Source organism: Glycine soja, chromosome 4 (assembly GCF_004193775.1).
Source record: "Glycine soja cultivar W05 chromosome 4, ASM419377v2, whole genome shotgun sequence".
Lineage (NCBI taxonomy): Eukaryota > Viridiplantae > Streptophyta > Magnoliopsida > Fabales > Fabaceae > Glycine > Glycine soja.
Genome location: NC_041005.1, coordinates 25,378,122 through 25,522,300, shown reverse-complemented (window position 1 = coordinate 25,522,300; position 144,179 = coordinate 25,378,122). Strand labels below are relative to the sequence as shown.

At 34.6% G+C, this 144,179-nt stretch overlaps 6 protein-coding genes, 1 long non-coding RNA gene and 1 pseudogene across 10 annotated transcripts; 5 read left to right on the top strand and 3 right to left on the bottom strand.

Moving 5' to 3' along the window:
* Nucleotides 1–3,745: 3,745 nt before the first annotated feature.
* Nucleotides 3,746–31,805, bottom strand: LOC114409547 (signal peptidase complex subunit 3B-like). Of its 2 annotated transcripts, XM_028373038.1 has the most exons (8): nucleotides 31,734–31,805; nucleotides 31,427–31,547; nucleotides 30,458–30,518; nucleotides 30,283–30,339; nucleotides 29,459–29,506; nucleotides 28,898–28,960; nucleotides 28,428–28,481; nucleotides 3,746–3,978 (listed from the first exon to the last, which is right to left on the bottom strand). In XM_028373038.1, exons 2-8 carry the CDS (start codon nucleotides 31,447–31,449, stop codon nucleotides 3,907–3,909), a joined length of 378 nt encoding a protein of 125 aa, XP_028228839.1. In that variant the 5' UTR covers nucleotides 31,450–31,547; nucleotides 31,734–31,805; the 3' UTR covers nucleotides 3,746–3,906. The 2 variants fall into 2 exon arrangements, with proteins under 2 accessions (XP_028228839.1, XP_028228841.1); XM_028373040.1 differs by lacking the exon at nucleotides 28,428–28,481.
* Nucleotides 31,806–32,285: 480 nt separating this feature from the next.
* Nucleotides 32,286–33,345, bottom strand: LOC114409548. Of its 2 annotated transcripts, none has more exons than XR_003666113.1 (3): nucleotides 32,795–33,345; nucleotides 32,501–32,667; nucleotides 32,286–32,406 (listed from the first exon to the last, which is right to left on the bottom strand). It is a non-coding gene; the product is annotated as an uncharacterized LOC114409548 (long non-coding RNA). The 2 variants fall into 2 exon arrangements; XR_003666112.1 differs by having other exon boundaries at nucleotides 32,501–32,677; nucleotides 32,795–33,342.
* A 21,349-nt stretch (nucleotides 33,346–54,694) lies between these two features.
* On the top strand, nucleotides 54,695–78,366 carry LOC114410696 (annotated as a pseudogene).
* Nucleotides 78,367–83,508: 5,142 nt separating this feature from the next.
* On the top strand, nucleotides 83,509–84,111 carry LOC114410695. Its single transcript, XM_028374643.1, has one exon. The coding sequence runs from the start codon at nucleotides 83,509–83,511 to the stop codon at nucleotides 84,109–84,111; it is 603 nt and encodes a 200-aa protein (XP_028230444.1).
* Nucleotides 84,112–84,467: 356 nt separating this feature from the next.
* Nucleotides 84,468–84,854, top strand: LOC114410694. Its single transcript, XM_028374642.1, has one exon. The coding sequence runs from the start codon at nucleotides 84,468–84,470 to the stop codon at nucleotides 84,852–84,854; it is 387 nt and encodes a 128-aa protein (XP_028230443.1).
* Nucleotides 84,855–89,163: 4,309 nt separating this feature from the next.
* LOC114409546 (probable acyl-activating enzyme 17, peroxisomal) lies at nucleotides 89,164–100,611 on the top strand. Of its 2 annotated transcripts, XM_028373036.1 has the most exons (14): nucleotides 89,164–89,512; nucleotides 89,733–89,862; nucleotides 90,256–90,524; nucleotides 91,947–92,151; nucleotides 96,287–96,327; nucleotides 96,431–96,556; nucleotides 96,766–96,839; nucleotides 97,008–97,228; nucleotides 98,082–98,176; nucleotides 98,291–98,507; nucleotides 98,837–98,962; nucleotides 99,042–99,140; nucleotides 99,778–99,990; nucleotides 100,296–100,611. In XM_028373036.1, exons 1-14 carry the CDS (start codon nucleotides 89,205–89,207, stop codon nucleotides 100,404–100,406), a joined length of 2,235 nt encoding a protein of 744 aa, XP_028228837.1. In that variant the 5' UTR covers nucleotides 89,164–89,204; the 3' UTR covers nucleotides 100,407–100,611. The 2 variants fall into 2 exon arrangements, with proteins under 2 accessions (XP_028228837.1, XP_028228838.1); XM_028373037.1 differs by lacking the exons at nucleotides 89,164–89,512; nucleotides 89,733–89,862 and adding an exon at nucleotides 89,886–90,032.
* A 4,365-nt stretch (nucleotides 100,612–104,976) lies between these two features.
* Nucleotides 104,977–108,051, bottom strand: LOC114408150 (tetraspanin-11-like). Its single transcript, XM_028371249.1, has 2 exons — nucleotides 107,341–108,051; nucleotides 104,977–105,436 (listed from the first exon to the last, which is right to left on the bottom strand). Exons 1-2 carry the CDS (start codon nucleotides 107,827–107,829, stop codon nucleotides 105,095–105,097), a joined length of 831 nt encoding a protein of 276 aa, XP_028227050.1. The 5' UTR covers nucleotides 107,830–108,051; the 3' UTR covers nucleotides 104,977–105,094.
* A 12,409-nt stretch (nucleotides 108,052–120,460) lies between these two features.
* Nucleotides 120,461–120,946, top strand: LOC114410693 (uncharacterized mitochondrial protein AtMg00810-like). Its single transcript, XM_028374640.1, has one exon. The coding sequence runs from the start codon at nucleotides 120,461–120,463 to the stop codon at nucleotides 120,944–120,946; it is 486 nt and encodes a 161-aa protein (XP_028230441.1).
* The last annotated feature ends 23,233 nt before the right edge of the window (nucleotides 120,947–144,179 follow it).

Genomic DNA, 144,179 nt, shown 5'->3' with positions numbered 1-144,179 from the left:
TTCTCTTCATCTTTCTAAAAGTTTTTGTTCAATACTTTCTCTTTCAAGAAAAGTTCATTGACCAAAAACTTGTGCTATTCTTTTTCTTCATTCACTTCTCCCTCTTGCCAAAAGAATCGAAGGACTAACCACCTGAGTTCTTTTGTGTCTCCCTTCTCCCTCTTCCAAGAGAATTCAAAGGACTAATCACCTGAGAATTCTTTTGATTCTTCCCTTCCCCTTAAACAAAAGATTTCAAAGGACTAACTGCCTGAGATATATTTTGTTTCCCCTTACAAAGATTCAAAGGACTAACCGCTTGAGAATTCTTTGTCCTAACACGTTGGAGGGTACATCCTTTGTGGCACAAGTAGAGGGTACATCTACTTGGGTTGTTATACTGAGAACAAGAGAGGGTACATCTCTTGTGGATTAGTTCAAGTGGAGGGTACATCCACTTGGTTGTTCAAAGAGAACAAGGGAGGGTACATCCCTTGTGGATCTTTTGCTTGTAAAGGATTTTATAAGGTTGAAAGAAATCTCAAGAACTGTTGGTTGCTTGGGGACTGAATGTAGGCACGGATTGTGGTCGAACCAGTATAAATTTTGTGTTTGTCTTCTTCTTCCCTACACTCTTTAATTTCCACTGTGTACTTTTAATTGCTGCTTTTACTTTTGGTTAAGTTATTGTTTCTGTTCTTTACTTTCTTAACTTAGTAGTAAAAACCTAGTTGAATCTAGTAACATTAAGAAGGATAAATTTTTTAATTAGTCAAGACACATTAATAATTAATGCAACCCCCACTTCTTAATTATTCCGAGGCCACTTGATCCAACATGTTATGCATACAAGAGGAATTTATCAACAACTTCAAGCAGACTTGGTGGAGCATATTTGGAAACGTTACAATCACAATAATAATGAAATTTTATTTTTCTTTGGCATTAATGTTTTTCAAAAAAAAATTATTATCTAGTTTATGTATTTTTAATTTGTTTAATATTTAGTTATAAATAAAAATTAAATTTATGCTAATTTTCCTATTTCTTAATATTTATAAATTTTTTTCTTCCATGTTTCATTAAAATTAATAACTTAATTAATTGTACTTAATTTAATAAATAATTTAATAAAATATTTAAAAGTGGGGTCCATGTGGGACCTACAAAAAATTGTTTAGGATCCCAAAATGAGATCCATTACTAAAGAAAAAAAATGGGAGAGATCTTCAATCCTACATGCAACTGTGGGGTTCACCAAAAAGTGATCTAAGATTCCAATTTGGGATTTACCACTAAAGTTGTTCTAAGGGGTCATTTTACAATTTAGTTAAATCTTTTTTTTTTCTTTTTTAGTTATTCAATTTAGGGTGGTTTCTTTCCCTAATTTCCATACCTGTGCTACAACAAGTGGGTTATGTAGACTGCAAAATCAAATTACCAGGAAAGAGTAAAATCCATCCTTTTTTTCCATGTTAATAGGTTGAAGAAAGGAATTCTACAACGTATCAGCCACAACCATGACATAGATTTCAATTTCATAGTGTGATTTCACACGCACTCTCTCAACATCTCTTTTGAGTCTCTTGACTCTTTGCAAGTCTTCTGCTAAATCCGTTCACACTTGATTGAGTCTACGCCACTTTCACTCTTTAGTTCTTTCACTCAATTCTCAAAATCAGAACCCTAGTTTCATCTCTGTCATGATGCTAATTCACGGAGGTAAATCTTGAAATCTCACATTTATTTATGGGTTATTTATGAAAATTGCCAAAATTGGCTTCTCTTATTTCGTCTCCTTTTTTAATTTTTCAACTTATGGTTGTCTTTTCCCCCTAATTTCATTTTCCCCCTAATTTATTTATGGTTTTCTTTTTTGCTGCTAACCGTAGTAAGTTCCATTTTGTTCACACATTCATTTTCTTTTTGTGCGTTTGTCATGTACAAAATTGAAAATAACAACTTAACAATATATTTCATTCAGGTCTCCTCCACCAACGACTAATTTTTGATTTTTTTACCCAACTAATCCTTTTAATATTTTTATCTGCCTAACTTTCCCTCCCCCCAAATTATTTACATAACTATCCCCTTTATTATTCACAGTGTGAATTTGGGTTTCCCAGTCCCAAATTCACACCTTGTTTTTTTTATTATTATTACTTTACATACTTCGGTTTAGAATTTGAGACCCCAAAACCCAAATTCTAAATGATTTTTTTTTGTTATGATTATTTTATTTTGTAAATTTTTAATTAGTAATATATTTAATTATTATAATTTTTAATATATAATGCAACTAATTGTAAGAATGATTATTCATGGGGTGAGTTTTACATTTTTTTAAATAATTATGATGTTTTATGGTTCCAAAAATAATTAAGTTTGATAGTTTTCATGTAAATGAATCTAATGGTAAGCATTTCACATCTTAACTCGATTTAAAAAGGCTTGAAAAAGGTGTCTAAAAATGCAAAAAAAATCATTTTTTGCACTTGAATAATTTCCTAATGGTATTTTTTTGAATATTTTTTCTTATGAATGAGGTTATTTGATACGAATAATGCATTGTTTTGATACAATCATTCACTCCCACTATTTTCATGTTGATGAATTCAACGGTACCAATTTTATTGTTCTATAATAAAAAGAAGATTACACATGAAATTTAAAAAACAAACATAATCAGGACCATACAAAACAAACATAAACAAGAAAACTATTGCTCGAACATATGTTGGAGCATTATTTATCACACTTGATGACATGTTGCATGCATGAAATACATATTTATTAGCATGAGGTCAATTCTCCTTCAGAAACACCTATCCAACATATTAACAACACATGAGCATACAACGTAAATTTATGAATACCAAATTTATTGATAACCTAAAATGCAAAAATATTACCTTGACAACATTATAAAATAAATAAAAAGAATATGTAAATATTAGAAGAACACCACAAAAATTTCTATAAACACATTTATGATTTTTTTCATGTTTTTTAAAAATCATCAACTTAAAAAAAATTAAAAAAAAAACTACTTAGACATGGAATTTGACATTTTAGACCCGAAATCCTTGCAGTAGGTCCCTTATTGAAGATTGGTTTATTTCCTAGTTACTGCTAAAAGCTCAAGCCAATCAGAGATAGTCACTAGTTAAATGACCAAAATGCCTCTCCACAAAAAATTCATGGTTGATGATTAAAGCTGCTATGTAAAAGGAATCCAATGACCACAAATCATTGCATTGATCGATGACAAGTAAGATGTGAAGCTTCAGGCAATGTTTTGTCAAATTCACACTGCCCAAAGTTGTTTCATAACCGACTGGTCTATACTACTGTTGTTCAACTATATCTATTAAATTTGCTGCGTGGAGGTTGAAAATAATGACAGGAATCCAGTGACCACGAGTTATTGCATTGACCGATGACAAGCATGATGTGAACCTTCGGGCAGTGTTGTGTCTATTTCACATTGTCCAAAGTTGTTTCATAATTTGTTGGTCTATACTACTATTATTAAACTATACTTATCAAAGTTGTTGTGTGGAGGTTGAAAATAATGGTAGGAATCCAATGACTAATGCGTAAAATATGTTAGGCTCACATGAGAGCAAGTGTACCCTATGCAATAGTAACTGTGACCTCAAAAGTCCAGATATCAAATGTGACACCCTCTACCCAACACACACACACACACACACACACACACACACACATAAAATATAAAAATACCGATAAACAAATTCACGTGGATAAAAGGTTCACATTCACTTCACTATTACCAAATAAAACTTATAAAAATGCATATTTGGCTCGAAGTAAGGCCGTCAAATTTTACAAAAATGTTGTGTTAAATGAGTGAAGTAAAATAAAATAACATCATGCTATTAAAATAAAAAATCACCCCCAATGTCACATCCTATCAGAGCATTGTGTCCCAGCGTCCTCTAGCATGAGATTCTTTAATGTCATCCACTTAGTCAACTGCTCCCACAAATACAAAGTTCGAGATCATCACAAGATCCAAACACAAATAGCACATAGGGAGTGAGTTATCACATTTATAAAAAAATACAAATAAACAAAGACATAATCCAAATAAATTATAGAAGTATTTATAACATAGCTCAACTTAATACAACTCACGTCATTTTATCACTTTATCATTTAAAATTCATTTTTCAATCACAAATCACATTACACATGAATCAAACACTTGGGTCAAGACGTAATAACATTCATCAATTTCATAATAAACAATTAGTAGATGCATGCTACCTTTATCTTGAAATGCAGTAAATGCAGGCTTTGTATGCAACAATGCAATGCAATGGAAAATTGTATAATGTTCATGACATTCTTTCCTATTTTTGTGATTTTGGTTTTGATTTGATTTTTTTCCTTTTTTGTGGAAAACACAGATTGACTGTCTCTTTTTGAAAGATGTGATAACTCATGCAACCTCATCCTATCTTTTGTAAATCTCTTCGGGAACTCCCTCAGAGTGTACGTTCTGTTTGATTTGACAATTTTGGAGTGGCAGTAATGGAGCCGTTTGACATTTAATCAATCAATCGAAATATGGATCCTAGGGGTTTCCCCTTTTTCTTTTAAAAAACTTCGATTATTCTGCAGAGCAAGAGAAATATAAGGCTTTAGGACCAATCGCATGCACCATTGAAGGATGAAAATGGATTGTTACACTTTGGTATATGACCAAGTGAAACTTTCTTGATTTATTAAGATTATAGAGTGATGCCAAGGGTCTGTTGATCCTGCTGAAACTTGATGACACGTGTTGATCTCGAGGCAAAGGCCACCATTGGATCCAAATGAATCCTAAGGAGTTTTTCCTGAGCGACTAACATCACGTGTACCCTACTATCACGATTGGCTTCGGGCATTTTCCGTGAGCTCCTGGCTGAATGAGTTTTCTCCTCAAATGTGCAAGCACGAAACTTTGAGGATTCTCTTATATATATATATATATATATATTCACAAGCGTGTGTGGGTTCCATCTTAGAATCCAAACTTAAAAGCAAAATTAGTCATTCCTTGATCCACATAGGCTTTATTGGGCTTGTAACGTGGTCAGGGGTAAGAGTGCTATGAAAGATAGGATTAGAGAGGCTCAAAGAGTGCTTAAGGGTTACGTTGAGTAAGAACCTCAAGAGCATTGCTTGTACCTTTTGGGCTGGGCTTTACTCCTTTTGTCTCATACATTAATCTTTCATTGCACTTTTGTGCCTTTCTTGTAGAATTTGGAGATCTTCCGTCTCTCTTTTTTTCCTTTTTTTTTCTCGCCTTTGGCGGATTTTATTTTATTTTCTTTTCATTGTTGCCCAACTTCATGCTTGTGTTGTTTACATTGCTCTTCCCACTGGTTAGCGGTGGTTCCTACTCAGGGTTTCTATTTTGCTTTTGCTTTTTTTGTTGTTGTTGTTTTTAGAAAACAAATATGCTTTGGCTCAAGGGGTAGCAAGGGATAAATTAGTGTTTGGGATGTTGAAACATGGCCATGTGTCATTTCAAATCTTGACTTAGATCCTTTTGTAGTTTGGATTTTGGGACAAAACCTTAATAACACGCCCCTGATTATTCTTTTTTATTTTATTTTATATTAACCCTAATTTTTGCTTAGGTCACCCTTTCAGGTTTTCAACCTACCGGTTGAGAAATTTTGATTTGCCCTTAGGTTCACTTGAGGCTTATGCATGGTGTCTCTCATTGCCCCAATGTAGGGCTTTGTCTTTTGTCATGACCTTGTAGCAAGGAAAAAAATGAAAGAAGCTGTGCAGATTCTCGAAAATGAATTTTCAAGGACAAGAAATATTTGAAGGGTTTTCAATTGATAGATTAAGTTAAATGACTCCTATTCTTGATAACTCACTTTTCTCTCAAAAAGAAAAACTTTCAGGAATGATAAAACGAGGTCACATGAATGTTTGTACTTTTTATTTGAAACACAGTCAATGAAACATTTTTTTAACTTTTTACTTTACTCATCATTTACGACACCCTCACCAAACGAGCAGTATCTGATTGAACAGACTTGGAGATCAACTCAAGAGCGTAGGTCACCCGAGCAAACAAACCAACGGCTTACACTCACATTCTAGTGGAAGTTAAATAAGCAAAGATTGTAATTGTGAGAGAATGAGAGACATCAAATTTATCCATATTATTAGCATTGTGACTGTTGTTTATAGTAATGGAATAAACTTGAAAATCCTAATGAATCATTAGAGACATCTAACAACAACCTTCAAATTGCCCTATGCATAGTGTCGCTTGCCAATGTCAAAATTCACAAGCGATTCTCCTCCTCAAATTTTAGTCAGCCCGCATCAATTAGACTTTGTACCTTATGTTTCAGGGTCCTACAATGCTCAATGGAATGCTCTGGAAGTCCTCCATGATAAGCACATGTTGCATTCGAGTTGTATCCTCGGAAAAATGGAGGTTGAGGAATCTTTGCTAGTGTTATGACTGCCATTGCATTATCGAGTAGATAGGGGAGTAAGTTAGCATATGACACCGGAATTGGGGTGAATTCTACAGGCTTCTTTTCTGGAAAATTCCTTCCTTGGTTGGTGTTAAAGGTGGTGTTTGGTATCGGTTGTGCGATAGGCGGGATTTGTGGCTGATTTAGGGGTGGTCTTTGTGGATGATTGGGTGTTCTTGGCTGATAGGGTGGTGATAATGAGAAGGGTCGATATTTGCTGAGTAATGACATTGTTGAGCTGGTGGGAAATTTGGCCATGTAGGAACGATAGTCACAACATGGGTTCCTCCCTCCTTCTCATTCTTTCCATTTGCCCCAAGCTTCCCATTCATCAAAGCAGGATAATCAAATTTGCCTCTTTTTAGACCCACTTCGATCCTTTTGCTGACGAGAACTAAATCGGCAAAGCTTGAAGGCGTGTAACCCACCATCTTTTCATAGTAGAACAATGGTAATGTGTCTACTATCATTGTTATCATCTCCTTCTCTGTCATTAGGGGCGCTACTTGAGCTGCCAGATGTGGCGTCCCCAAAATAATGACTGGTCTAATAGTAATGATTTAAATAAAAAAAACCATGGTAAATTTTTTTTTCTTCCTTTTTCTTTTTCATTTCTTTCTCTTTTCACAATAATTAAGTTCAGAAGGAAAATCATCACTATAGAGTCCTGAACTCTATTCGAAGTCATTTCTTTCTGATCACTCATAACCTCTAAATATTTTGCTTTTTCAAAAGGAAAGGTATGCCAGCCATTACTTTAGGTCGTCACGTGAAAATAATAAAATAAAATACGGTCGATAAACTCTTTTGCAAATAAAGTTTGCTAATGCTTTCTTTTCAGATAACAAGATTAAACATAAATACATTCATCATTTAAAGTTGTCCAAAAGATGGGAGTTTTACAAAATACATAGTGTCATCCAGAGCAAAGGTGTCCACTGTAGTGGCTTCAGCCACATGTGTACAATCATCAAATTCCTATACAATAGGTCTACCCGTACAAAAACAAAAGAGTAAACCTAACAGTCAGTCCTAGATACACCCACCCTCAAAAAGTATATAAAACTAGTCCATAGAACTGTCTACTATGATGAAGAGCCTCCACTGATCGCCATCTCTCCAGGGCCACTATCCTCTGTAGAGTCTGCCTCGGATGCCGACATGACGTCCTCGGGAGAATCCACCTCAGGGAGTGGGTCCTCATCACCCTCTAGAAAGTCAAGAGCATCCACAGCAGGCTCAGGAGGTAGCTCCTCGAGATCCTCCTCAGGGTCTTCCTCGGATGACGTTACCTCAATCACTTGGACTGGCTCCACTAGACGGTATGGTGTAGGCGTGGGTAGTATCCACTCCACAGTACGCTGAAGCGTGCGCGCGGGTTCATCTGGATGCACCAATGAAGTAGCCGTAAATCGAATCGTGCCCCGAAATCGGCACCTCGTGTTGCCTTCGAGGGTCTCCCAAGCTCCCTCTAGGCACTCCATCTCCACTAGATCATGGATTAGCTGCGCCTCCATCACGATCTACAAGAAAGAAAAGAAAAGGGTAGACTCTTTCATGAAAATCTAACTACGCCACAACACAATGCGTCTCATAACCACTACATGCAAGTAAAAGGGGTATCTTTAGGCTTTTCATCTCTGGTAATCGATTACACAGCCTTGGTAATCGATTACCAGAGGCCAAACTCGAATTACACAGCCTGAGGACATGAAACCTGCAAAAATGCACTGTGTAATCGATTACACATAACTGGTAATCGATTACCGGTGGCATGTTCCTCTGTGTAATCGATTACACAGCCTGGTAATCGATTACCAGAGGCCTCCAAAACATGCTGCCTTCATTTCTAAGCCTGGTAATTGATTACCCACCCTTGGTAATCAATTACCAGAAGCCCTCCTAGCTTCCTGACCTCGTTTTCAAGCCTGGTAATCGATTACACTCCCTTGGTAATCGATTACCAGAGACCATCTTAGTCTCCTGTCTTCATTTTTAAGCCTTGTAATCGATTACCCACCCTTGGTAATCGATTACCAGAGGCCATATCCCATATATCAATCAAAGTTCACAGCTGGCCAGCCACCACACAAGCCTCCTTGCTTTGTGGTCTTTGTTCCTTTTATCTGTTGACTGCCAGGAGCTCGCCTGCTTAGGTACATCACAGGTTCTCACTGACTGACTATGCCCGGGTTGGGTCAGGATTGGTCAAGCTTGGTTTTGGGCAATAGCACCCCACCTGACGTCCCTAAGGTCTCCTGACCCCCGCGACATATCTCCAGGTACCACTCTGTGGTCAACGAATAAAAGCAGGAAGTTTCACCCTTCTACACTTCCTCATTTCAAGCTTGTAGGATTATGGGGTATCCATCACATGTGGTACTAGGTGGCGGTCGGGCGATGGTGCAAAACAATTTCTCCACATCCACAAATCACGTAGAAACCCACCATCCCCTGTTGCCCACCTCCAACTGAGCTCATGTACTCCCACGTAGCCCTTATCTTCGTTCCTCTCAACGCCGAGTCCCCATCAATCCTACCAAGCTTCCACAACATCCAAGTAATTCAACATCCAATCATCATGGACTAACAAAATCAAGCAAAACAGGGCAAAGGCAGAAAACTCTGCCCAAAACACAACTCAAAATCACAGCTTTTCACATACAAATACCCCAACAACATTTCCTTCGTTCCAATTCGTTAACCGTTGGATCGACTCGAAAATTTTACTGGAAGTCTCTAGTACATAAGTCTACATTTTGACCGTTGGGATCTGCTAGCAAATGCCCAGAACCCCATATGTACTACCCTTTTCACAACCAGCCACACACATGCATTTTTTTCTGCACTTATACAAAATTCTGCTGCACATTTCAACAGCAAAATTCTGCATAAAGTGCAGATTTCGAAAACCACTCTTTCCCTCATCCAATTTTGCCCAAATTGAATCCTACAAGTCCCAAATCATGTACCAATCATATCTAAACCAAGGACAAGCTTCAGACCAAAGCAACTCAAAATCTAGGTATCTAAAACCCCTCTATTTAGTGGATTTTCAAGGTTTGAGAAGTGAAAATGAGAATAGAGTAAATTTGGAGCAAACTCTCACCTCACACAAGTCTATAACATCAATATAAACTTGCTCAAACTGGTTTTGCACCTAAAATTCCACCGAATCAAAATTTGACTCCTCAACACCCAATCTTACCCTAGAAATGGCTCTTGCCTTCACTTTGGTCATTTGTTTTTCTCTCTTGCACAGCCCAAGCTTTCTCATAAGTCCTAAATGACAATTCAAACTAGGATTAACTCACTTTAACCTCCATTTACAACTGAATCCAGATTTGGCCTTCCAACTCTCAAAACCTCACTCTTTTTCCACTCATAACACCATATTCTCACTTTCTAACCCTAGGTTAACTCTACCCTTCATCTCTAACAGTTTTCCATAAGCAATTTCAGCACATAAACATCACAATCATCATCATAAAAACCCTAAAACTGAATGGGTAAGCTTAACTCATCCAAACATGGCAAGTTCAACATGCTTTCAACAAATTTCTTCACAAATAACTATCATGAAGCAGAAACCTAGCAAAACTACCCATCATATCTCCCAAAACCCAATACCCACGAAAATCAAGTGAGAAAGAAGTCTACCCAAACCTGAAATTTCGAAGTCCCACATGTAGAGATGCGCTTCACGACTCCGAAAATGCCTTCCTTTCGCGATTTGGAGCAGAAATGGCTACCAAAGGTTGGAGCTTCAATGGTGGAAGAAGAAGAAGAGAATGGCAACGTTAGAGAGAGAGGAAAGAGCTTTCTGAAATTTTGGGGCTGAGTGAGGAGAGAGAGAGAGTGTTGCTTTTTGGTTTAAAAGGCTTTTCTCTTTTCTATTATTTTATTTTAAGCTATGCCACATGTCTCCATTTAAGTGGAGCAAAAGGCCCACTTTTCTCTTGATGTGACTCATACTCAGTCACAAAAAGGGAAAAATCTGACCTTTGCAACGCTAAAATCCTGCCTCGGTTTGCATGCCATTTCTCTGGTTTCAGTTCCTCGCGTTTCTCTGCACCCGTCGGGGCCAGTTTTCGAAAGTAGGCAATATATATATCAAAACGCTCAGAATAAAACCCCGAGCGTGGTTCGGAGGTTGATTTTTTTAAATTTTAAGTTACACGCAAAACGATTTTTAGACTAATTAATTGAGAATTAACCTATAACCTTCCAGTTATGGATTTCTCTTCCTTAATCAGCCTAACCCACGTATCTTGCCCCCATTATTCCTACTTCTACCAGGAACATATATGCATATACACTGAATAATACTTATATATATATAATCATACAAAATGCACCGTTTACAAAAATTCTGGGTAGAAATTTCCAAGATGTCACACCAGATCCCTCCACCTTTGGGCGTACTCTTTGAAAGATTCATGCTTTTTTTACACATGTTCTGTAGCTGCATTCTATTTGGAGCCATATCAAAATTATACTAATACTGCCTAATGAAAGCAACCATTAGGTCCTTCCAAGAATGGACTCGGGAAGGTTCCAAATTAGTATACCAGGTGACGGCTATCCCAATAAGACTTTCCTGGAAGAAATGCATCAACAATTTTTCATTTTTCGAGTATGTCCCCATTTTCTTGCTATACATTTTCAGGTGATTCTTGGGGCAAGTAGTCCCCTTGTACTTATCGAAGTCCGAAACCTTGAACTTCGGAGGAACGACCACGTCGGGTACTAGGCACAACTCTTCCATGTCAGCAAAGGCATAATCTCCACCTCCTTCAATGGCCCTTAGCCTTTCCTCTATATGATCCAATTTCTCCCTGTCCACCATAGCAGGAGGGAGTCTTCCCATCGTAAAATGCAAGGGTTGTGGTTGTGGGTGATATTGAGGCCCCCCCAAAGTGTTAGGCAGGGATACACCACCAACTGCTTGCCCCTTAGTGGCATATCCGAGGCAAGGCTCGAAGTCAGCTAGATTGTGGTGGGGTACTTCATGTGTCTCCCCTATGGGTTGAGAGACATGTACATGATCAGCTTGGGGTTGTTGGCTCTCAACAGGTATTGGTGCGGAATTGTCAACATTCTCATCGGGAGCATGTGCAACATTGGGTGGTGTGTAGTTAGGAGGCAAACCATATGGCAGGAAGGCATGCTTGTTCTAAACTTGCATAAATTGGGGGCCGCCCATACTCCCCAAATCTTTGCCTCCCTGACCTACCATATCCGAGGTTTGATGATTTATTTGGTTGAGGCCAGATGTGGGAGTCGGGTCCACCTCAGCAACGATGCTGGTAGCGGCAACTGCAATCGTATTGACCTCCATTATCTTCGTCATGCTCATCATGTCCTCCATCATTGTGGCCATTTTCTCTTTCATGGCATCCATGTCGGCCTTCATCCGCTCTTGCACCTCCTCTATTTCACCCATTACTCTAGCTCTAGCACATGTTCGGTAAGGGCACCATAAAACACATTCTTTCCTTTTGATAACAATGATTATAGTTCTGATTTCAAGGAAAGAATGCAATGAGGAATGCAACCAATGAAAAACATGGACGTATGTGAATGATGCATTGTTGAAGTATTGCAAATTTTACACAGGACTTAGGGTTGAATCAATTTAGATATTCATTAAAACAACATGGTCCATCACATCTTGTCAAAGTGAAATTGGAAATAAAACATGGACGTTAGTAGTCCTTATTTTTCTATAAATTATTTAGCTCAATCATGTGTTGGTAGTAGACAAAAAGGCAATGTAACCCGATCCATCTTCTGCCCCAACTTTTGCAAGCTGGTTACTTCCATACTTGACCTTGACTTGATGAACTTTTCCTTAAAAAACCATGTGTTTGGTTCAAACCCCATAATCAAAGGAAAAGAAATTTTGACTGACAATACTTCAACAACCTATCATAGAGATGAATGACTAGGGCATACTTATGATATGCATGGCAAATGTAATTATGAGATTGAGATGCCCGAAGAACCATCATTTTCCTAGTTAACCATGCATTAGGTACCACGTTCACATGATTTTCATTTTTTTTAAGAGAAATGAGTGTATGATCCTAACATGGTTGGTTCATAACCATCATCATGGTACCCAACACACATGTAACTAAGAATGTGGTGTAAACTTCCATTCTTCATTGTGACTTTCTTTTTGTTCTCTTTTTTTGTTTTCATTTTTTATCCATTTTTTTTGTTTTGCAGAGGAAAATGCGAGGATCATGCATTAGTGAACATGACATGTGTACAATGGAAATGGAATATATGCAGTTGGCAGAACAAAAACATGCTAAATGAAAAGGGTATGATAATGCAGTGATTTATGCAAATGCAATGCACGAATATGATAAAGGATGAATGCAAAAATGATATGTCCATTATGATGCCATGAAGAGATGCATGATGCAATCAAGGAACATGCCAGAGTGAGTTTGCTATGTGCCCCTAATTCAGGAATCTAATGGAAAGGATCCAAAAGTCCCCTTCTAGTGACAACTCCAAAAGGTGGTTTCAAGTAACTTTACTGGCTTCTAGAGATATCATCCTCTTAGGTAATACATTGTGGCGATAGGGACTATCAGCGACAATGCATCGCTAAAAGAGGAAAACTCTAGATGAGGCTTCACTATCATCAAGCGAGTCGGAGACTCAGCATGACCACAGATCGACCTCCACTCCTTATGGCTCACATAGACCCGGGTATAGGGCCTAATATCTCAATGTGTGTGCGAGGTGTAGGTGCCATGTGTGTGTATAAAAAATATTTCTAACTGAATGTAATCGATAGACAAAAACACACCAAACACAAACACAATAACACAACAAAGGTTATATACAAATATGGACAACATAAATGATAAAAGGGGAAAGGGAAAATAAATGAAGAAGAAGTCATAATAAAACATTGCACACTAACTGAATGGCCTAACTCTCTAACGGTCCCCAGTAGAGTCGCCAACTGTCGCAACCTACCCTTCGGCAGGGGTGTGAAAAGGCCAAAAATAGATAGGCCGAAGCGTTTGTCTCCAAGGGAGAAAACGAGCGGAGTCGCCACCAATGTTTATTCGAGGAAAACGTTAGAAAAACCAAAAAGACGAAGGTTTGTGGATTTTGAAAATAAGGGTTCGGGAGTTGTTTACGCATAGGGAAGGTACTAGCACCCCATGCGTTCGTCACAAGGGATGACAACCTTTAATCAAGTGTGTAAAAATGTGATTTCAAAATTATGTAGTTTCCTTTTTTATATTTTTTATGTGTTTTCCCTTTTTTATATTTTTTATGTCTTTTCCCTTTTTATATTTTTTTATTTTTTGGGGTCGACAAGGTTGTTGCCCTTGCTCCTACGTATCCTCAGGTGCGATGAGGAATTTAGACCTACATAGTTCTTTAAGTCTGAAAGTTTGTGTGCTACATTGATTTTTATGTTTTTTGAAGGATTGATTTTAATTGTGAATAAAATTCGTTTAAGGCGTTGGACCTTGAAACGATGTTTTAAACTTTGAAAAGTGGGGAGAGTCGTTAAGGCATTGGACCTTGAAATGATCTTTTGAGTTTTGACAAGAGGAGAGAATCATTAAGGCACTAGACCTTGAAATGATCTCTTGGTTTTTTTTTCTTTGATGAAATAAGTTGGTTTTATTTTGATTTTGCTTATTAACCTTCAATCCTTTTTTAAAGATAACTTGCGGTACTAACGATCAGTTAAAACTTACTTTACACAAAACAATAAAGAGGACCCCTAAGGGTCCATGAATCATGTTCAAATCCTTAAGACAAGCACTAATCGGATGAAGAACGAACAACGAATGAAGAACGAACGAAGAACGACCGAAGAACGATGTAGAAATTGATTGCAGTCGCGATTCGACGACAATTTAGCTTCTTTTTCTCTTTTTTCTTCTTCATTTCTCTTCTTTTTCTCAATGCTGGACTTTTGGACCTATGGACCTCTCTCTCAGCCCCTCTTCACGCATATTTATAGAAAAACAAGCCACTTGGGATCATGATAGTTGGCCCGACGAGCTGTTTACTTCATTCTGAAACAACCTTGCTCGCGCAGGCGAGTTGAGCTCACCTAGGGGAGTTGGTTACTTCACCATGAAGTTATCTTGGTGGTCCAGGCGAGCCAGAGGTCTGAAAAGGCCTTAAAATGACCCTTTTGCCCTTCTCTTTGGGTATTTTCGTGTTCTTTTACGAAGCATCGAAAAACCTTTCGTATTGCGCGGCAACTGGTGTTAAGAAACTCAATTCGGCTAACAAGGATGAAAATTTTAGCATATGACAGTCCCCAGACGAAATTAGGGTATGACAAACCTATTAGTTGATTTGACTCAAATCTTGCATGTTAATTAGTCGTTAACATGTTCATGCAGAATTCTTAGAGAGTCTTTGATTGTGAACCTTTTCTGGAACTTTTAGGTTTCCTTATGATTGTGTCTATTGTGAATTTGAGTTTTGGTGATTGAATTGCTGGTTGAAATTTTGATCCTAAGTGAATATTGAACTCTTAAAACTATGGTAAACAAGCCTAGTGAGTTCAACATACATAGGAAGGTTGAAAGTAAGCCTAAGCCAATCAATATACCATGCTTAACAAATTCGAAGTTTGAAATCACTGGTGCTGACAGCTTGAACATACAAACTTGTATAAATTACTGGGAATTGGTCACTGTGAATTTTGAGCTGAAAGTTTTAGTGAATTTTCTAGACATCTCGAGAAAAATTATAAAAGTGAAAGGGAAGTCTGCTTGTTGTTTTGGCTCAAAATTTGTATTTATAATTGGTGCCTATTTTATACCAATCTTAGTTCTGAAATTTCAATTGAAAAGTAGTGTGAAAACAAGTGCCAAAACTAGAGGTTTCTTGAGTCTTTTTATTTTCTTATTTTTTTACTCTACTCTAGAGCCATTCTGGTTTCTCTTTGAGTTCTAGCTTGCTATTATGTGCTTTTCATTACTTTAATTGTTGAATAATCCTTGAAAATTTGTCTTGTTAAAAATCTATTGGTTTAGCTTTCATTTTATTTTTTGGTCTTTGGTTATTGCTTGTCTGTTTGTTTTCTTGTTTGTGAGTTGCCATATATGAAATTGGAAAAGAGGATTGGTGACATCCCTAGAAGAATTTGAGTCAAGAAGCAAGGGACCAACCACCTTAAGAGCTATTGGACTAAGAAGCACTCCAAATTGAGTGAAACACCAAAGAGAGAACAACCACCAAAATTGAGGACTGTTTTTGTAACTTTATAATTGGAAATTTACTTACCTTCATTGCTTTCAAATTTTGTAACAAAAAGGCCTTTCATTGGAAGTGTGTTGGGAGCCTCCAATAGGTTACCAAAATTTCATTTGCGTGTAATAATTTTAGGCAATTTTCCCTTAGGATAGTGAGTGATTTGTTGGAAACCTTAAATGTTGTTATCCAAACACTCTTAGGATCCGCCTAGCTTATATTTCTTGCACTTTAATTTCTTGCTTACTTTCTGATGAGAATCCTAAAATTGCCCAAATACAGGGACCTATGACCAGGAGTAGGACCAAACAATCAGTGGATATCATCCATCAAATGGTAGCAGGCATACTTAACAAGGCCTAAGTGGAGAAGGATGAAGGCCCAAAGACAGAGGCACTACTAAGAACATTAATTGTTGCTGAAGGCCCAGACTAATTTAAAGGCTCATGCTAAATATGTTTTTTGCTTTTATATTTCTAGTTTTTTTCGTAGTCATTTTGGCCCAAACTGATTTGGAGGTCCATGTTTATTTTTATTTTTTTGTTCAGATACACTATATGTATTGATTTTGTTTTCAATAGAATCACTTTTGGCATTTGATAAAATTTTGTGAGAACTTCTCTCTCGATTCCTCGCTGAACCAATCTCGAACTTATCAAGGTAATCCTTGTGGCGTCTACCCTGACTTATCTTCCCTCTTTGGATGTGGCGTTATCCAAAACTCTGCAACCTACATCAAGAGATCCACTCCTAGTAAGGATCACATCATTTGGTATCAGAGCTTCGGCTCTTGTTACAGGTTCTATCCTATCCAATTCTTTTTCTTTGTAATTTGTCTCAGGTTCGTGTTTTGTTCTATTATTTTCATTTTTTGTTCACGTGTCTGTTAGCGTTCTTGTTGCATTCTTGTTTGCGTTCTTGTTTGTGTTCTTGTTTTCATTATTGTTCTTATTTCTTTCAGATTCTGTGTCAAAAATTCTATTTGAATTCTGTTTCAAATTCTGTCTGGGGACAATTTGGCTTATTGGAAGAATTTAGGGGTTTAGGGTTTAGTAGGCTCTTGAATCTATTTGCCTATTGAACGAATTGCCTGATTTCCTATTGAATTTGGACTAGTGGGATTGATTGATTGAAGAACAGTCTATTATCCTAGACGAATTTTGAAAAATAAAGCATTATATAAAAAAAGAAAAAAAAGTTGCAGAAAGTATAAAAAAAGTGGGTGCTTGATCTTTGAATGCAAATTTGAGGCAGTTAGAGGATTTCTTTTTGGAAAAAAGATCATGGATCGAGTTCCTTGTCCATGGATTCTCCTCTAAATTCTGAGCTTTTTGACATATAGTAGGCCTCAAACGGACAACTGTAGCAAAATTTATGACCATGTGAAGTTTACAGGTCATTTGTGGTATTTCTGTTTTTCGTCTTCTCTGTAATTGAGTATTTTTGTTGACTCTTTGTTTCTTCTATCTGTTATTGAGTATGTTAGTTTGTTATTGAGTCTGTTAGTTTGTTATTCAATCTGTTAGTTTGTTATCCAATCTACTATTCCATAATTAAGTTGTCTTTCCTGTTCTATTACCTTTGTGCGTCCAATTTGATTCATCCAAAAACATAAGAGGGAGTGAGTGGTAAAAGGCAAGAGTGAAAAAAATAACATCACACAAAAGCCTATATTGAGAGCATCAAACATGAGCGAACTACCATCAAAGAGAGAAACACGTGAGTTGAGTGTGGTGAGGTCCTATAACCTATGTTTAAATAATTGCATAACTTTTTGTTCCTTAATTATGGCAGGAGCTGCTGACGGTGGTGGTGAATATCATCAACTAGACGGATCTCAACACTTGTTACTGGACGTAATGACTATAAAAATGCAACGTTTGTTGAACTGTAACAATGAAGAGCTCTATGGACGAATAGAAGGACTAGAGCACCAAATGAATCAGAATGCTGGGAGACCTTATAGTGGGAACAAAAGGGGCAATGATGGGTCGAGGAAAAACAGAATGGAGGGGCAGAACAAAATTGAGGGAATAAAACTCAATGTACCTCTTTTAAAAGGCAAGAGTGACCTAGACGCCTACCTTGACTGGGAGATGAAGATTGAGCATGTATTCTCCTGCAATGATTATACTAAAGCATAGAAGGTGAAGTTAGCATCAGCTGAATTCTCAGACTATGCCCTTGTTTGGTGGAATAAAAATCAAAGAGAGATGCTGAGAGAGGAAGGGTAGGAGATAGATACATGGGTTGAGATGAGAAGGGTTATGCGAAAGAGGTATGTTCCAACTAGCTACAGCAGAACCATGTGACAAAAACTCCAGAGGCTATCCCAGGGAAGTCTGATTGTGGAGGAGTACTACAAAGAGATGGAGATGGCACTAGTGAGGGCAAACATTGAAGAGGAAACTGAGGACACAATGGCTTGTTTTCTGAGTGGCCTAAATCTTGACATTAGAGATGTTGTTGAGTTGTAGGAGTACGTGGAATTGGATGACTTGCTGCATAAGGCAGTTCGGGTTGAGCAGCAGCTGAAGAGGAGAAGTGCAGCAAGAAGGAACTCACCCAACACTTTCAACCAGAATTGGACCAACAGATCCAAGAAGGAGGGAGGCAACTCGTCCAGTTTGTCAACACAATCTCCATATGGAAAGTCAGTAGTGTCCAGTACTGGAACTAAGCATAATTTTGCCTCATCATCCAACACTGGTACCAGAAACATAAAATGCTTGAAATGCTTAGGTAGAGGACATATTGTTTCTAAGTGTCCAACCAGGAGGACCATGATCATGAAGGCAGATGGAGAAATCACCAGTGAATCTGAAATCAGTGAAGAAGAAGAAGTGAAAGAAGAGCTTATGGAGGAAGCTATGCAGGGTGATATGCTAATGGCGAGAAGGCTCTTAGGAAGTCAGATGCAGCCACTGGACGACACCCAAAGAGAAAATATTTTCTACACCAGATGTACAATTAATGGTAAGCTTTGCTCTTTAATTGTTGATGGAGGAAGTTGTACCAATGTTGCAAGTTCCAGGTTAGTGTCTAAACTAAATTTGGATACTAAGCCCCATCCTAGGCCATATAGACTTCAGTGGCTTAGTGAAGATGAAGAGGTAAAAGTGACTCAGCAGGTTGAGGTGTGTCTCACCATTGGAAGATACAATGATAGGATGTTGTGTGATGTGGTTCCAATGGAGGTGACTCATATATTGTTAGGAAGACCATGACAGTATGACACCAAAGCAGTGCATGATGGCTTCACCAACAAGATTTCTTTCCAGCACCATGACCAGAAAATTATTCTTAAACCTCTATCCCCTAGAGAAGTGTGTGATGACAAAATCAGAATGAGATATAAAATAGAACAAGAGAAATAAAAGAGTGAAACACCAAAGAGAAATAGGAAAAAGAAGAATGATACACGTGAGGGAAAAAGTGATACACATGAGGGAAAAAGTGATACACATGAGAGAAAATTTAATTGTTTAACAAAGGTGAGTGAAGTGAGGAAAGTGTTACCTGCTCGTGAGCCACTCCATCTACTGTACCGTAAAGACAATAAAGTTTATGCTGATAATTCTAACGAGTTAATTATTTCTACTTCTCCTAGTGTTGAACTCTTATTGTAGGAATTTAAAGATGTCTTTTCCAAGGATATTCCTCATGGACTACCACCTTGAAGAGGCATAGAACATCAAATTGACCGTCTTCCAGGAGCTTCATTGCCTAACAGGCCAGCTTACAAAAGCAATCCCCAAGAGACTGATGTTGCTGATTTATTTTTCAAGGAAATGGCGCATCTCCATGGACTACCAAGAAGCATCGTTTCAAACTAAGACACCAAGTTCCTTAGTCACTTTTGGAGAACACTATGGGGTAGGGTTGGATTAAAGCTTCTCTTTTCCACCACATGTCATCCTCAAATCGATGGCCAAACTAAGGATGCACAGGCTAAAGTTGAGTGTGTGAAAAGATTGCATGAGCAAGTGAAGGCTCAAATTGCGAAGAAGAATGAAAGCTATGCCAAGTAAGCCAACAAGAACAAGAAGGAAGTGGTTCTTGAACTAGGTGATTGGGTTTGGCTACACATAAGGAAGGAGAGGTTCCCTAAACAAAGGAAGTCCAAACTTCAACCTAGAGGAGATAGACCTTTCCAAGTACTAGAGAGGATAAATGACAATGGTTACAAGATCGATATTCCAGGAGTATGGAGTAAGTTCTTCATTTAATGTTGCTGACTTGACTCCCTTTGTGGTAGGTGATGATTCTAAAGATTTGAGGGCAAATGCTCTCCACGAAGGAGGGAATGATGAGAATCCTAAAACTACCCAAATACGGGGACCTATGACCAGGAGTAGGACCAAACAGTCAGTGGATACCCTCCAACAAATGGTAGCAAACATACTTAACAAGGCCCAATTGAAGAAGGATGAAGGCTCAGAGGTAGAGACATTACTAAGAACATTAATTGTTGCTGAAGGCCCAGACTAATTTGAAGGTCCATGCCAAGTATGTTCTTTTTTTATATTTCTATTTTTTTCGTTGTCATTTTGGCCCAAACTGATTTGAAGGTCCATGCTTATTTCTATTTTTTTGTTCAGATACACTATATGTATTGATTTTATTTTCAATAGAAAGACTTTTGGCATTTTGTGAATATTTTGTAAGAGCTTCTCTCTAGGTTCCTTGTTGAACCAGTCTTAGACTTATCAAGGTAATCCTTGTGGCGTTTACCCTGACTTATCTCCCCTTTTTGGAAGTGGCGTCATCCTAAACTTTGTAACCTATATCAAGCTATCCGTTCCTAGTAAGGATCACATCATTTTCATAACTTATTTTCTTTACTAGTCACACCTAGTTTATCTTGTTATTGCATAATACTTTCTTCTTACTTATCACGCTTATCTTGAGTTCTTTTGGAACCCTAACTTTTACCTTTTGCAAACCCCCAAAAAGAAAGAACCACAACTTAGGAACCAACACATGAGTCATCATTCATCTAGTGTTAATGGGGAGGGTACTATTCATAAGGACCCTCTATCTAGAATATTAGATGAGTTGAGTTCCCTTAAGTTATGGAAAGAAAAACTAGAAAGAAAAGAAAAAGGAAAAGAGAGGGTATAAATAAGTCAAGATGAGAAGGAACAAATAAGGGAAGAAGAAAGAAGGAAAATACTAATAGAGTTAAGAAAAGAAAAACATGCCTCCTATAGTAGTCATGACTCTTGCAAGAGCCTAAGTGAAGAACTTAGTGACTATTATAGAGGAAGGCATAGGTCACATCCTAGACCTCACTCCCATAGTAGAGAAAAGGAAAGAAAGCCTCAAGAGGCTAACATTAACCTCCCATACTTACATGGGAAGGACAATGTAAAGGCTTATTTAGATTGGGAAATGAAGGTTGAGCAACTCTTTACTTGCCCTCATACAAGTGGGAAAAGGAAGGTTCCTTTGACTACCCTTAGCTTCCAAGGGTATGCCCTCTATCGGTGGACTTCCCTTGTTAGGGAAAGAAGGATTCATGGGGATCCTCCAGTAGAGTATTGAAATGACTTGAAAAGTGTCCTTAGGAATAGGCACATCCCCTTCTACTATGAAAGAGAGCTTATGGACAAGCTCTAAAGACTTAGACAAGGGAGTATGAGTGTTGAAGAGTATAGGCAACAAATGGAACTACTTCTTTTGAGACATCCCCTTCTACTATGAAAGGGAGCTTATGGACAAGCTCCAAAGGCTTAGACAAGGGAGTATGAGTGTTGAAGAGTATAGGCAACAAATGGAACTACTTCTTTTGAGAGCTGGGCTTAGGGGGGAGGCAAGAACAAGTATTGCTAGGTTCCTTGGTGTACTTAATATGGAAGTGAGGGACAAGGTTGAGCTCCTTCCATATAGGGACCTAGATGACCTAGTCCAACTTCATAAGGGTAGAGCAACAACTTAAAAGGAAGCTTACTTCAAAATCTTATGGCTCTCACTCTTATCCAAAGAAAGACCAAGGTCAAGGCATCTTAGGGGTTGCAACTAAGCCCAAAGATGATAAGAGGGATGAGGAAGAAAAACTAGAAAAACAAAAGAAAAAGAAGGATAGTAAGGTCTTGTCTTCAAAGGCCAAGGGGAAGGAAAAATAGGAAAAAGATTCCTCCAAGAAGATTGTTAAGAAGGAAAATCATTTTGCAACAAAAGGTGATATCAAAAGAGCACTCCTTCTTAAACAATCCTTCTACCTTCTCCTATCAAGGGAAACCTCCCTTAGCACTGCCATACCTCTTGAGCTTAAGGTTATTCCTCAAGTAAAGGAGTTGTTGGATGAGGGTTTGGTTCGTGAGACTTAAACCCTTGTGCTTTGTTGGTGCCCAAAATAAGTATTATGAGGCACCAAATCCCTATGATAGGTGGTATGATGAATTTGTTGAGTGGTGCAACCCTCTTTTGTAAAATCACCCATGCATCCAGCATCTTCATGATTCACATACATAGGGACTCATTAGGTAAATTTATTCTTATTTTTAGTTTCAATACAAACCTAGGCGCTCATATGGGACACTTTTGGGTTGTCATACTTTTTGGTAGGAGTAATCAACATGAAAACATAAAAAAGGTATGTTTTATTGCATTAATTTCCTTAATTTTTTAAATAGTAATCAAGGGGTTCCCATGGACCCTCAGAGAATAAAGGTCATTCCTGAGTGGCCCACTCCACCAAGTATAAGGGAAATTTATGGCTTCCATGACTTAACAAAATTTTTCAAAAGGTTTGTCCCATATTTTTCTATACTTGTAGCACCATTCATTGAGTTGGTGAGGAACCATGTTCCCTCATGAGAAGATGCCTAGGAAAGGGGTTTTCAGACCTTATCCTACTCTGTCATACCCAACACCATTAATATATATATATATATATATATATATATATATATATATATATATATTCTTTTTACAGGTGTCGAGGGAAGAAGCCCAGAGTTTCAAGAACATCTGAATTTGAGGTCAAATCCTTTTCAAGAGGGAGGGGATGATGCAATCCTACCCCCCAAGGGCATTGGATAGAAGACTCCAAGAAGATTGGGCGAGAGATGCAAGAGAATGCCCTAGGGTTCTCATGAGCCTTAGGATAGATTTTGGGCCCATGGGCTAAGTATGAGTCCACTTATCTTTGTAAATATTAGAATAGATTTTCCTTCTTTTAGGCCTTGTATTTTGGCTTAAGGGCACCCTACCCTACAAGTTAAGGGTACCCTAGTAGTATAGGGTTTTAGCCTTGTATTTCAAGGCATTTTGAGTAGTTTTTGTAGTAGGAACTTTTTTTGTATTTTCATGTATTTTGGGGGTGAGCTTAGCTATTAGAGGGGTGTGTGTTCCCATGGGGATGAGCTTAGCTATTGGAGTGGTGTAACAATTGCCTCCCAAGGAAGCTTCTCAAGGAAGCTTTCATATAGTTAGTGACCTAGGCTATAAATAGAAGCATGTGTAACACTTGTCATAACTTTGATGATTGTGAAACTTGTGAGACACACTTCAAAGTTCGACTTCTCTCCCTCTTTTTCTCCTTCAATTTCGTGCCCCCTTTCTCTCTCTCTTTCTCTCTCTCTCATTCTCTTCCTCCATTGAAGCTTCCTCTCTAAACTTCTTATCCAAGACACTCTCTTGGTGGTGAAGCTCCTCCTTCCATGACTTATTCCCTAGTTGATAGCGTGTCCTCTCACCTCTTCTCTTTTATCTTCCACTGCAACTCCATGGTTGAAAATCACCATTGAAGGACCTCATTGAAGCTCAAAGATCCAACCTCCATAGAAGCTTCTCAAGCAAGCTTCCATCACTTAGTACATGGTGCAATCTTATTTTAATATTTAAGAGTGTTATTTATTTTGAACCTTTTAGAGAGCCTAAGTGATATTTCTTGTTCTTTTATTCTTCTCTGGTTTGTTTACATGTTTATGTATATATGCAGTTTGGTTTGGTTGAATTTCATTTCTTGTATCCTTTATATTACTTAAGAGACATATGTAGGTTGGACTATCCTTTTATTTTGAAGTTGCTTTTTGGGTGGGATTATTTTGTCCATGCTTATTTTTTAGAAGTCCAGGGAGCTTTTCTTAACTTTTATGATTATGTGGCATGTAGTTGTTGTAACGTTAACCTTAATTTTTTCCCTGAAATTTTACTTCAAAAACTATTTAAATAATAAATATTGTGAAATATGCATCATTAACTTTTTAATTTTTATTTCTAAGTTGGCAAAATATCTCATCAATTTTGTTTGTTTTTTTTAAACAAGATAAAATAAAAATAAAATAAGTGTGTTGCTTGGAAAGTGTTAAGTTTTTACGTCACAATTAAATTTGTAAATAAATGAACACAAATTTGTAATACAAAGCCTTTGTACATAAATAAAGCAAATAAATAGTGTCACAGTAGAAGAAATTTGGATATAGCTCATAGTGTAAAAGTAGTGAAACAATCGATATACATTTTCTACATAAAAAAATATACATTTACAGTGAAGATCTTGTCCCTCAAAATACACCAAAATATCAAAAAGGATCTACGATCAAAGTAGATCACTACCCAACTAAAAGTGTTGAACTACGCTTAAGGTATATACACAAGGAGGCAATCAATCCTTCTCCTTAGACGAAGGCTCTAAGTCTCGTAGAAGCCCGCGATACTCTTCCTCTTCCTCAGGCATCATATCGATGTGATCTCCTCGGTCCTCAGTGACCTGGACAGGATGTGCTAACTTGGATCTCCAACTCAGGACAATATCTCTCGCAACAAATCTCACTGGGGTCACTATGAATTCTTAAGCATCATGAGACACTTCCATGCCCAGATAAAAACTAATGTCTACAAACCACTCCAGTTGCCTGCGAGACGTAAATCCCCACAGAATGTAGCAGTATCGAAAGTGATCAATGGTGATGCATGACATATGGCCAATCTACTTGCACCATGTGCACTAGAGTGTGACACGTGTAAACTGACGTGTGTATACCATGACACGACCATAATCTTTTTGTCTACCTACTATGCTAAGCTCATAGAGGGCACGACTCCCTCGACATCTCTTGAACTTGAAAGTTGTTGGTTGTAGGAGGGTAAGTCCTCTGCTCCTCAAACGCCATGAAAAACATACAAACAACAAACAAAATCATAGTATACAATCTACGTAACTACTATGTGTGGTTGTCTAAGAAAATAACTCTTTGGCGTCCTAAGCGCATAACTATTCCACCTATTTCACAATGGGGCCCAACCATTACCATTAAGCCTCCCAGGTCATGATGGTCTTACACTTTTATGTTGATGAAAGTTGGGAGTGATCGCTACATACAGATACGATGTACATCAATCCCTGGCTCTCAACTCAAAAAGCATAGTCTCAAAGCTAGTTAGGAATAGAAAAGTGAGGCATGTGAGCTCCCCACACCAAATGAGTGCATCAAATGTCGGGTAGTCACCACTCGCTAATTCCCTTAGGCCCCATGAACCTCTCTGTCCACTACACCCTAGTGTATCTGTGTCCATCATCTACTTTCTCAACGCAACCTCACCATTCACAGATGGCATAGAACCTTCAGTTTCTTACTTTTCCTTTGATCCTCTCGTTCTTGTCACCATGTCGTGTGAGTAGCCCTCGTGCCACGTATGAAAAACATATTCAAACATTTACACAACAAAAAATAGATGTGAGGATCAAGCATACATACTATTCTTAGGAAACTAATCTCAATCTCTCAGGTAATAAAAAAAAACATATCACAAGTTGATTCATGGACAGTGTAACAACTAAAAATACAACCAACCTGCATCGATAACAAACAATTTGCTGAGGGTCAAACAACCTCAGACCCAACCCAAAGTGTGTACAAAAAAAGATAATCAATATATATATATATATATATATATATATATATATATATCACACATCACAAATAGAATTTGTTGGAGTTCACACTCTTGCATTCTTATTCATATTTAGAATAACAACAATTCAAAATAAAAGGTCTAGCATGCTCAATCATGTTAGTCAGAAATGCACAAAGCGCTCAATTCTATCAATTTTATTCGTCTAAATCTATTGTCCTGTAACTTTTGCCATAAATCAATTTTAACACTCCTTACTACTTTCCTAAGGTTTTTTTTCGATGTTCTAAATTCATTTTTGAGCTTAAAAATTCCTCTGTTGTCCAGGTTCACCAAATTTCATTTCTAAACTTTATTTGGATTTTCTAGGTGTTTTGAAAATTGGTTTTTCCTTAACCTTATGTGTTACCCTATATTTTCATATATAGGAAAATCATTTTTGAGGTTAAAAATTCAAGAAAAAAGTCCATATAGCAGCAGTATCCAATTCAATTTCATGCTAAAATTATGACATCCTAAAAATCTCCTTAACTTGTTTTTCTCATAACTTTCTCTAGAAAATTCTATTTTAGACGCACCATAAGTCTAACCCTAGGTTTTAATACCCAAAGAACTCATTTTTGGCATCAAAACCTCAAGAAAAATAATTCAGCACACAGATCCAGAACAGGGTAGCAATACGAAATTTTCAAGACAACAACATATGCACATCACACAATAATAATATTTGCATGACACACAATAAATATATATATACACTATATCAAACTACATTATTTTAAATCAAAAAGAGTTTCTACAACAATTAAATTAAAATTACATCAAAAAAAATTACTACTAGACATTAACTTTACAACTTTCTTTAATTTATTAATTTACCATTACAATATATATATATATATATATAAGATGTTGATCATCATCATGGAAAAATACATAACAAATACAATAATTTGTATAAAAATAAAGAATTAAAGAGAATATTATTTAGAGTATAATTCATGTTAATAAAAAAACCTTAATTTTTAGGGTTCACACTCAACACAAGAACACATCAATTTCACAGCAATTTCTCATTGGGACATCAATTGGTCTGCCAAACATGTATAATTTATAGTTATAATTGTAAAGATAGAATCAAAATTTGCAGAAACACCCGAAAAACTCATTCCAATTGATACTGTAAGGATCCTTACACATGTTGTCACTATTCCCCAATTGTGAATAACTCATCCCTTACCTCTAAGCCGGCTCACGTATGTAGTCCATAGTAGTGATAACGGCGTCTCTAGCAGTTCCCTAAGATTCCTCAAGTTTTTTCTCTGTTTGCTCTGTTAGGGTTTCCAAGCGTTAGAGAAAAAGAGAAGAGTTTGTAGCCTCCATTTTACTATCAACATGCGAGGGATGTTTCTCTCTCTTTGAACAATATTTTGTAAATCCCAACCGTGGGGATGTGTCAAAATGGATTCCAAAGATTGTACCCAAATTTCACAATGATCCAACGGTTAACGACTCAAGGATCCTAGTTTTACTAAGACAGGTTTTGGGTCTCTATGGGAAAAGAGAAATCTACAATGAGAAGGGCATTTCTCTCACCTCCAACATTTTTTCACAAATTCCAACAGTGAGAATGTTTGGAAATGAGTTTTGAATCTGGTGCTCACATTTCATAACAATCCAACGGTTAATGGGTTTAGAATCATAGTTTTACTCAAACAAGGTTTGAGTGTATGCGGGAAAAAGAGAGGGTTTTGGGAGGAAGAGAAGGGAAAATGAAATTGAGAGAAAAAGGAAGCGTAGAGACTATCATCTGAAAACTGACCTAACATATCTCTATTTATAACTAAGGCATAACCAATCTATTATTTACTCTATTTTTCTTTATTTATTATTTTATAAACAAATACTCTATTTTATTTCCTATCAAATGAATAAATCAAATATCTTTTTTTTTTATTTTCATTCAAACCATTATTTTAATAAAGTTATTTCTCCTTATTTATTTAATTATAAAAAGCTCACCATTTTTCTAAAACTCTATTTATTTTTAAATAAAAAAACCTTTTTAATTTATTTTACAAAAAATGGGGTGTTACAGGGTGTACTCGATGCATGTTATATTCGGTCTATCAGCTAGCACTACATGGACTCCAGTATGGCAGGTGTAACGTGTAGTCTCTGTTACGGTGCAAGGTCATATCTACTCTCTTTGCGAGCTACACTGACCTCACAGATGCCTCGATGTATTCGGCATCATCGGTACCTAAAAGTTATTGGTTGTAGGAGTGAGTCCTCTGCTCCACGAATGCCACAAAGACCAGGCAATAGTAAAACAAACACTACTAGAAAAAAGGCAATCTACATCGGTTATATGTGACCATCTACATTGGTTTACGATCATCGTCATAGGAGACATCGTTAAAAGTGGTCGCATATTCTACGACGGTTGCCAAGGACCAATGTAGAATACTCAATATTCTACATCAATCCTTCAGTTGTCACAGATGTAGAAAACTCAGCATTCTACGACGATCACAATTGCATGACCAATGTAGAATGCTAAATTTTCTACGACGGTCATTAAAGAACCGATGTAGAATGCTGATCATTCTAAAACGGTCAAGAATAGTTAGCATTTCTACATCGTTCATGTCAGAACCGATGTAGAAATGGTAATTTTTTTATATTTTTTTTGTATATGGAGCCTTTACATCCCCAAAAATGAAACTAGCTCAACTCAAAATTCAACATTTTAAGCAACATTTTGACACTCAAAAGGAGTTACTTAGAAATTGAAACTAAAACCTGGTTCAAGGAATTCTTAGGAGTTTCATACTTAGCAGCTAGAAAAACAAAAACCTGCAACCATACAAAATGACACAAAACTAAGTCCCAGGACAGCACTGAAATTTCTAGCTTCCAAACAGTTTAGAATAATTGACTAGATATAAGGAGTTCATGGGTATGCTATAGTAAGCAGCCCCAACATTCCCATAGTAATAAAAAAAAATATTTTATGAAATGGAACAAGATATAACAATAGGTAAGGAAATTTAAACATTAAGGAACATATTATGATAGGAGACATAGAGCAAACAAGCACACATTAAGAAATAATATTTTTTTTTTCCTCCAAAAGCTCTATGCAAGAGTTTGGGGGAAAAAAAGCAATTATTTCATTCTTCCCTGTCCTACAAAGAGCATTCATACTTTTCAGAGGCAAAGGGAGAGAAGACAAAAAATTATAATGAAAAATCAAAATTAAAGTCAAAAACCTGTTTTGTGTTCCATGTGAAAAGGGACTGCAAGTCTGCGGAAATATTCATTGTCATGCTGACCTGCAAGAAAAGAATGGTATCCTAAAGAACGTAAATGGGTTGAGCTATTCCTCCACTATTCAAGCTCAACCCGTTAAATATAATCAAGCTTGTTTGTTTTATTAAAACCAAGCTCAAGCTTAGCTTTAAATTCAATCATATAAAGGATCTAAACACAAGCTATGTGACTCAGGCTATTACTCAGTAAATTGTAATTCTGTCTAGAGAACAAAGAACTACAATTAGTTAATATATTCTTTTACTCTCTTTCACTTAAAATATTTGCTTTATCTTCAAACATGAAAATGTCTCTACTAAAAACTAAATTACTAAATTCAATTTGATGGCAATCCATGATATAACGAAAACCAACAAAAATTCCAAGGTTTAGGTTTAAACACGATCCTAAATCTGAAGGAGATTGCAGACTGAAATAAGAAAAAGTCCTACAAGACCCATCAACCAACCAAGATGTTGTGTTTGACTATGAAAACAAACAAACAAAGAAACAGGAATTACCTCGTCGTTGCCATTGGGTTGTTTCTGAAACCAATTGATGTTCAGAACCTGCGTCAAGAGACAAAAAAAAATCTAATATTAGTTTATTTTTTGACAAAAAAAATATAATATAGTATGGTTAAGTACATTTTAATTAAACTTTTATTAGGTCAAATATTTTTTATTTCTCAATTTCATTTTTAAAAGAGTTCCAATTGATTTTTTGACACTAATTTTGATTAGTTTGTTTTTTATATGTTGTTAATATAATATTTTTGTACTACTAATCATATTAAAAAATATGGTAGATATAGTTTTTAAAATAATTATTATACATTATTATTATATATACACATATAATATAATTATATCACAGTATAAAAATATTTACTATAATACCATAATTCTATTTTTACAGTATCTTTGTTTTTTCAGTGACACCAAGGAAAAATGTTTAGAAGAATTAATTGAAAAAAAAAAGATTATATCACAGAAAAGTTTATATCACAAAAAAAGTTTCTAAACATATATACTATACAAAAACAGGAACAACAATTAAAGCATTCAGTTAAACCTCTGGAGTTCAAAATATGAATCCTAGAAGTGGGTTGTACATGCTCAACATTAAACTAGGCCTCCAATAATTGCATATTAAATTGCGTATCCATTGACTGAATTTTGGATGAATTCAGCATGGATTCAGCAATTGTCAGGTTCCATAAAACATAAAAATCAATACCACAATGAAAAAAATAGAAAAAATAAAATGAATAAATATGTGCAATCTGAAAGTACAATAGCTATTCATAAAAGAAAAGATACAAAAAGTGAAAAGTTTAACTTACATTGTTGAAATAAGTGAGTGGATTTGGCCATAAATCATCCTTGATTAATTCTGCAACCTGCATTTAGAGTGAAATATTGCTTTAGGACTAATGTGATTATGTGAAGAAGAAAAAAAAAATATACCTAAAGAACTTCAATCTGGAAAGAATTTTGTAAGAACAGAAAAAAATATACCTCGTCATGAATTTCATCCACATCATTTTTCTGCTCACAGTCACTAAACCAACTAAAGAAACTGCATTTATTGGCACAAGAAAATTAAAATACTAATCATTGGTTCCATGAACTATTTACGAAAGGAGTTTTAATAACATTTCCTTCAAATATAATTAATAATTAACGAACAATTAAGATGTCCACACACAAAAAAGAAGTTTTATTAAAAGCTGCAGTATCTGCTTTGCCAACTCATTCTATATCTTGCTTAAAATTACCCCGTTCAAATGGTTGGTCAGGGCATCAAGGATTTGCAAGCTTTCATCCTTGTTAAGATTTCAAAACAAGACTGGAGACTTGTAACAGGTATAAAAAGATTATTCTACCAACACTTCACTGGTCAATACTTTCCATATTCTAATCTTTTAAATAGTTATTCTCGTATAGAAAAGTATGCTACAACATAGAAAAGTTTTACAGGGACAAGCTTATTGAAAAAATGGATATTGTAATGCAGAACATGTCTTCTGAATCAAAAGTGGAATATGGTTTAGTAATCCAATTCCAAGCAGGCATCACTAACTAGGTGCCCTTTTTTATCTACTAATTGATCAATTCAAATGTAATGCATGAAGTTGTGATCACGGACAAATTTGTAGGTCAAGAAAACTCCAGCCTCCAGCAGCAGTATATTATGTTTTCTTTTTTTCAAAAAGAAAAGGCTCAAGTGACCTCATTTACAAAACTAAAATGTATGCATGACCATGGCTTTCTTTGTTTATAATATTAATGTGCTAAAACATTGAAAATAAAAATTTAGGCATCAACCTAATATCAATACGAGCCCACTTGTTCCCATTCTTGTCATGATCAAGTTCATTGGGTAATCCATGTACATTTAAGGATTATGTTTCAAAGTTTAAAAAAAAAGGCAAAATAAAAGTTGTAGATGCTGACAGGGGAGAAAAAGTGAATGCATAGCCTTACCTTGCCCTCTTTCCATTTTCCATTTTATGGGGGTAGCAGTTATCTTTGCTGTTCCTTCTTCAAGGAAGGTAAAAGTCTTTGTAAGCTTTATATTCTCAAAATAGGGATTGGGATTGAAATTCTGAACAAGAAATAATTAAAAACTGGTCATTTGTAGTAGAAAATTAACATCTGGTTATTCTTCAATGAATAAAACAAGCATTGACTTCACACAGACCATAAATTTTCAGGATGATCTAAAAGTGATTTCTAAATCACTTCTACAAAGAAAAGCACCACTTAAGTAAAGAGAGCAAGGAAAACTTACAAAGGTGATTGAGTAGCCTGATTTGACATCTTTATTATCTTCAACATCAAGAGAACCCAAATACATAAATATCTACCAAACAGAGGATGCCGACAATGAATTAAACTTCATCAACAGGTATTATCAATAATCAAAGGAATAAAAACATTGAATGCATGCACTCTCTCATGTAAACCTCACAAAACACCATAAGTAAATAAATAAACTGAATATAACTAAATTTAACATAATTGCAAAACTTCAGCAAGCATGAGGAAAGAAGTCAAACCTTTTGATCCTCTACATTCAGAAGTTCATAAAGGGCAGGATGACTCATAAACTACACAAGAAAAAAAAATATAAATAATTTTTTAAAATTTTTAACCATCCTAACAATAATCAAATTAACAGAAAGAAACTTACAGCAGTGAACCAGAAATCAGGAATAGATTTGACGACATCATTTCGTTTATTGTAAACTGGCTTCCTTATCTCATTGTACTTCTGCTCTACTTCAAGGACCTTATCACTCGCCTCTTCATTGATCTACAACAACATGAATATTCTAAAATCTCAGTCTAAGTAGAAACACATACCCATGAATGCCAATAATAAACAACAGCTTAGCCTCTGGATCCACATAGAAACCACCTTTCAGCTTGGCCTCGCGTTTCAACCGAATCAATTCCTTCTCCTGTTAAAAAATACAAAAACACAACAAACAGGTTAATAAACGAGGGAAAAGAGAGAAACACAATTAGGGTAACAAAATTGAGAAAAAAGTGTACCTGGTAATCGTACTCCTTAGCTTACTGCTTAGCTCTGTTGTAGATGAGTTTGCGGCTCTCGGCTCTCTTCTTCTTGGTAGCATCGAGTTCTTCATTCTTGGCCAATGCCCAATCCTCCTCCTTCTTGCGGTTCTTCAACACTGATTCTGGAACAACTACCTTCACATCTTCACCCATCTTTGTCATTCATACAATCAAATAAGACGAAATATTCTCAGATCTAAACAACAATATGGTGGATTAAGCAAAATGCAGAGACTCAATGAACAATGGCAAATCAAAGATGGAACTTACCGAACTATGAATTGGATTGGCCTCTTGTGTGACTGCGAGCGAATTAGGGTTTTCTTGACGGGATTCACAACATTGTAAAGTGAGTTAGGTAGCTAGCTAATATTACCCTGTTAAAGCAAGAATCCGTCGGCGACAAAAGCAGATAGAACTTTGACGTTACAGAAAGAGTGACCCATTGCTGATTCAAATTGGTGGAAACTAGCTAGCTAGGGTGTTCAACTGCGGAAAGCTTGTTCCTTAATTAGAAGTGAGATGAACAAACAAGGTGAAAAAAAAAGATCTCTAATGTCAAAGTAAAGAAAAAAAAAGAAAAAATAAAATTTGAAATGGAAAAAAGGATAAGAAGAAAGAAAGACGTAGTAGTAAGAATCAATGATGAGGGCTTTAATCAAAGTAGCTCTATGACCCTTCAAATCCCTTAAGACCTCTTTGACGGGGAGGGAAAAAAGCAAAGTTCATCGCAGTGATGGAATTTTAGGGTTCTTTCTCTACTGAGTCTGAGCGTGAGTGAGTGTGTGAATAAATGAGACGCGAGTAATTTTGTTGGAAGATAAATGAAACTACGACAGTCTTACGAAAAGCCGCTGTGGAACATAGGTTTCTAATACGGTTTTATGTACCCGTCTTTGTTAAAGTCATATATACGGTTTTAAGACGGTTGAATGGGGACCGCGATTGTTTCCGCATCGTAAAATGCAACATTTTTAGTAGGGAAAATTAAAACATACAATCTAGATAACCACTGCATGTGGTTATCCAAACAAACAACACTATCGCATCCTAAGTGTGTAATTATCACACTTAATTCACAATAGAGCCCACTACCACCAATCCTTTCATGTCTTAATGGTCTTACAAAAATCATGTGAGGCCTAAGAGTTACTCATGCTAAATGAGTGCACCAAATGTTGGGTAGTCACCACTTGCTAATTTCCATAGCTTCTTCAAACCTCTTCGCCCACTACACCCCAATGTATCTTTGTCTATCATCCGATCCATTTCCTCAACACAACCTCACCTTCTCATAGAAGGAAATAGAACCACTAGTTCTTTTACTCTCTATCCAATCCTCTTGAATCTTGTCACTGAATCGTGTGTATAGTCCTCGTACCACGTACATCAACGAACGCGTACAAACAAGCAAACAAGAAAGAGAGACGAGGTTCAGGCCTACGTACTACTCTTAGGGAACCACTTGTGGCCCCTTAAGCAGTAGAACCACTTGCCACACAGAAACAATTGGACATCATAACGACTGTAATTATAGCTATCTAACCAAACATAGCAAATAATTTGCCGAGGGTCAAACACCCCCAGACCCAAACCATAATGCATATAGATAAAAATGACAATATGCATATATATATATATATATATATATATATATATATATATATATATATACTAGAAAATAAATTCGCATTCCACAGATGTAATTGTCGGACTTCACACTCTTTTGGTCTTATCATTCAATAATAATAATAATAATAATAATAATAATAATAATAATAATAATAAAAGACATGCATGCATTTCATTAATTTTATCAACAGAGAATCATCACAATTTTAGAACATGCATCAGTCATCTGATCTTGCATTTATCTTAGCAATAAAATAGTAAATAAATCATCAGTTCCAGAAAATAAATAATTCTCAGATAATTTATATGGAGGCATGGATTCCAAAGTTAAGTCATCTACCGTCTAAAATCACCCCATCTCTCAATTTTTCAAAGTTTTACTCCTAACTTATTTTTAGCGCTCTCAGTGTTCTGAGATTCGTATTTTCGCAAATCTTATATTCTACCCTATATTTTTCCAACCTAAAAAACTCATCTTTGAGGTCAAAACTTTCATAAAAACAATTCATACTATTGTAATTCTCAATCAAAATTCATGACAAATTTTTCATTTCACTAAAGGTCCTTAAACTTGTTTTGTTTGTAACTTTTGCTAAGAAACTTTGATTTAAGTGAAATTTAAGGCTAACTCTATGTTTTAACATACAAATAACTCATTTTTGGCATCAAAATCTCAAGGAAAACATCTCAACACAGATTTAGGACATGGCAGCAAGCTCAAAAATTTCAAAACAACATGTTCAAAGAAGTTCAACAACAAGCATATGAGAGACCCTCCTTACCTCTTGATGAAATTACAAAATCTTGAAGGAAAATGGAGAATATTCAGTTTTTAAAAAGTTTCCCTTCATGAGCAAACAAAATGATAGTTTCAAGTTATTAGAGAAGCTAGAATTGAACAAGGGAATGAAGAGGAATCAAGTCTAGGATGGACAATGAAGCTCATTTAACTAAGCTTGATGATTCAAATGCTTAAGAGTACTAGGAATAAGCTTGGAAGAAGAAGAATCACAACTGAACTCCACTCCCTCAAGTTTGAATTCGTGCAAAATGAAGGCTCCAAAAGATTTTTTCTAACAATGACCAATAAGCTATGATGTAGGCTTAAATTTACAAGGCTTTGTGACCCTTGAATGACCTCCTTGGCTTCCATTTTGAACATACCAATCTATACCACAAATGGGTAGTTTTGCTTTTTGCAAAACTACCAAAAAAGGAAGGGATAGGATTTGCCAAAAATGGGTATTTTCACTTTTTTCCAAAACTAGCAAATCTTATCTTAATTGCCTAAGTTATTGCACCAATCTCTCTAGGAATACATGAACGCAGAGTGATCCTCACACAGTGAACACTCTCACATAGAGTTAAATTATACTGCCACTTAATACGCGGTGCAATTTCGCTACAGATGAAATTTTTATTCTGGTAGTTTCCAAATTTCTGTCAATTAACTAAATAAATTATTTACACTAAAAACAAATATAACTAACACTAAACTTATACAATTAATATCATGTAGAGGATAAATAAAATCACACATGCATATAATAAAATTACACAATACAAAATTTCCATTGTCTAGTCTTTTACAGTGTAATTTTACACATGTAGAAAAATGAATTGCGAAGGAAATTTCAGGGTGTTATAGTGTCTACCATGGGAGATATAAATCTACATCATCAAGTTTATATCATCTTTAGTGTTATTCAACACTTGCACCAAATTAAATTCAAGCAAAATTGGTGTCTTTGCAATTGAAATCTAAAGCATTACTTGAAATACAATAAATCACACTAGAATGGGGGTTGAATAGTGAGTTAGTCAAAATATAAACCTTTTGAAATGGAAGATGTTTATAATAAATAAGTTTATAAAACCCTCATCCCAATTACTAGAAGTGGATTTTCATCCAATGATGTATAAAACTTATTTTTCAGTGAAAACCTTGTGTGCATAATGTATTAATAATGGACTTTGAAATACTTCGATAAGCTAAAGAAGAGTAGTACAAATATTTCATTTTATACTAGTTCACTTAACCTGAGCTACATCTAATTCTCCTTTACCAACCAATAAAGGGTTCAACTAATCTAATGTGATTACAACAAATATTCTTTTCTGCCACTTTTGGCTTACAATTATTCTTAAGGCCGCTATTGACACAACCCTTAATTAGACTCCCCCTGAATCTTAGAACACCCAAGTATTGTTCTGTCACTAAGTCACACCTAGTTTTCACAAACAAAAGTTTGATATAGAATCATAGATTCTTTACAACACTCAAAGAGTGAATTTACAATGAAGTTCTAATCTCTCACGAGTACTTTGTATATCACAAAGGATGGTCTCTTTTAAACTCAGTGTATTTTCCAACAAATGTTTTTCTTTTCTCTTCTTTTTCTATTCGTGTTCTTCGTTGTTCTTCAATCCTTGATGTTGTATTTATAGTTAGAGAGAGACTCATAATTGTGGAGACTATCTTCGGGATTGAATAATATAACCATTGTGTATTGATCTTGTTTCCTGAAATGAGCAGATACTACACATTTCTACCTAATAGGATCAAGACTTTCCATATCTCTCATTCATAATTCAATATGACCATTAGGCTTATAAAAAGAAATATAAGATTGATTCACAAATTTATTCCTTTTAAACAGATGATATAAACTAACATAAATTAATCATTCAAATAAAATGCATATTCCAAGTGTTGTTTGGATGAACTGGATGAGTACTTCCTGCTTCCGGTAGACGAGATATCTACTAATGGATAAGTCTCATCTGATGTTGCTTCTAGTTATCAATCCTGTTGACTTACATGTAACAAATTGGTTAACACAAATTTATATATTTATTTTCATCAAAACCTTAAAAAATATTTGGATCATCTAGTGATGGATCGTCCAGTGTCTAACATTACAGTTGAGAATTATATGATCCATCATTCAATAGAAACAAATCCTAGGAACTATGCATGTCAATTTTTTTTTATTTTATTTACAATGGCCAATACCATGTTAGTTCCTCTTAAGTTTACTCAAGGGAAAATAAATGAAATTTTAAGCCTCACAAAATGTGAGAATACCAAATTTTAACTAAATGGATGCAAAGTTGCCTCTTCTACTTTATTGGCAAATGTTTTGTAGATTTTCACTTGTAAATTTTCAGACAAGAATTTTGCACTTTTATAATTTAGCAAGTAAACAGAGGAGCCACAACAATATTCCTGCAATATGAATTCATAGTATACCAAGCACTTTTTTAAAATATATGTGCATGATGTGCAATATTCTTTAGCTAAACAAAGAAAAGAAGAAAAGGCAATGTATCTAATTTGGCATAATTTATATGGTTTTAATAAATGAATGATAAATGATTCATATTTTAAACTGAAATAAGAGAGAATGAAGTTACTAGATTTGTTTTTTAAAAAAAAAGTTACTACATAGTAAAAAAATTAATCAAGTCCACTGGTTATAAAATTAATCTTTTATAGAAGCTGAGACATCAATAAACATGCACCTTGGCTATAAAATTAAACCTAAAATATAAAATAAATACACCAATGATACCATACATCAATTTGAAGCACGAATGAATATGCATTGATAAAACCAACAACCTCATACAATAACAACTTCCAAAAGCACCGTGAACAATATCAACATGGTTGTCAAAATATGAAGCATAAAAAAGGTCCAAAGCCACCTCAAAAAGCATATTATGTCCTACTTAAAAACAAAACTATTGAAAAATGAAATTAAAATTTCCAATTGGTAAATTGTACTTAAAAATCAAACTACTTAAAAAGCATACTAAATTCTACATAGCACAAAACAAGATTGTTCTTCTATTCTTCCAAAAGTTTCCAATTTGCAGCTGCTAGCCTTAATAACTTCATCCTTGTTGGTGTTGTGTGCATCAAGACTCAAGTCCAATAACATTTCGTCCAAATACATTACCTTCCAAATTATATTCACGGGTGAGGATTTCATCATGATGTGAATGTATGACGAAAAAAAAAGTTATAAAATTTTACCATTTTCTTAACATATCTTCTTCTTGTATCATCTTTCGTTTGGAGTCCAAAAGAGTAAGTTTTTTCTCCCTCAGGTCAACAATCAGCAAAAACCAATGGAGTTACATGTCATTTATTGGAACACATATCTATATACAAACAACATAATAACAAAGTATTTATATATATATATATAGAGAGAGAGAGAGAGAGAATTAAATGTTTTATAGTATTAATAATGAAAAATCATACAACATTTTCAAATTATGAAAATGCGTAGAGAACTATTCTAATTTGTAAAAACTTAAGTATTTTGATTTTTTTGTTATAAGATTATGTTTTTTTTTGTAAGATCTTATAATACATCCTTGGAAAAAGGACGAGAAATTACGTACAACTAAATACTAGATCAAAAATTAGTTCATAGCCAGACAAAAGAATTGAAGTTTATGAGAATATTTCAGAGTCCCACCAACGAATCAAAGACTCTATAATGATATTACATAATATCTACATTTAAATTAAAACTCTAATGTACACATCAATGAGGGTTGGGACAAAAAGATTAGTCTCTTACAAATGATGAACTAAAGTTCAAATTTATATTGTTAGAGGTGTCCATATTTAGTTTCAGACAATGACTTGAAAGGTGTCTTGAACAAGAATTCCTGTGAATGAATAAACTAGTGGTTAACTTAAAAAAATGTAATTTACACTCTTTATCCACTAATATTTATATACTAAATTTGAATTATTCATTTAGGAGACATTTATTTCACACAATGACATTGTATTCCCAAAAATTATATTCTCATTAATCATATGACTTGGAATGTTATTTCTGGGTGTATTTAAAAGTAGGCAAAATTGTATTTTTGGTCCCTCAATTTGTTTCCAATTTCAATTTTGGTTCCCCTTTAAAATTACTGACGAATTTTGTCCTCCTATTTTATTCAATCATGCAATCTTGGTCCCCCAATCCAGAATTGGACGTTGACAGTTACAAAGGAATGTTGACTGCCATGTGTCACGTTCTTATTGGATGATGAATGTCACGTGTCATGTTCTGATTGGCCAATGACAACAACAATGCATTTCATCTTCCATGGATTTGACATCCAATCAGAACATGACATGCGTCATTCATCATCCAATAAGAACGTGACACGTGGTAGTCAACATTCATTTGTAACAGTCAATGTCCAATTTTGGATTGGGGGACCAGGATTGCGTGATTGGATAAAATAAGAGGACAAAATTCATCAGTAATTTTAAAGGGGAACCAAAATCGAAATTGGAGACAAATTGGGGGACCAAAAATGTAATTTTGCCTTAAAAGTATGTTTGGTTACATTTTACTACTCCTAGGTTTATTTTTAAAAATTAAAAATAATTCAAATAATAAAAAAAAAGAAGAATAGAAGTTACATAGTAAAAAGGAAAGTTATGACATCCCAGGAATTAACAATATCTGGGAATAGACTTTTAATACATGAAAACAAATGTACTCTTAAATTATAAATTCATTGATACTCTCTTAATAAATATTGGGTTAGGTATGAGATGGATCTAATGAGAAAAGGCATTGAATGGCTACTATCCAGATCCATTTTGTCTTATTGTCATCCCTAGTAACAATTTACTACACACAATATCAAATCATATTTATAAAAATTATTATATAATAGTTTAAATGTATCTATAACCATTATATAAAGAGGATACTAGGATTTTGTGCATATTTACTTGGACTAAATTATCCTTTTAATTATCCATAATTTACCTTTTCGATCAATTGTCATTAATGCACATGTACATTTACTCAAACCAAATTACCCTTTACCTTCACGTACATCAGTTGCTTGGGGTATAGCAAAGAAATACAAATCCACACTACTAGAAAAAACATTTTTTACAACAGCAAAATGACAACGGTTCATCAAGAACCATCTTAGTATATAAGGTGGTGACAATTTTGTAAATACGGGTTTTTCAACGAAGACGGTTGTGTAAAAACAAAACCGTCTTAGAATGTTTTTCTCTTTTTTTAATATGCAGCTCCCGCTTTATACTCTCTAGCGCTTTATATTCTTTTTTTAATATGTTTTTCTCTATTCTTACCTCTAGGGTTCCCAAAACTCGCAAGAGATCTCTCTCGCTTCACCTCTCCGTTGGAACCATGATCTCTGCACAGGGCAACCACCACCGCCACTACCACCATTAGTCATAGGTTCCTGGCTCCACCGACACCTCTCGGCAACACTTCACCACGGATCGCTTCGAGATCTTCTCCGTCAAGCAGGAACCTACGTCCCTCACTCTTATGCCGTTACGCGGTCATGATTCTGGTGAAGGTTTTTTCTTCATCTTCCCTTTAATCTATTTACTGTAAATCCAATTCATTATTGATTTTGTGTTGCAACTTTTTTTTTCCTTCTTGCTCTATGTTTATGGTTTGTGTTTTGGGTTTAGTGCATCATTTTATTGGTTGCTCTTGATGTAGTTAAGTCAGCTGGTGACGGATTCTTTAGGAGGTTTTACACTTCTTTCGCACCAAGTACATTGGAAATTAGTTTTAATTTTACTATGGCTTCATCTATTTCATAATTAGGTTTTATTAGGAAATTTTTAATTGGAAATATTTGTGTATTGATTTTTCTGTTATTCGATCTCGTGGCTTGTTTTGGTGAGCAAGGATAGCCTATTCGTAGTTGCTTGCCTTTGTTTCTTTTAGTTGGTAAAGCTTTCCTTTGTTACAATATGGCCAATGCATAGAAGGTTAGTAACAAGGTTTGCTCTATACTGAACATTTGAAAATTTGTAAATATTTTTCAGTTTCCATTCTCTTGATTTCTCCTTAATTTTTTATACAATTTTTTAATTTAATTTGAGAATCTATGCAGGAAAAACATTTCCCATAAGAGGTCTTAAAAGTTTATAGCACAAAATATAGAGATGCTTCTTGTATGCTGGGTGATTAGTTAGCTCTTCCTTTGATTGTGAAATCAAAACCTCATTTTGACGCCAGCAGGTTTGCCAAAGCACCTGCTTTCTCTAAAGATATTGGGGGTAGTTCAATATTGTTCTTACCTTGTTCTCTGTACAATTGGACTCCACCTGAGGGCGCTGGTCAATTTCATGGCATGCCATTGGATGTTAAGGAATAATGCAAAACAGTATTTCTGTCTAATACTCATCTGGATGCTTTAAGTTAGAATTTTGGAAACTTTATAAATATATTTCGCCTTTAGCTTCAACCTGATATTTTAAACTTGCAACAATATTATTTTTCTGATCCTCAGCTAATTGCTTGAAGTTAGAATTTGTGAAATCTTATAAAGATGATCTACTATCTTTTTCGGAGCTTTTCCTTGTCCTGATAACTTATTATTGTTCTAATTATGGTAAAAAAATTCGGGGAAAAAATTTCAGTTAAGGTAATATTCAGTGATGCTTTCATTAGCCTACTCACTGATATGGTGGTGTGATTAAGGAAACTAAAAACTAAAGAAGTCTAAATGCTTTTGACAATTATTATTATTATTATTTAAGCATTTATGAAACTTGGGATATAGATATAGCTTGACTAAAATTTTCTCTGATTTTTACTGAAACTTGTGATATAGATTTATGCTACCCATCAACTGGAATTCTTGGAAGCTGTAGACCTCATTTTTGTAAGCTGCAGAAAGGCAGGGTCAACAAAAAATAACTTATGGGAATGTTTGCTCTTTTATCTTTTGGTGGCACCATCTTCATACTGGGAAGGACTGTTTTAATGACAACTATTGATGTGGAAACTGCTCAACGCCTTTTCCTTGGAATGATCACATCAGTTCTCATGGCACCTATTTCATTTTTTGACACCACACCTTCAAGCCAAATTATGAGTAGGGTCAGTTTCACTATTATTTCTTTATTTGATAGATTATTGCTATCTTTTGATTATTATCAACTTTAATCAAATTTCAACCATTCTCTTCTTGATGATTACAATCATCAATTGAACAAAGTACTGTAGGCACAAACATACCATAGAGATTAGTTGGACTAGTGTTTGCACTTATCCAGTTATTGAGTATCATTGTGTTAATGTCCCAAGTTGCATGGCAAGTCATTCTCCCTTTTTTGTAGTGCTTGCAATTTCCATTTGGTATCAAGTAAGAATTGTATCAATCTTTGACAATGTACACAAACTAAATCATATCATTTTCCTTGTCAAAGTCTTATCAGCATGAACTAAAAAGATAATAGCATCAACTCGTGTACTTGTCATATCAATTTCCTCTTCAATTTGGTCTTCTATTTTGTACTTGTCATCTTGGTTACTCTTCCAAGGTCTACCATTGATCCGAGTAAGCTCCTTCTTCCCATATTCATCTTATCAGCAGAGGTAGCAATTACATGCATGCATGAGAGAACCACTTTCCTACTGCATTATTTTAAAAAACTCTAAAGATTTTGGCACAGACATTTTGGCCTTAGATTTGGTTTTTTCTTAGTACTCCAATCCTCTGGGAGAATGGTCAAGGACAAATTTGTTTTTAGCAATGGGAGCCTTAGCCACCCTCACTTTCTTGCGGTGCATGTAATATTTCTTACTTTAGTTAGAAAAATACTATATAATTTGAGTGAGTTTGGTTATAAATTAAGAGTATTTTGCTACCCTTTGTATACTATTTTTTTTAATAGGTTGCATACCTTTTGTATGTTGTGTATCATCACTTTTCAATCAATGATAATTATTTAAATCCCATTTTTCTTTTTTTTCACTCTTCATAATTTCTAAAACAACTAACTAATGAAGACAAAATTACTTTGATATTACAACTTAACACAATTTTACTTAGGCAATTATTTGAGTTCAGAAACACTTAATTTGTGTTTCAAAATTTTGAAAAATAAGTTACACACTGTAAATAAAATAATTTTACATTATTATCTAATTATAATTCAACATATATAATAAATTTAATTTATTAATTTTTATGATAACTATAAATCAAGAGCGAAACCAGGTGTATGTGTTTAGGGGCAACTGGCACCAATAAGATTTTAAGGCTCTTAATGTTTACAAATAAGAAAAAAAAATTGCCCCCGAGGGAGTTCCTTATGATATTTATCAACTTGATTGATACTTGTCTTTTGTGTTATTATAGTATATCTAATAATCCGGTTAATATTTTTTTACCACAATTTTGTTTTACATTGTATATGACCAAATGGATTAATTCCAATCCATTAACTCAAACTCTTTTTTTTTTCTTTTACTCTTAGACACTATTTTTTATCTTGAATTTAATCTACTTTATAATTAATCAAATATTTAATGTTTTAGCTATCATTTAAGTAAATGTTTCAACATTCTAATCTAATTCATATAAAAGTCCTTTTCTTAACGTTGAATTTACATATAAATATTACATGCTTTGATTTTAATAAACTTCTATATGAAAAAATGGTTCACGCAATATTTTCTTAGGACCTAAATATTATATTCAACTTGCTATTCTAAAATAATTAAATATTATTTGTCTCAAATATTGGTGTATTTAGACTAAAAATTTAATGTTATTTTATCTTGACTTACTAAATTATTGTTTTGATGTTAGAATATCATGCTTACTATAAATTGCTGATGATGATTTATGATATTTCAAACAGAAAAATTAGTTTATTGGATGCAATACTTTGTGCACTATTTTTTTTTTTTGCTGAAAACTATATGATCCATCAAGGTGTTCTAGCTCTGAAGGCCTTGAAGCTTTCTGACTACTTCATGGAACTCTATTGCAGCAATAATTTTACTGGAGAGAAGTAGTAATTTTTTTGGATGTCTTGTCTTTAAGTTGAATTACCTGATTTCTTATTTTTATGTCCTATGAAATAGATTGAGGGAGAAGAACTTATCATGGGTGGATATCTTTGAGGAAATACCAGCACGCTTTCCTAAAATTTGTCTTTCTTTGAAGTGGGTTTGACCAAATAGTCCTTCATATAATGAATTACTGTTTTTTTTTCTTTTAACTTTTTTAATATGGAATGCGTGTACTTGCTAAATCTTAAGAAGTAAGTTGATTGAAATTTTGAAATGATTGTTAAACACATTTTTCATGGTGGATTAGAATGGTAATAGTATGTCACATTTGTTAACACAACAATTAAGAATGAATTAGACATGCTATTGGCGTTAAGATTAATAACTTTTTGCATGTTATTGTATGGAAGTGTATTGATTAGCTTTGGATTATTTTTGTAAGTCGTTTACTCCGTTTGTAATTAATTCTGACAATGCTTCATATATAATTTATATCAAATCAAAGTTTCAAATTCTGCCCTTATCAGTGCCTTTATGACAGAGCTGAAACCTGATACTCCAGTCAACTAGTGATTAATGGTCTTTAGTAGATATTCTTTTTGTTATTTTATATTTAGTTTGTGTTTATGTTGTTGTGCCATTGCAGTGTGATTATGATCATTTGCAATTGTCAACCAGTTCATTAATGGAGAGGAATACCAATTTTTTTATTTAATGCATGGATGACTTATCACTAGAACAACAAAAGGTTATCTTAAGTCTTCATTTATCTTGAGTGTTGTTGTATATATATGGTTTTTTTTGTTTTTTTTTAAAAAAATCTTTCTAAGACAGTTCTCTGAAAAACCGACTTAGAATGTCTATATTCTAAGACAGTTTTCTAAAAAACACCGTCTTAGAATCTTCGATATATTTAAATTTATTTTTTTAAAAAAGAATGTCTTCTTAGACGGTTCTCTGAAAAACTGTTTTAGAAAATGTATTATTCTAAGACGGTTTTTAACTAAGAACGGTCTTAGAAAGGTACATTCTAAGACGATTTTTAGCTAAGAACCGTCTTAGAATGATATTTTTTTTAAGACAGTTGTCTATGGAACCGTCGTAAAAAGTCTGTGCAGACTTTCTATGACATCTTCTACAACGACGGTTAATAACCGACTTAGAATGTGCAATTTAATCGACGTAGAAAGCCTTTTTTCGCAGTAGTGTCAATGCCACTAACCTTTTATTTGATAATACAATAATTTTGATATTTTTTTTTGTTGATTGTGATATGAAGTTGTTCTAGCTGAAAGTAGTGATTATTTTTCATTGGCGACCGTGAGTGCACACAACCTGAATAGTTTTTTTCTAACACAATTTATTTCATATTCAAGGATCAACCAAGATTCAAACCTTAAACTACTTGATTAAAAACAAAAACAAAAATTGATAATGTTATTTGATACGGAAAATTTTAAGCATTTTTAATTATACTGTTTAGCTAATAACTATTTTCTTAATTAATTACCTTATACTACTAAAATATTTTTTATTCATGTACAACTAAAATATTTGTATCTACTTTATTAATAACACTTAATATTTTTATGACTTCTGTACCTTTATAAGGTACTAAGCCAAAGAATTTTTTTGTAATTGTTTTGTCAAAAACAGTTAATATTTAATATTTTAATAGAAAAAAATTAACTTGTATGAAAAAGTGAAAACAAATATTTTTTTTAAATTTTCAACAAATTTAAGAAGTTAACCATATTTTTGTGAAAAAACATTGCAAGTTACTTTCTAGTAAAAAAATCACAATAAGATCACAGAATTCATAGAATATTACATAAAAATTCATAAGCAAAATTAGCACAAAAGAAAAATCAACCTATTCAAGTTATATTGTATAAGATTTTCTATACAAAATGATGAGATAAATATCATAGAAAAAGTGGCTTCAAAATGCAAAAAAAATCATTTATAGTTATGAATAGAAAACTAATTAATATAAATAGTTAATCTATGAAAAATATTATTAATGCTGAAAATTAATCATTAGCACTAATGCTATCAAAAGCAAAAGTTCAAAGTGTAATATTAACATAAAATCATCTATAAGACATTAATAATAATAATAATAATAATAATAATAATAATAATAATAAAATAATAAAATATTACCTTCAATTAAAGTGTGTCTCTATTTTCAATTAATAATTTAAAATTAATAATAATTAAGAAATAAATAATTTTAAAAAAAATATTTGAATATATTTAATTAAAATTATTGGTACGAAATAAAAATTAAATATTTTATTTTATATATTAAAATAATTTAAGGATGACGTATTATATGAGAATGAGAATGACTAATATCAACCATTAGATTATAATGAAACATCAAGATTAAAACATTTTAAATTCAAATTAAAACTTCATTTAACCATAAAATCTACATAAGATTTACCAAATAGAAAATCAAATATCTTAAAGATTTAGGACATCTAATATTAAATCTTTAAGATATTTGATTTTTTGTTTGTTAAATCTTGTGGAGGTTTTATTGTTAAATGAAGTTTTAATTTAAATTCAAAATGTTTTAATCTTGACCATTCATTTTAATCTAAAGGTTGAGACTAATGATTCTCATTCTCACATAAGATATCATTCGCATCACATGATACATCTTTTATATATACATACATACACACACACACACATTAGTTTTTTTCCAAATTTTTTTGGAGAGACCATGGCTAGGCATGACAACAAGGCAGATTATGGTCGGTTTTCACTTACCCTGACCCCGCCTCGACTCCCCATTTCCCCCTCCCCCAACATTCATATGCAGTCCATACCTCAATATTCCAATCAATTTTTCAGAAACAATGTATTATACTAATAATAGTGTATTATAGACCCTACTAAAATAAAAGGTTTTTTTACGATGCACCTTCGACGACGGTCGTGAAAAAACCGTCTTAGTATATAAGGGGGTGACATTTTCGTAAATACAAAGAATATTTCAATTACTTAACGTCAAATTGATGACGGTCCTCACAAAAACCGTCGTCGAAATCCAATATTCAAAGATGGTTTTTTAAAAAAATCGTCTTTGAAGGAGGAGCAATTTTTATTTTTGTCTACCACCTGTTTGTCTGCACTCACTCATTTTCACTCTGAAGGTTCTAGATCGAGAGAGAAAAGAAACCGCTCGACAAGGTTCTCCCAGAGCCACTACTCGATAAGGTCCTCCCGGAGCTCCTCGACGTCTGCAATGTCGTCACGCTCGGCCTCAACACCGTCAAGAACCCTTGGAGGAGCTCTTGTTCCCACTGAGTCTCAATCGTTCTCAACCTCAAAGGTACACTTTTTCTTTTTTTTCTCTCATCTCACTTTCACTCAGATGACCTTTGCATTGCATCCATGGCTCAAATATGAGTACAAGCCTGTCAATCTTTTGAAGGGATAACAATCTCGCCCTAGTTTGTTTTTTAACCCTAACTTTCCCATTTTTCCTTGTTATCTATCTAATGAAGATATGTGGTTGCTTAATGTCATAGATAGTGGATGTTGATCGTCTTTCTAAGCTTCAAGATGCACAAGAAGACAATCATACCTTGACAAAGTAGTTCCAAGATCTTCAGGTTTGTAAGTTTGGATTATCTAATATAATGGTTTAGTCATATTTTCTCAAATTGTTAAGATGCATTTATTATAGAGTTCATGTAAAAGTTTATTTTCTTATATGTTTATTTCCAAAATAAACTAAAATATGATAAGTATGTGTGCACTTCTTGAATATACTCTTTGGCTAATGATCAGATTCAACATTGGATGACTGAATTGGCCTGATATAAAACATTAGTAGAATCTCTGCAGGTTAACAATGATTTCCCTTTTCCCCTTTAGTAGTGTGATAGTCTATATTTAATTTCATATTTGTCATTTCCCCCTTTACATTTTTTATTCTAAATGTTATGTTAGGCTGGTAGTGTTCATGTTGCAAAATGGGAGAATGAACTAAATTTGAAATTGGATTCTGCTGATAGTGCAAAGTAGATCCTTGGAAATTCTGACCATAGGATTGATGACCTAGAGCTTCAGTTGTAGAAGTGTATTATTGAAAAGAATGGTCTTGAAATTAAAATGGAAGAAGCTAAATAAGATATTGGTCAACATATAACTTGTTTTGTGTTTAGACTTGTGGTGCATGTGATTAGATCCCAATTTATGGTTATTTTATAGTAACTTTGTAAATAAATCTTGTTTTATTGTTAAAGTTATCTCTAGAATATTTTCATTGGATTTAATGATGAAATATGTGTAATTTCAGGTGAAAAAGAGGCTAAGTCATGAAGTGCTAAAAGTGACAGTTGAGCTTAACTCATCAGTTGGGCTAAGCGTGCATCCATCGCTAAGCGCAGCTTCGGTGCGCTTAGCGCGACAAAAGAATCTAGGAGAGCATCAATATTAGGGTTGTGCGCTAAGCACGAGATCAGTGTGCTAAGCGTAGCAGTTGTTTTCATCCAGGCTCAGCGCATGACTGGCGCTAAGCTCAAATCCACTTACTCGTGCTAAGCCCGAGGGTGGTGCTAAGCGCAACGTCACGGGTTCAGAGTCTATTTAAAGTTGTTTTGTGCATAATTAGAGTAAGAATCCAGAGAATTACCATCACTCATAGAAGTCAGAGCACAACACAATGCCTATTTCAGGAAAAAGCTCTGGAGGCAGCAAGAGGAGCAGCTTTTGCAGAGATACCTAGGTTTTGTAATTAGAGAGAGATTAGTGAGTTGGAGAGTGATTGTGAAATGCAGAGAAGAAGAGGAAGGATCCCCCCTTCTTGTGTAAGGAGCAATTATTCTTTACTTTTAATTTCATTATTGTTAGGGTTTTTCTGTAATGGCTGGCTAAACACCCTTGTTGGGGATTTCTAAAGAACAACTGATGTAATTATTTTAATATCTAATTGATTGTGTTTCTTGTGTTCAATGCTTCTTTCAGTGCTTGAATTTTGTATGCTCTTGGTCTGATCAACCATTTGTGTGCATAGTTAGGTGACTTTAGCATTGGGAAATTTACTATTGCCTTAGAACTTGAATGAAGCAGGATTAAAACTTAGTCTTAAATGAGGGATCTACGGATCTTAGGCTAAATTATTCTAAACTTTCGTAAGCTACTTAAGCTGAGTCTAGTCCAACAAGAGGGATCTGAGGATGAAACTTAGTTTAGGTTAGTCTAAACCTAGGAGGGCTGTCTAAATTGAGCACAGTCCAACAAGAGGGATCTAAGGACGAAGCTTGGATTGATTCAGCCTAACAAAGTGTAACATCCCAATTTTCGTAAACTAGATTAAAAAGGATTGCTATTTATAAATAAATAAAGTTTTAAAAAAATGATGAGATTTTATAAATAAATAAATAAGGAGATATGATTATTAATTAAAATAATGATTTGAGAGAAAATAAAAAGGGTATTTTATTTATTTGTTTGATAGAGAATAAAATAAAGTTTGTTTTTATAAAATAATAAATAAATAAATAGAGTAAATAATAGGTCGTAAATGCCCCTAGCTATAAATAGCAACATGCTAGGTTAGTTTTCAGACTAACTCCTCAGCCTCCTCTGCCTCACAATTTCGTTTCTTCTCTCTTCTCCCAAAACCCTCTCTTTTCCCGCAGACCACCAAACATGTCTCAGAAAAACTATGATCTCGAACTCATTCACCGTTGGATTGTCGTGAAATTTAAGCACCAAGTTCACAACCCAATTGCGAGAATTCCCACCGTTGGGAATGTCAAAATCATGTCTGATCTTAGAGGAAAACCCTTCGCATTGTAGCCTTTTATTTTCCCGCAAAAACCCAAAACTGTCTCGGTAAAGTTACGATCCCGGATTCATTAACCGTTGGATTGTAGTCAAATTTGGATATGTTGTTCGAAATTCAATTGCGCACACTGGAACCGTTGGGATTTGCAATATAATATTTGTGGAGGGAGAAAAATGAATCGCATGAAGACAGTACAAGTGGAGGCTTCAATCTCTTCTCCGTCTCTCTGACGTTCGAGAATTCTATCGGAGCAGTCAGAGGAAAAACTGGAGGAATCTCAGGGAACCGCTAGAGATGTCGCTATCGTTGTCGGAAGACACGTGAGTCCGCTTAGAGGTAAGGGATGAGTTATTCACAATTGGGGGTTAGTGAGAACATGTGTAGGAATCCTTAGAGAACTAAATTTGGGTTTATTTTAGGATGTATGAGAATTGATTGATAAACTTGAGTGCTCTTGATGTCTTTGTGTTTAACCCATGATTTTGATTAATTGATTTTCATACAATTGTGAGAAACTATTTTAGAGGCTTTACATCCCATGTTGTGATAAAATCTTTTGTATAAATTGTTATGTTGAGGTTATGAAATGATGATTCAAACTGTGAGTATGTGATAAATTGAACATGTGACGGATGATGAAATACATGTGTATTGAGATGAGATGTGTGTATTGAGTTGTGAACTATGAACTGTGCAATCACACAATTGTAAGACCCTTTTAAGGGCGACGAGTATTGTGATGGGATCCACTGTGGGAACCCGACGAGTTAAAATGATTTTGAAAATAATTGAGTAAATGTGTGTATTGCATAGTTCATAGATAAAGTGTATATGATTCATGAGGTGTGATAACATGTTAAATTGAGATTATACCATTGTGATTGGGATTAAGTGTATGTGATAAATTGAGTATGTATATGATTGAGATATATATGTGCATTGAAGTGTTGTGTGCATTGAGTTGTGAACTATGAATTGTACAATCACACGATCATAAGTCCCTTCAAGGGCGACGAGTTAATGCTAAGTCCCTTTTTGGGCGACGAGTTGATGTTAAGTCCCTTTAAGGGCGACGAGTTAATGATAAGACCCTTAAAGGGCGACGAGTTAAAATTATTTTGAGAACAATTGAGGAGTCGTGTGTTTTGTACAATTCATAGATAGAGTCTGTGTGCTAAAATGTTTTCTGGGTTGGACCTGAATCAGGAGGGAGAGGCCCTGACGGACTCTTCGGAGTGTAGGCCTTGGGGGTCACACGGTTTGAGTGCTCCTTTAAGCCTATGTTGATCCCATATGGTTGGAGCATTCTCGCAAAACACCGTGATCCTGACTGGTCTCCCTATGATATTACCTAGTGAGAGTGACTTGACTTATTATTGTGTGGTTTGTCTTGTCATGTACTCCTAGGCGCCCGACGAGGTTTTTCACTGACATGGTACCACATTGCATATAGGCTTGAGTCTTAGCATAAGTGTCGCATACGCTTGCTAATTGTTTATTATGAAATTGATGTGTTATTATGTCTTGATCGGAGTGTGTGATTCCTGTGTATAGTGATTGATGATTGAAAGGTGTGATTGATGGATGAAAAGTGTGATTGATGAATGACAAAGTGATGAAATAATGTGAGATATGCTAAGTAAATTGTATTTGGCTACTATATGTTGTGTTGTTTCTCTCTAGTAGTTAGAAATGTGATAACTCACTCCCGGTTTGCTGTTTGTGTTTGGATCCTGTGATGATCTTGAACTTTGTGTTCGGGGGAGCAGATGAATAGGTGGATGACTATGAAGAACCTCATGCTAGAGGGCACGGGAACACCACGCTCTGATAGGATGTGACATTATGATATAGGTTCTATATTAATTGTATGAGACTTAGATGACCTTCTTTTAGTCGAGATGACTTTATTATTTATTTGGACAAGTTTGAATATGATGTAGAAGAAAGTGAATGTGAGCCTTTTACCCATTTGAAAAGCTTGTATTTAAAAATATTTTAAAAATACTTTTAATTAATATTTGAATTTTTATTCCTTTATTAATATATATGTGAGGGGTAGAGGGTGTCACACCAAGGATCGAGGTTTAGTAATTTAGGCTACAACATAGAACACAAAAGCATGATTGACTAGAGAAACATCTTTATATACATCAGCTGGTTTGTTAGAAAGACCCAACACCTTTACTTACTGTTGTCAATCTTACTTGCAATTTTTACTGTTTCTAGCCTAGACTTAGTTTAATTTTGTTTTAAACCATCAATTATCAATGTTTCTTTCAACAATGTCTTATTTCTGAATTTAACCCTGTCTAATACTAGTTCCCCGAGTTCGATACTCAGATTCATCCATTTTAATTTTAAATACTTGATGACCTGGTGTGCTTTCTGACAAACCGGATTTCCCTTGAACATATTTGTATAAAGAAAAATTGGACCAAAAAGTAACTGCAGGGGAAATCCAACAAGAAGCATTGAGCACGAAGGTTGATCCAATATAATTTGCCCTTTTATTTTCTTTCCCACTTATTTTGCGATAGGTCTTCTACAGAAATTTATCTAGTTAGATTGAGTCTATATAATGGATTGTCACTTTTACAAGGAATTGGACTTTCATGAGAGCTTAAGTCTTTAGCCATCTTAATTTTTATTGTAAAATGTCAAGAAATGATTCACTAAAATGCTTAGTTGTTGGGAAAAAGGCAAGAATGGTTTTCAAATATATCTCTAGCATGCCCTGACAAGTAAAAGCTCTTTTAACTTTGTTGACAATGTAAAATGACATTATTGAATCCAACAAATATATGCTGCAAAGTTGGTAACTATTCCTATAGACATTGAACTCCAAGTGTCCATTTCTTTGTTTAATGAAACTGACATATTCTATATTCATGTTAAATTATAGAAAGTCAATGAGAAACTTCCAATTTGATACAAGTTAACAAAAACTGTCCACTACTGTTGTAATAAATCATGGTTTTTGGATAAATCACTTGTTAGTATATGATAAAATGTGATAATTGATCAAATTGGAAATATATTTTTTTACTAACACTAGTTTGCTTGTATGATTAGTAGATTTCATTTACTTGTAAGCTTCATCAGATATTGTCATGTTCTCTCTTCCTTTCCTTACCTCATTATCAATGTACAAGATATAGAGTGTGTGCTTGTTCACAATGCTCCTTCATTTTATACTTTTATGTATGCTTGTGTGCTTTCGTGATACTCCTACGTACATTTTGTAATCTTTTAACGTGTGATGGACAAAATTATTTCAATATATATACATTCTTTGGGAGTATAATTTAGAAAATTGGTTTGCGAAAAAAAACTTTTACAATGAAGGATTTGTTTGAGTGAACCATTTGGATTACATTTACACTATCCTATTGTATTCCTGCCTGGTTTCGTGCTTGGAGAAGGAACATAGTGTTGTTCTTGGGCTTGATTAATACTAGAATTCACAGGGTTATAACTAGAAATAGCCAAGTGGTCAAAGTCAATGTTCTTGCATGTGAAAGTGGCTCTCTCCTGTCAATCTGTAACTACTTCATGCCTCTACCTATAGGATTGGTATAACAATCAAACAATGGTTTTAATTAAGTATGTTATTTTCCATCTTCTTGTAACTAGGATAGTTTGTATTGCAGATTGCTATGTTGAAAAACTCATGTAGAATTGCACTCAAGGAATTGAAACATTGGATGACTCCTTAAAAGGTATACATTATGCGAATTTCGTCATTGACATTGTTTGGTATAACTCTTTTGATTTATCACATGAATTTCCCTTTTATTGCAGGCCAAAACTTCAATCGTAACTTTTCCTTCTTTAGCTAAAATAGTATCTAAACCACTGGGGGTTGTGTTAGTCATCTCTGCATGGAACTACCCATTTTGTATGTTAATATTTAGTTGGCATTGTTTCACATGCTTTTGAGCTAACATCTCACCTTTTTCTTTCCTCCAAGCTCTGCAAAATCTATGTTACATTCTTTGTTTATCTTAATATAGGATCGTGCAAATTATGTTTATACTTTGTAGGCTTCATAGGCATCTAATCTATATACTTTAGAAGGTTGTTTCTTGGAATTCTTTTTTTTTTTCTATTATTTGGAATAGAAAATACTTCATTCTAAATAATGATTAGCGAGGTTGGTATGGATTAACGATTGTAATACTGCTTTAATACATCTGGGATGTTACTGTTATTGGTCATGGAAATAGTTAATGCAGATTGCAATTTTGAGCAGTATCTGTTACTCATGAAGTATCTTTAGAGGCATATAGCCATATAGCTTGCTAAATTACATGATTTACATCATTACTCAGGTTCATGCATGATATTTACTTAAGAAAGCAAGATAGAAATTTGTTGAGCAACATAGATGTCTCAGAGGATGATAAGATAATTTACATATAAAGCTTTTGAAAAGTTGTATCTAATTGATACATGACAGGAAATTTGTATGAGATCATCGCTTATAGGTAGTATGGAACTTGACAATGCTCCAAACAATATATGTTGTAGGATAATTGATGATTAGGGATATGTTAGTCTTGAGTCTCTCCACGCTTGACCATTATTGTATCAAGTTTTAAGGAAGAAAAGGAATAAGGTTATTGTCTTAATCTATGTTCAATGATTGTGAGTTGTGACCAAATGCCCTTGTACTTGTTTTTGGACTTTCAGTTTCATTGACTATGCTTCTATATGTTCCATATTGTTAAGACTCTTAGTGTCAATCTTATATAAGAAATCTAGTTTGTTATAAATATACAAGGATCTAATGCTGGATTTTCTAGAATGCTTCTTTTATTACAATAATACCCAGCTCTGATAATATTCTTTACCTAAGTAACTGTTGGATTTTTAGGTAATGGACGAGTGGCATGCATTGTGATGATTACTGCTTCAAAACACCTTACACCAGTTGTGCTAGAGCTTGGATGAAAATCTCCAGTTGTTGTTGATTCAAATATCAATTTAAAGGTATACCTTTGTCCTGTTTTATTTTCATCAATTACTTGTCATCGCTATCTCTTGCAATCTCACTTTTAACATTAAATTAGTTTTAATTTGAATTGGCAAGGTAGCAACAAGATGAATAATTGCAGGAAAGTGGGGTTCTAATAATGGGCAAGCATGGATTTCTCGAGATTGTATTATAAAAACTAAAGACTATGCTCCCAAGTTGGTAAAAAGTTTTTTCCTAAGTGTTGTTAGAATTCTAAATTTGTTGGCTTGTTTAGTGTTAGTTTCCTTTTATTTCTAGGTGGATGCACTAAAGACTGAATTGGAGAAATTTTATGGAAAGAACTCATTGGAATCAAAAGATTTGTCCCGTGTTGTGAACTCCAACCACTTTAATCAGTTGACAAAGCTCTTGGATGATGGTAAGGTTTCTGGTAAGATTATTTATGGAGGCCAAAAGGATGAAAACAAATTGTAAGTTATGTATATGCTTTTTGGGGTTCTTATTGATGAAATCTTGATTTAGTGAAATACAATAAGATCTTGACCCTAGTATTTCTTTTTCTCAATTGCTGGAAGATTAGCCCCACTATTCTATTGGATGTCCCACGAGACTCTTTGATTATGAATGAGGAGATATTTGGTCCTTTACTTCCCATCCTCACGATAGGAGTAAAGACACCATTACACCATTACAACTGCTAATATTTTATATACATTTGAAGAACATGAAATCAATTGTTAAACCAACCTTTTTGGTGATTGTAAATTGTAAAATGTTTATTGATAAATTAAAGCCACATCGATCAAAATGTTTCATTTTTATTTTTATCTTTTTTCATTTGCTTGAAACAGGTTGACAAACTAGAAGAAATCTTTGACATGATCAATTTAGGATCCAAGCCTCTCGCTGCGTATATATTTACAAATTACAAGAAGCTCAAAGAGTAATTTGCTATGACTATTGCATCTGGTGGTTTGGTTGTTAATGACACTACTTTACATGTAATTTCTAGTCTACTCTTGAATCTATTGATGCAAGCTCCATTGGAGCTTGTAGGCCTAGGATCTTCTTCATCAATGGATTCCTTTGCTTCTTGGAAGATGAATGGCAGTGGAATGGAGAAAGGAAGAGAGAGAGGAGACGCCACTTCAAGGAGAAGATGAGTCTAGAAGAAGCTCACCACCATAGGAGGCCATGGATAAGAGCTTGGAGGAAGAAAGAGATGAATGAAGGGAGAGGGAGAGAAGAGCACGAAATTTTGTGCTATAAATGAGCTTTGAAATCTGAAGTTTAATATTCAAATTATCAAAGTTGAAAAAAATGCACACACATGACCTCTATTTATAGCCTAAGTGTCACACAAAATTGGAGGGAAATTCAAATTTCACTTAAATTTGAAATTGAATTTGTGGAGCCAAACTTTGGAGCCAAAATTTCACTAATTATGATTAGTGAATTTTAGTTATGGTTCAGCCCACTAATCCAAGATCAATTCCAAGATTCTCCACTAAGTGTGCTTAGGTGTCATGAGGCATGAAAAGCATGAAGGACATGAACAAAGTGTGACTATATGATGTGGCAATGGGGTGTAGTAAGCAAATGCTCACCTCCCCCTCTAAAATTTAATTGGATTGGGCTTCTACCAATTCAATTAAATTTATTTCCAACCACACACATCAAATATCCACTTAGTGCATGTGAAATTACAAAACTACCCCTAATACAAAAACTAGTCTAGGTGCCCTAAAATACAAGGGCTAAAAAATCCTATATTTCTAGGGTACCCTACCTACATTATGGAGCCCTAAATACACGGTCCAAAAATAATGAAACCTTAATCTAATATTTACAAAGATAAGTGTGCTCATACTTAGCCCATGGGCCCGAAATCTACCCTAAGGCTCATAAGAACCCTAGGGCCTTCTCTTGCATTTCTGGCCCAATCTACTTGGAGTTTTCTATCCAATGCCCTTGCGGGGTAGGATTGCATCATTCCCTCCCCCTTGAAAAGGATTTGAGCTCAAATCCCGAGGTTCTTGAAACTCTGGGCTTTTTTCCTCAACACCTGTAAAAAGAACAAAAACATATGTATTAGTGGTGTTTAGTATGTTGAAGTAAGGTAAGGTCTGAAAACTCATTTCCTGGGCATCTTCCCATGAAGGAACATGGTTCCTCACCAACTCAATGAGTGGTGCTACAAGTATAGAAAAATATGGGACAAACCTTTTGTAAAATTTTGTTAAGTCTTGGAAGCCCAAAATTTTTCTTACACTTGGTGGAGCGGGCCATTCAGGAATGACCTTTATTCTCTTAGGGTTCATGGGAACCCCTTGATCACAATTTAAAAAATTAAGAAAAGTAAAGCAATAGAACATACCTTTTTCTGTATTTTCATGTTGATTATTCCTACCAAAAAGTATGACAAACCTAAGGTGTCCCATATGAGTGCCTAAGTTTGTATTGAAACTAAAAATAAGAACAAACCTACCTAATGAGTCCCTATGTACACAAATCATGAAGATGTTGGGTGCACGAGTGATTTTACAAAAGAGTGTTGCACCACCCAAAGCATTCATCACACCACCTATTTTAGGGATTTGGTGCCTAATAATACCTATTTTGGGCACCAACAAAGCACAAGGATTTAATCTCTTGCGAACCAAACCCTCATCCAACAACTCCTTTACTTGAGTAATAAACTCAAGCCTAAGAGATGTGGCAATGCTAACAAGTGTCTTTTTACAAAGGAGAAGATGTGGAGGTTGTCTAAGAAGGGAAATTTCTTTAATATTTGTCTTTATTTCAAAATGTCTTTCCTTCTTAGCTAACCTCTTGGAGGAGACACTTACCTCCTTACATTCCTCCTTAACCATTAAAGGTTGTCCTTCTTCTTGGGGGTAGATCTCTTCACTAGATTCTTCCCCTTTTGTTTCTTCACTTTTACTAGAGGAAGGTGAAGTAGTAGCCTCATCTTGGCTACTATAAATGTCTTGGCCCCTCATAATCATGGTTTTCTTGGTGGGGCATTGAGAAGTAATGTGTCCTCTTTCAAGACATTTAAAGTACTTCATGGAGCTAGTCTTTTCTTGCATACTAGCCTTAAGGGGTTGTTTTTCTATTGTCTTCCCCTTATCATCTTTGGGCTTAGAAGGTCTCACCCCTAAGATTCCTTGACCTTGGTCTTTCTTTGGATAAGAGTGAGAGCCATAAGATTTTGAAGTAGACTTCCTTTTAAGTTGTTGCTCTACCCTTATTTCCCAATCTAAATTAGCCTCTACATTGTCCTTCCCATGGAAGTATGGGAGTTTAATGTTAACCTCTTGAGGCTTTCTTTCATTTTCTCTCCTATGGGAGTGAGGTCTAAGATGTGACCTATGCCTTCCTTCATAATAGTCACGAAGTTCTTCACTTAGGCTCTTGCAAGAGTTATGACTACTATAGGAGACATGTTTTTCTCTTTTCATTTCTTTCATTATTTTTCTTCTTTCTTCCTCTCTTATTTTCTCTCTTTCATCTTGACTTATTTCTTCCACTCTTTTTTTACCTTTTTCTTTTCTCTCTTGTTTTTCATTCCACAACTTAAGGGATCTCAACTCATCTAATATCTTATACAAGGGGTCCTTAGGAGTAGAACCCTCACCATTAACACTAGATGAAGAATGAAGACTCATGTTGGTTCCTAAGTTATGGTTCTTTCTTGTTGGGGGTTTGAAAACAAAAGGTAAAATAAACTATGGTTGAAACTACCCAAAATAAGCACTAAAAGAGGTGTGAAAGATAAGGTAAAAACTAATTGGTAAAAGGCAAGCTATCTAGGCAGTTTGACAATGGAGGGTAAAGGAAATAAGCTATAAAAATAAGCAAGAAATTAAAGTGCAAGAAATGCAAACTAGGCGGATCCTAAGAGTGTTTGGATGACCTCATTTAAGGTTCCCAACAAAACACTCACTATCCTAAGGGAAAATTGTCTAAAATTATTACACACAAATGGAAGTAGGGTGACCTATTGGAGGCTCCCAACTTACTTCCAATGAAAGGCCTTTTTGTTACACAATTTGAAAGCAAAACAAATTGCCAATTACAAAATTACAAAAAAAAAGTCCTCAATTGTGGTGGCTATTCTCTCTTTAGTATTTTACTCAATTTGGAGTGCTTCTTAGTCCAATAGCTCTTCAGGTGGTTGGCCCCTTGCTTATTGACTCAAATTCTTCAAGATATAGCACCAATCCTCCTTTCCAATTCCCTATATGGCAACTCACAAGCAAGGAAACAAAGAGACAAACAATAACCAAAGACAAAAAATGAAATGAAAGCTAAACCAATAGAGTTTTAACAAGACAAATTTCCAAGGATTATTCAACAATTAAAGCAATGAAAAGCACAAAAAAGCAATCTAGGACTCAAAGAGAAACCTAGAATGGCTCTAGAGTAGAGTAGAAAAACTCTAAAAAATAAGACTCAAGAAACCTCTAGTTTTGGCACTTGTTTTCACAATAATTTTCAATTGAAATTTCAGAACTAGGATTGGTATAAAATAGGCACCAATTATAGAACAAATTTTGAGCCAAAACAACAAGCACGCTTTCCTTTCACTTTTCTTTTTTTTTTCCTGGACACTGATTTTTCTTCCAACTTGTGAGGTTTTTCTTATTTTTTCCTTTAATCCAAATCGCTTGGTTCTTTTTTTATAATTTTGGTCCAGATGTCTAGAAAATTCAGTAAAAGTTTCAGCTCAAAAAACGTAGTGACCAATTCCCAGTAATTTATACAAGTTCGTATGTTCAAGCTGCCAGCACCAGCGATTTCAACCTAGAAATCAAGAGTAGTGTTTATGTTGCTTAAGGCTTGGATAGTTACAATTTGTGTTTGCTTATGCTCAATTATCTTGAATAACACAATTAAAGAGAGCTTAAGACTTATTTTGATTCACAAATCCAGCCACAACTCAGCACCACAACTCAACTTCATCATAGGCATCATGTAGGAAACTTAGAAAGCAAAAAAAAAAGTTCAAGAACAAGACTACTTCTAGGAATTGATTTAGAACATGTTATGAACTAAATAACATGCATGAATTAGACTCAAAATTCAAAAAATAGGCTAAGAATGACAAGAATACATGAACAAATGTATATAGAATTCAATCAACAAAATAAAATTCAACACAAACTTAGAACATAATGTGACAATTACTATGACTAAACATGACTCTAAGACAACATGGATTAAGTGATTTACACTTAGATTTTTGTGTTTTTTTTTCTAATCAATATTTTGGAAGAAAATTTAGATCTAAGGTTCAGCACAAGAATATTATGAATGAAAAATGATAGAACCTAAAATCAACACAAAAACAAGATTCAAGAGTAGATCTACAAAATTTGAACCATAGAAATGCAAGAACAAGTGTAGATCTAAGATTTAATCGGTTTATTGTTTTTTGAATCTACTCTAAACAGCAGCAATCCACAAGACAATGGAGGATATACATGGAGAATAAGATGAAGAACAAGGAATTAAAGAGAATTCATCGAACAAAAAGATAGAGGAAGAAAAAGAACATCACCTAGATGAAGATGCTCTTGATACCACATGATGCAAGCTCCATTGGAGCTTGTAGGCCTAGGATCTTCTTCATCAATGGATTCCTTTGCTTCTTGGAAGATGAATGGCAGCGGAATGGAGAAAGGAAGAGAGAGAGGAGACGCCACTTCAAGGAGAAGATGAGTCTAGAAGAAGCTCACCACCATAGGAGGCCATGGATAAGAGCTTGGAGGAAGAAGGAGATGAATGAAGGGAGAGGGAGAGAAGAGCATGAAATTTTGTGCTCTAAATGAGCTTTGAAATCTGAAGTTTAATATTCAAATTATCAAAGTTGAAAAAAATGCACACACATGACCTCTATTTATAGCCTAAGTGTCACACAAAATTGGAGGGAAATTCAAATTTCACTTAAATTTGAAATTGAATTTGTGGAGCCAAACTTTGGAGCCAAAATTTCACTAATTATGATTAGTGAATTTTAGTTATGTTTCAGCCCACTAATCCAAGATCAATTCCAAGATTCTCCACTAAGTGTGCTTAGGTGTCATGAGGCATGAAAAGCATGAAGGACATGAACAAAGTGTGACTATATGATGTGGCAATGGGGTGTAGTAAGCAAATGCTCACCTCCCCCTCTAAAATTTAATTGGATTGGGCTTCTACCAATTCAATTAAATTTATTTCCAACCACACACATCAAATATCCACTTAGTGCATGTGAAATTACAAAACTACCCCTAATACAAAAACTAGTCTAGGTGCCCTAAAATACAAGGGCTGAAAAATCCTATATTTCTAGGGTACCCTACCTACATTATGGAGCCCTAAATACACGGTCCAAAAATAATGAAAACTTAATCTAATATTTACAAAGATAAGTGTGCTGATACTTAGCCCATGGGCCCGAAATCTACCCTAAGGCTCATAAGAACCCTAGGGCCTTCTCTTGCATCTCTAGCCCAATCTATTTGGAGTTTTCTATCCAATGCCCTTGCGGGGTAGGATTGCATCATCTATGAGCTTGTGTTGTGTGTACCTCTGATTCTTATATGCAAATAGAAGAACAATATATGTTGATCACTAAAATATGCTTCAAGACTAAAATTAAATTTGACAAAAAGGGCATGTGATAAATTTTATTATTGTACAAGATTAAAATTAAAGAAAATAACTTGAAAACAATTTCTTATTTTTTTTTGGTTTAAAGTTTAAATTTTTTGACATCACCATGCTATTATATTAAATTGCATGATTAATGATAACTCATAGTTGATGAAAATTAAATCTCACGTGATTCTTTTTTGTAGATAACTAGTACTTATATGAGTATTGATAAATGAACTAGTTTTAGTGTGATTAAAGATTTTGGAGGATTTGTGTGCAGCTTCCTATTTTCCATATTGTAAGAATTTCATGTGAGAACTAAAAATTTCATAAGGATTGATAAATGAACTAGTTTTAGTGTGATTAAAGATTTTGGAGGATTTGTGTGCAGCTTCCTGATTTCCTTATTTATCTTCTTTGGCTTGTTTGTGTAGAATTCATTTTACTTACTATTTGCAAATGTGTTTTTGTAATATATTTTAAATAATTATTATGTTATACATTTTTAAAATTTTAGTGCCATGCATTAATTAATTATTCTGATTATTGAAATTGAGCATTGTGATTATTTTGATTATGGAAAAGAATAAGATTTTTATTTACTAATTTCTCTTTGGTGCTTGACTCATGTGAATGAAATTCATTATTTTAAAAGTTTTTAACATTTTATTTTTTTTAGAAAAAAGACATTATAAGACGGTTCTTTGAAAAATTGTATACTCAATTCTTTTTAATTTTTTTTTGTTAAAAAAACATTCTAAGATGGTTCTTTGAAAAACCGTCTTAGAATCCTAAATTTTTTTATTTATTTTTTTAAAATATCATTCTAAGACGGTTCTATCAAAAACCGTCTTAGAATTATCAATTTTTTATTTTTTATTTTTTAAAAAAATACATTCTAAGACGGTTTTCATTCAAGACGGTTTTCAATGAAAATTGTCTTAGAATGTCACCATTATAAGATGATTATTTTCCTAAAAACCGTCTTAGAATAATAGTTTTTCTAAGACGGTTTTTTGGGAACCATTGTTGTAGATGCAAATATTATACGATGTTACCTACGAAGACGGTTGATAACCGATGTAGAATATGGTAAACAACCAACGTAGAATGTGCTTTTTAAGTAGTAAGAATTGTGCAAAGTTCATAATTCATCCTAAAAAGTACCAAAAAAATATTTAAAAACAAAAACCCCAACCAAACATGATTGACAAATTGAAGAAATCAATCTAAATCCAATTGCATAACAGGAATCATCACAAATTAAATTAACAAAATCTGAAAGAAAATACCACCAATCCTACACCCCTAAATTCGAAATCAATCCCAACCCTAAAGAAAAATTAACAATGAAAGAAAGAGGGAGAAACTAACATGTGAACATGAAAAAGGAAAAAATGTGAGATTGAAGCCGATAGTGTAGGAGGCTGACGATGTTCGTTAGAGGAGTGCAGAGAGGGTCGTCGTTGTTGGTTGTGGAGGTGCGACAATGTTAGCCTAGGAGGTGCAAAAGGGTTGGGGACTATGGTGCTAGAGGGTTCCGGCTAACCGTGATGGTGCAAGACCATTGTTGTTCATTGCGAAGGTGCGACACGTTTGACCATGGAGGCATGACACGCTTGGCCTCGAAGGTGCAACATGATTGATCGGCTGGCCACGGAGGTGCGACGTGTGAGAGGGTTGAGATCTTGAGGAGTGATCTAGAGAGAACGGAGAAGCGACAGAGTGGTATTGGTGTGAGAAAGCGAGTGAGAGTGAGAATTGAGAAAGTTGTTTTAAAATTAGGTTTAGATATATTATATATATGCAGGGATATTTTTGTAAGTTAATTATTAGCAAGTTCAGGTCGGGTAATAATACTCTTGTCCCTGCCTTAATCACGAAAAAACTTCACCACTACCAGTCGGCCACTATTCTGTTTTCCACTGTTAATTTGTTTTAAAAAAGAACCGCTCAACTACAATAAATTAAAAAAAAAAAAAAAGCAAACAAACAATGCAACTGCAATGCTATTTCAAATTTGAAATCACCCACTTACCCAAAGTAGTCAAGCTATCCACTCTAAACATGCAACGTGACATTAAATGGAAATCCATCCTTATGATATTGTTTTTTTCTTTTGTTCATACCCTTATAATACTCTTTGAAAGCAGAACACACGGCTAAAAAATAAAGTTAAATGTTTTATTTATTTGAAGCAATCAATTAAAATAATTAGCGTATGTGTTTCATAATTTTTTAAAACATGTTAGTATTAGCATATGGTTTTCAACATTCTTTTTCCACATTTTTAAGGATGTACGAATGTAAACCACTATAATTTAAAATATCTATTTTTTAAATTGTAATCCTTCTGGGCTTTTTTAAATAAAAACATGTTGTTTACAAATGGTCAGTTTTTTATTTTAAAATTTTAAATTACTATTTTAAAAAATTATAATTTTTTATTTTAAAATTTCAAACTTCTCTGCTACTATCTTATTGTTTGTTTTAATAAAACCATTATTTTTATCATTAAAATAAAATCATTATTATTATAAAAAAAATCATTTTTCTCAAATTCTAGAATTCCAAACTTCCTCACCACATTTATTTTAGCTTTTTTTTTCAAAAAATCTTTTTAAAGGAAGACTTTTGGGCTTTTTCTAAAACTACCAAAAAAATTTACTTTTTAAAACCCAACAATGAGGGGTCATGTCACATATTTTTAGGTATCGTATGTAGTATTTTTTTATATAATTGGCACATCATATTTAGTTATACAATGGACTTCTATATTTGAATAATTAGTAACGTACATGGTGTGCCCCTCTTTGTAAAACAAAAACCAAAAGTACACTAGTAGTATGTAAACTAAATCAATATGCAAACTAGACGTACACTAACATCAAATACTAAGAACACCCATATTCAAATGACAAAAGTTCCTACAAAGTGGACCAAAACACAACAACTAAAAATTGAAAACTGGTATAAATTGTTGACATCATATGAGAAACTATTCTATTTTGCAGGTTGCCAGCCAAAAAGCCATTGCTCCATGAAATCCCTAGAAATCAACAACCACAAAGGGAAAACAAAATTAAAAGCATACTTATCATCAATTTCGGATCAAATTAAAACCATTTCAATCTTGCATTCATATTTTTAAAAAATGGTGTATAATATTAATATTAGTACAAGACTATATATATGAAGTACTTTTGTAAAATTGTATATATATTTCAAACTTTTCCCATTCTTTTGATTCATGCATGGCATTTCTAGTTGGATCTCCACCTACTGTTCACATAAGTTAAGCTACTTTTAGTAAAAATAACATTTCAAATGTTACTCCTTAACACACATGTGACACCCTAAAATTTAGGTTTACAAATACACTTCAGATACATTTTATTCATCTTTATAAACAAGTAAGTTCAAAGGCTTTTCACAAATGTCATAATAGAAAATGAAAAAATAGAATAAATTTTTCATTGAAATAAAACTTTTAAAAACCTAAGTTTTAGAGTGGTCATCTATCCAAGCCCTGCGAAATTCTAAAACGACATAAATACAATAATTGAATTATGCTACACACATGCAATTGTGTCATACACAGTATTTTATGTGTAAAATAAAATGCAAACCTCCAGATAAGGCATTTAATTGGGGACGATTGGAACAACAAGGACTTGAAGAAATTGACTATACATGAGAAGCATTCCGTATACACATGGGTAAAGACATGCATTGTGATATAGGATTATTGAATATAACATTTGCTTGAGGGGGTGACATATGTATTCTCTGATGATTTTGTTTACTACAAACAATATCATGAGTAGTAGCTTTGAATCCCTTAATATAAATGCACATGAAACATAATACCAATATGCAATTTTTCTTAAGTAATAAGGGTTCAAAATTAATTGCGGCATGCCAATAAACATTTACTTACACTTGCATTGTTGAATCTCAGGGTAGAAAATTTTGCATTAATGTCATCTTCTTTTTTGGATCTAATTAAGTTACCTTTCAATTTCTGAAAGAAAAAATATTACAAACACAAACAATAAAAAAATGGCAATCAAATCAACTTCAAAATTCAACAACTACATACATAGTGCTCCCTCGCCATATCACCTTTATAGAACCTCTTCTTATCTTTAACTAATGCAAAACTGTCAGGTTCCTATCTTTGTTTCTTCTATAATAAATGTAACAATTTAGATAAAAATAATAATATATAAAAGACAGTAACATGGAAAGAAAAAGTTTACAAAACAGTCATTTAGCCTAAATTTTTCATTGCAATATGAACATGTTCTATAATATACTATCAAGGTATTGTCTCCTTCACATTGCTTTCACCAACTGACAATGATACTTAACTTGCTAAACAAAATTAACAAGATAAAAATCATTACAAAAATACACAATAACAATGGCAAAACCACCAACTTTCTCCATGCACACTACTCTTTCTCCATATCACCTATGAAGCACCTCATCCTCGTATCTTTAACTAATGCAAAACCACCAACTTTCTTTCGGTCGTTTCTTCTATAATAAAGGTAGCAATTTAGTCAAAATTAATAATAATAAAAATAATTCAAAGTAACATGAAAATAAAAAAAATTATAAAATAATCATTTAGCCTAAAATTCTCATTACAGTATGAACATTTTTTGTAGTATATTGACCATGTATCATCTTTTTCCAGTTAATTTGATCAAACTAGCGATGGTACTTTAACTTGCTAAAGATAATAAACAAGGAAAACATTATTCCAAAAATACACAATAACAAAAAATGGCAATCCAATCAATTTCAAAATGCAACATCTACATACACATTGCTCCTTCTCCATATCACTCTAGAGCACCTCTCCTTCATATTTTTAATTAACGTAGAATTGCCAACTTCCTTTGCTTGTTTCTTCTATAATAAAGAAAGCAATTTAGTCAAAATAAATAAATAAACAGACTAACATGAAAACAACTAAATTTATAAAACCAACATTTAGCCTACATTTCTCACTAGATTATCATCATGTTCTTTAGTATTTTCTCTATGTCTAGTCCCTTGCCCATTGCTTTGATGAGTTTGATCAGATGATAGTTGGTCTTTATAATTAATAAGAAAAAAATAATCCAACCATTTGCAAAAATAAACAACAAATAATTAAATTCATACTTAATGGAGGTTCAAACATTCATTGTCTTCTACACTTCTAGAATCATCAAGCATTGCACCATATTTTTTTATCAGAATCACTCAAATCATCATCCATAAAAAGAAGAATTGGACATGTAGTTTTTGAGTAACCAATTTTATTATAGATTGAGAATTTCTTATTCTTCTTGTAATTTTTCTTCTGCGAAGCACCTTTAGTTTTAACAGCATTAGGATCACCAGTATCATCTCTAGGTAACTCACTAATAAGCGACTGTAAACCTAACAGATTAGTGAACTTCAAAATTTCTTCCCAATTGAAATTGAACATGTTATGCTTTTTGGAAAAAATGTGATAAAGTCTATTAAATGGTGCAACTAACACACCAAAATGGGCCATAATCATCATTTCATTGTCCTTGTTCTCTAGCTCAAAGCATGAAATAAATGTATTCTTTGTATCCTTCAACCACCTTTTGCAAATTAGGCTTTCAGGAAACAAATTCACATGCTTAAGTCTCATTACACATACAATGTGGCTACAAGGAATGCCATATGATTTATACAACATACAATCCCAACACAAATTTGGATTCAGCTGTATCGTATACGACTGGATGTTGTCTACGACGACAACAAAATTTGTCTAACATGAATGACACCCTCCAATTATATTCATTTCTCTTAGTCACATTCAAGGATCCAGTAGATAAAATCTCCTTTCTCATCAATTTTAAAGCAACCTGAGTAAAGATCTTAGAAACTTGTATCTCAAGCTTCTGAAGACAAGTCTTCATGATAGGTTCTATATAAAAAGAATTAAAATAAAAAATTAGTTCATTGTACTGAAGTCTCTTAAAGAGTGCTCAAAATTGCAAAACAACTCCATGATTGTATTTTTTCTCTGAAGATATGCTTTCACATAGTGAAGTAGTTCTTATGCCAGAAAAAAACTTATAAAAAAGAAAAGCAGTTGCCCACATAAATCTCTTTTGGTAGACTTGGACAACCTAACTGTTTCCTTCAAGATGGTGCTTAGCAACAATCTCCTTTCAAAACATTTCAAATTTCTCAAGTAAAAACTTACCAAACATGACTCTTTTGAAATCCTTTAAAAACTTTTAATTCTTGATATTCTCAACTGCAATCTTTTGCAAGTGCAACAAAACAAAGTCTATGACATATGTTTGGAGAAACATGCTTGATCCCCTCCCTTATTGCACCGTGACCATTTGTTATAATGACTTTTTGATGCTTGTTGCACATTGCAACAAAAAAAAGATTCCAACACCCTCTTGTATTTTTTAGTAGTTTCATATGACACAAAGGTGCAACCAAATATCACAAGTTGTGCATGATGATTTTTACCTAAAAATATTACCAATGGTTTGTTGTATTTATTATTCTTCTATGTGCTATTGAACACAAGAACATATGCAAAACATTGATATTCAACCCTACTAGTATCTTCCACCCAAAATAGGTGATTCAATTTATCATTTGTGAATACCCGATTGTATCCGGATACAGTTTTGTCTTTTGAAAGAGTATTTTGAATATTTTTTAAGAAAATAAAAAAAAGAGAAAAAAATCAAAGAAAATGTGATAGGACTCAATCAACATATGAGATAATGTAATTACAAAAAAGTTTATTGAATAGCCATTTGCTATCTAAAACTTTAGTGCATAGAGTTGTTATTCTTCTTTAAAAAAAATTCATTCTAGTATCAAATCAATAGGATTAACGAATAGCAATTCTATCTTCTATGTTATTAGATTGTGAGGGTTTAATGACTAACCATTTTGCTAGCTTAAATCCTTGTGCTACTATTTTCTTTTAATAAAAAATAAATAAAATTCTTAAAAAAATCAAATATGTTCTTTTCTAAAAAAAATCATTTTTTGGGGTAAAATAAATATTTATAAGATTATATAGATTTTGCGTAATTAATTATAAGTATCACTTTTTTAATAGATGTTGTAGGGTGCTAATACTTTCCCTACTCATAATTGACTCCTGAACTTATCTTTGATTTCAAAGGCCATTTTTGAAAGGGTTTTCCAATGTTTTTCCTCAAAATAAAATATTGGTGGCGACTCCATGTTTTAATTATTTTTGTGTCGTCCTTGTTGGACCGCGGTTGCAACAATATCTAGAAAAAAACATAGCATCATTATTTATTTTTCCCTAAAGATAATTTAACAAAGCACGCACATCTCCATCCTTGATTTTAGTAGCTTTTCTCGCTCATTATAATTCAACAAGTCTTTCTTGTTGAAACTAAGACCTACATGACCCCCAATTTGATCCATCATGTAACACATTATCTAACATGCTCTAACACCTTGGGCATGCAATGAATCCCCCTTAGCTTTATCAGCATTAGACAAGCCATGGTACATTGGAATTAATGGCACATAGTTTGAACAATACAACTAATGGGTATGACCATACACAAAGGACACAACAATCCATTTAAACGTACTTTTATCCATCTTTACATGAAGCTAAGCTTTGCAATTTGTACGAGTTAGAGATCGGTGATCCTTTTTCCTATTATCCCTCATTAAATGCTTTTTGTCTCTTAAACCTTTTTTGTTGCATACAAATTGACGCATTATAATATTATGATTCATATCATAATCTACATAATCTTTTCTAATCCCAAATCCATGGGATTTGGTATAAGCAATATAAAATTTATATGCATTATGTTCACATGAAAACTCTATGGGTGTAATGTCATCTGTTGTGACATCCTTTAAATTTTTTAATTTAAACCCTATGCAATCAACATCTTTAGCCTCTTCTTCATTGTCAACATCTTCAACCCCTTCTTCATTGTCAACATCTATATCCACTTCAGCATCACTTCCATTAGAACTATTTGTATCACTAGAATTAACATCGTTGTCATCTTCCAAGTTAACAAACCATTCATCATTAGAATTATCCATTTGTGTTACAAACAAAAAAATACAAAATGTATGCATATGTAAATTAAAAAAAAAAACTCAAATGGTATGATCTAACTGATAAAAATGAACACTACAATACAGACCCTAAACTAACATATGTACATAAACAAATGATTTACTAATATTTAATGCTTCGTGTGGCTGCATATGTCCAATTTCATATGTTCTTCTATCAAAAAAGCTTCTGGCTACAATAACTAAGTATCTAAATTGAAATCAAAGGCTTTCATTGAAATAAATAGCAATTAATGTCAAATAAGTCCCTAGCAATTCTACATCTTAATATACACAACCAGAATAACCTTCACATGCAGGGGAAGAACTAGAATTTGTGTTCAAGGGAGACCAAAAGTACGTCATAGGTAAATATTACTTTTAACTACCACATTCAGAAGCATTTCCCATTTGTAAAAAAATTAATATATAATTATTATAATTTTATTTTTATAATAAAATAATATATACTTAAACACATAGCATGTCTGAAATAACAAAAAATATAAAAATAAATCACAATTGTCTTAGAAAGCAGGTTCTAAGACTAATTCGGATTAAATGGCTAAATGCATTATACACACATGTTGGTCTTCTTATCTCTTTCTTCTCTGTTTAAAAAAAAATTAGTAGATAGTTTGTTTGTTAAACACCTTTCAACTTAAAAAAAAATATATGGATATAAAATTTATAGAAATTGATAACATGCAACATTTTAATTATATTTAGTGAAAAGAAAATTTCATCACGGTCAAAGTATATAATTACAAAAATTCCATAAGGGATTCCAAGTATTAATAGGATTTTGAGTGGGAGCCTAATCCTATACCAATACCAATAACAATTTAATTTTATATGAAAGAAAGTTAATAACATAAAAGTTAATAAGTAAAAATGACTATCATAAAGACCCACAACTCCTCTAGAACAAGCACAAAAAAATTACTATAACTTTTCTAGTAAGATTGAGTTGTATGGATATATTTATAAGAAGTTGATGTTTTGTATATGTTCTATATATTCAACAGCCTTGACAAGATATGGTGCTTCTTGTTCAGATTCTGAACCATTTTTTTATCATACCAATAGCACCCAAACAGTGCATGTGGTCAGACAAAACATACAATTTAGAGCACATTAACATTTCCTAGATTTAGTTAATATTATATAGAGCACTAATAGAATATCAAGGGTAGGGGTCTATTATTGAAAAGAACAAAGGTCATAGAGAAACTTAGAAAGAGAACAAAGTATATATATACTAAAATAGATTAAAAGACAACATATGATGAGAGGCAAACAAAAGAAAGTAATCCTATAAAACAAAAGGAAACAACATAATAATGTTTGAAACCAATTATAACCCACAAAAACCGTTTGTTCATATACAATCAACAAAACACAAAGACAATTTGAAGTCTGGACAATCAACATGTTGCCAAAGCAATTTGCAAATAAAACCCAATAGTTCAATCAAAATAAAAAATCCATAAATAAATGTGGGAATTTGTGATTTAGCTTCGTGAATTGGTGTCGTGACAAAGATGAAACCATGGTTCTGATTTTGGGAATTGAGTGAAGGAACTGAAGAGTGAAGACTGGCATAGACTCAGTCTAGTGCGAATGGATTTGGCATAAGATTTGCGAAGAGTCAATAGACTTGAAAGAGATGCCAAGAGAGTGTGCTGAAATTGCACTTTGATCAAGTCTCTATCTTGCAAAATTGACATCCTTGCATCATGGTTGTAACGTCTTGAAATTTCGATAGCTGAAAATAGATGTTTGATGTATTTCTTGTATTATTTAATTACTTGATTAATTTGAATTAGTTGAAGTGTTGTGTGAATTATCCTTATGCAACTGCTTGGTGTGGATGTTAGGTTATATGAAGTTTGATCGATTTGTGTTGGAAATGTGTGATTTCAAGTTTGACCCAAAACTCGTGTTTGGAAAAACCACAATCTCAAATTTGTTAACCGCTGGGTCGCCTTCAAATTTGGACTGTAGGCTCACAACCCATGTCTTCACATTTTGACTGTTGCAATTTGTGAAATAACATCTGGAACAGGAGATATGACCTTTGCACAAAAATAGTGAAATATGTTAGAGCAGGGATTCACCCAAAACTCGCCCAGGCATGTTTGAGTTGGGCCAACTTGCCCAAGCGAGCAAAATTTTGCCTGAGCGAGCCTTCCAGGTTGCAAATACGACCAACAACGAGAAAATACACATTTTTCACTCTCTCTCTCTCTCTCTCTCTCCAAAACTCTCACCCAAACCCTAAAACCTCCTCCTCCACCACTCACGACCACTGGTGACTACCACGAGCCGCTGCCACTTGCCACCAGAACACCACATAGAGAGGATCACTTTAATCGGAGCAGAATATCCAAAACTCAACTCGAGGATTCAGTAGAGAACAAAGCCTTCAACCCTCCCTTTGGGCTTCTTCGAGGTAACTGAGTTTTCTATGCCTTCTCCTAGTTAGTTTGAGCCTTTCTTAGTATCTTTTGTGATTTGGGTACCATTATTGAATGTTTTTACACTTCCTTTGAAAATGAGACATTGTAAAAGTTTTTTTTTATAAAATTGATGTCGCTTTCATGACCTTCATTGAACCCCAGTCACATTGGTATGGCCGAAATTTCAAAATGACGTCTCTTTGATGTAGAATCCAAAAACACCATTTTAGTCCCTTTTAAAACTGAATGGGTATTTGATCCTGAATGTTAATATTAATCTTGTCTTTGAAATCTATATTGAATTGTCTTCGATTTGGTATATAGAGCTCTGTGTTTGGACCAAAGGACGTGAACCTAAGAGATATCAAAACCGCCACAAGGAGCTAACGAGAGAATATACACAGGTGAGGGGAGTTTATGGTTAGTTTATAGCTTTTGATACCATAGTTGGGGTTAGGGAACCCAATTATGAGGATGCATGTCTGTCCTTGTTGCGTGCTGGTTTTCAAGAAAAACTGTATTTTAAACTAGTGAGATGCGATATATTTGCTATTGATGAATGAAATTGTGAATGATGTTGTTGTTGTAATGATTAAAATTTTTGGAAAAAGTCATAATTATAGAGGAGACTCTCCCCAAAATTTTATATTTGTTTTTCTATTTACTTCTTTATCAAATTTTATATGGGCATAAAGTTTATTTTGTATATCATAATCCTCCTCTTTAATTTAGAATTTCCCTAAAATATCAATCTCGTTATATTACAAACTATTATTATATGTGATGTATGTTGTCTGAAGACCTGGAGAATGTTAATCCCAAGCATGAGTTATAAGTATATAAGTGGAATATGATTGTTTGTGATGTTGATGATATTGAAATGAGATGATGTTGATGTTAATGATGATATTAAAATGAGATGATGTTGGTGTTGATGATGATATTGAAATGAAATGATGTTGATGTTTATGATGATATTGAGATGAGATGATGTTGATGCTGATGATGTCATTAAGATGAATGCATGTTGTGTATTTACATGGGGGTGCAATGACATGTCTGAGTATTCCTAGAGAGGAAAATGGATCATTTAAAAATTTTAACTATTCAAGGTTAGTGCATTGATGGTGTCCATGTTTCATACTTCATAATGTGTGAAAATAATATAAACTTTGTCAATAATTTCCTTGCTTGGTTTAGAATTTAGTAAAATCCATTCATTTTCCATGTTAATAGATTGATATGTTGCAAAATTCCTTTCCTCAACCTATTAACATGGAAAATGGATGGATTTTACTCCTTTGGTAGTTTGAGTTTGCAGTCTACATATATATATAACCCACTTGTTGTAGCACAGATCTGGAAATTAGGGAAAGAAACCACCGTAAGTTGAATAATTTAAAAAGAAAAATAAAAGAAATGAAAGATTTAACTAAATTGTAAAAAGACCCCTTACAAGAACAACTTGAATCACAACGGAAGAGATCTCCGTAAATGACGTGACTACCCAAATCAGATGTAAGCATCCTATTGGACCACATCACAAAGGGTTTTAATACCCGCTGGAGAAAGCTGGCACCAAAGAAAATGTCATCTTTCTTTGTTTATGGTTTGATATTATGGTGTCCTAGGCGTAGACGAACAACACCAATTCATCCAAAATATGGTGGTTAAACTCTAGTCTCGTGATGAATATCGTAAGAGTAATAGTTTAAAATTAATTAATTAATTTTTTATCCGAGGCTCGACTAATTTGGTCGAATATGATGCGAATAATTGTGCTCGAATCTGATCTAGCAAGGGAATTATTGTGATGTTCGTGATTGATGATTGTGTAATCGGTCATTTTGATTTGATAGATTCAAAATGAATTCATATCCTCTCCAGCGAAGTCCTTTTACAACCGTCGAACGTCACCACTCAAATTAAATTTTTAAGTATATATATATATATATATATATATATATATTAATAAAGAGAATTATCTCTTTTGTGGACACTTTTATTTAACCAATTTTGTCCCTTAGCTAATGCTATAATCTCCTCACTAATACCCTATTTCTTTAACTAACTAACCTGTACGTAATTGTAAATGACCTATACTAGAAACAAAAACCAACCACTACCACTTTTAACTCCACACAACAATTGCTTTTCATTTTTTGATTCAGCCTTCTCTCTTCCTCTTGGTGGCCATGAATTCTCTTTTCTCTTCCTTTATCTTTTGCTTCATTATTCTTCATTTGTTTATCTTTTCAATTTGATTGTATGTTTGTCTTTTTCTTTTCCTTGTTTTTTCGTGTTTCTCTTTCTACTGCTACGTGTGCTTTAAGCTAATATGTATGCTTGGTTGTTTGATTAGTACTGGGGCTCGAGTTTGTCAAATTGTCCCTATTGGTGAAATGCATACACATAAAAGAACCAAACATATAAAGGTATATAGATAGAATTGACAAGTAGTGTTACTGTGCATTTTACATGGCTTTTCTTCTTTATGCAACATTTGTGCTGCAAGTTAAAGTCTAAATCTCCTCTTTTTACATGGTTTTTCTTCTTCACTCTTTATTATAAATATCTAAATATACTTGTTTTTTTCTTCATATATTTTGTTATCTTATTCATCTTCATCTATGGTTATATTTCTTATATTTTCCTTCATCTATTTTTTTTTATTTTATCAACTTTTTGTTAGCAATTTTGGTATATATATATATATATATATATATATATATATATATATATATATATATATATATATATATATATATATCACATAATTGAATGAGTTAGGATCATTATATTATCATTCAAAATATTAAAGTGGCCTAATCAATATAAAATTATGGCTAAGGGCATATATGCCATTAATTGTGTAGATATCATTAGTGATATTATAATTTGATGAGAGATCAAATTATAATTATCAAATTTGGGATAACAGATGGTAGTTACCAATATAAGAGGTTATGGTCTCCATTTGTAGAGAAAAGCGAGTACAATTTTGCTTTTTTTTTTTCTCTTTATCCTGATCAAAAGATAAAATTCAAATAAGAAAATAAAGCTTTCTACATTTGGAAGATCATAAAACCAGTCTTGATCCATCAATCTTTCATCATTCCATTATGGCTAATCCAAGTAAGCTTTCGTATTTAGTTTTCATCATGATTTTGAGTATGAGAACTATTCATCTTTATGCAGTAATTTCTTTATACATAAATAGAAAGCATGTGGTTAGGATTGATGATTAGAATCAAATTAGGTTGATTAATTGAATCCCTACAATTGAGCCACCCATACTTAATTCATGTATGATTTTGGAAATTTTATTTATTCAGGCATATTCTAAATTTTAAATGAATCTAGATATTTTATATATTGTTGCTTGATCTTACCTTTTACTAAAGCATAACTTCCAACAATATTTAAATGCACCGTTCATCTAAAGCTTAAAGTGCATCATATATATATATATATATATATATATATATATATATATATATATATATATATATAACTTTTTGTTTGTTCTTACTTTTAGATGTTGCTGCAGTAAATTAAAATAATAATCATGGGCTTCTAAAATTTAAAATAAATAAATAAAGTTAAAATAATTTACTCTAGAAATGTTTTAATTTTGGATTTGGTGCATGAATGCTCAAAATTTAGCTATGGTATATCATTTTAATTGTTTAACATTTAAATGAGCTAATTGAATCAAGATATCACCAAAGTGACCTCTCTTGTGTAGATTGTTCATGAGAAATGTTAACGTGTGTGATTATTTATATGAATGGTGATTGACCCAAAGGAAAGTTACGATTTAACTAATTTACATACACACTTGTGATGTTAAACATATGATAATTATGAGGTTTTACATATGAATGACAAGTCACATCAAAATATGAATTTGTTATTTGATATGCTTTTATTGTCAATGTTTGAACATTACAACAAGGATATCACTAGCAATTAATATCACTGTCCAAAGACTTGATATTAATGGTACACTAGATATATCTTGAGATGAGATATACCATTATTTAAATGCATTGATGACTGTTAAGCTTATTGTATTATTTGTTTTTTATCTGTTCAATTGTTGTTTCTATATCTGCTAATCTGAATTCGGTTTCGGTCCTTAATGGTACAAATTTTAAAGACTAGAAAGAGAACATGCAAATTATTATTGGCTGCATGGATCTAGACCTTGCATTAAGGATTTAGAAACCTCATTCTCCTACGGATTTAAGAGGAAACTTCATGAGAAGTGGGATCACTCAAATCGCATGAGTCTTATGATCATTAAGCGTGGTATTCCTGAGGTCTTTAGGGGTATTATTTCAGATGATATAACTAGTGCCAAATAACTCCTTGCTGAAATTGAAAAGCACTTTGCAAAAACAAGTAATCTTCTTCAGAACTTAATTTCCATGAAGTATCAAGGTAAAGGAAATGTCAGGGAATACATTATGGGAATGTCAAATATTGCGTGAAAATTAAGGGCACTAAAGCTTGAGCTATCAAAAGACTTGCTTATTCATTTAGTGATAATTTCTCTACCTTCACAGTTTAGTCAGTTTAATCTCTTATAAGAAGGAGAAATGGTCTCTTAACGAGCTCATTTCATACTGTGTGCAAGAAGAGGAAAGGATGAAGCACGGTAAGTGCTCATGTTATGAGTACCTCTAAAGACAAGGGCAAAATAAAAAGAACCGAGGAGCCCAAGAATGAAGCTGCTAAGGGTCCAACACAAAAGAAACAAAATTAAGGTGACAACTGTTTCTTTTGCAGTAAGCCTAGACATGTAAAGAAGAAATGTAGTACCAAATATCATGCTTGGCGTGCAAAGAAAGGTATGTTTCTTACTTTGGTCTATTTTGAGGTCTTTAGATTCAGTACCTAGAAACACTTGGTGGTTAGATTCTAGTGCCACTACTAACATCAGTGTTTCAATAAAGGGTTGCCTAAGCTACCGGAAGCCAATTGATTCTTAAAGATGGATATATGTTGGAGATGGTAAATTGATGGAGGTGGAAGCTATAGGGCACTTTAGATTATTATTATGTACTGGTTTTTATTTGGATTTGGAAGACACTTTTGTTGTACCGTCATTTAGACGGAATTTGATTTCAGTTTCTCATTTGGACAAATTGGGTTATTTGTGTTCATTTGGAAACAACGTGTTTAGGTTGTCTTTCAATTCAGATATTGTTATAACTGGTTCACTTTTGGCTTATGATAATCTATATTTACTTGATAATGTAGCTTCCTATGGTGAATCCTTTAATGCAGAATTGCGTTGTACTAAGCGTAGAATTGATAATACAAACTCAGGAGCATTACTGCATAAGCGCTTAGGTCACATTTCTAAGAATAGAATTGAATGACTTGTGTCAAACGAAGGCTTGGATTCCATTGATTTCACAAGCTTTGATGTTTGTGTTGAATGCATTAAAGGTAAACAAACCAAAAGCAAGAAATTAGGTGCATATAGAGCTACAGACGTCTTAGAATTGATACATACGAATATTTGTGGGCCATTTCATACACCTTCATGGAATGGTCAGCAATATTTTATATCATTCATAGATGATTACTCCAAATATGCATACCTATTTCTTATACATGAAAAGTCACAATCTTTGGATGTGTTCAAAACATTTAAAGTTGAAGTTGAAAATCAACTCAACAAAAGAATCAAGAGTGTCAAATCTGACTGTGGTGGTGAATACTATGGCAGATATGACGGTTCAGGTGAACAATGTCCGAGGCCTTTTTCCAGGTATCTAGAGGAATGTGGAATCATCCCGCAGTACACCATGTCGGGATCACCTAGCATGAATGGTGTGGCTGAAAGACGAAACTGAACTTTTAAGGATATGGTAAGAGGCATGATTTGTCATTCTAACTTACCATAATCACTCTAGGGAAAGACACTAAAGACTGCGGCTTACATTCTAAATAGAGTATCAACTAAGGCAGCTACCAAAACACCTTATGAGCTTTGGGTTAGGCGAAAGCCTAGTCTAAAACATTTTCATGTATGGGAATGTCCAACTAAGGCAAGGCCTTATAAGCCAAATGAAAGAAAATTGGACTCCCGAACAGTGAGCAGCTACTTTATTGGTTATTCTGAAAGATCCAGGGGCTATAAATTTTATGATCCAAAATTAAAGACAATTTTTGAGATGGGGACTGCCACATTCTTTGAGGATATTGAGTTTGGGGGAAAGAATAAGGTTAGAGACTTTGTCTTAGAGGAAGAATCAGTAACAATTCTAGAACCGATTCATATAGTTGTTTTTGATCAAGCAAATCCGGAACCTCTATAAGATATTTTTATTGAATCTCCCACTCAAGATAATTTGGTCGTTCATGAAGAACAAACTCAAGATCCTCAAAAACCTATGCTTCACGAGCCAGTACCTTTGCAGAGATCTACAAGAGAAATAAAAAATGCTATTCCAGATGATTATGTGGTATTTCTCCAGGAACATGAGGAAAATAATGGTACGATGGAAGATGACCCAGTCAACTTCCATCAAGCCATGCAAGATTCCAATTTAGAAAAGTGGATTGAAGCAATGAATGAGGAGTATAAGTTCATGCAAGACAACAAGATTTGGGAACTTGTCCCATTACTAGAAGGTGTGAAACCCATTGATTGCAAACGAATATTTAAGACCAAGCGGGATTCCAAAGGTAATGTGGAGAGGTATAAGGCTCGTCTTGTGGCGAATGGTTATAGCCAAAAGGAAGGAATTGACTTTAAAGAGACATTCTCTCCAGTTTCATCGAAAGACTCTTTTAGGACAATCATGGCTCTTGTTGCACATTATGATTTGGAGCTTCATCAAATGGATGTCAAGACAGCATTTCTCAATGGCAACATTGATGAGACAATTTATATTGTGCAACCAGAAAAATTTGTGTCAGGCGACCCAAAGAATATGATTTGCAAATTGACAAAATCCATTTATGGGATAAAACATGCATCTCGTCAATGGTACCATAAATTTCATCAAGTAATTCTCTCATTTGGTTTCGAGATGAATCTTGTTGATGATTGTGTGTATCACAAATTCAGTGGGAGCAAGTACATTTTCTTGGTCTTATATATTGATGACATACTGCTTGCCACCAATGATATAGGTATGTTGCTCGAAACCAAGAGATTTCTATCAAGAAACTTTGAAATGAAAGATCTTGGTGACGCCTCCTTTGTATTAGGAATTCAAATACGCCGAGATCGATCTCGGGGTATTCTCGGACTATCACAAAGGAGTTATATTGAAAAGGTACTTAAAAGATTTGGCATGCAGGAATGTAAATCTGGGGATACTCCAGTTGCTAAGGGAGACAAGTTCAGTCTCAAACAGTGCCCAAAAGGAAATTTGGAAATTCAGGAAATGCAGAAGATTCCCTATGCATCAGTTGTAGGGAGTCTGATATATGCCCAAGTATGTACGCATTCGGATATATCATATATAGTTGGGGTATTAGGCAGATATTTAAGCAATTCAGGAATGGATCATTGGAAAGCAGCCAAAAGAGTTATGAGGTATTTGAAGAGAACAAAGTATTATATGCTCACATACAAGAGGCTAGATCAGTTGGAGATCATTGGGTATTCTAACTCAGATTATGCAGAATGCCTAGATAGTTTGAGATCCACTTCAGGTTACATTTTCATGTTAGCTGGTGGTGCAGTTTCGTGACGCAGTGCCAAGCAAACCCTTACTACTTCATCCACTATGGCGGCAGAATTTGTGACATGCTATGAGGCATCAAATCATGGCACAAACTCCATGGTAGCAGATCCTCTTACTAAGGGACTTCCACCCAAGGTCTTTCATGAGCATGTTGCTCACATGTGTGTTTTACAGTTCGAAGAATCTTTGGTTTAGTGTGAGTTAGTCACTTTTATGTATTTTATGTTCTATGTTAGATTTTATGTATGCATACATTGACTTTTGGACATATTTGGTTATATATATATCTGTGTGTGTGTGTGTGTGTGTGTGTGTGTGTGTGTGTGTGTGTGTGTGTGTGTGTGTGTGTGTGTGTGTTTTATTATTCAGTTATTACACTTTGTACATTAAGGTTATTAAATGATCTCATTGAGGTAAAGTAGGACCAGTTGAGAATAGACATATACAGGCCACCTTCACATAATTTTCATGCTACACATTTCATGATAAGTCTATGTCATTTGATTTTGTCAGCATTAGTGATCATTGATGGGTTTAGTTGTGATTGATACAATGAAAATTGCTTTGGTTCTACGTGCGGATGTAATCAATGGACAAGATTTTGGGAATATGCTCAAGGCATGTAATGGAAAATTTTGAGCTCATAAAGTCTAACACATTCATAAGGATTGTAAGGATATATATATTTTTGTGACTAGTGGGAGATTGTTAGCAATTTTGGGTCATACATATATATCACATAATTGGATGAGTTAGGGTCATTATATTATTAGCGAAAATATTAAAGTGTTCTAATCAATATAAAATTATGACTAAGGGCATATATGTCATGAAAGGCTAATTGTGTAGATGTCATTAGTGATATTATAATTTGATGAGGGGCCAAATTATAATGATCAAATTTGGGGTAACTGATGACAGTTACCAATATAAGAGGTTATGGTCCCATTATGGCTAATTCAGGTACGCTTGGAAGAGAAAATTTAGATAAGAAAATAAAGTTTTCTACATTTGGAAGATCATAAAATCTATTTTGATCTTCGTTAATCTTTCATCATTCCATTATGGCTAATCCAGGTACGCTTCCGCATTTAGTTTTCATCATGATTTTGAGTATGAGAACACAATGAGATTTTATTCATCTTTATGCAGTAATTTCTCTCTACATGGATAGAAATTAAAACATGTGGTTAGGATTGATGATTATCTGTTAGAATCAAATTAGATTGATTGATTGAATCCCTACACTTTTGTGTTCCTCTTCTTCTTCTTCATATCAATGTTATTGTTTTCTTGATTTATTTATTACAAAATCATGAGAATCAAATTTGTTTTTCATCAATTTAAAAATCTACCAATTTGTTAGTCAAACCTGCCCATTTTTTTAATTTTAAAAATAAACTAATTTGTCTACTTAAAGTATATCATATACTATATTTCTTATTTATTGTTTTCATTTACTGAAATTATAAATATGTCCTTTATTGCTCCAATCCATTTTAAGTGAATTCGATCTTTTACTTCTATTTTTGTCATTTCTTACGGTGTTGGATCGATCAATGAATTTTTATTGGGACCTAATATGATGTTTTTACATGATGACTCAAATGTGCTCATATTTATTGTATCGTGTTTAATTCTGTTTTTTGATTATTTTATTGTGTTTTTTACATTTTTATAAAAAAAAATAAAAGGTTATATTTTCATAGTGAAAGTAAAAATACAAAACAATACATTATTGAATTTTGGTTGGGTCCTAATATGATGTTCTTACATGATGACTCAAATGTGCTCATATTTATTGTATCATGCTTAATTTTGTTTTAATTTTTCTGTCTATTTTTCATGCAGTGGGAGGAGAGGTCAAAATTAAACAGAGATGCAACACACAAATATATTTGCTATTGAAGCCAAAGACAAAAACATGGAGGGAAATTTAGAAGGAAAAAAAATGATAATTACACATTGATATCAAATTTTTAATGACCATAAAGTTTGTGATGTCAGAGGTCGTCTTTCCTAGATGAATAAATTCCTAATTAGGATCAATAAAACACCCAATAACGTGACTATATTAAATTTAATGTCTTAGTAAAAATAAAACAAATGCAGCGAAACATGACTTCTATACTTAATTTTCAGCACGTGTTTGTACTTTTTGCGCAATTCACAAAATATAATTTATTAAATAACTATAAATAGTAAATGAACAAAAAAGTATATTGAAGCCAACGACAAAAGCATGAGGAAAATTTAGAAGAAAAAAATGATAATTACACATTGATATCAAATTGTTGATGACCACATAGTTCATGACGCTGGAGGTTGCCTTTCCTAGATGAATAAATTCCCAATTAGGATCAATAAAACACCCAATAACCTGATTATATTTAATTTAATGTGTTAATAAAAAAATAAAAAAATGCAGAGAAACATGACTTCTATACTTAATTTTCAGCACGCGTTAGTACTTTTTGCACAATTCACAAAATATAATTTATTAAATAACTATACATAGTAAATGAACAAAAAGTTTTAAAAAGTATATATATATATATATATATATATATATATATATTATACTTATGTATAATTGCTTAATTATTTGTATATATATATATAATTAAGCAATTATATATATATATATATATATATATAATTGATGTATAGGTCAGAAATTATAATTATGTTAAATTTAGTTCCATGAAAATATGTTAATACAATAGAAATGTGAACAAATAGATACAATAGTTTTTTTTAAAATATGATTTTCATAGAAAATTATATAATAATATAAGATATTAGTTCTTTACAGATTTTATGGATTTTTTAAAAAAAATTATGCTTTCTTTAAAACAAATATCATGTTATTTTTATTATCAAAAAAACTAAATTATTTTATTTGTCTTTTTATAGTTTTCAATGGTTTTTTTAGGTAAGACAACATAATATCATGTATTATATTTTTTCATTTCAATATTTTAAATATGATAGTTTTAATTAAATATATTTTTCAATATTTCTATTATAGTTACCTTGAATATTGCAGGTAAGCAAATCGTGCTAAAATACCATCATTGTTCAGTCTCTCAATTAAAGAAAAATTATTATTACAAAACAATTATAATTATGGATTAATAATATCTTTGGTGTAGTCTTTTTATGTATCCTTTGGACTTGTAAAATAAGATATATGCTACTTATGTTGAGGGACGAATCCAGCACTATATTAAAGGTAGTTGAAATGTTTTTTACACAATTATTTAAATATTTAATCTCTAATAAATAATTATTTAATAAATGATAAGTTTGATGAAAAAAATATTTATTATTTATTATTGATTTTATGAGTAAAACTAAATATATGATGCACTACTAGAAAAAAATTAAGCAAATATTAACTTAAAAACTAACCAACTATATTTATACATATATATATATATATATGTATGTATGTATGTATGTTGTAATTCAGTTAGTTAGTGATTTATTTTGAAGTTAGTTTGATAGCTATGAAGGTTGTTATAACTACATGTGCAATGTATAAATAATAGTGATCATGAATGAGAAGAATGAGAGTGCAGAAGTCTTAATTCAGAATTTTAAGTTCCCTCTATTTTCTCAGTCAATTCCTTCATCTTCTCTTATTCTCTAACATAGAGTGAGTGAGTGCATAGTGTGAGTGTGTGTGAAGAACTTTATTTGTTCCAACAAACTGGTATTCAGAGCTGAGGTTCAAGATCCTTGGATACCGAAATTGAGATGACTTCCTCGAATGGAAATTTTCCAGCATCTATGCCTGTTCTCATAGGCAAGAACTATGATGATTGGTGTGCTCAGATGAAGGTAATCTTTCGATTTCAAGATGTGACAAAAGTGGTGCAAGAAAGGGTTCAAGAACCTGACAAGAACCCAACTGATGCAAAGAAGGTGGCTCACCGAGATTTAATGAAAAGAGATGCAAAGGCATTGTTAATTATTCATCAGTGTGTAGATGCAGACAATTTTCAGAAAATTAGATTTGCTGATACTGCAAAGAAGGCATGGGATACTCTAGAGAAATTCTATGCAGGGGATAGCAAACTCAAGAAGGTGAAGTTGCAGACCTTGAGAAGGCAGTATGAACTTCTACAAATGAGTGATCAAGAAAGCATTGGTGAGTTCTTTTCACGAATCTTGGCAATTACAAATCAAATGAATGCTTATGGTGACAAGCAATCAGACTGGGGGATCATTGACAAGGTATTAAGAACCTTGACACCAAGATTCGGTCATATAGTGGTGGAAATTGAGCAAGGCCATAATCTTGAAGAAATGAAAATTGAAGAACTGCAAGGAATACTTGAAGCTCAAGAGATAGGTTAAATGAAAGAAAATCACAAAGATCAGTTGAGCAAGCTATGCAAGCCCAAACAACCAAAGGGAACAACTATGATGGTGGCAAGAATAAGAAGGGAAAGTGGAAGAACAATAAGTGGAAGGGGTCAAGTGAGGGCTCCAGCAGTTCTGTAAATCATAACCAGAATGAAGAAACTGACAAGAAAGGTGGAGGGAATCACAAAGTGGGCAAGAAGAAATTCAACAAGAAAGGGATTCAGTGTTATAACTATTAGAAATGGGGACATTTTGCAAATGAATGCAAAAATAAAAGGGTTCCAAGAAATGCAAATGAGGCTCAATTGACACAAGATGAAGATTATGACTCTAATAAAGTGTTACTAATGGCAACAACAAACTCAGAAGAAGACAATGTTAATTTGTGGTATCTTGACATAGGTTGTTCCAATCACATGACTGGACATAGAGAGTGGTTTGTAAACATTGACGATAAGGTGAAGAGCAAGATCAAGTTTGCAGATAACAACTCTGTAACTGTAGAAGGCATTGGAAATGTGATGATTCAGAGGAAGGATGGACAACACTCATTTATCAATGATGTGCTATATGTTCCCAATATGAAGAATAATTTGCTGAGTTTGGGACAGTTGCTAGAAAAGGGCTACTCAATGCAGATGGAGGACAGTCAAATGAAGATATTTGATAGCAATAGGAGGTTGATTCTAAAGGCCCCTTTGTCAAGAAACAGAACATTCAAGATTGGAATTTAGATTGCAGAATTTCAATGCTTGGCTGCTTCTATAAGTGATGAAAGCTGGATGTGACATCATAGGTTTGGTCATCTAAATTTCAGGAGTTTAAGTGAATTGAAAAGTAAGAAAATGGTTCATGGTCTTCCCCAAATTGAGATACCAAAACAATTGTGTGTTGAGTGTTGTGTCTCAAAGCAACCAAGGAATTCTTTCAAGTTAGAAATTCCAATCAAATCCAAAAGAAAGCTTGAAGTGATCTATTCTGATGTGTGTGGTCCTTTTGAAGTGAAATCCCTAGGAGGTAACAGTTACTTTGTGTCATTCGTTGATGAATTTACTAGAAAAATGTGGATCTATCTCATTAAGCAGAAAAGTGAAGTGTTTAACATTTTTAAGAAGTTTAAGCTGTTGAGTGAAAAGCAAAGTGATAAAGTAATCAAAGTGCTTAGAACAGATGGAGGTGGTGAGTATAACTCACATGAATTTCAAGTATTTTGTGATGAAGAGGGTATAATTCATGAAGTGACATCTCTCTATACACCTCAGCATAATGGTGTTGCTGAGAGAAGAAACAGAACCATTCTGAACATGGCCAGGAGCATGATGAAAGGGAAGGGAATGGTCAGAAAAGAAGCATGGTTAGAAAAGAAACCTAGTGTGAGTCATTTCAGAATATTTGTTTCACTATGTTATAAGCATGTGCCTGAGCAGAACAGAAAGAAACTTGATGACAAGGCTGAACCAATGATACTCATTGGATATCATCCAACTGGTGCCTACAAGTTGTATGATCCTAGAATGAGGAAGGTTGTGATTAGCAGAGATGTCTTGATAGATGAAACTAAGGGCTGGAATTGGGAAATAAATGTTGTTGGCAATGGTGAAAGAAAGGTGATTGTGAACCTTGAAGACAAACAAAGTGAAGAGGATGTGCCATCATGTGGAGAGCAACTCAGAAGGTCACAAAGAGAGAGACAAGTACCACAAACACTCAGAGAGTATGAATTGTATCCTGATACAAGAATCACTGCAGAAGGGGATTTTGTGCACTTTGCTCTACTTGCTGAATCAGAACCAATAAGTCATGATGAAGCCTCACAAAGTTCAAATTGGAGAGCAGCTATGGAAGAAGAATTGAGATCAATTGAGAAGAATCAGACTTGGGAGTTAGTCCACTTACCTCAAGGAAAAAGGTCAATTGATGTGAAGTGGGTCTATAAGACTAAAGTAAAGCCTAATGGAGATGTGTCCAAGTATAAGGCAAGATCAGTAGCAAAGGGATTTCTGCAAAAACATGGCTTGGATTACAATGAGGTTCTCGCTCCAGTTGCAAGACTTGAAACTGTTAGGCTCATTGTGGCAACTGCTAGCAACAGAAACTGGTCTCTATATCAGAAGTCAGCATTTTTGAATGGGCCACTTGAAGAAGAAGTCTACATAACTCAACCACCTGGTTATGTAGTGGCAGGACAAGAGGATAAAGTCTACAAGTTGAATAAGGCACTATATGGCCTCAAGCAGGCTCCTAGAGCCTGGAATATGAAAATTGATAGCTTCCTAGTCCAGCAGAATTTCACCAAGTGCACTACTGAGCATGGAGTTTATGTTAGAAACACAGATTTTGGTGAGTTTTTGATAATATGTCTCTATGTAGATTATTAGCTAGTGACTGGCAGTAGTAAAGAAGATATAAGAGTGTTCAAAGGAAGAATAATGGAAGAATTTGAGATGTCTTATCTTGGTGAACTATCATACTTCCTGGGTATTGAATTTGTTTCTACCAGTAAAGGGATTTTCATGCATCAAAAGAAGTATGCAGAAGACATTCTGAAGAGGTTCAATATGATGGAGTGCAATTTTGTTATCACACCAACTGAAACTGGAATTAAGCTACAAATAGATGGGGATGAGAAAGAAGTTGATCCTACCTTGCAAGCAAATTGTAGGCTCATTGAGGTACCTATGTAACACCAGACCTGATATTGCCTATTGTGTTGGGTTGATAAACAGATTTATGGAGAAACCAAAGACACCTCACTTCCTGACAACAAAGAGGATTCTGAGGTATGTGAAAGGAACATTGAATCTTGGCATTTTATATCCTTACAGTCAGAAGAATATAGAAGGAGAAGTGTTTAGTTATAGTGATTCAGATTGGTGTGATGATAAGGATGATAGGAAAAACACTACTGGTTATGTTTTCAAATTTGGAACATCACCAATCTCTTGGTGCTCAAAGAAGCAAAGTATAGTTGCTTTGTCAACATGTGAAGCAGAATATATTGTTGTTGCTATGGCAGCCTGTCAAGCTCTATGGTTGGAAGCTTTAATGGAAGAACTAAACTTGAGAAATTACAGTCCTATGAGGTTGTTGATGGATAACAAATCAGCAATTGATTTAGCTAAGCATCTTGTGGCACATGGCAGGAGTAAACATATTGAAACCAAGTTTCATTTCCTGCGTGATCAAGTGAGTAAGGAGAAGCTTGAATTGGAGTTTTGTAGGTCTGAAGATCAAGTTGCAGACATACTAACTAAGCCATTGAAGTCTATAAAGTTCAAGGAATTGAGAGACAAGTTAGGAGTGACATCTTTGACAAATCTGAATTAAGGAGGGATGTTGATATATGTTGTAATTCAGTTAGTTAGTTAGTTAGGAGTTAGTTAGTGATTCATTTTGAAGTTAGTTTGACAACTATGAAGGTTGTTATAGCTACATGTGCAGTGTGTATAAAAATAATAGTGATCATGAATGAGAAGAATGAGAGTGCAGAAGTTTTTATTCAGAATTCTAAGTTCCCTATATTTTCTCAATCGATTCCTTCATCTTCTCTTATTCTCTAATATAGAGTGAGTGAGTGCATAGTGTGAGTGTGTGTGAAGAACTTTATTTGTTCCAACATATATACTGAGGACAAGTGTATCTTACACAGAAAGAATAGTAGATTTAAAAGTGTGAATATTGTACCTTATAGATTAGGGGATCCAATATTACAATTAAAAATTAAAAGACCAAAATGAGTTAAATACATTTTAGTATGCAAATAAGATGGGGTTTTCTTTTGGTCCCCTTGTTACATTAACATGTCAAATTTAATGTAATAGAAATACAGACGTACAAGGGCACAGTCTATGTTTCCGCTAGTATATATAAAGAGAGAAAGAAAGGAAAGATGGTGTAATTTTAATAACTATTATATCATTTTTATAACTTGATATAGATTGTGGTTTTTATTGATCCAACAATTAAATTATATCTACATATTATCAAGATTATTTGTGTTAAATTTTGTTAAAATTGAACAATAATAAAAAGGTAATCAAATTCATATTTTAGTATATTTTGAAATGTTTATCCAATAATATAATAATTGTTAAAATTATACTAATATAATTTGATTCTTTCTCTCTTTCATACACACACACACACACACACACACATATATATATATATATATATATATATATATATATATATATATAGATATAATTTTCAAAAAATTTAAAATGAAAAAATACATGTATATTAACGTAATATATTTCTCTTAGTTTATATTAAGTATTTTAGATAAATGATTATCAATTACTTCAAATTTAAATACAGGAACATTTGTTTCACTAAATCTTCTTACTTTTTTAGGAATATAATATGAGAATACCATTCTCACCTGATATTTTAAATAAAATATGTTTAGTTAAATTTTAATATTCTTAGGAATTGTTTTTAAAATTTAAATAAAAAATAAAAATATATACATTTTAGATAATAATTTTCACATTCCCATAAAAATGTTACTTTTCCAACACCTCCTAATGGAAATATAAGTGTAAAAAAAAAAACATGACAAAAAATGAAATTATAACATTCTCAAAAATTAATAATATACTCAAAAACACTTTTTTCAAAACTTGTAAAAAACATAAAAATACGTATTTTCGTCTTTATATTTTTTGAAATCGATCAAGATTCCGTAAAACAAATGTCCACTAAATGTCCACTGTATAACTAAAAAATCCATTTTTTAATTATTATTATTTAAAAAATATTTTTAAATAACCAAATTACAAAAACTACTAAGCAGACTTGAGCATAAATATTTATATATTATTATAAATATGTAACTAAACATACTTTTTCCTTTTTCCTATTAAATTGTTGTATTTATTAATAATGATATATAATATATACAATTAAATTTAACAATATTGTTAAATATTATATATATAAAAAAGTATATATTACTTCATTAAATTTAATATAGAATTAAATTTTACCATATTATTAAATGCTATATATTTAGTCTTCAAATCACAGAAGCAACGTTGAACGGTTATTATCCGTATCAACCCGCCATTGAAACGGGTTTGATGCTTTTGGGTGAAGTGAGTGGTGCAACTTTGGATCCTACTATTACACACATGGCTTATTACAAATCGCTGAGTTCCATCACTGTGTCGGATATTGAATCCCATGGAATTGCAAGAGAAGACGCTGCCACTCTCCACCATGGTCTCGCAGAAATCATTGAAACTCACGGCAATGGCACCCCCGCCACGTGGCAGCACGTCAGCAACAGCATCCTCAACCCTGAACTTCCCTTCTCCTTTCATCAGATGCTGTACTATGGTTGCTACAAGGATTACGGTTCCGACCCACCCGCTTGGATACCCGACCCGTATGTTACTTACAAAGACATGTGTGTCTGTGTTTTTTTTTATCAACGTGTGTTAGTTATTAGTTTTTGATGAGTGATTGAAGTATGTGTGTATTAGTTTGTGTGCTTTATTTCTTCAATTATGTGAATTGATGATTGATTGAAGTATGTGTGTATTAGTTTTAGTCATGAAATGAAAGGTTAGTGATTTTTTTTTAAACCTTGTTTGCTGTGTCATTAGGGAAAGTGCTGCTTTGACTAATGTTTGGAAGTTGCTAGAGAGGAAGGGTGAAGAGTTTCTGTGTTCGGCATATAAGGATCCTATTACAAGCTTTGATGATTTCCAGAAATTTTCTGTCTCAAACCCTGAGGTGCTACCGATTTTACATTCATCTGGGATGTTAATAACATTTGCCAACACACTTCCAATGTCCTTTTTCATTAATGGGTGAAATTCTTACGAGTTTCCCTCAAGGTTTTAAATTACATTTAGTGACGGTTATACAGAACTCCAAAATCTTAATATCCCAGAAAATTGCAGGCAAGTGCAGTTGCAGACTGTAATTTAAAACTATCACTCCCAGTAAATGACGTGGGCCCCACTTAAGTTACTGGGTTTCATCTCTTATTTTGTGGGTCCTATGTAAATTCCACTCAATAAGGGTGTTGGAAACAATTTGTAGATAGTGTATTGGTAGCATTTATGGAGGATTTGCTTTCATTTTCTTAGCAGTTTTTGTCATTGTTGTTGTGTATTGTTTCAGATATATTGGAAATGTGTGTTGGATGAAATGAGCATATCATTTTCCAAACCACCTGAATGCATCTTACGTGATAGCCCCTCAGGGGAAAGCCCATTATCACACCCGAGTGGTCAATGGCTTCCTGGAGCATCTATTAATCCAGCACAGAATTGCTTAAATGTAAATGGCAAAAGAAGTTTGAATGATACAGTAATAATATGGCGTGATGAACAACTTGATGATCTCCCTCTACAAAGGATGACACTCGAGGAATTGCGTGACGAAGTTTGGTATGCTGCAATTAGCCTTTTGTTATTAGCTTTTGATGCTTTTTTATTTGTTGTAGTTGTGAATTGTATATATTCATGGCTGTTCATAACTTTTTAACATTCTGAGTTGCTAATTATTGTCTTAAGGGCAATGGTTAAGGAATCAAAAGTGATGATTTTTTATTGGAAAATGTAACATTATTTGTTACCAATGCATTTCCACCATGATTGCTAGTAAAACTTTCTATTAATTGATTCCTTAACCATCATTTACCCTTGGTTTGGTTGCCAAGAGATTACTATTCAAGGGAAACTTTTCAGAAAATAGTGAGGGTCCCACACCTCCACCAAACTACTTTAGTTCAAATATTTTTTCTCAATTCTCTTCCATTCCACACAACCAAACTCACCCTTAAGGGCAAAGGTCAGCTTAAAATAGATTCTTTAATTTCTCTACTGTATCTCTATGTTAGAGCAAAGTAAGCAAGACCTACCTTACCCTATCTTTTCCCTTGGTTGACATGGTTGATTGCTGGTGGGCATTGAGCACACATTTGTAAGAGAAAAGAAAAAGAAAGTAGGATGGAAAGACATGGGCCGAGGGAGGTTATGTAGGTCAATGAGAGCAGGAATAAGTATGCAACAAATGGTACAGAAGGATAAGAGCTAGATAAAACTGTGGAGGATACTGTTTGGGGGGTGGGGGGTGGAACAGAATGAACACTTGGAAACTGCTTATTGGAGTGGGCAATTCTGCAAGTATGGAAAAGGGTGAGGAGAATGTGACCAAAGGAGAGAGTAACTGGGAAGCATAGCAGAATTTGGGAATCAATTGGGTCACTTTGGCTGGTCTGTGATTTGCAACTCAGGATTTTCTATCACTTCCTGTCATTTTCCATTTCCATGATTGTTCTAATTTTCTGTGTTTCACCATTTAATAGGATCAACGCTTCCTGATTTTGTTGTATATTTTGACTGTTAATACCATAATAATAAGGGGATTCCTTGTCAATGCTCAATACAGAGGTATCCTGGTTCATGGTTTTGGTATAAACCTAGAAGGGACATGGGGTTCAAGATCCTAGCATATTGTGATTTTGGCCTTCCAGGTCCCTTGACATTCATCATCTTGGGCTAGGTAACTGTTTCAGCCCAAAACGTCCTGCAGGGCTCATCATTTGTCCCGTCTAGAAGGACTGTCTAGATCATTTGACTTGCTTGCTGTCTTATATATTTGAAGATGTTGATTTATACCAAATTGTGATGGAAAAATAGAAAATATAGATGGTAGCTATATGCTGCAGTTCTTAAATTCATGTTATATTGTTGGGTTAAGCTTTGAAATTGAAATAGTACATAGTTTGATTATTCTACATTTAGCTTCTTCATATCCAAATATTAATAAAAAAAAAATGATACCCTGTTATTTCTGTTAACTTGTAGGTTAGTTGCATATGCTCTCAAATCTCTGGGTCTGGAGAAAGGATCTGCAATTGCGATTGATATGCCAATGAATGTCAAGTCTGTGGTTATCTACCTAGCTATTGTTCTTGCAAGTTATGTTGTTGTATCAATTGCTGATAGTTTTGCAGCTAGTGAAATATCAACCAGGCTTAAAATATCAAAAGCAAAAGTAATATTTACTCAGGTTGACTCCCTAATTTCCTTTGATGATTTATCACTCTTTTCATGTTTTTAATGATTTTTCTGTATTTCTCACTTGACAAAACTAAAGTTGTTTCTGTTGAAATTATGATGATTTTAAGATGGGAAGGAGTAAATGTGTTAGAGATTGAATAATCTAAAATTGATATTCATATGATGTGATACAAAGTGCAAGGTAGCAGAAACTTGGAGTTTAAACTAGGTGGCAGGATTTATACCGCTAAACTTGGATGCTGGTGTAGCTGATGACATGATTATAGAGAAGAGGTGGAAAAAGATTGTTGCATCACACATGGAGGTCCAGATTAATCAGAATTTGCTTTCATTCGGACCTCCACCAGAGCCACCAAACTCTACCCGCTTGCAAGGCAGTGGGTCATTCCCAGCTAAGCTACAATGAGTGCAATTGTCTTCCAGCAATTGGGGAAAACTTGAGAAAGTGTCATCTCAGTGTCTAATTCCAGTTTTCAAATTCCAACCTTGAGGACAAGGTTGATTTTTAGGAGGGGTGTATTGTTAAGATATAAGGAGAAGGGAAAGTTAGTTAAGATGACTAGTTTGCTAATTAGTTAGTTAGTTAGTTAGTTAGAGGGGTTTATTAGATATAAATAGGGGAAGAAGGATAGGAGAGAGGGGATCTTATCATGTGTAGATTGAACATTAGCTCTTTGTGAAAGGAGAAATCCTTTGTGAAGAGTAAACCCTTAGAAGAGAATTTTCTCTCCTATTTTATGTTCTTCTCATCCTTTTCAATAAAATTCTTTCTTTTCATTACCATTTCAATTCTTGGTTCTTAACAATTGGTCCGACCTGTTGAATCTTTGAGGGAGATCCAATGTTAGAGATGGAGGAATCACAAATTTGGTCTAAGAAGGTGGAGCTGCCAACGTTCATAGGGACAGACCCAATTAGTTGGATTGCTAGGGCTGAAAAATTCTTTGAGGTACAAGAAATTCCTTCATTCCATAAGCTGCAATATGCATGCATGAGCATGGAGGGTGCTGCGACACATTGGTTCTACATTTGGAGCCAAAAGAATCCAAATTCAGATTGGGGGTCAGTTTCCACAACTTTAATCAAAAGATTTGGAGATAACTAGGGTAACCCACATAAAAGATTGAGTATCTTGAAGCAAGAAGAGAAAATTGAGATGGAAACCCACATCATAAAAAGGGAGACTTCCACAAAGTTCTTGAAAGAGAGGACGAACATTTCAAAGCTGAAACACATGTTGCACAAGATATTAAACGAAGAAGTTAATTTCCATGCCTCTCAACAAGACAAAAATAGCATGGAGGGAAGTGGGTCAGAATGCAGTGAAGCAAAGGCTAGTTCTTAGACAAGAAAGGTGGAACTACCCAAATCTGATAGAAGCATAGAAGGGGAAACTCGTTTAAAGGGTAGTAGTTTTGAGTGTGACAATGACCCATTGCAGTTCTTGAAATCAGAAAATAGAAGTAAAGAAGGTTCAGTAATCAAGAACCACACCTTTTGTGGTGGAGAAGAAACCAAAAACGATGAAGCAAAATTTGCAAGAGAAACAAAGATTGAAAAGGTTATGGAGGAAGAAGTTGATCCATCGATAAAGAGGAAGAAGCACAAGGAAAATAGAGTGATGAATGTGGGTTGTGAAGACGATTTTCTTGATAACCCAATAACAGATTTGATCAAGAAGGAAGTCGAAGCTAATGATGCAACAGAAATCATTCATGAAGGTGGTTGGAACATCAATGGTGTTGGAATCTTGGAATGTCAACTTTTTGGGTGAGCCTTTAGCATTAAATTTTGTGGTGTCTATGGATGACAGCTCAAAAATGGAGCCAAGGCAGAAGGGCGGTACAGAGACAGTCATGAAGATTCAAGTTATATAGAGTCGACCCTCATCCCCACCACCATCGAAGCCGTCAGACTTGAGTTTGCATGAAGTGGCCAGCGGGTTCACAATTGATCCCCCTAGGAGGGACGCCAAAGACGCACATCTTGTTAGTGTAAATGATTAAGACGCACATCTTGTTAGTGTAAATGATTCAGTTCTGAAGGATAGGAAAGAGGGAAGGGGGAAGTTTTGGAATTCTACCAAGTATGCCCAACTTTTTACATAATGAGTCAGGCCCAAATGGGTTGTAGAAATGGGATGCATAAAGGAGGAGCAGAAAATTGGATATTATGCCAACCAAACTCATTCTGAGATTTAATTGGCATATCCCAAGCCTACGACTGGAAAGCACCACAATGCTATCATGAAAGGCAGATGACGATCATGGTGATGAAGATGAGCCATGGGATCCAGCTTCCACAATACGAACCAGAAACTTGGAGTTTAAACTAGGTGGCAGGATTTATACCGCTAAACTTGGATGTCAGAGTAGTTGATGACATGATTATAGAGAAAAGGTGGAAAAAGATTGTTGCATCACCTATGGTAGTCCAGATTAATCAGAATTTGCTTTCATCCTGATCTCCACCAGAGCCACCAAACTCAACCTGCATGTAAGGCAGTGGGTCATTCCTAGCTAAGCTACAATGAGTGCAATTGTTTTCCAGCAATCGGGGAAAACTTGAGAAAGTGTGTAATTCTAGTTTTCAAATTCCAACCTTGAGGACAAGGTTATTTTTAGGATGGGTGTATTGTTAGGATATAAGGAGAAGGGAAAGTTAGTTAAGATAGTTAGTTTGCTAATGAGTTAGTTAGAGGGATTTATTAGATATAAATCGGGGAAGAAGGATAGAAGAGAGGGGATCTGATCATTTGTAGATTGAACATTAGTTCTTTGTGAGAGGAGAAATCCTTTGTGAAGGGAAAATCCTTGGAGGAGAGTTTTCTCTCCTATTTTCTGTTCTTCTCATCCTATTCAATAAAATTCTTTCTTTTCTTTGCCATTTCAATTCTTGGTTTCTATCACAATCATTCTGTATCTTCTCCCTTATGTGTGACTACACATTTATCTTAACATTCTCATTTATGCTACTCCTATGTTTTTTTCTCTTTTGTCTCTTCGAAGTCCAACATTCATTACCATAAAGTATAGTTGGAGGTCATATAGCAGTACAATAAAATTAAGAATGCTAAAAAAATGAATTAAAAATATAATGCAGTGCAGAATCTAGGATGGGAAATGAGCCATAGCTTTTAGATATGGGGCTAGACTTCATTTAGGACATGAGATGGGACCGCGCATAAAATGCCTCATTAAGGCCTATTTTTCCTTTTTATCCAAGGGGGCATAAAAGAATTTTATTCTATGTAAAAAATTTAAAGAAAGCTCAAATTTTGGGGGTGACCATGGCATCTTCGGGTGACCCCCTTGCTCCACCTCTGTCTGTGATAGAGACTATGCTAGAATTTATCTGGGACAAAGATAGGGGATAAACTACTTCAGTTCAGGATGGTTTGATTCATATCCAAGTCACCATTGCTATGATTCATTGGACAAAGAGAATTTGTCCCTGGAATCAGTCGTTGGGAGAAGTCACCACCACTAGTTTTATTCTTTGGTGCAAAAGGACCACATGACTAACACCTTTTATAAATAGGAGTTACTAATTTGTATTTTATTTCACATCCTTTATATCTAAATACCAATTTAAATTATTCGGACTCTATTCTCTTTTCCTCCTTTCCTGCATAAAATCCTATCATTTGGACATATTTAAAAAAGGTGGATTAAGTTTTTAATCCCTCACGTTTTTTAGCTTCCAATTTTTAGTCCCTCAAATTTTTTTTGACAACTTTTAGTCCTTCATTACTTTTTTGTCATCACTTCTAATCCCTCTAAAATTTTTGCCCATTTTTAGTGTCATTTATTTTTATTGCTCCAAATTAGTGCCTAATATAAAGTAAATGAGGGACTAAAAATAGACAAAACAAGAACTAATTTTAAGTAATAAAAATAAATAAGGGACTAAAAAAGAGGGGGAAAATTGATGAACTAAAAATTTGAATCTGAAAAATTTGAGGGACTAAAAACTTAATTAACCCTTTAAAAAACTAGTTTATTTCTTGATAGGTTGACTATTATTGTAAAATGGGTGTCAATTTTGTGGCTAATTGCGGTGTTATAGTAATTTACTTTTCCTGTCTCATTCTTCCCTTTCCTTCCTCTTGTTTCATTAATCAGGATCTTATTATGCGTGGTGACAAAAGTATCCCCCTTTACAGGTGAAAAATTCTTTTCACTATTTGCTAAAGACACGCAGCAGTTGAGTTGTTTTCTTTGTTGCTCAGTAATAGGGTGTCTCATATTGTTGCTTCATAAATGCAGTAGAGTTGTGGATGCACAGTCACCTATGGCAGTAGTTATCCCTACCAAAGGATCTGAATTTAGCATGAAACTGCGTAATGGTGACGTCTCTTGGCATGATTTTTTGGAGAAAGTCAATAATCTCAAGTATGCACATTAGTCCTGATTTATTCATAGATATTCAATTTATGCAATAAATTATAAATAAAATAGAACATTAGTAGGGGATATTCCTTTGCTTCTTTACCATTATCATGTACACTGATGCTCAGAACTAATTCAAAAGTTCTACTGCATGAAAAGTTATGATATTCTCTTGAAATTTTAATTCTCATTTGTTATCATGTAACATACAGAGGCAAGGAATTCATAGCTACTGAACAACCAATAGAGACATTCACAAACATTCTCTTTTCTTCTGGAACAACAGGTAAGTTTAATTTTTTTGTTTTAGCCTGAAAGGATCCTAGACAAAATAAGTTTTTGTGTTGTTGATCAAGGATATTTGAGGTAAAAGGATTAACTCAATACCAAGATTTCATTCAACATATGAAGCTAGCCAAAAGCTAATATAATATCATCTCATTTGGTGGTATAGGTGATCCGAAGGCAATTCCATGGACCAATATTACTCCTCTAAAAGCTGCTGCAGATGCATGGTGCCACATGGACGTTCGTAAAGGTGATGTAGTGTGCTGGCCCACTAATCTTGGATGGATGATGGGGCCGTGGCTAGTATATGCATCCTTGCTAAATGGAGCTTCAGTGGCTCTGTATATTGGATCCCCTCTTGGGTCTGCCTTTGCCAAGTTTGTACAGGTACAAACTCATTCTACTGTTTAAATTTTTTAGCCCTTTTCATAGGCTTTTGTTGCCTGTGAAGTGTGAACACTTGTTATTCTTACATTGACTGGTACGTACTCAGAATTTAGTTACTACTTCTGCAGAAAAACAAGCACTTGTTTGGAAGATTATTTTTTGTTATTGTTTCTGTCTTTTGCATTTCCATGAACTCATGCTAGCAAGTCAAAACAGTTTTCTCAAGTAAGATATAACATCAACTAAAAATGCATGTGTATTCTTTGTCTCTGTTTACTGGACTGTATAATAGAAACTACAACTTTTTAGCAGTTTATTTTCTGCTATAGTGACTTAACTCTTGGTAATTTATCATTTTATCATGTATAAAATCCACAAGTAGGTAGGCGCATCTGGGGAAAGTCAAATGTATATTTTGTATTTATGTTCTATTACAAAAGCAGAGGGGTGGAGTGTGTTTCTGCAGCCTGCACCTTGCAGCTCTTGAAGTAATTTAATGGCATAATAGTATTATTTGTTGTTGTACTTTTACTATTTATTATAGTAACTCTACCTCAATAAATTTCTTTTTTTCCAATCAACCTAATGTTTGCTTTTCATAATCATAAAGATAGGAAACACTTATTGAATATAACTATACCGTTTCGCATAATGACACTGATTGATGTTTTTGCCAGTGCCAGTATGCAGTTTGAAAATAACCATGTTAAAACATACATTCAAGTATCCCTTGCCCTAGATTTACTGTTTAATAAACAAAACACATCACAATAGTTGTGCTTTTTTTGGCCAGTCCTTGGGATTGTTTTTGATATTCTTTTCTTCATACTGAATGCTTTTGTGTCTTGTTTAGGATGCTAAAGTAACAATGCTTGGTGTTATTCCAAGTATTGTACGGAGTTGGAGAAGTACAAATTCCACATCTGGCTATGATTGGTCTTCTATCCGGTAAGTATTAGTTGAATTGAGTCTTCCCCCCTAATAAGGTGGTAATGCATGAATGTGGATGTCATTTATGATTTTGCAGTATTTGATTGGAACTATTCATTTTGAATGATATAGTTGCTTTGGCTCCACTGGTGAAGCATCTAATGTGGATGAATACCTTTGGCTGATGGGGAGAGCTCTCTACAAGCCTATCATTGAATATTGTGGTGGTACAGAAATTGGGGGTGGATTTGTTTGCGGATCACTACTACAGGCTCAGTCATTAGCTGCTTTTAGCACACCAGCTATGTGCTGCAGTTTGTTTATTCTTGATGATGAAGGCCTTCCTATTGTAAGCACTATTTATTCAACTTTTGATTGAAATATTGCTTGTCACAATTATCATTTTTTAATATGCTAGTGATCTATATGAAATTATCACATGCTTATGACTTTACAACTAATGTTTGATAAGCTTTTATGACCACTATGTATTTGTGTTTACAATTACTAAGACAGCTTTATATTTTGGTATTATTTTAGTTCTAGAAGCTTTTATTCTTAGTTTTGCCGAACTGATCAAAATTCAAATGATCTATGGCCCTTCATTTTTATTTCTTGAGCAAACTAATGCTCAGACTTGGTACTTTAACTAATCTTTGGTCTTCTTTTCTATGACAGCCACAAAATGTTCCAGGAATAGGTGAGTTGGCTCTTGGTCCGCTCATGCTAGGGGCTTCAAATACACTGCTTAACGCTGACCATTACGGTGTCTATTTCAAAGGAATGCCTCTCTTGAATGGAAAGGTGGGCATACCATTCTCCTTTATGTGGTAATTGGGTATCTGGGGTACCTGAAAACTTACGGTTGAGTTTGTCTAATCAGGTATTACGGAGGCATGGAGATGTATTTGAGCGTACTGCTAGAGGATACTATCATGCACATGGTCGTTCGGATGATACGATGAACCTTGGGGGAATCAAGGTAAATATTTTGCCTATGTATTAATTATTAAAATAGTTGGAATGTTAAATGAATATGTGCAAAACAACCATTCTCCAATTCTTCATGTAATTCCTGGGAATGAGGTGATATGCTGTCATTAACTTAGATGAAGAAATATATGAAATGGATCCTCTCGAGCTCACATATACGTTTTTCTATTTCAATTTTCTTTCAGAAGAAAAAAATGTAAAGTCTGTGATCCTGTACAGTTGAAATGCAGCTGTAGAGGATCATGCTCAATTAATTGTCATATGAATCTAAATGAAAATTAACCTTCATAGAATGCATCAGCACAAAATGTGTCTCTAGAAAGGAATCTGGGGCATGAATTGGGTAATTGTGCAGCCTAAGCAGAGAATATATTACATCTTGCTGATATCAAATAGTTGAGCTTTGTTTCGTTAGAGCCTTTTTACATAAAATTTGCCATAGCTTTTTTGTAGTTCCAATCATATAGATTCTCGATTATATTGATAACTTCTTTTGATAATAAACAGGTTTCTGTGTGTGAGAGAGACTAGTCTAGTTGTCTTTTTCTGTATATAGTGTCTCTGAAAAGTTTAAGCATTCGACTTTATTAGTGTGTTCTATCATTTCATGCTGTTTGTTTGGACAGGTGAGTTCAGTTGAGATTGAACGCATATGCAATGGAGTAGATAGCAGCATTCTGGAAACAGCTGCAATAGGGGTACCACCTTCTGGTGGTGGGCCTGAGTTGTTGACTATAGCTGTTGTATTCAAGGATTCAAATAGCACAAAGCAAGATTTACACCAATTGAGGATGTCTTTTAATTCAGCTCTCCAAAAGAAACTAAATCCACTGTTCAGGGTAATGATTATTTTTCTTTTGGAAGACTGCTTCTTTTATATGTACAATGGTCACATTGAGGTTGAAAGAGTGCTAGGAACACTTTTTCTAACTCATTGTTTCTTATTGAATGAAATTTATTGAAAACTACAAAATTAGGATAGAGGTACATTAAATATGATGTGGAACCCATAAAATTTTGTAATTTCAATAAATTCCAACCAATAAGAGTGTTCAAAAAAGTATGTTAGAGAGTTTGTTTTTAGCATTTCTCTTTTGTATTATCACAGCAGTTTAGTGTTCTAAATACATGCTCTATTGTGTAGGTTTCTCAAGTAGTCACACTGCCATCTCTTCCAAGGACGGCATCCAACAAGGTTATGAGAAGGGTTTTGCGACAGCAACTTAGCGAAACTAACCAAAATTCTAAAATATAATACAATCATGTTAATCAAATATTGAAGATTGGATATCCTGGACCAGGAGCGATCATGGTACACATTTAAAAGTATTGTTCTTTTTGGTACTAGAATATAATAATATTACGGTAATTTCAATACAATGTACAAATGGTATAAATAATTCCCATATGTAACAATAGAAATAAAACAGAAGAATAGGCGTTTGAATTGTATTTTGAAATCATTTTTAAAACCTTTTGGGTTGATCAAAACCTTTTTTTAAGAGGCTTGGTAAAAAGCGCGTAACAGCAAAAAGAGTATTGCAAGCAGAAGTTTATATATCATTTTATGGGATAAGATGGTGCAAGAACAACTTTGGGTGTAATCCCCCCCCCCCCCCCCCCCCCCAAAAAAAAGCATTTTTAATTCTGCATTTATTTAGTTAGCAAACATAAATAGAGAAGGGATGAGAGATCGACACGTGGTGGTTATTTTGGTTCATCCAACAATCCTTAGCTGTTTTTTTGTACATAAATTACTCAAGAGATGTTTAGTTCTTGACTTTCAGTTTATATGTCAACTAAGGCAGAATAATTGACTCACATGTTATTATAATCTTTGCCACTCAATTATTGTTTCAAAGGTCTTAGCTCAACCAAGTATTCTTTGTTGCAAGCTGTTTTAGATTCCACACACCTTGTGTTTGATTGAGAGAGGAAGGAAAAAAATAAAGAAGAAATAGGATGGATCTCACATGGGTCCCACACCTCTACACTTTAATTCAAATATCTCTCTTTTATTTTAATTTCCTTTATTTTCATTCTCTCAACCGAACACACTACAAGTTTTTAGATAAAAAAAAAAAAAGATTTAGAAATAAACCAAAGTTGGATGAAATATTTTGAGCACAAACATAGGTTTTTCTTCTAAGATATTTACATTAAAGGAACAAGACTTGTGAGATAGTTGGAAATTGAATAAATGTGACTTTTGAATATGCAACGGTCAAGAAATGTCTTCTTCTCGCTATTTATAATCTTTTTCTCGAGAAACATTAATGGAAGGACTCTTTAAAGTAATTCATTTCTCTGCATTTAAATGTTGTTACATTGAATATGCAATAGATAAATACCAGTAGCATTATATACAATGTATCGTATTTTTGGACTATTAAATACGCTTTTTATCCTTTAGTAGTGATACGAATGCAGCTAAGCTCAACTTTGTCATTTGTATGATGATACGTTGACATTTTCAAAAGTTCAAGTTATCACATCTTTTTTGTGTAAGGCTTTAAGCCTCTTTGTTTTATGAATCGACAGTGACAATCATAAGAGAAGCTTGTTTGTCATGTTACTCTTTTTGTATTGTATTCTTTCCCAAAGCAAGCTCAATGTTTGTGTACTCTCACCATTTCCTTTCATTCCTATTGGTCAACAAAATAGGGAGCATAGCTATCCTATCATAAACAATGTGAGCATGTTGTACTTGCATGGGTTTCCTATTGATTTGGTGAACTTGTGATAGGGACTTCAGTACCATAGGGTAGGGTGTTTGAGTCTCACATTGAGTAGTATGGGATATGTCTGGTGGAGCAAGCAATTGATTGTATTCTTCCCCTTGACAACTAGCTTTTAAGGGATGGTTCTCCAAGTGCTTAGATGCTTATTAAGCTGATTGTCAGCGTCTCAAAAATAAATATATATGGAGAAAGGTTGACTTGAAACATCACAGAATCTAACCGACAATCTAGCCATAAGGTTGTCGGTGTCTCATTGCTATGGTGGGACTTAGGGCTGATAAAAAAAATGGTAGGGACTTAGGTATTATAGGGTGCCTAAGTTGCACATTAAGTAGTATAGGATATTAACAAAGTCTGTTTGGGGGTGCTTATCATCAATTGTTATCATAACTGGTTGTGGATGTTTAAAAAAAATACTTACAAAATGATTAACTGAAAAAGTTGAATAAAGTGTCAGTAAAATACAATCAATAAAGACATTGGTTCTCAAGGATGGTGTATGATAAGAACTTGGGTATCATAGGGTTCTTAAATTAAGTCTCACATCAAGTAGAATGTATGCTCAAGAGTACTTAGGTGGCTTGTTCTAGCCTCAAGAGAGGTAGCTTTTTAAGGGAGGATTTCTCGAGTGCTTGACTGTTTTTCAACTTGTCAAATCTCTATCAAACATGTGCACTATTATTTGTAACGTAATATGATATTGAAATGGGCTTCGAAAATTACTTCCTTGATAGTTATTAAGACGGTAAGTGACCCAAAATAAAGCTTTTAACATTTGGGTTTCAATTATAAATAGAAAGGCACAAATAGAAATAACACCCTTCCTTCTTCTATCTCATTTGGATTATTATAAACATACATTTAATTCTTCTTCTATCTCATTTCCACTAGGGGTATTCGCGGTGCGGTTTGGGTGGTTTTTTCTCAAAATTACGTTCGAACCAAACAATAAATTAACATACGTTTTGGTTCGGTTTGGATTTTCTTAAAAATAAAATCCAAACCAAACCAAATCAATCTATGCGGTGCGGTTTGGACAGTTTTTTCAGTTTTTTTTAATTATAAAATCTTGTTTATAATCATAATAAAAATTAACATGTTGTAGATCTAAATATTCCTTAAGAAAGTAAAGTATAAAAACATAAAACAGTCAAATAATTCAAGTAAAAAGAAGAAGAATAAGGTTAGGGTTTTGAGGTGTGCCGCTGCCCACTGGTACTCGTAGAAAGAAGAAGAAGAATATTAGGGTTTAGGGTAATGGTAAGTGAAACGTGAATTGTGTAGTCAGTAATGTGTAAGTGAAACGCAACACAGAAATAAGTGAAACACAAATAGTGAAACTGAAATACAATCTGCACCTAATGGGTAATGTCACACGTACTAAAATAAAAATTAAAAAAATATATAATATGTAAATATGCGGTTTGGTTTGGATTTTCAGCTTGAAACCGAAACCGAACCAAACCGCTCGATTTCTATATAAAAAAAAACCAAACTAATCCGAAAACTCGTGGTTTGGTTTGGATTTCAGTTTTTTTTTTTTTTTTTTTTTTTTGCGGTTTGTGGTTTTCCGTTTGGGTTGGTTCGGTTTTGAACACCCTTAATTTCCACTTCATTTTTTTCCTTCTTTTTTTTTCATTTATCATGTTTAAACTTTTTTTCACGTCTTTCAAAGGTTATTAATCAAGTATAGGGACATATTTATTGGAAATAGGAATATAAAAAAATAGAATTTGATCATAAAACAAATCAATTTTTATTTATTTAGAACTTAAATATAAAAAATTGCACAATCAATAAGAAATTATCATTGATATAACATTAAGGTAATTAATTATTGTGAAAATTAACAAATTTATGTCAATTTGTGATTGAATATAATAATATAAAATTCTCACACTATCAGTAGATACATTATTTACTCATTTATTTATTGTATTACCAAAAAAAATCCATTTTACTTTTTTTAAAATTTATATTAAGATCATATCAATTAATATTATAAAAAATGTAGTATGAATCCAAATAGCATAATTTTTAGTTAGAGATTTGTAATATTTATATAGGTTAAATTAATTTTTTTTTGTAATTTATTTTTTATGTTGGACTTAGTCCTATATTTTTTTCTGGTTCAATTTGATCCTATAATTTTTAAAATTGATTTAATTTAATCTTTTAATTATTTTGAGTTCAATTTGATTCTCTATTTTTAAAATTAAATCAATTTGGTCTCACTGACTAAATTAATTTGAATACTCATGTCTTCTAAATTTGATTCTAACGTCTAAATGAGCGTTTTGTGATAGTTCAAAATCATCACTAAATAAGTTTAAGTAGCCACAAAGTGTGATTTTTTTTTAATAATATTGGCCTAATCTAGACGATAAAATCAAATTAAATTAATTTAAAAAATTAAAAAACCAAATCAAACCTAAAAAATAAATTAAAAGACCAACGACTAATTTAACCTATTTATATATACACTATATCTTTTCATAACGCCTTTTACAATACTATTTTTTTAATCTCTCTTCTCACATTAACAATTATCACACACTTTTTTCTTCTCTTCCTTCCTGTCACTTTTTATTGAACCAATTTTTTTTATAATACAATTTTTCTACCATTTATATATGTATACAAATCATTACACGAGTTTGGCATGCTACTACCGCTTACCATATTGATAAGTATTGCCTATCAGTCTATTACCTAAGCCTATTCAAAAAAACCATTACGTGGAGCATTTTCGAATGTTAATTGCTACCCATAAATGGTGAAAAATTAAAACACTGCTAGTGAGAATCCTTAAAGAGAGAAAATATATATATTGTACATATCATTTTATGTATAAATTTTTGGAAAAAGATAAATCAACCCCAATACTATTAGACACCTAATGAGAGAAAAAATAATATAAGTATAAGAGGATTTATGATGTAATAACTAAAAAGAAACAAATAAAAATAAATAAGAGATATTAGAAAAAAATTAAAATAAAGAAATATTCAAGTATCATTATTCTAAATTTTTAAACAAGGAAGAGAAAAAGACAAGTATTGATAAGATAATTGACGAGCTGGAAAGAGAAAATAAAATAAGATAAAATACGTACTACTGCATTAGAGACGTCTTCGCTAGTAATAGTATAGTATATAGTAACATGCACACAAATGAGAAAGCGCATGTATGGCTTCAATGGTCAAATTACTGTGGAGGGTATTCTCATTCTGATCTTTCTCTGGGTGGTGTAGTTGGAGTACTCCAACCGATTGTTCCTGATGGCGTAGCAGCCCAAGACATAGATGGTGGTGACGAGCACGAGCACGCATGTATTGAATATGGTGAGATGTCTCCACTGGCTTCTGATGTTGGCCAGCACTCCTCCTTTGCACGAATCGCAGTTGAAACACAGTTTGTCTTGTCTGTTGCTCCATGTCCTGCAATCAGTGTCATTCGCTAATGGACCCGCTTTTGGCGCTTCCCAGAACGTAGCGTTCTTCTTTGTGAATCCACATCGCAACGGTGGCTTACAGCACCCAATCTGTGTGGAGAAATTTATGTAATGAAAAAATAAATTGAATGAATATAACAAAAGATAGAAGGAAAAAATAAGTAATGTAATAAAAAAAATGGGGGTAAAATAGATAGAAAGAAAAATAAGTATGTTACTGACTTTGATCCCGATTCAAAAATATTCAATAAAAAAAAGATATAACAAGAGAAAAGAAAGGAATATGAAAAATATCAAAATTTATTATCTATTTTTATAATGATAATGCATAAAAATCAAATTCTTTTTTCTATTCCATTCACGCGAATTATTATTTATTGAAATAGAAAAATTAATCGTTATTCCATTTAGCCTCAATCATATCTAAGCCACAGAGGAAGGTAATTAGGAAATCTAAGATACACAGGAATTTTCTAAACTAGTAAAAATTTACAACCGAGTTTCAACATTTTATAAAAGCATTTGTCTAATTAACCCCAAGGAAAAATGGGGTTAAATAATCATTTAATGCATATCACTTATTTACTTTCATACCATTTATGTATAAAATTAAATTTTTTAATTTTTAATTAAAAACTAATAATTAAAATTATACTAAAATATGTAAATATATGTAAACAAAGTATAAAATGTTAAAATATTAATAATTAGTATTTTAATCAGTTATAAAACTCTAAATTCTTTATTCACTTTAGGTAAATAACTACCATAAAAAAATTTAGGTGAATAATTTTAATTTATTTTAACTTTAGAAAAATTAATTTTAATTTTTTAAAATTTATTAAAATATATAAAAATTAATTTTAGGTAAATAGCTCTTATTTTACATTTTAAATATAGATAATAAAAACAATTAGATTGTAAAGTCAAATGTAAAATGAGAACTATTTACCTAAAGTTAATTTTTATATATTTCAATCAATTAAAAAATTAATACTATTTTTTCTAAGTTTAAAATAAATAAAAACCATTTACCTAAAGTGAATAAAGAATAAATTTTTTTATAATCAATTAAAAAAATTATTATTAAGATTTTAATATGTATAATTTGTTTACATATATTTATGCATTTTAGTATAATGTTAATTGTTAACTTTTATTTAACAATTATAAAATTTTAAGAAATAAAAATTAAATATAATATATTAAATGTGATAGTCGTAATGATATAATTCAAAATATAAGAAAATTATTTATATTCTGGTTATTAAAGATGGGGTTGATTAACCCATTTTTATTTGAGGTCAGTTGGACAAAGACCATATAAGAATTTAATTATATATATATATATATATATATATATATATATATATATATATATATATATATATATATATATATAATCAACACTCAACAATCTAATTACCATATAACATATATTACAGTGACACTATAGAAATTATTTAACTGTTAAAATTTGTGAATCTTTATGGAAAAAAAATAAAAGAAATGTGATATTAGTTACAAAAACTAAAAACACGAAAAAAGTGAAATAAACTGTTAGTGGTTTTCTAAAGTAAATCCTGATTAAAAAAACTAACAAACACAGAATTTGATTCGAATAACAAGTCGTGTGATTTTGACGCAAGACACATTCGTAACAAATACTATTTTTCAAAAAGAAAAAATACTAATGGTTACGAATCAGTTTTGGTAACATACCCGGCCGAAAGGTGATTTATGCTTTATCATCTTTTATATTTTTCTAATTACTTTAATCAACATTAATTATGCAAGAAATAATGTGTATATTCTTTCGTGCTGAATAGCACCTTAAAAAAAAAAAACAAAAAAAACCCTGAGATTACAGAGTGACATGCATGGTATCTGGTTTTAACAAACAAAAGCTACCATTATTTCTTGCTTTATTTCAAAACAAAATGTGCAAGTTTGAGTTTTTCCGTGACATGTACAAAACGGGAACCGTTACAAACCTGCGTGGTAGTTAACCGTTTGAAAGCGAGAGAGTCATTATTGTTAGCGTCCACGGCGAGGCCGTGACACACGCGCTTCTGCACCAAGCAACTCTGGGCCACGTCCCAGTTTCGCTGGTCGGTGACGTAGTGCTGCAGCCAGGGCGAGAAATCCCCTACTCCATACCCCACCGACGGCCCCGCCCGATCCGGCGCGTTGTTTCTGGTGACGAAGAGCGCTACAATGGTGAACGACGAGAAGGCGAGGATGACGAAGAACGTTGCGAGGAGGTAGAGGTAGAGGGCGGCGTTGACGCGGCACAGCACGCCGACGAGGCCGAGGGTGGAGATGACGAATATGAAGAGGCCGCCGAAGAGGAGCGGGTACTGGAGCACCTTCTGGCAGTCGCCGTGGACGCGGATGTAGGCGGAGTCGCCCATGGCGGCGATACTTAGGAGTAAGGGGAGTGTGTGGAGGATTCCGACCAGGGTGTTGTTTATGCGGAACATTGTGTGTTTTGATGGGGTGATGTTTGAGAAAAGATGTCTTAAATGAGCGCAGAAAGAAATAAGTGTAACTGTTTTTGCGAAGGAGGGAAGATGGGGTTTGAGGGTTGTAACGGTTATGTAGTTACTGAGGGTCTTGGCATGGGAATATACATGGGGTGACACGCATGTAAAAATTAGTGCTTGAACTTTTTAAGAGTCGCCTTAGCAAAGTTTTGAAATTGTGGTTCCAGTTACATTTGTAGATCAGTTTAATAATTGGGGAAGGATAATAGAAATCATTTAAATAGGAGAAACGTTCCCCATATTTTCTTTAACTCACTTAAATATATCTTTTATTAGTGTGGGTTTTATTTTTAATTTAATCAGTTTTACTCATGACTTTATAGATGTTAATAAATTATATCAATATATATAAAAGAAATACAACTTTCACATTTTTTTAATCATTTTATTCTTATTCTTGATGATATTAAAATAATAAAAAAATTAATCATATTTAATTATACAGATTAAAACTAACTCATTAACCAAATTAGATAATCATCCACTAATCATTTTCCACTTACATTGGATAATTTTATCTTTAAACAATTGTTTAAATTTTTTTTTTTAATTTACCTTAACTTCCCACTACTTTATAGTATTAGTTTTTTTTTATTCTATCATTTTTTATTAACTGTATTTAATTTTTAAATTTTTATTATTTAAAAAATTTAGAAAGGCACTGCACTAGAAAATGTGTTGTTATATATGATTTATTGATTGATTAACTTGCATATATGCCATGCCTTTTGCTTGGCGTAGCATGCTACTCAACTCGAAACAAGCCGGTCGGAATATCAGAAGTAGAACATATGACTAGTTCGATTAAATCATTGTATCATATCTATTTTCAAATTGATGCTAACGTCATTGAACTAGTTGTCATCATATCGGAGGAGGGGAAAACGAAGTTGTTGTGAAGGAGGAAAAGTGTTTTGTGCAATCTGAAGGGGCAATAAGATCAATCTCTCATAAGTATCAATTTGTTTAAATTTATTTGTTAAAATAAAATTTTATTTTTATAAAATAAATATTTTTTTTATTTTTTAATGTGTTTATCTAAACTGATTTAAGAAACAATTTTTTTCTTATTTTAAGAAGAAATGGGTGAGTTTGCTTAAACTTGATTTTTTCCAAATAAACACTTTTTATATAACCCTTTTTTTTGCTTATTTTATTAAAATAAGCATTTATTTTAACAAATAAATTTAAATAAATTGATCTAATATTTGCTTCTTAAAAAACGCTTATATATAAATATTTATTTAATTTTTTTTTAAGTTTAGGCAAATTCACCAATAACAAACAAATTTAGGGTTAGGAGATGGGTTTAGGAATTTAGTTAAATGTAATTTGAAAAAAATGAAAATATATCTTTATCTTTATCTTTATCTTTATAAGGAAGTAGGTGGGGTAGTATTGAAAATATATTTTTGGTGATTAAATGAAAAAATAGGTTTTAATTGACCTTAATTAGAATAAGAACAGAAAATAATGTATGATATTTATTAATGGGAGAGAGTAATATTGGAAATATATTTTTGGTGAATAAATGATAGAAGAAGAAAAAACATCCTTTAAATTTGCAGAATATTCCTCAATGGTCGCTTTCATAAGGAAGAGGAGCACATGCAATTGTCTGTATTATTATTTGTTTCCTCTCCAATCAGAGTGCGCCACGTTGCATCATTTTCAACTCTGAGACAATGGTCAAATTCAAGACTATGTGATGATCCCGTAATGGATCGTTCACTTAAAGAAATTTTGGCACTCCAAAGTACATACAAACCATATTAAATAAAATATGGTGAAAAACTACTTATTAATTTAATCTTTAGATAAACGAGTAAAACTTATGTCCCAATGTTACATTGTTTCAAAGCATCCATAACCCTAAAATTAATAGTAATATAAAGTGGAGACCTAAACCTCTCATGTAGCATCCTCATCATAACCTTACAGAGACTCATCTGCAAGGGTGACATTCAGCCCAAACACAAATAAGACAAACAGACGGTGAGTGAGATACATCTCACAATAAATTTAAAACATTAAGGAAGTCATAAAGATATAAGATACATTTATAAATAATTGTGTTTCACAACGCAATCATGCCTCATCCAAATCAAACATTCCATACACAAATTCACACACGAAATGCAATACAGATTAGAATCGTAGACTCATATACATGTGGTATCATTTTGGAAAACATTGTGAATGTAGCCCAGGAGTACATGTAGTCAATGAATTGTCACACAATGGGCAACCCGACACTATCATTCTCACTGAGAATAAACTGTCGATGGCGCATTAGGGTGTTCCGGCCTTACTAGGATACTCCAACACATGTGATCAACATGAGTTTAAAGGAAATTCCAAATCGTTGCACCCCCAAGGTCAAAGTCATACGTCAACTCATTCATGATCTCCCTAGTTAGGTTCATAAGTGTTAGTAGCCATTTACGACTAACTTTTGTATAGAAAAGTTTTCCAAAATGTATATAAATCTCCCAATTTATGGTTCTTTTTGGTAAGATTGTAAATAAAATTGCTTTGTTTTGATCTCTGCTTAGTAGAAGCCTTTTACATGGAATTAATGTTAAATTTTCTTTAATTTCAGGCAAAAAGGAGTTATTTTGAAGAAGTGTCAAATGAGTAATCACGCTAAGAGAGCTCAATGCGCTTAGCGCGCATCAACGGCTAAGCCCAACACCAACATGCTTAGCGAGTAAAGGGGAATCTAGAAAGGCATCTACTATGCAAGCACGCCCTTAGCGCGTTATCAGCTCACTAAGCGAGTCGTCTGTCGCTTTCCAGGCTTAGCGCGAGATTGACACTAAGCTCAAATTCACTTACTCGTGCTAAGCGCGAGAATGGCGCTAAGCACGACGTCGAGATCAGGAAGCCCTTTTTAAGCCTAATTTGCACAGAATTAAAGGGGGAGCCGAAAAGAGAACTTTACACAATTGAGAGGCCTGAAGAATGTGAATTTCAAAGAGCATAGAGCAGAGCAAGGGGCCAAGTTTTCATCTTTTAGGGAGATTAGTGAGTTTTTGAGAGATTGTGAGATTCCTAGAGGTGGAGGAGACATCCCCACTCCTTTGTAAGCAAACAATTTCTCTTGATTCCTCTTCTTCAGTGTAAAAGAAGCTTCCTTGCCATGAAAGGCTAAAATCCTCAGTTGGGGATTCTTACTGAGTAGTTGATGGAAACTCTTTTTCATATCTAATTAAGGTTGTTTTATGTGTTTATTGCTTCTATCTATGCTTATTGTATGCATGCTTGTGGCTTGATCACCCATTTGTGTGTGCTGTTAGGGACTTTAGCATTGGGAAATGCACTGTTTCCTTAGAACTTGGTAGAGCAGGGACTGAATAACTGCATTGCTAGGGATAGTGTGCAGGGATTTAGTTTTCTTTATTATGTTGTGGGTATAATGATGTTTAAATTAGGCTAAGTTCAACAAAAGGGATCTGCGAACGAAGTTTGATTTAAATTAGTCCAAACTCTGGAGGAATCGGTGTTTGGTATTTATTTTCCTTAGCATAGAACACAAGAACATCTTTAATTAGAAAAACATCTTTAATTGCATCAACTTACTCAGTAGGAGGACCCAATGCCTTTAGATATCTGTTTTCACACTTACTTGTTCTCGTTTATTGCTTTTACTTAGGATAAAACATAATTTTGCTTTAATTCACAATCATTAATTTCTGTTTGCAAATGCCTTCTTACTTAACAAAACTTTGCTAAATGAACAAGTTCCCTGTGTTCGATACTCGGTTCATTCCGTTTTAATTATTTTACTTGGCGACCCGGTGCGCTTGCCGATAAGCCACTCCTATATAAAAACAAGTAATACCAATTTGGAAGAGGGAGTAATCAAGTATTCTGGTCGAACAATAAGCATCCTTCACTTCCAAAAACATATGCACATGGTTTATTTTCGAATTCCCTTGGAGATTCCTATCCCGCAAGAATAGGTTCTTCTAACATTTTTTGCAACACATACGTATACCATGACATACTACTTTCACATATACTTGTGGACATCATGCATTCGTCACAATATCAATCATGAGCACATTCACTCATTTACAAAATAATATCATCACATCACTTCATTCATCAAATCATATGTATAATACCATGCATCGTACTACCACTCATTATGATATCAAGATTACACACTCATTTTTCCTCCTACGTTACTATAACCTTCATAGAGTATAATAATGATGTCTAGAGTTTTAATAATCCTATTAAGTTGGTTCTTATCTTTTTAGAAAGATAAGAAAGTTATCTAAAACTTCTATGTTGACCTCAAAATTCCTTTCAATCGTTTAGAAACCTAAAATTAGGAAAAATACAAACTGACCGCATAATTATGACAGCTTAACCTTTACTCGCTAAACTTGCAATATCTAGAGTTATATAAATCTTTTTTTAGTGAAATCAAATCCCTTAACTAGATAAAACCAATGGCTATAACTCTTATGAAGAACACAAAGTCTAATTCAATTAGTTAAAAATACGTTTTGGTATTCTAAGTTAACATTTTCTATTTGAAAATTAACATGTGCATCCAACATCAATTATCAAATTCAATTTCAAGAACATCAAAAATACAAAAATGAAATTCACCCAAATCATAACAAAAAAAGTGATTTAGGGTATTCATAACCCATCCAAGAAAATAAACTTGCTATAATAAAAAAACCTAAGATCATACAATCTACCTATGGCTTATTACCACTAAAACAACAAAAGAAAAAGAGAGAACCCACTCCCCCTAACCTCAAATGAAGCAATTCCTCAACAAAGAAAAGAAAGACGATCTCGTGACCACTCCCAAGAACACATTGACCCAATGGTTTTGTCCACCACGATATCCATGACAACTCTTACTATGGTAAAAACTTGGTTGTGATTTAAAACACAATCTCAAGTCGTCTAATTTTCCCTTGTTTGACAACTCAAGGAAATATAAAAATATTAGCTGAGGGGCTCCGTGCCTAACGCATGCTAAGCCCACTTAATTCTTTGGTGCATATAAGACTTGTTGGTCTCCTCTATATATAGGGAAAGAAAGGGGCCAATGAGGTTATTTTGTCCAATGTGGGACTTAGAGTGTTTTCATGATCAAGTGACCTACTTTGGAGCTAATTTTCTCTAAGATAAAAGTTGATTTTGGTTTCTAAGGTGTGTGAGTGAATTGTAGCTTTTTCAGAAATCTTTCCATCGACGTAAAAAACACCTCAAACGAACAAATATAACTCAAGATATGAGGTGGTCTATCTATGATTGTCATCATAAAACTAACACTAGACTTGGACAACTTTTCAAGCATTTTAACTATAAGAAGTTAATATAATACTTTTCTAACACCAAATATAATATAATATAATAAAGACAACAACAACAACAACAACAACAACAATAATAATATACACAAAATACACTTATGTATAGAAACATACACACTATCACAACACAAGTGCATGCTTAGGATAAAACCAATAATATACAAATAATAATAACAAATATTTACAAAAAATATAACAGAAGGGTCCTAATAAAATTTCTCCTTATGGTATATTCCTAATACTTAAAACTTGAGGTGTTACCGACATTCCACAAACAAACCTCCTTTGTTCAAAGGCATCAAGTATGACTACTAAAAGAAGAGGATCATTGCACATTTTGAATCCATGCGCATTGACATGTGGGACATGGTGGAAAATGGAAATCATATTCTATTTGATGAAGATCTAAATGATATCCCTAGAAACAGGTGGACAAAAAAGCAAAAGCAAAGATTTATGCTCAACTCATGTTTTCCAGTGGATGAAAATAGATGTGGGACACCCTTGCCATAACATACGAAGGGTCGTCACAGGTAAAAAGGAACAAGCTAGGTTTCCTCACACATAAGTATGAACTATTTACTATGGAGGAAGGTGATGCAATCCTACCCCGCAAGGGCATTGGATAAAAGACTCCAAGAAGATTGGGCCAGAGATGCAAGAGAAGGCCTTAGGATTCTCATGAGCCTTAGGGTAGATTTCGGGCCCATGGACTAAGTATGAGCCTGCTTATCTTTGTACATATTAGATTAAGGTTTCATTATTTTTGGGACTTGTATTTAGAGCTCCATAATATAGGTAAGGTACCCTAGAAATGTAGGATTTTTCAGCCCTTGTATTTTAGGGCACCTAGACTAGTTTTTGTATTAGGGGTAGTTTTGTAATTTCACATGCATTAAGTGAATATTTGATGTGTGTGGTTGGAAATAAATTTAATTGAATTGGGAGAAGCCCAATCCAATTAAATTTTAGAGGGGGAGGTGAGCATTTGCTTGCTACACCCCATTGTCACATCATATAGTCACACTTTGTGCATGTCATTCATGCTTTACATGCCTCATGACACCTAAGCACACTTAGTAGAGAATCTTGGACTTGATCTTGGATTAGTGGGCTGAACCATAGCTAAAATTCACTAATCATAATTAGTGAAATTTGACTCGACAAATTCAATTTCAAATTCAAGTGAAATTTGAATAGAAATTCAAATTTCCCTCCAATTTTGTGTGACACTTAGGCTATAAATAGAGGCCATGTGTGTGCATTTTTTTCAACTTTGATCATTTGAGAATTAAACTTTAAAGTTCAGACCTCTTTTGAGGCACTAAATTTCATGCTCCCTCTCTCCTTCCCCCTTCATTATTCTTCTTCTACCTTCAAGCTCTTATCCATGGCTTCCTATGGTGGGGAGCTTCTTCTAGACTCATCTTCTACTTGAAGTGGCGTCTCCATTCATCTTTCTCCTTCTCCATTCTGCTGCAATTAGACCTCAAGAAGCAAAGGAATCCATTGATAAAGAAGATCCAAGGCCTACAAGCTCCACATGGAGCTACATCAGAAGGAGAAGACATACAATGTATGTCTAGTTGCTTCCAAACCATATTAAATGAGCTAAGGTCTCTAGGTAGAACTTTTGATAATTATGATCATATTGATAAAATCTTGAGAAGTTTGTCTAGAAAATGGAGACCGCATGTAATAGCTTTAAGAGCCCTAAAGAATCATGACACCATGTCCTTTGAAGAGCTCCTTGGAACTCTTAAGTTCATGAACAAGAACTTCAGAAAGATGAAAGACTTAAGAAAAGGAAGTCTCTGGCTCTTAGCGTCTAGAAGACCAAGAAAGCATCATCCTCCAAGGATTCATCTTCAAAATCAGCATCTAGAAGCTCGTCCAAAGCTCTAAGTCTAGAGAATGAGACAATCACTAAAGAAAAAACTTGTTCTATTAGAAAACTTTTAGGAGTTGAAAAACAAACTGAAAGATTTGCAAAAAGAATTGAAAGAACTTAATGAACTTCTTGATTATCAAAATGAAGAAAGAAATAATCTCTAGAGAGAGAATGCACAAACACACAAAGATTATGAGGATCTTGAAAAGAGTAAATATAATCTTTGGGTGGAATGTGAAGAACTCAAAAGATCTATGCAAGTTTTAAATGAAAAACTTTTAAAGAATGAAGAATTTAAGGGTTAATCTCAAGATGTTGTAAAACTTCATGAGGAAATTGAAACCTTAAAGTCTACATTAGCCAAATTTGTTGGTGGAACAAAAAGTCTTGCCAAACTCTTAAGATGTTATAGATGTCCCATCGATAAATCTAGAAATGAATATGGGGGATAAATTTATGTTCATGATGAAGATATTGTTGTTTGCTTCCCTTGTTGTAAAGTTGGACATATGACATCCAAATGCAAGGATTAACCTATAAAAGGTGTTTCCAATGTATTTAAAACTAACAAGAGAGGATCCAAAAAGATTTAGGTACCTAAGGAAAAGATAATTCTTGTTGCATATGTCCTTGACAACAGGAAGCAAATGTCTATCATGGTACCTGGACAGTGGTTGCTCATGACACATGACAGGAGAAAGATGTATGTTCCAAAGCTTGACTCCCTATCATGGTGGAACCGTCACTTTCAAGATGATACACTCATATCCATCTACTGATAATGCATTATTTGTTGAAGGACTCAAACACAACCTATTGAGCATAAGTCAATTATGTGATAATGGATATGAGTGTATCATCTTGAACAAGGATGGGTCTCTACTTTTTTCTACTAAGAGAATAAGCAACCTCTATAAGATCAAGTTGGGTGAACTGCCTAATAAAAAGGTATCATGGTTGTTGTCTATCAAAGAAAATCATTGGATGTGACATAAGAAACTTGGTCATGCAAGCTTGAGGTTCATCTCAAAGCTATAGAAACATAACCTTGTAAGAGGATTACCAAGTATGCCATACAAGGATGATTTACTTTGTGAGGCATGTCAAAAGGGAAAACAAATCAAAAACTCTTTTCAAGTAAAAACATTATTTCCACCTCAACACATCTAAAGTTGTTACATCTTGATATGTTTGGTCTAACTAGAACAACATCCATAAGTGGAAAGAAGTATGAACTTGTCATAGTGGACGACTACTCTAGATGTTGAATTAGAGTGTTTGAAGATTTGAAGACTAGTCTTAGGATCTTTTGGTTTTAATAATTTTGCAATGCCAAACATATTTCTAAAGTTATGGAATTTGTATTGGATGTTCTTAGACTTAGCATGTTGAGTGTTTTAGGCTTTGTGGTTATCAAACATGAAAAGATATAAAAAGTTTCTATGAGGCAATAAGTTCAACACTGTGTAATAGATTATTGATTTTAAGTAATCAATTACAAAGTGTTAGAACAAGAAACAAAACTTACCTCTCTTGAAATATTGGCAAGTTTTATCGAATTAATTGATTACTATGTTTTGTAATCAATTACCACTTACTGTAATCAATTAGATCGTATCTAGAAACTTAGGAGCTCTCTGTGTTTCAAAATAATTGATTGCCACTTTGATAATTGATTATTCCAGAAATCATATTAGCTTGAGAAGCTCTCTGTGAAACAAGATAATTGATTACCTTATTCTATAATCGATTGCCATATTTCTGAAAATGCAGAACAAAGAATAATTTGAATGAATTAATTGATTACCCCATTTGTTAATTGATTAAATCCATTTTTTCTGTTAAAATTATATATACCCTCACTTATTCATTCTCTTTACTGACTCTTGATTAGATCTAATCTTTTGAAAATACTTTATGAGAGTCATCTAAGGGATCCACTCTGCATTTCAACAAGAGATTCATGATGATCAAGATCCATTCATTCTTCATCATGATTTGACCAAGAAAAGAAAGGCTTGAAGATATTGTGATTTGCGCATTCAAGTGTATTCAATCTTATTTCAATTTCTTTATAATTTCTAACCTTGATTAGGGTGGGTTATTAAGGGTTTATGTGAGTTCATAGGGATTCAACTCCTGATCCTTCTCTTGCAGGATTCAAGAGAATAGTAGAATTTTAAGGAATTACTTGTGCATAGTGCTTGTACTTGGTTCTCTATTAGTGGAAGTTTTAAGGGGTCTTAAAACAATTGGATGTAGGTCCTTCAAGGACTAAACCAGTATAAATCTTGGATATTCTTCTGGATGTAGGGAATTCTGTCTGTGATTCTCTCTTTCTCTAAACCTTTTCTTTGATAATCAATCTTGGTAGTCGAATAGTTGTAAAATGGCCACAATACTCTATTTTTCATAGAATTGTGCATTCATTATTTTCTTTGTTGAAAAATCTTTACTATCTAGTTTTTGAGAAAACCTATATTACATTGAGGGGTTAGTTTTAATTCAATCTTAAAGAACAAATTGTTAACAATTTGAAAAGAACCCCCCTTCTAGATTCCCGGTTATTCCAACAATTGGTATCTAGAGATAGAGCCTTCAAAATTAATCAAGATTTTATCAAAAGACTTTGATATGGCTCGGAATCAATTACCATTTTGTGAAAGGTGCATCCATTAAAAAACCTCCACTCTTTTGTGACATGAACTATCCCTTTTGGAAACTTTAGATGAAATTTTTTACAAAACCTATTAATAAAGGCATTTGGAATGTGGTGGTAAATGGTTGCACAATTCCAATCCAAGTTGTTGAAGGCAAAACTATAGAGCTGAATTATGGTTTGTAGATGAAATTAGAAGAGCTGAATATGACTCTAAAGCCATGAATATCATTCACTTGTCCTTGAATTGTAATGAATTTTTCAAGGTGTAGGCTTGTACCATGACAAAGGAGATATGGGATCTAATACAAATGACTCATGAAGGTACTTTGGAAATTAGAAGAGCAAGGAAGAATTCTCTCATTCAAGAGTATGCGACTTTTCAGATGCAACAAGGAGAAACAATTTGAGATGTTCCAAAAAGGTTCACTCATATAGTGAATCATCTTAAGGGCCTTGGAATAGTGTTTGAGAAAGAAGAGTTGAATGTAAAGATATTAAAGTCCCTCAATAGAACATGGCAACAAAGGTCACGACAATCTCCAAGTCCAAAAATCTTACCTTTATTAACACATGTTAAGTTGCTTGGAAAATTAAGAGAATATGGAATGGACGTGACTAGTATGGTAGAAGAGGAAGCTAAATAGAAGAGAAGTATAGGCTTAACACTAAAATCCTGCATACCATCTAGTGATGGGAGTGATGAAGAAAGTGCATAAGGTTCAGAGAGCGAGAATCTAACGTTGATTGTTAGAAAATTCAAGAAGTTTATGAAGAACAAGAATCCCAAAGGAAGATCCTTCCAACACAAGAAAAAGTTTAAGAAGAATGACTTAAACTCCTCTAATTTTACTTGTTTCAAGTGTGGAAAATTAGGCCTCATGAAATCTGAATGCTCCATTTTCTTAAAGAAACAACAAGGAGGAGAAAAAAAGGCAAAAGGTCATAGTAAGAAGAAGAAGGCATAGATAGCATGGGATGAGAATGCTTCTAGTACTTCAAGTGATTCAAACAATGAAGAAAAGGAAAATCTCTATCTTATGGCGAATGGTGAAGTCGAAAGCATAGCAAGCACTTTTGATTCTGAAATTTATCTTGATGAAATCTATGATAGGCTTTTAGATGCCTTCAATGAAATGCATGAAAAGGCTCAAAAGTTATCTCAAGCCTATAACTCTCTCAAGGGAAAGTTGAGATGGCATGTGGATAAAATAATAAGTTGTCAGAAAGAGTTATCTAGTTTGAAATTGAAAGATAAGGAACTTGAAAAAGCACTAGAAAACTCTTCTTGCAATGACAAAACTATCTCCACATCTTCCCCTTCCCAATGTGAAATGTGTAAGGAACCTAAATCAAAAAATGAATATTTGCTAAAAACCTTGTCCAAATTCACAATGGGAAGAGATAATCTAGATGCATTTCTTTCACAACAAAAGTGCAAGTTTAAAAAGGAAGGACTTGGCTATACTTTTGGCAAGAAAACCTTTATTACATTGAGGGGTTAATTTTAATTGAATCTTAAAGAACGAATCGGTAAACATTTGAAAAGATTCTATTCAAACCCCCTTTCTAGATTCCTGGTTATTCCAACATTGGATACTCTGAAACATCTAAGGCATACAAAGTTTACAACTCTAGAACCTTGGTAGTTGAGGAAGTTATTCATGTGAAGTTTAATGACACTGAGCCTGATAAATAATTATCAAAGCTAAATGAGTCCCTTGCAGAATTAAGACTAGAAGAAGGCTTAAGCAGCAAAGCATCAGTCAACACCAATATTAAAGCTACAATGTCTACCCAACATATGGATGGTCCTCAAGAAGAAGCAAGAGAACCCACTAGACGAAACATTAGAAAGAACCATCTAGTAACTCAAATCATATGTGATCCAATTGGAAGCGTCCAAACAAGGTCATCACTCTAATCACAAGGTCATACTACATTGATCTTAGAAGTCAAACTCAAACACATAGATGAGGCAATACAAGACAAGAACTGGGTGAAGGTTATCCAAGAGGAGCTCGACCAATTCCAAAAGAATGATGTTTAAAGAAGTTAGTAAAGCTCAACCAATTCTGAAAGAATGATGTTTAAAGAAGTTAGTAGAGCTACCAAAGAACAAGGTTGTTGGAGCCAAGTAGGTCTTCTATAACAAGTTGGACAAGAATGGTAAGGTTGTGAGGAACAAGGCAAGGTAAGTTGCCAAAAGTTACTCACAATAGGAAGGTATAGATATAAAGAAACCTATGCTCTTGTGGCTCGTTTAAAGTCAATACAAATTTTACATTCATTTGTTGCTCATAGTAATATGAAGTTATATCAAATGGACGTAAGAAACACATTCTTTAATGGACTCATCCAAGAGGAAGTTTATGTTGAACAACCTCCTAGATTTCAGAGTGACACTCTTTTTCACCATGTTTTCAAACTTAACAAAGCATTGTATGGACTCAAGAAAGCTCTTTGAGCTTGGTATGAAAAATTGAGTTCTTTCCTTTTGGAAAATGGCTTTGAAAGAGGAAAAGTGGACACAACCTTTTTCATAAGAATTACAACTCACAGTTTATATTAGTACAAGCGTACGTTGATGACATTATATTTGGTGTTACTAAGAAATGTTATGTGAGGATTTTTCTAAGCTGATGCAGAAGAAAATTTGAAATGAGCCTGATGGGAGAACTGAAGTTTTTCCTTGAACTACAAGTAAATCAAACAAACAACGAAACTTACATTCTTCAAACCAAGTATATGACAGAACTTCTAAATAAGTTCAACATGGATGATGCAAAAGAAATGAAGACACCTATACATCCAACCACATACCTAGGGCTGGACGAAGAATCTAAAAAGTTGTACAGAACCCAATATAGAGCAATGATTGGATCATTGTTATACCTTACAGCGTATAGGCCTGATATAATGTTCAGTGTTTGCTTATGTGCAAAGTTCCAAAAAGAACCAAGGAAAGTCATTTTATCTGTTGTTAAACGCATTTTTAGATATCTTATTGGAACTTATAACCTTGGTTTATGCTTTAAAAGAACGAAAGATTTTGGACTCACAAGCTACTGTGATGTTGACTATGCTGGAGATAAGCTTGAAAGGAAGAGTAATAGTGGAAGTTGTCACTTCATTGGTGGCAACTTGGATATGTAAGAATCAAGGTTCAATTGTGTTGTCCACTATTAAAGCAGAATACATATCAATTGCAAGTTGTTGTGCTTAACTTCTTTGGATAACGTACTAACTTGAAGACTACAACATCTATGAGAGTAAAATTCCTATCTTCTATGATAATAAAGTTGTTGTCGGTCTTTCAAAAAACCCTACATTGCATTCAAGGGCAAAACATATAGAAATTAAGCATCATTTTATAAGAGACCATGTTTAGAAAGGGATAGTGGATTTACAGTTTATACCCACTGATCAACTTGCTAACATATTCACAAAACCCCTTACTGAAGAAAGGTTGATTTTGTTAAGAAGTCAACTTGGAATGGACTTTATAAAAGATTAAGTTAATATCTATAATGGACGCAACATTTGCTGAGTCACTTCTTGGATGGCAGGCCTAATGGTTATTTTTCAAAAAACCCACACAAAACCCTAAACAGAAACCCTCAAAAGACATTTTCCCTCTCTCAGAAATACCCTTCACCTTCAAACTCTTTGCAACTCAAACCCTAACCAAGAAAACCTCATCTATGCCTTCTAAAAGCATACTTGAAGAAACATGTATTCCTAACATGAAGATTACCGCCACCCACACTGATGACAAACCAATCATCCATGTCGAACACTTAATGAGTTAGAGAAAGTTGGTCTCAAACTTAACGAGACTTTGTTGTTCTGTAGAGCAAGGATGTACTTCAATGAGCCTCAACTTATCTACCCAGAGCTAATAAGGATGTTCTAGAGAAACTCTGAGTTCTTGGACAACAAAGCCATTGTGTCCAAGGTTCTAGGGGTTATTTTGACTTTGTCAAGCAACTTCATTGCCAAGGCTATTGGATGTCTCCATGAAGGCAACGCCTACCATGAAGGTTGGGAGAAGACTTTTGAGCTCTCAACAAGGAAAATGCATAAAAATTTGCTAACCAGAAAATGATCATGTACAATCTGATGTGCGAAAGGGCTAAGATTTGGGCCAACATTCTAAAAAAAAAGTGTCCTCCACAAGGTTGGTTCAAAAACTACACTTTCTTACTAGCGCAAATCCGTACTTTTTCACTTTATGAAAAATCTTCCTTTTGATCTGCCACACACCATCTACATCGACATTCTTCATAATCTAAGGAATTTGGGAGGAATGGATGACATCTATTATGCAATGTTGATGAATAAGATACTGTGGGATCAAGGAGTATATCACGTGTTTGACAAGATGATCGGACTCCAACCACACCATCATTGTCAAAGGTTTTGTTATCGCCAAGCAACAAAATTTCAGCAAAGCCAATCTCAAGGTAATGAAAGTGGTGACTGAGCTTACATAGAGAGAAGTTCCTTAGGTGGACGAGGAAGCCATAAACAAAAGAAAACAAAAAAGACATGCCAAAGTAATTGATGATGAAGATAAAGGCTTGAATAGTTTTGGCATTGCTAAAAATGTTGAAAAGACTATGAAAGAGAAATAGAAAAGAAGGAAGACAAGAAAACAGATGCAAAGAGAAGAAAAGGAAGAAGAATTAATGGCTAGAGAGAGTAGAACCAAGAAAAGGCATGATCAAGCATGTGTATCCTCTACTTTTAAAAAAAAAACCATTAGAATTACTCATCCAGTGACCACTACTCCCAAGAAGATAATTGAGGTGAAAAAAAACCAATCAAAAGTTGAAAGACTAAGTGAGACTGAGGATAATGAGAATGTCCCACTTGCTCCAAGGAAGAGGAAGGCTAATGCTCAAAAGCAAGCATCCCTTGTGTCACAACCTACCCTACGATGGGAGTGCAGGTGAAAAGCCAAAGGAGCGTCTTCCAAAAAGGAAAACGCGTGGAGTCACCACCAACGTTTATTCGAGGAAAATATTAGAAAAACCTAAAATAGAGGTCTACAAATTTTGAAAATAAGGGTTCGGGAGTTGTTTATGTGAGGGGAAGGTATTAGCACCTCATGTGCCCATCACAAGAGACGACAACCTTTAATCGAGTGTGCAACGTGACTTCAAAATTATTTACTTTTCCTTTTTTACATCTTTTTATTTTTGGGGTTGACAAGGGTGTTGCCCTTGCTCCTACGTATCCTTAGGTACGATGAGGAATTCAGACCTACGTTGTTCTTTAAGTTTGAATGTTTTTGTTAAATTGATTTTTTATGTTTTTGAAAGATTCATTTTAACCGCGAACAAAAAGTTGCTTAAGGCGTTGGACCTTGAAACGATGTTTTAAACTTTGAAAAAAGAGGAGAGAATTGTTAAGGCGTTGGACCTTGAAATGATCTTTTGAACTTTAAAAAAGCAGAGAGAATCATTAAGGCATTGGACCTTGAAATGATTTCAAGTGATATTTGATAAAAAGAAGTTAGTTATGAGTTGGTTTTATCTTGGTTTTGTTTATTAACTTTCAATCTTTTTAAAGAGAACTTTACAACACTAGTGATCGATTAAGATAGAACTTTACAAAGAAAAAGAAACTGATGATGATAGATGAAGAAGATGAATGTGCACGAAACAACAAAGGAGGACCCCTAAGGGTGCATAGATCACATTCAAATCTTAAAAAAACAAAACTAACCAACGGTCGCACGAAAAACGCAGAACAAGAAATGAAGTAAGGAATGATCGCGGTCGTGATTTGGTAGTGCCTCGGCTTCATTTCCTCTTCTTTTTACTTCTTCTTTCTCTCTTCTCTCAATTCTCTCCACTTCTGAACCTTGGAACCCCTCCTCAGCCTCCCTAGCACGCCTATTTATAGGAAAATGGGCACTTGGGGCAATGGTAGCTCACCCAGTCGCCCAGGTGAGCTAAGACTTACTCCTAAAGTAACTGGCTCGCCCAGGCGAGCTGGTTCCTTCACCCTGAAGTCATTTGAGGGCCCAGGCGAGCTAAAGGCTAGCCTAGGTGAGCTAGGGTCCTGGAAACTCAATAAAAAGACCCTTTTCCCCTTCCTTTTTGGTATCTTTCGCATTCTTGATCAAAACATTGACTGGTGTCAAACTACGCAGTTTGGCTAGCAAGAATCAAAACATCAGTGAATGATAGTCCCCAGACGAAATTAGGGTATGGCACCCTATTCCTGAGAAAGCCAAGGTAACCAGAACAACACCTAAGGTCAACAAACAAGTAATTACCTCTTATGTACCAAGATGAATAAAAACCGAAGCAACCAAGGCTAATCCTAAGATAGTTGAAGAGGAATGGGCTCCTCCCTTTCCTCCTTCATCATCAAGTAGTGAAACAACACTAGATGCTCCTTTATCTCCATCGTGAAGACGTCCATCCTCTACATCCAAGCAGTGTCCACCTCCATTTCCTCTCAATCTAGAGAAGTTTAAAACCAACCAAAAGATAAAGGCACCTCAAACGTATGAACAAAGATTTCCATTGGGATTCATTTCAAGTAATCCTTAAAATGAGTATAGCAAGAGTGATCTCAGTGAAGTAATGCATTGGAAGCCTGTCCATAGAAAATCCATTTTTGCTTCCACTCTTGTATACACATAACCAGGCCAATGCATATCCACCCAGTCTACACATATCCAAGGCCATTGAGATCAAGATAGTAGTAGATAAAGTTTTCCCCTCGTCTACCCATAAGGGATGAAGCAAAGAAGTAAGACTTCAAGGTTTATTATTATGCTAAGAGGCCTAGCAGGAAAATGAAGGTGGCAGTGGTGAACTTTCCAAGGAATTGGATTTTCTTATTCAGTGGATAAAACTTAATATAGGATCCAAAAGTTTTTTATGCAAAGACCTTTTGGAATTAGATAGTACGGAATGACACGTCCAATGATTCATTGTCTGACTATGATGGAAGCGACAATTTTGAACACCAGGACTTCATTCAAGTGTTGCGTCCAGTTAAGACATATCACTTTGATGATGCTTGTGTGTGCTTCACCAAGGACGCTAAGATGGTTATGACTTCATCACATGGTTGAAGAACCTTCCCATCACATGGTTATGACTTCATCACATTAATGTTCTCTTAGAAACGAAATGCTAATGTCTTAAATCACATTTTTGGTTATGAAAAATTCTATCTGCATGCTTTCATTCCCCATTAGTCACATTGTTTTTTTTTTCAAAAAAAAATGTATGTTGCACTGATCAGTTTAGGGGTTTGTTTCTTTACCAAGCGTGTTCGCGTTTTAGTGAAAGATTTCAAAGACTTCAATGTCTTTTGTCAAGACTTCAATGTCTTCTGTCAAGACTTCAATGTCTTCCTTACATTTCAAAGACTTCAATGTCTTTTGTCTTACAGAGACTTCAATGTCTTCTATCGTTATGTTTCAAGACTTCAATGTCTTATTTACATCTCAAAGACTTCAATGTCTTTTGTCTTACAGAGACTTCAATGTCTTCTGTCTTTACATTTCAAGCCTTCAAAGTCTTTTGTTTAGTACTCTTGATACTTCGTACATTTATTCTTTTGACAGGTTTCACTGCTTCGGTTCTCGCCAGTTGCCGGTCGGATAGCAAGATCGCTCGGATGAAATTAGTGTCTTTATCTTTACTTACCTTTTCATTTTCAATAAAAGATAAGTGAAGAGGGGCAATTGTCAGACCCTAATTTCGTCCGGGGACTATCATTCATGGATATTTTGATTCTCGCTAGCCGAATTGAGCTATTCGGCGCCAGTTACTGCACAAGACGAAAGATCATTCGATGTTTTGGTCAAGGATGCGGAAAATACCCAAGGGGAGGGGCAGAAGGGTCATTTTTAGCTTTTTCTGGACCCTGGCTCACCCAGGCTAGCTTCTGGCTCGCCTGGGCCCCCAAATAGCTTAGGGGTGAAGTAACCAACTCCCCTAGGCGAGCAAGGTTACTTCAGGGTGAAGCAACAGCTCGCTTGGGCAAGCTACCAAAGTCTCAAACCCCCTCATTTCCTATAAATAGATGTGAGGGAGGCTAAAGAAAGGGTTCAAAATTCAGTATTGAGAGTTTTCAGTGAAAATTGAGAAGAAGAAAAAATGAGGTCGAAGCGCTACTGAATCACGACCGTGATCGATTTCTACTTCGTTCTTCATTCGGTGTTCTTCATTCATCATCCAGTTAGTATTTGTTTTAAGAATTTGGATACGATCTATGCACCCTTAGGGGTCCTCTTTGTTGCTTTGCACATATTTATCTCATTCTTCTACCATCAATAATCTCTTTTCTTCTTGTAAAGTGAATTTTAACCGATCATTTACGTCACAAATAATCTTTTAAAGAGATTGAAAGTTAATAAGTAAAACCAAGATGAAATCAACATGTAATTGAGTTTTTATCCATAAAAGTCGCTTGAATTCGTTCAAGGTCCATCGCCTTAACGGTCTCTTTTGTTTTTGTTGGTTAAAATGAACCTTTCAAAAGTTTAAAATCAACTCAACACACAACATTCTCGCTTTAAAGAACTACGTAGGTCTGAATTCCTCATCGTACCTGAGGATACGTAGGAGCAAGGGCAACACCCTTGTCGACCCCCCAAAAATAAAGAAACATAAAAAAGGGAAAATAAACAATGTCGAAGTCACATTCTTGCACATTCGATTAAAGGTTGTCGTCCCTTGTGACGGACGCGTGGGGTGCTAATACCTTCCCCGAGCGTAAACAACTCTCGAATCCTTTTCTTTGAAATTCGCATACCTCTTTTGGTTTTGCTAACATTTTCCTCGAATAAACGTTGGTGGCGACTCCCGTGCGTTCTCCCCTTTTTTGGAAGACGCACTTTTTATCTCGCCTAGCCCTCCCGCCGAAGGGTAGGTTGTGACACATAGCCTGAAGCTGCTACTGAGGTTGTGGATGAAAACATTGTTAATTAGGTCATCATTGATCTCACTAACACCAGTGTCATCAACGAGGACCTAGAGGTGTTCAAGGCAGTTAAAGCTGATGAGGTTATGCACACATGTCAACAAAAAGAACCTGCGTCCAAGCAGTTAAAAACCTCACATAAAGCTACGTCTAAGGAAAAGAATGTGCCTAATGTAGTGACCATCTAATCCACTGACTTAGGTCCCATGCCTATCAAATATCCACCTCGAAATGTTGTGATCAAAGATTAAGTTCAAGAGATAATTGATCAAGCAATGCAAATGTTTGTTGACCACGAAAGACAACAGAATGAGCAACTCAGACTCTCTATGTAAAATGCTATCAACACTCAGTTCACCAATCTTGGTGTTGCGTTGATGATAACTATGAAATTTGAGTTAATTTTGGCTAAGAATGATTGTAATTTTTTTTACTTTACCATTGTTTTTAATGAAATAATAAAGAAATTAATATATTTGCAGTTTTTTATTAGCAGAAATTAAAAGCAGGAGATTTCAAGTGCTTTGGAGGAAAATTGATGCAAAATCTTGAAGAAAAAAGTTGAAGAAAGGACAGCTCACTTAGTGCACAAGCCAAGCCCATCGCGTCTCTTCGCTCAACGGCCAGCTCAGGCTTAGTGCAAAGAAGCCCAAAGGCGCGCTTAGCGCAGATGCCCGCGCTAAGCGCGAGATCGCGTGAAAATTAAGTTACCTTAGGCCTATAAAAGGAGTATGAAGCAAAGGAAAAAAAACACCAATCCCTACACACCTACAGGCTGAGACACCGAGACTCAGAGCTCTCTAATGAATACATCCTAAGCCTGAGTATCTCAAATAGGGAAAAACCTCTATCTATGTCCATTATCCCCTTCTCTTCCTCTATTCATCCCTCTTCTTCTATCCACATCAGCCCCTAAAGTGTAAAATCTCTCATGACAATGAGAGGCTAAAACCCCATTGTTAGGAATCTAGCAGCCAAATACCCTTGTAATGTAATCTTTCCTTACTATCTATTTAATGCAATGCCAATTTTTATTGCTTCTTTCCTGTGCTTTATTGTTATTGTATGGCCTGATCATCCATGAATCTGTTTTAGGGGTTATACATTAGGAAATGGTAATTTCTAAAGAAATGGGAAAGAACATCTAAACAATTCATTGCTATGGATAAAGTGACTTTATTTTGCCTCTGCATACATCTTTATACTTCATGCAATTTACTATTCTATCTTTGCAAAGGGATTTGGGAGAGAGAATAGATAAATTAGGCTGTTCATCGTGATGGATCAGGGTTGTGTGTTTGAGTAGATGAGGGTGGAAATTGAGAAAACAGTAGGTAGAGAAAAATCATCAATATTGCATCAAGGGTAGTTAGGCATGCTAGGCCCCAACATATTTTCAATTCTAAATTTACCTTTAATCATAATCTTCACCATCTTTTAATTTAAATCTTTATCTTATCTCATAATCTTCTATTTTAAATTTCTTTTCCTTCTTATCTCTTACCTTCTTTAAATTTTACATCTAAATTTCTTATCTCTTGCTTGTAAATTGGGTTTGCATCAATCTAAGTACAAACAAAGTCCATGTGGATTAGACACTCGGACTTCCGAGTACTTTACTACTTGAGATTGGTGCACTTGCCAATGAGTTAACAAGTTTTTGGTGCCATTACCGGGGACTTTGTTCTTCGTACTTGGTTGTTTGCATATTCAAATTTTAAAGCAATCAGTTTTTATCTTTAACTTTTTGTTTTTATTTTTTTTCAAAAAAAACTATTTTTTTATTTCTCTTTATTCACTCTTATATTTTTTTATTTTTTTATCAAAGAAAAGAGAAAAAAAAGAGAAGAGGTATCTTTTTTTTGTGAGTCTATGCTTGCAAGGCAGAACCTCAAAAGAACTTGATCCATGGAAAATATTTTAAGGAGGTGGACTGAGCATCTTGAAAGCATACAATTAGGGGTCAATTGCGATTTTTGTGGAGGAGAGCTTTCAATAATAACTGTCATCTCTACTCCATGAAAATTCTTGGTGGAAACAAGAGTTACACACTTACAAACAATATGATGAAAAAAGACTTTCTAATATGGAGAATGTGTTTATGCAATTCATGGAAACATCCCAAGCTAGCTTCAAAGTCAATCAAAACTCAATTCAAAATCTGGAAATTTAGGTTGGCAAGAGTCACTCCATGGAAAATTGTCGGTGGGAGCAAGAGTTACAACCTTACAATCAATATGAAGAAAAAGAAAATTTCTAATCTTGACAATTTGTTGATGCAACTCATGGAAACATCTAAAGCTACTCAACACACAATTAAAAATCTAGAAATTCAATTTGTTAAGCTAGCAAAAGAAGTGGCTAAATTTTTTGTCACAAGGGAAGAAAACTTTGTAGAGGTTGAAGCTCATGAGGAAAGTCTTCTAGAAGAACATGATTCAATAGAAAAAGATGAAGAAAAAAGTGAGGAGAGAACACAACAACAATGAGAGAAGTGCTCACAAGTAAAAATTCAACAAGAAATTATTCTCCAAGTCAACACCCCTCCTTATCAACTGATTGTCAAGGAAGAAATGCATGGAGAACATGATAAGTCTTTAAGTGTCATTCTCTCCTTGGTCACCAACAATTCTTTTGCAATGATATGGAAGGCGTCTCTAGGATACATGAGTTTCATGGAGTCTCTAGCTAAGAAGTGAAAATTCAAGGAAGATGTGTTCTATGTGACCTTTATGCCACCTTGAAGGCATTGGACCCGTCAAGCTAATGACGTTAAAGAAGCGCTTAGTGGGAGGCAACCCAGGATTTCTTACCCTATCTCTCTTTTAGTTAATTGCATTGTGTGTTTTTTAGGATAGTTGTTTTATTTCTTTTCTTTATTTTATTTTGATTTCGTGCAGTTTAATTTCAGTCATTGAATAAAAATTGCATGATAGAGATGTAGGAAATCGGTAATTGGTTACAACTTGTTCTAGATGAATTGATGAATGAGATATACTGTGTACTGATGAGATGATTGTGAAAATTCTTATTCTTGTGTGAGCAGGCGTTATTGTGAGTGATGAAGAATGAATCGAAAGCACAAGAGTGAAGAGGTTATCACGTCTGAACAGAAATCATGGTATGGTAAGCCGAGCACTTCATAATTGTCCGGTGAGATGTGTGACCTTATAACCATTAGATAATGATTGCTCTTAATTTCTTGATTTTGCATGATTCTTAGACTTTTGAATACATGCATAAGGTGTAAATGATCAAGGCCTTGTTTTGATTTTCTTAGCCACTGAGCCAAACAACCGACCTGTTACTAGAATGAATCCCTTGCACCCTATTGAGCCTAATGCAATAAATTGTTTTTGAAACTTGAGCTGAATGAAATTAAAGACCACCTTATCTTAGGTTGTAGGAGAGCACAGGTTAAGACAAATTTATCCCTAATTTGGGGGAGGAGGATTCTTGGGTGGAAATTTTTGTTTCAGGAATAGCACACATCCAGAGGAAACTGCATTATGTGATTAGTTGCTATAGTACTAGTGTAATTCATTTTTTATAGTTTCTATTGCTAAAAAAAGGAAAAAAAGAAAAAAATTATGCTTCAAATAAAAAGCTGATAGCAACTATGAACCAAAGAAATTTGTGTGCTGTTAAGAATGAAATACATGAAAATTGGGGCAGTGAAATATAAAGCCATAGGTTATCAGAAAAATATGAGGTAGGTGCTCTCGTAAAACCTAACTTTGAATCCAAAGAAAAACCATGAGTTTCTTGTTAGCCCAACCACGTTACAAGCCTAAAAAGCCCTTAATAATCCACAATATGTATGTATGATTACCTTAATTGAGAAGAAGTACAAAGTTGGGAACATTAGTTCAGTTTTTGAGTTTAAAAACACTCTTAGTAAGACACTTATGCGCTGAGAGAAACACTAGCCTTGTGAGGAATGAAGTGTGGTAATTCTACCTATGGTTGAGATGATAATATTTTATGATTAGAGTTGACTTTATGTTGAGATCATGAGATTCACCTTCATATGAGTTTTTGGTGAGTTGTTTGCAAGAATTTAAGGTATCGGAATGTATTACTGTGCTTATTAAACTGTAGGTGGTTTCATGTGTGTGATAAGCATACGAATGATAAATTTATAATATTATAACCTCTTATAGTGATGAAATTTTTATTTGCTAATTTTTTCCATCTCCGTGTGCATTCCTTCATGCTTTCATCACAAGATCAAGAAAAATGCAAGTTCAGGATCAGTCATTGAAAGGTTTGAAATGGTTCACAGTTATCTCATGTGTCGGTACATTCAAAACTTGTCTTTTGCTTGAGGACAAGCAAAGATTTTAATTTAGGGGAGTTGATAACTATGAAATTTGAGTTAATTTTGGCTAAGAATGATTGCAATTTCTTTACTTTACTGTTGTTTTTAATGAAATAATAAAGAAATTAATATCTTTGCAGCTTTTGATTAGTAGGAGTTAAAAGAAGAAGATTTCAAGTGCTTTGGAGGAAAATTGATGGCAAAACTTGAAGAAAAAGCCTTGAAGAAGGGACAGCTCGCTTAGTGCGTAAGCCAGGACCAGCGTGTCTCCTCGCTCAGTGGCCAGCTCAGGCTTAGTGCAAAGAAACCCCATGAAGAAGCCCAAAGGCGCACTTAGCACGAAAGCCCGTGCTAAGCGCGAGGTCGCGTGGAAATTAAGCTACCTTAGGCCTATAAAAGGAGTAGGAAGCAAAGGAAAAAAGGACACTAATCCCTACACACCTAGAGACTCGGAACTCTCTAATAAATACATCCTAAGCCTGAGTATCTCAAATAGGGGAAACCCTCTATCTGTGTCCATTATCCTCTTCTCTTCCTTTATCCATCCCTCTTCTTCTATCTACATTAGCTGACTAAAACTCCATTGTTGGGAGCCTAGCAGCCAAATACCCTTGTAATATAATTTTTCCTTACTATTTATTTAATGCAATGCCAATTTTTATTGTTTCTTTCTTGTGCTTTATTGTTATTGTATGGCCTGATCATCCATGCATCTATTTTAGGGGTTATGCATTGGGAAATGGTAATTTCTAAAGAACTGGGAAAGGGAATCTAAACAATTCATTGCTAAGGATAGAGTGACTTTGTTTTGCCTCTGCATACATCTCCATACTTCATGCAATTTACTATTCTATCTTTGCAAAGGGATTTGGGTGAGAGAATAGATAAATTAGGATCTTCATCGTGAGGGATCAGGATTGAGTGTCTGAGTAGATGTGGGTGGAAATTGGAAAAACATTAGATAGAGAAAAATCATCAATATTGCATCAAGGGTAGTTAGGCATGCTAGGCCCCAACATATTTTAAACTATGAATTTATCTTTAAGCATTATTATCTTTATCTTCTACATTTCTTATCTTTTACTCTAATCTCTTAACTCTTTAAATTTTTATCTTATCTCCTATCTCTCTTTATCTTCTATTTTAAATTCCTTATCTCTTGCTTGTAAATTGGATTTGAATCAATCTTAGTACAAACAAAGTCCCTGTGGATTCAACACTCGGACTTCCGAGTCTTTTACTACTTAAAATGAATTGGTACACTTGCCAACAAGTTAATGTATTCTGATATGCTCTTGTACATAACTCATAATCATGCATTACCTCTTCTATCTTATCATGATTATTTTTTATCTAGTCAAAATTTATATGTTTGTCATCGTAAAAAAATGAGAGATTGTTAGGTCTAGATGGTCCACTGACCACTAGACGACCCATCCCTACCTTGGATTTTGATAATTACAAAGGTATAAATTTTTTATGCACTAATGAGTTATTGTTGAGTGAGTAGGACCTACTACATAAACAAGCACACTTGGTATTAAATCGTATTCTACAGCTCTATTGGAGAACTTAGTTGATTACCTTTAGTGAGGTATCTCCTCCCCATCATATTATATTTCTTAGATTTGATATAGAAAATAAAAATAATTTAACAACATATTTTCATTGATAATAAAACAAAATGTGACTCATAAAGTTTAGAGGTGAACTAAGATATATAGTACTTATCAAGCTTCACATTTTAAGTTTAGCAATTTTCACACTCTACCTTTTTCAAATCTAAAAAAAAACACACAATCCAAAATTAGGTAAGCAAGTTGGGTGGTCATAGGTTCAACCCGAACCAATGACCCGATGAATCCAAACCAAATCAAAGAGCAAAATTCGAGTTGGTTTAAATTATTGGTTCAGTTTATAGAGGAATAAGTTTGTAACTTTTATTAATAAATTTGATATTAGTTTACAGTGATATATATACAAGTGAACAACCCTAATATGTAGTGAATCAAGCTACCAATCTCCTAATAATTCTCAACAAATCAGAATTGGAAATAACAGATTTGCACGGCTAAATAATTAAAGGAATTGAAAACTAATTATTATTATTGATATCCTCCCGCAAGTTGTATAATCTGGATGAGAGATGCAACTTGGACAGTAGCGATTCGAACCGAGGGCGAAGCAGAGGCTTTGTTAGAATATCAGCAAGTTGATCATCGGTAGACACAAAAGACACTCGAAACTTGCCATGTTGAACATGTTCTCGGACAAAGTGGTAGGCTAAGGCTATATGTTTCATCCGAGAGTGGAAGACAGGATTAGCACTGAGATTTGTGGCACCAAGATTGTCACAGTATATGACTGGATTGGCAGTGGACATGTGACCAAGTTCTGTGAACAAGGAAAGAACCCATAATAGTTCACTAGCCGTGTCAGCCAAGGCTTTGTATTCTGCTTCAGTTGATGATCGAGCAACAGAACGTTGTTTGCGGGAGCTCCAGGAGATGGGAGTGTTACCGAGATACAACAAGTAACCAGTGGTTGAAACATAATCATCCTTGTCACCAGCCCAATCAGCATCCGAGTAGGCATGAAAGGTCAAAGGAGCAGTCGCTGAGATGAAGACTCCTTTGTCACAAGAGCCCGCCAAATATCGGAGCACTCGTTTGAGTGCAGACCAATGCGCCGTTCTTGGATTTTGCATGAACTGTGCAAGTTTGTTAGTGCTGAAGGCGATGTCTGGACGTGTAAGACTCAAGTATTGAAGGCTTCCAACCAGTGTGCGGTACTCATTTGGAGAGGGTAGGAGATCACCAGAATCCTTAAGTAATTGAACACTCGCTGACAAAGGAGTGAATGCTGGTTTTGTATTTGTCATGCCTGATTTATGTAGCAGATCAATGATATATTTCCTTTGTGAAAGAAACATTCCTGCAGCGGAAGGAATTACTTCGACACCCAAGAAATAACTGAGACATCCAAGATCTTTTAACGAAAACCGAGCAGCAAGTGTGGCAATGAGTTTGGACAGCTCAGGCGCGGGGTGCTTGCTTCAGCCCATAGAGTGCCTTTTTGAGGCGACAAACATGATCAGGAAAGTTTTTGTTGACAAACCCTGGTGGTTGTATCATGAAGACTTCCTCCTTAAGTGTCCCTTGAAGAAATGCATTGTTGACATCAAGCTGACGTATGGGCCACCCTTGACGAACTGCAAGAGTTAGGACAATGAGAATGGTCACCGGTTTAACAACGGGGCTAAAAGTTTCTGTATAGTCCCAACCAGAGCGTTGGTGAAACCCTTTGGCGACTAACCGAGCCTTGTAACGATCAATTGATCCGTCTGGATTTCGTTTGATTCGAAATACCCATTTACAGCCAACCAAATTTTGATCAGAGGACCGACTGGCAAGATCCCAAGTGTTGTTGTGGTGTAAGGCATCAAATTCGGCTTGCATGGCTGAGCGCCAATCAGGGTCGCGAAGGGCCTGGGTGATGGTGTTGGGTTCAATGGGAGAGGAGGCTTGGACATGGAGATTAAGCTTTTGGATGGGTTTGATAATGTTGTTTTTAGACCGAGTGATGATCCCACCTCCATTTGGGTTGACAATGGTTTGGGGTGGTGGAGCAGAGAGTTGCGGGGATGATTGTGAGGTTGGAGGAGGAGATTGAGTGGGGTTTGTGGGTTCGGTGGAGGATTGGGCCATATATGGGGAGTTGGTGATGGATGGGGAGGAAGGGGCAGGAGATGAATCTTCCGGTGGGTTCATGGGTTGTAAGATGGAGAGTTGAAGTGGGCCTATTTGTTGCTCCGGACTTGGACTAGCGTGAGTTACTAGGGAGTTGAACGGGAATTCAGATTCAACGAACTTCACATGCCGAGAGGTGTAGATCCTTCCTGTTGTGGGATCGACACACAAATATGCATGTTGATCAGCCGAGTAACCTACAAAAACACACATAGCAGACTTTGGTGCAAGTTTATGGTTAGCATATGGTTTAATCCAGGGAAAACACAAACATCCAAAACACTTTAACTTATGATAATCCGGACTAATGTTGAGCAATTTAGAATAGGGTGATTGGTACCCAAGAATTGGAGTTGGGAGGTGATTTATGAGATAAGCGGCGGTGGTCATGGTGTGAGGCCAATAGGTGAGGGGCAAGCCCGAGTGATGGAGAAGAGAGAGACCGGTTTCAGCAATGTGACGATTCCGGCGTTCTGAAATGCCATTATGTTCAGGTGTATGAGGTGGCGTTGTATAATGACATATACCATGATTTAGTAAAAAAGGGCGAAGACCAATATATTCGCCACCATTATCTGTGTAAAGAATTTTTATTTTGTGATGATAGAAATTTTCAACTAGCGATTTAAATTTGGGAAATATAGTTTGCACATCAGATTTTCGTTTCATTGGATATAGCCAAATATAGCGAGTAAAATGATCAACAAACATGCAATAATAGCGAAGACCATCAATTGATAAAATAGGAGAAGTCCAGACATCAGAGAAAATTATTTCTAATGGATAACAAGATTTAAGAGTGGATTCATGGAATGGAAGTTTATGACTTTTGCTAATTTGACACGAGTTACAATCGGATTGCGGAAATTTATTTGAGCCTAAGGAAAAATGTTTCTGAACAAATTTGAAAATAGAAGATGAAGGGTGCCCAAGCCTATGATGCCATGATGCAGAGGATTCTGTTCGAACCGTGTGGACGGAGGGTGAGGTGGCGGGCCAGAGATAGAGTCCATCCACACATGAGCCTTTATGGGTTGTGTGACCCGTCTGCAAGTCCTTCACATAAAAAGAGTTTGGCAGGAAAACAACAGCAGAGTTGGTTTGTTGGGTAAGTTTAGAGACAGAGATTATTTTTTGTTTCATGGAAGGAACACACAAAGCATTAGACAAGGATAAATCATTAAGTAAAAGTGTTCCAGAATGAGTGATGTTTAAACCTGAACCATTACCCATAAACAGTGAGTCAGGACCAGTGTACGGATGATGAAGCGCCAGATTATCGAGATCATTGGTTACGTGATGTGTCGCTCCACTGTCAAACAGAAAATCATGTTGCGATGGGCCGGCAGTTGCAGTATTGACCTGAACCTGTCCAGTGTGAGCCGGAGAGTTACGAGGTGGCGGTGGGACACTAGGATGCTGCTGCTGGAAGGTTTTGCACTGAGAGAGAACATGACCTTTGATGTTGCACCACTGACAGCGGCCGAGAAAAGGTTTGCGAGTGCCAGTGCGTTGAGTTGATTGTGCAGGGTTTTGTCCATGCCGAGATTTGTCATTGGAATTGGGTCGAGCCTGAGCATTCAAGGCTGTCAGCGGGGCAGGAGTTTGTCTTTGGGCAGCACCAATTGAAAGTTCCTGAATCAGAAGCCGTTCATGGAGGTCATCAAAATTGATTGGGGTGTCCCTTGCATTCACAGCATCAATGATTGCTCTATAGCCGTCGTCGAGACCGTGTAAGACATAATCAATCATGTCTTCAACAGAAACAGGAGAGCCAAGTGATGCAAGGAGATCTGCAGTTTGCTTTAGGTGATGCATATAGGTAGTGATGGATTGGGTACCTTTGGAAGCCGTACGGAGACGTTCCTTTAACTGCTTGAGATGGCTGCGAGATGCTTTGGCATAGGTGTTTTTGAGAAGGATCCAGAGATCATGCGAGGTCTTGGTTTGAGACACCAGGGAGGCCACTTCATTAGAGAGAGTGGTGAGGAGAGCACCATATATAAGGCGGTCCTGTCGACGCCAGGTTTGGTAAGCAGGATTCTGAGTTGTTACCGGAAGTGATGCAGTGGTGGGGGTCGTTTCCGACGGAGTCGGCGTCGAAGATGTTGGAGCGGTGAGGATCGTTTCTGACGGCGCAGGAAAAGATCCATCTGGATATTGGAGGAGATCATAGCCATCAAGGAGAGCTTCAACTTGTTGTTTCCAATTAGGATAATTGTTTGGAAGAAGTTTGGTGACATTGGTGAAAGTGATGCAAGCAAGGGGTTTGGATGGCTCATGGGGGTTGGGAATGAAGGAGTTGTTGTCGGCCATGGGAGGCAAGGGAGGGGAACGACGTCCTTAATTGAAGAAATAGGGAATGGGTGGATCGTTTAGGCTGATACCATATAGAGGAATAAGTTTGTAACTTTTATTAATAAATTTGATATTAGTTTACAGTGATATATATACAAGTGAACAGCCCTAATATGTAGTGAATCAAGCTACCAATCTCCTAATAATTCTCAACAAATCAGAATTGGAAATAACAGATTTGCACAGATTTGCACGGCTAAATAATTAAAGGAATTGAAAACTAATTATTATTATTGATACAGTTTGTATTTTTAAATTACAAACCCGACGAAATTGGTTTGTGTGTCGAATTTGAGCATGTAGAATTCAAACAATCCTAACCAACCCCAACTCATACTATTTTATATAAAAAAATTAATTTTTTATGTTGTGTAATTTTAAAAATCTATTATCTTTATGTTGTGTAATTCTATAATTCTCATTTTTAATCTTATCCATTAGTTTTCTTTCTCTTTATTATGATTTTTCTATTTTTTTATTTTCATTATATTTTATTTTTGTTAGTTTATTAGGTTATCCAATGACCCAAACCAACCTAAATGTGATCAAGTTGGTTTGGTCTGGGTTGCCATTTTTTTAGAAAACTGAACCAATGCAAACTGATTAACATTTATCGATTTTAATCAAAATATCTCCTGAACCCGAACCACCCCAACTTGTGGCCACCCCTATAAATAATTTGTTGGAATATACAACTTTAAACATTTTTATTTGACTTATTTGTCTTTAAAAAAATATTACCCTTCCATGAGAAAATCACAATTTATTATGGTTAATTTAATAGAGAATCACATTTTTTACTCTAAAAACAAATGTTCACTAAAGACCCTTTTTAAATTCAATAGCATTGTCTTCATCTTCCATTCCTCCGATAGTCCTCATTTTAATTAGTCACTGAAATCTTCTCATACAACAATCAAATGACAAACAATTATGACTTTCCTCAACCAGTCATGATTCAGAAACTTAAAATTCCATAAAAGATTTGATTTATGATGTGGCTCATCATTAATAATTCCTTACCTACAAATTCCACTAGGTACTATAGGAGAATGGCAGTTAATGCTTCTTGCCCTCATTGTTCAACAACTGTAGAGGATTGCTCACATGCCATATAGGTGTGGTTGAGACTGAATTTCCTTAACCAACCTCATATCCTGATTCATGATGTTAGAAACTAGCTTTGGTTTCAACTTGTAGGGGATTGTGTTTTTCTCTTTACTACAACCATTTGGTGGATAAAGCTCTAATCGAACAACAAATTTTTTGAAGATGAGCATTGGAGCACTAACCATGTTTTAAAGAATCTGAATTGGTTCCATGAGGATCTTATGTCTAACAGTGCCTGTGAGGATCCTTTTCACACAACACCCCTCATTGTGCAAAAATAGAAATCCCCTCAGGTGGGGGTTTACAAGTTGAACATTGATGGCAACTTCATCCCAAATTCAAATAACATTGGATCTAGAGGAGTTATTCGAGACCTGACAAAAAATGGATCTTTGGATTCTATGTGTATGATGGCAAAGGAGATGTCATGAAAGCTGGAATTTTTAGACTTATTCATAGGCTTGAACTTGCTTGGGATAAGGGTATCAGACATATTTGCTAGGAGTTAGATAATCAAGATGTGGTGGACATTCTTCACATGAATACCTGCCCATTCACCATGTAACATCTCGGACAAATCACACCAAAATGAGAGGGATCCAGTCATCCAAAGGTGGTGTAGGTATGAGACCATGCAGCCGAAGATGACTTAAAGGAATTAATTTCTACAACCCATACCAACAAGATACATATACTTTTCAGTAGCCTGTCACTTAAGAACTCCACAATTAAGCATGTTTGACTTGGGGTAGTTATGGGATGGATGACCTTCTAAGAAGTTTTCTATAAAGCATTGAGTTAGGAAAAAATACACTAAAAAGTTCTATGCTGGTTTGTGGGGACAACCAATGATCCTAAAAGCAACTAGACTGGTTGTTGATATCTTGGAAAAGATTACCTATGAAGGGTTTTGACCGATGAAGAGTTTTGACCAACAAGGATGTTGAGTAAAGTGTCACTATGTGAAGTGTCATAGTGTGTGAGCTGCCGTGAAGTTAGCAATCAAGGGCATTACATACCACTCCCATGCATCCCTCATAAGTTTATATTTGAATATATTGAGAAGGGAGTGGTCCATTTCCTTGCTGTAACATCCTGGAAATTTCTACCCGGAATTTTTGGAAACGATGTATTTTGAATGATTATATATATAAGTATTATTCAGTGTATATGCCTATATGTTCTTGGTAGAAGTAGGAATAGCGGGGGGGCAAGATATGCGGGTTAGGCTAATTAAGGGAGAGAAATCCATAACTGGGAGGTTATGGGTTAATTCCTAATTAATTAGTTAAAAATCATCGTGTTGCGTGCGACTTAAAATTTAATGAAAACAACCTCTAAACCACACTCGGGGTTTCATTTTGAGCGTTTTGATATATATATTGCTTGCTTTCGAAAACTGGCCCCGGCGGACGCAGAGAAACGCGAGAAACTGGAATCAGAGAAACGGCACGCAAACCGAGGCAGGATTTTTAGCGTTTCAAAGGTCAGATTTTTCTCACTTTTGTGACTGAGTATGGGTCACAGTCAAAAAGAGAAAGTGGGCCCTTTTGCTCCAATCAAATAGGGACATGTGGCAGAGCTTGAATAAAATAATAGAAAAAGAGGAAAACCTTTTATTTAAAACCAAAAAGCCTTTCTCTCTCTTCACTCAGCCCTCATTTTTTTTTCAGACAGCTTTCTCTCTCCCTCACGTTGCTTTTCTTCCTCCCTCATTCTCCATTAAAGCTCCATACAAAGCTTCAACCTTTAGTGCCCGTTTCTGCCCCAAATCGTGAAAGGAGAGCATTTTTGGAGTCGTGAAGTGCGTGGCTACGAGTGGGACTTCGAAAATTCAGGTTTGGGTGGACTTCTTTCCCTCTTGATTTTCGTGGGTATGGGGTTTTGGGAGATATGAGGGGTAGTTTTGTTAGTTTTCTGCTGTGTGATGATTATTTGTGAAAGCATTTGCTGAAAACTTGTTGAAATCGCCATGTTTGGATGAGTTAGACATACCCATTCGGTTTTAGGGTTTTTGTGATGATGTTTGTGATGTTTATATGCTGAAATTGCTGATGGAAATCTGTTAGAGACGAAGGGTAGAACTAACCCAAGGTTAGAAAGTGAGAATGTGATGTTATGAGTGGAAAAAGAGTGAGACTTTGAGAGTTGGAAGGCTAAGTCTGAATTCTGTGGTAAATGGAGGTTAGAGTGAGTTAATACTAGCTTGAAATGTCGTTTAGGACATGTGAGAAAGGTTAGGCTGAGCTAGAGAGAAAAATAAATGACCAAAGTGAACCAAGAGCCATTTCTAGGGCAAAATTTGGGTGTTGAAGAGTCAAATTTTGATTCGGTGAGATTTTAGGTGTAAATCCAGCTTGAACAAGTCTAAATAGATGTTATGGACTGGTGTGAGGTGAGAGTTTGCTTCAAATTTACCTCATTCTAAATTTCACGTTTCAAACCTAGAAAACCCATTGAATTGAGGGGTTTTGGACACCTAGATTCTGTGTTGCTGTGTTTTGAAGCTTGATTTTGGGTTAGACATGATTGATACATGAATTGGGACTTGTAGGAATTGATTTGGGCAAGATTGGATGAGGGGAAGTGTGGTTTTCGAAATATGCTCTTTGTGCAGATTTTGCTGTAAAATTGTGCAGCAGAATTCTGCACAAGTGCAGAAAAATCCATGTATTTGCTGGTTGTGGAAAGAGTAATGTAGAATGAGTTCTGGATGTTTGCTAGTAGATCCCAACGGTCAAAATGTAGGCTTATGCACTATAGACTTCCAGTAAAATTTTGGAGTCGATCCAACGGTTAACGAATTGGATCGAAGGAATTGTTACTGTGGTCTTTAAGTGAGAAAAACTGTGATTTTGGTTGATGTGTTGAGCAGAGTTTTCTGCCTTTGCTCTGTTTTGCTTGGCTGTGATAGCTTGTGTTGTTTGAATGTTGTTTTGCTTGGATGTTGTGGAAGCTTGGGAGGATTGATGGGGACCCGGTGTTGAGAGAAACGAGGATATGGGCTACGTGGGAGTACGTGAGCTCAGTTGGAGGTGGGCAACAGGGGATGGTGGGTTTATGCGCGCATTGTGGATGTGGAAAACTTGTTGTGCACCATCGCCCGACCGCCACCTAGTACCACATGTGATGGGTACCCCATAATCCTACAAGCTTGAGATGAGGAAGTGTTGAAGGGTGAAACTTCCTGCTTTTATTGTTGACCACAGAGTGGTACCTGGAGATATGTCGCGGGGGTCAGGAGACCTTGGGGACGTCAGGTGGGGTGCTATTGCCCAAAACCAAGCTTGACCAATCCCGACCCAACCCGGGCATAGTCGGTCAGTGAGAACCTGTGATGTACCTAAGCAGGCGAGCTCCTGGCAGTCAACAGATAAAAGGAAAACAAGACCACAAAGCAAGGAGGCTTGTGGTGGCTGGCCAGCTGTGAATTTTGTGTAATATGTGGATTGTGGTCTCTGGTAATCGATTACCAAGGGTGGGTAATCGATTACAAGGCTTAAAAATGAAGACAGGGGGCTAAGATGGTCTCTGGTAATCGATTACCAGGGGATGTAATCGATTACCAGGCTTGAAAACGAGGTCAGGAAGCTAAGGAAGCCTCTGGTAATCGATTACCAAGGGGTGTAATCGATTACCAGGCTTAAAAAGGGAACTGGGAGTTGATGGAAGCCTCTGGTAATCGATTACCAGCCTGTGTAATCGATTACACAGAGGAATGGGTCACTGGTAATCGATTACCAGGCATGTGTAATCGATTACACAGTGTATCATTGCATATTTCATGTCCTGAGGCTGTGTAATTCAAGTTTAGCCTCTGGTAATCGATTACCAAGGCTGTGTAATCGATTACCAGAGATGGAAAGCCTTAAAATACCCCTTTTATTGCATGTAATGTTTATGAGACGCATCATGTGCAGCACAGTTAGATTCTTGTGAAAGAGTCTACCCCTTTCTCTTCTTTCTTGTAGATCGTGATGGCGGCGCAGCTAATCCGTGATCGAGTAGAGATGGAGTGCCTAGAGGGAGCTTGGGAGACCCTCGAAGGCAACACGAGGTGCCGATTTCGGGGCACCATTCGATTCACGGCTACTTCTTTGGTGCATCCAGATGAACCTGCACGGACGCTTCAGCGCACTGTGGAGTGGATACTACCCACGCCTACACCATATTGTCTAGTGGAGCCCGTTCAAGTGATCGAGGTAACGTCATCCGAGGAAGACCCTGAGGAGGACCTGGAGGAGCTACCTCCTGAGCCTGCTGTGGATGCCCTTGACTTTCTAGAGGGTGATGAGGATCCACTTCTTGAGGTGGATTCTCCCGAGGAAGTCATGTCGGCATCTGAGGCAGACTCTACGGAGGATAGCGGCCCGAGGGAGATGGCGATCAGCGGAGGCTCTTCATCCTAGTGGACAGCTTTTTGGATTTGTTTTGTATATTTTGAGGGTGGGTGTATCTAGGACTAACTGTTAGGTTTACTCTTTTGTTTTTGTATGGGTAGACCTGATGTATAGGCATTTGATGATTGTATACATGTGGCTGAAGCCACCGCTATGGATACCTTTGCTCTGGATGACACTGTATTTTGTAAAACTCTCATATTTTGGACAGCTTTAAATGATGAATGCATTTATGATCGATCTTGCTCTTTGAAAAGAAAGCGTTAGTAACTTTATTTGTAAAAGAGTTTATCGACCGTATTTTATTCTTTTACTTTCACGTGACGACCTAAAGTAATGGCTGGTACGTTCTTTCTTTTGAAAAAGCAAATTAGTTTAGAGATTATGAGCAGTGAGAAAGAAATGACTCCGAACAGAGTTGTGAACTGGCCATTCAGGACTCTGTAGTGAGGATTTTCCTTCGAAAACTTGTTTTAGTGAAAAGAGAAAGAAATGAAAAGAAAAAAAAAAAAAAAAAAAAATTTACCATGGTTTTTGTTATTTAAATTATTTCTATTAAACCAGTCATTAATTTAGGGACGCCACAATTGGTGGTATCAGAGCAAAAGTTGGATTCTAGTGAACCTGTTATGGTCTTGCTGTGTGAATGTTGTGTATCTCTGAAACTTGGATGTAGGTTTCGGGGAGTGACGTTAAGTCACACATTGTGTGTATTTCTGCCTTATTGTCTTGAGCATGGATGTGTGACTGATTCATAGGGTTGTTGTGTGTATGAGTATGTATAAAGAGAAGGATGTTGTTATAACTGTCATAGCCTGTGTGGTACACTCTCTCATTAGGATTTCTTGGGTGCTAATAGTTTCCCTACAGGATAGGTATGGCAGGACGTGGTAGGGATCAGAACCGTGATGTCCTTGACCGCATCACCGCTGTGCTGGAAACTCTAGTGCAGGAACGTGATGTGGAACCGGCAGAGTATCGGGGACTCATGGCTTTCCGTAAGAACCACCCGCCAAAGTTCAGTGGAGACTATGATCCGGAAGGTGCTAGGTTGTGGTTAGCTGAGACGGAAAAGATTTTTGAGGCGATGGGTTGCCTTGAGGAGCATAAGGTCCTTTATGCGACATTTATGCTCCAAGGGGAGGCCGAGAATTGGTGGAAGTTCGTGAAACCTTCGTTTGTTGCACCTGGAGGCGTGATTCCTTGGAATGCTTTCAAGGACAAATTCCTGGAGAATTACTTCCCGCGAGATCTCAGGAAGCGGAAGGCGAGGGAATTTCTGGATTTGAAGCAAGGAAACATGTCTGTTGGGGAGTACACGGCTAAGTTTAATGAGCTTCTGCAGTATTGGCCTCAATACCAAGATGCTCGGAATGAGGAAGATCTGTGTGCTCAGTTTGAGAATGGGCTTCGGTTGGAGATCCAACAGGCGGTTAGTTATATGCAGATTACGGATTTTAATCAGTTGGTGACAAAGTGCAGGATTTTTGAAG

What these genes read in the sequence shown, in the direction of transcription:
- LOC114409546 (XM_028373036.1), top strand. Translation starts at nt 89,205, where the DNA reads ATGCTTTTGGGTGAAGTGAGTGGTGCAACTTTGGATCCTACTATTACA. An exon ending in CCCGCTTGGATACCCGACCC is followed by an intron (nt 89,513 to 89,732) that starts GTATGTTACTTA and finishes CTGTGTCATTAG; the next exon opens with GGAAAGTGCTGCTTTGACTA. An exon ending in AACTAAATCCACTGTTCAGG is followed by an intron (nt 99,991 to 100,295) that starts GTAATGATTATT and finishes TCTATTGTGTAG; the next exon opens with GTTTCTCAAGTAGTCACACT.
- LOC114410694 (XM_028374642.1), top strand. Translation starts at nt 84,468, where the DNA reads ATGGCAACAACAAACTCAGAAGAAGACAATGTTAATTTGTGGTATCTT.
- LOC114408150 (XM_028371249.1), bottom strand. Translation starts at nt 107,829, where the DNA reads ATGTTCCGCATAAACAACACCCTGGTCGGAATCCTCCACACACTCCCC. An exon ending in AACGGTTAACTACCACGCAG is followed by an intron (nt 105,437 to 107,340) that starts GTTTGTAACGGT and finishes TTCTCCACACAG; the next exon opens with ATTGGGTGCTGTAAGCCACC.
- LOC114410695 (XM_028374643.1), top strand. Translation starts at nt 83,509, where the DNA reads ATGACTTCCTCGAATGGAAATTTTCCAGCATCTATGCCTGTTCTCATA.
- LOC114410693 (XM_028374640.1), top strand. Translation starts at nt 120,461, where the DNA reads ATGGGAGAACTGAAGTTTTTCCTTGAACTACAAGTAAATCAAACAAAC.
- LOC114409547 (XM_028373038.1), bottom strand. Translation starts at nt 31,449, where the DNA reads ATGGAAAATGGAAAGAGGGCAAG. An exon ending in TGGATGAAATTCATGACGAG is followed by an intron (nt 30,340 to 30,457) that starts GTATATTTTTTT and finishes CTCTAAATGCAG; the next exon opens with GTTGCAGAATTAATCAAGGA. An exon ending in AACCCAATGGCAACGACGAG is followed by an intron (nt 28,961 to 29,458) that starts GTAATTCCTGTT and finishes CTTTTCTTGCAG; the next exon opens with GTCAGCATGACAATGAATAT.